Source organism: Anopheles moucheti, chromosome 2 (assembly GCF_943734755.1).
Source record: "Anopheles moucheti chromosome 2, idAnoMoucSN_F20_07, whole genome shotgun sequence".
NCBI lineage: Eukaryota > Metazoa > Arthropoda > Insecta > Diptera > Culicidae > Anopheles > Anopheles moucheti.
Window position 1 is genome coordinate 70,100,982 of NC_069140.1, and position 119,969 is coordinate 70,220,950.

The 119,969-nt window shown below is 42.8% G+C and overlaps 14 protein-coding genes and 3 pseudogenes across 18 annotated transcripts; 8 read left to right on the forward strand and 9 right to left on the reverse strand.

The window, feature by feature from the left end:
* Positions 1-10,252: 10,252 nt before the first annotated feature.
* LOC128298711 (dynein axonemal heavy chain 7-like) lies at positions 10,253-14,768 on the forward strand (annotated as a pseudogene).
* A 20,129-nt stretch (positions 14,769-34,897) lies between these two features.
* On the forward strand, positions 34,898-43,905 carry LOC128298722 (dynein axonemal heavy chain 7-like; annotated as a pseudogene).
* Positions 43,906-45,649: 1,744 nt separating this feature from the next.
* Positions 45,650-50,078, reverse strand: LOC128310253 (clathrin light chain). 3 transcript variants are annotated; one of them, XM_053046844.1, is made up of 6 exons: positions 49,787-50,078; positions 48,572-48,673; positions 47,727-47,759; positions 47,064-47,253; positions 46,736-46,747; positions 45,650-46,349 (listed from the first exon to the last, which is right to left on the reverse strand). In XM_053046844.1, exons 1-6 carry the CDS (start codon positions 49,956-49,958, stop codon positions 46,166-46,168), a joined length of 693 nt encoding a protein of 230 aa, XP_052902804.1. In that variant the 5' UTR covers positions 49,959-50,078; the 3' UTR covers positions 45,650-46,165. The 3 variants fall into 3 exon arrangements, with proteins under 3 accessions (XP_052902804.1, XP_052902806.1, XP_052902805.1); XM_053046846.1 differs by lacking the exon at positions 48,572-48,673; XM_053046845.1 differs by lacking the exon at positions 46,736-46,747.
* A 1-nt stretch (position 50,079) lies between these two features.
* Positions 50,080-50,996, reverse strand: LOC128310254 (DPH4 homolog). 3 transcript variants are annotated; one of them, XM_053046849.1, is made up of 2 exons: positions 50,831-50,981; positions 50,080-50,766 (listed from the first exon to the last, which is right to left on the reverse strand). In XM_053046849.1, the coding sequence occupies exon 2, from the start codon at positions 50,748-50,750 to the stop codon at positions 50,301-50,303; it is 450 nt and encodes a 149-aa protein (XP_052902809.1). In that variant the 5' UTR covers positions 50,751-50,766; positions 50,831-50,981; the 3' UTR covers positions 50,080-50,300. The 3 variants fall into 3 exon arrangements, with proteins under 3 accessions (XP_052902809.1, XP_052902808.1, XP_052902810.1); XM_053046848.1 differs by having other exon boundaries at positions 50,087-50,766; positions 50,850-50,996; XM_053046850.1 differs by having other exon boundaries at positions 50,299-50,766; positions 50,859-50,935.
* A 5-nt stretch (positions 50,997-51,001) lies between these two features.
* On the forward strand, positions 51,002-54,365 carry LOC128310252 (NHL repeat-containing protein 2). Its single transcript, XM_053046843.1, has 2 exons — positions 51,002-52,544; positions 52,625-54,365. Exons 1-2 carry the CDS (start codon positions 51,117-51,119, stop codon positions 53,450-53,452), a joined length of 2,256 nt encoding a protein of 751 aa, XP_052902803.1. The 5' UTR covers positions 51,002-51,116; the 3' UTR covers positions 53,453-54,365.
* Positions 54,366-54,757: 392 nt separating this feature from the next.
* On the reverse strand, positions 54,758-66,674 carry LOC128310592 (macoilin-like). Its single transcript, XM_053047272.1, has 9 exons — positions 66,570-66,674; positions 64,416-65,067; positions 61,618-61,762; positions 61,414-61,540; positions 61,218-61,344; positions 59,399-61,138; positions 59,033-59,324; positions 58,760-58,949; positions 54,758-58,689 (listed from the first exon to the last, which is right to left on the reverse strand). The coding sequence occupies exons 2-9, from the start codon at positions 64,490-64,492 to the stop codon at positions 58,124-58,126; spliced, it is 3,264 nt and encodes a 1,087-aa protein (XP_052903232.1). The 5' UTR covers positions 64,493-65,067; positions 66,570-66,674; the 3' UTR covers positions 54,758-58,123.
* Positions 66,675-67,424: 750 nt separating this feature from the next.
* LOC128300900 (probable elongation factor 1-beta) lies at positions 67,425-68,354 on the reverse strand. Its single transcript, XM_053037151.1, has 2 exons — positions 68,196-68,354; positions 67,425-68,112 (listed from the first exon to the last, which is right to left on the reverse strand). The coding sequence occupies exons 1-2, from the start codon at positions 68,273-68,275 to the stop codon at positions 67,530-67,532; spliced, it is 663 nt and encodes a 220-aa protein (XP_052893111.1). The 5' UTR covers positions 68,276-68,354; the 3' UTR covers positions 67,425-67,529.
* A 2,468-nt stretch (positions 68,355-70,822) lies between these two features.
* Positions 70,823-71,672, reverse strand: LOC128298731 (uncharacterized; annotated as a pseudogene).
* A 3,484-nt stretch (positions 71,673-75,156) lies between these two features.
* On the forward strand, positions 75,157-76,173 carry LOC128298740 (carbohydrate sulfotransferase 11-like). The gene is made up of 2 exons (XM_053034518.1): positions 75,157-75,358; positions 75,437-76,173. The coding sequence occupies exons 1-2, from the start codon at positions 75,157-75,159 to the stop codon at positions 76,171-76,173; spliced, it is 939 nt and encodes a 312-aa protein (XP_052890478.1).
* Positions 76,174-79,339: 3,166 nt separating this feature from the next.
* On the forward strand, positions 79,340-80,283 carry LOC128298730 (trypsin alpha-3-like). Its single transcript, XM_053034504.1, has 3 exons — positions 79,340-79,609; positions 79,676-80,010; positions 80,088-80,283. The coding sequence occupies exons 1-3, from the start codon at positions 79,352-79,354 to the stop codon at positions 80,281-80,283; spliced, it is 789 nt and encodes a 262-aa protein (XP_052890464.1). The 5' UTR covers positions 79,340-79,351.
* Positions 80,284-85,134: 4,851 nt separating this feature from the next.
* Positions 85,135-86,091, forward strand: LOC128298644 (trypsin alpha-3-like). The gene is made up of 3 exons (XM_053034414.1): positions 85,135-85,395; positions 85,461-85,819; positions 85,896-86,091. Exons 1-3 carry the CDS (start codon positions 85,141-85,143, stop codon positions 86,089-86,091), a joined length of 810 nt encoding a protein of 269 aa, XP_052890374.1. The 5' UTR covers positions 85,135-85,140.
* A 2,218-nt stretch (positions 86,092-88,309) lies between these two features.
* LOC128297850 (SET domain-containing protein SmydA-8) lies at positions 88,310-92,094 on the reverse strand. Its single transcript, XM_053033559.1, has 6 exons — positions 91,933-92,094; positions 91,547-91,684; positions 90,019-90,141; positions 89,719-89,909; positions 88,900-89,642; positions 88,310-88,783 (listed from the first exon to the last, which is right to left on the reverse strand). Exons 1-6 carry the CDS (start codon positions 92,092-92,094, stop codon positions 88,536-88,538), a joined length of 1,605 nt encoding a protein of 534 aa, XP_052889519.1. The 3' UTR covers positions 88,310-88,535.
* Positions 92,095-96,023: 3,929 nt separating this feature from the next.
* LOC128297224 (methanethiol oxidase) lies at positions 96,024-97,915 on the forward strand. The gene is made up of 4 exons (XM_053032830.1): positions 96,024-96,189; positions 96,257-96,420; positions 96,485-97,710; positions 97,775-97,915. The coding sequence occupies exons 1-4, from the start codon at positions 96,177-96,179 to the stop codon at positions 97,821-97,823; spliced, it is 1,452 nt and encodes a 483-aa protein (XP_052888790.1). The 5' UTR covers positions 96,024-96,176; the 3' UTR covers positions 97,824-97,915.
* Positions 97,916-99,797: 1,882 nt separating this feature from the next.
* LOC128310123 (septin-2) lies at positions 99,798-106,438 on the reverse strand. The gene is made up of 4 exons (XM_053046674.1): positions 106,344-106,438; positions 101,625-101,882; positions 100,753-101,553; positions 99,798-100,684 (listed from the first exon to the last, which is right to left on the reverse strand). The coding sequence occupies exons 1-4, from the start codon at positions 106,371-106,373 to the stop codon at positions 100,520-100,522; spliced, it is 1,254 nt and encodes a 417-aa protein (XP_052902634.1). The 5' UTR covers positions 106,374-106,438; the 3' UTR covers positions 99,798-100,519.
* A 706-nt stretch (positions 106,439-107,144) lies between these two features.
* Positions 107,145-108,902, reverse strand: LOC128297335 (trafficking protein particle complex subunit 12). The gene is made up of 3 exons (XM_053032961.1): positions 108,779-108,902; positions 107,756-108,716; positions 107,145-107,695 (listed from the first exon to the last, which is right to left on the reverse strand). Exons 1-3 carry the CDS (start codon positions 108,867-108,869, stop codon positions 107,317-107,319), a joined length of 1,431 nt encoding a protein of 476 aa, XP_052888921.1. The 5' UTR covers positions 108,870-108,902; the 3' UTR covers positions 107,145-107,316.
* A 408-nt stretch (positions 108,903-109,310) lies between these two features.
* On the forward strand, positions 109,311-111,098 carry LOC128310005 (elongin-C). Its single transcript, XM_053046531.1, has 3 exons — positions 109,311-109,505; positions 109,750-109,997; positions 110,406-111,098. The coding sequence occupies exons 2-3, from the start codon at positions 109,792-109,794 to the stop codon at positions 110,545-110,547; spliced, it is 348 nt and encodes a 115-aa protein (XP_052902491.1). The 5' UTR covers positions 109,311-109,505; positions 109,750-109,791; the 3' UTR covers positions 110,548-111,098.
* Positions 111,099-111,736: 638 nt separating this feature from the next.
* Positions 111,737-114,132, reverse strand: LOC128297329 (mini-chromosome maintenance complex-binding protein). The gene is made up of 3 exons (XM_053032954.1): positions 112,815-114,132; positions 112,491-112,734; positions 111,737-112,423 (listed from the first exon to the last, which is right to left on the reverse strand). Exons 1-3 carry the CDS (start codon positions 114,068-114,070, stop codon positions 112,049-112,051), a joined length of 1,875 nt encoding a protein of 624 aa, XP_052888914.1. The 5' UTR covers positions 114,071-114,132; the 3' UTR covers positions 111,737-112,048.
* Between the last annotated feature and the right edge of the window lie 5,837 nt (positions 114,133-119,969).

Genomic DNA, 119,969 nt, shown 5'->3' on the forward strand with positions numbered 1-119,969 from the left:
AGAAAGCAATTAATGCTACGAACGTGTAACAGCTTTAAACATCGAACCAAGAAAGCAATAGCGCCGTTCGCGCTAACCGGTGTGTATGCTTGAGCTGGAAAGGAAAGCAAGAAATCGTAGAAAAACGGCAATACATTTAAACTCCTCACTCGATAATCGTATATCCTTCCAAGTGAAACAACAAAAGTAAAAGTTATTCAAATAGTTCATGCAAAATTCAAATTCTAATTCTTATTCATTCAAAATACAAAAGTAACTCATACTAAACGGAAACGGATGGAACGCGATGTTCTGTGACGAAACAAGTAACAAACGATTAAGGCAGGGCCGGAACACAAATAATGGGCACACAAATTTCATGCTACGGTTTACACATATAAGGCACAGAAATTGCACTAAGGACATTTTTGCTACATAGCACCAACTAACTGTCGTCGAAGCGATTTGTAACGAGGCAATAATAAGAGGATGATATGGTGCAAATCATGCTCGTACAGACGTTTTTAAATCAAAATTTTATAATCGAACGTAACGGAACGGACGAGATGTGGCCGCTTTCAATCCAACCACACGTTAAGCCATCGAAAAAGGAATACTGAAATGCATACAAATAATAATAACACGAAGCAAACTACTATATATACATACATATACATACATATATAAATGCAAAATTATTGTAATCGAAAACACCACTATTGCTAGATGCAAAACATTGTTAGTTGTTATAATGTGTAAGTGCATCGTAATCGTCCCGATTGTTTATTTTTTCTTCTAACACCTAGTGCTAATAATACAACACACTACATGCTACACAGACACAACATGCCCAGGTATACAACCACAGACCACTCACTTACGAAGCGATTTTGGAGGAAAGGTATTTTTTTATAGCAGTTCTGTAACACTTAGTATTGATAGTCATTAAGCGCCGAATTTTAGAGCGTGTTGAAAACTGTTTGGAGTAATTATAGCGACTAGTTTAGTGTTCCCCGCATACCGAATGCCAGATCTTAGTTTTGAGCGCTTTTTTGGAATTATAGTTCCAATGTTACAGTTCTTTAGATCTACATGCTTATCCTAACGCTTATTTGAAGAGGCTATTTTGTGACGAGGCTTTTATTAAGATACTCTTCTAATTTTAGGTATTATAGTTTCTTCACACATATTTACATCTCGTAGTGTTAAGTTACTAAAGGTAAAGTTAAAAAATTCTTTAAAATATACACCATACTACATTGGGTAACAGCAATAAGTAAATGTAAAACTATACTTCCATACACTTCTTGGCAATAACAATGTTCTAAAAATACTATGTTCCGCAACAGCCCCACGCATGGTTCCATGTGGTTGGAAGTCATCACACGCAGACCGTTTCGAAGTCCGAGGGAACAAAGACCAATTATAAATGCAGAATTTTTATCAACCATAAAACGAAATTTCATAAATCAAATTCAAGATGATAATAAGAAAACAGGCACGAACAGAATTTTGCACGACCTGCACCATGTAGTATTTTTTGTACCACTGGAAGTTCCACTACCAACTATAACTACTACATTATTTTGTCTTGTTTTTTTTGGCAAAAAAGAGAAATGGTGGCCGTAGTATTTGATAAACGATAATAAAACAGAAACGTCTTGTTTGTTTTACTACCCCGCAAACTTCTATGTGTTTTAATTTTTAATGCAATGTCGTATGGTTTATTGAGCTTACTCAATATCCGACAACCGTTGCACTTGAATGGAGCGGATCGGGAGATGCCGGAGAGAGCAGTAGAGAGCTTCATTACGACAGCTACGAGAAGAACTTATCATCCATGGACGAAGCCATCTGGGCCATCAAATACCTAGAATGTAACAAGTCTACTGACAACGGATTTAAACTCTTCAATCGGATCGGTGAGACTCAGGGGATATGCTTTAACCGATTGTAAACAATTGTACAGAAGGAACAGGAGCACTTACCAGAGTTGGACTATATACTGTGTTGCATAAAAATTGAGATATACTGTTCCAGCTGAGCCATCAGATCACCCTAAATACTTGCCGCTTGACTTGCCTAATTACCAAATATCTTCAGTTCAAATTAGCTATGTATCATAGGTATAGTACAGTGAAGATTTATGTTCTCGTTGAAACAGATGTGATTTAAAACACACTTTTATTAATTTCAACTATTCGACAACGTCAATACTAATTCACCTTCTCTTAAGAAAATGAAAACATATTACTAAAGGGTGCACTCCAACTCATTATTGCATCATTTAATTGTTGACGAGTGCAAAGCGATGACATAATGGCAACATGTGTCACCGTACCCTTTTTAATTGTCACGAGGTTCACGTTAATTTCCACTACGAAATTATGCACTATCCGAGAAATTATCTTTCCCCTCCACATTTACTACTGCTGAAACTGCTGGCAACTAAATGTGCCGAATCTAAAGCCGTGTTTGTTTAACTGTAGCTGTAAACTGTAGCACAAACGCTTTTTAAAAATGGAAACATGCAGAAAAATAACTATTACATTATTTAATAAAAAAAACCTTCATGCAGTACTTTGTTTTTAGTATCTTTAATTTCATCTTTTATTAATACATTCCAGATTTACTTGATTGGTGTAACAAAGTACATGTGTGATATTTGCCATTTCACTAAGGGCCTGCTCTGGGGAGTTGTCGTATACGACCAACGACAACGACAAGTTTTATGGGTGCTCTAGGAGTTGTCGTATACGACAAACTGTCAAAGCATGAAGGACGTCAAACCTAGCAGAAGAACGTCATACATACAAACACAACAAAAAGCGCGCGCGTTCGATTCTTCCTACGCGTACAATTTGTGAGTCAATTTGTTTCCATTAAAGTTGTGCAAAAATAATGATGCACCGTCCGGAAAGCGGAGAATTCAGCGTCCTGTTCGAGCACCTGTTGAGGCAGCCGAATTAGGGTCGAAGGAGGATGTTTTATTTGTTGGACATGGGATCACCCACTCTGCAACGCAGACGACATAATAACGAAATGACATTTCTTCTGTCATTCTAACTACTTCCGTTTTGATACGCAAAGCGTCATTGTATACATGTGTGAGAGAATAAAACCAAGCGTGTGACGAGTCGAGTAGAAAAGTGCTGCGTACTTATTATAGCGTATTCTAACAGGTTATGGGCCCAGCGCACACCGTTTTATCCGCTGTAAATCCTTTGAGTCGATGTCGAAAATGGAGGGTAGCCGATTCAACATAACAAAGCTGAATAACAGCAACTACAACAGTTGGCGTTTTAAGGTGGAGCTGTTACTCGTCCGGGAGGAGCTTTGGCGTTTCGTAGAACCGGGTGTCAAACCGGATGGCGAATCGCAGGCTACATGGGACGCTGGTGTTCTAAAATCCAGGGCGACAATCGGTTTGCTGATAGAGGACAACCAACACGGGTTAATTCGTGCTTCGAGGACGGCACGCGAGGCTTGGTTGTCGCTACAGAACCATCATCGCAAGACAACTCTAACCTCAAAAGTTTCACTCCTAAAAAGGATTTGTGATAAGCGATACTCGGATGGCGAAGATATGGTCGAACACATATTTAAAATGGAAGATTTGTTCGAGCAGCTGCGAAATGCTGGACAGGAGTTGCCAGAAAACCTCAGGGTCGCGATGATTCTGCGGAGCCTGCCAAACTCCTTCGCCACACTCTCCACCGCTTTGGAGGCTCGCGCAGACGACGATCTCACAATGGAGCTCGTGAAGAGTAAGCTGATCGACGAGGCCGACAAGCAACGCGAGGTAACAACGGATTCCGTGCTGGAGGTTGGCATCGGACGACATAGCAAGCAGAGAAGGCCGATCGTGTGTTACCGGTGCAACAAGACGGGTCACACGAAGCCGAATTGTCCACAATCGGTTCGGGCGTCTGATAGAAGCAGCAGCCGTGGCAAACCACAGAAGAAGGACGACAGCGTATCATTTGCGTTTGCAGGGGTAAGTGAAACGGATAATAAAAGCAAAATTTGGGTTGTAGATTCTGGTGCATCCAGCCACACCGTTGCAGACCGGGATTGTTTCAGCGAATTAAGAAGCAGCGATGTAAAATGGGTGAGGCTGGCAGATGGAAAACAGGCTCCAGTCAAAGGCAAGGGTACCGCGATGGTAACACTATGCAACGAGAAAGGAGAGCCCAGGGAGGTTAAACTAAGTGATGCCTTATATACACCAAGTTTGACTCTAAACCTGCTGTCGGTGTCGCAAATCATCCAGAAAGGTGCAACAGTAACATTTGACGATCGAATAGGATGTCGAATCACGTTGGGAAATACGACCGTCGCTTGTGCATATGAAGTTAACGGCCTATATGTACTGAAGCAATCCTGCAGGGCCGTGCTAGCGACACAAAGCCACCACAACATAGACTGCGAGCACGTATGGCACAAAAGATTCGGGCACCGCGAGATCAGAGCAATTGACCGTCTGTCCAGAGAAAACCTTGTCACCGGATACAAAATGGTACACTGCGGCGTTGATGAACCCTGCGAATGCTGCATGAAAAGTAAAAGTGTGCGTACTCCATTCCCGAGGGAATCTTTTTCATCGACGAATGCTCCGATGGATCTCGTACACACAGATGTCTGTGGGCCAGTAGAAACACCCTCCGTTACCGGATATCGATACTTCATGACATTGATCGACGATTATTCTCGGTATTGTGTTCTTTACTTCCTTAAGAACAAATCAGACGTTGCCAGCAAGATCGAAGAATACGTATTGATGGTAAAGAATATTTTCGGTCGCAATCCGAAAATTATCCGATCTGATCAAGGAGGAGAATACCGTGGACATAAGCTGAAGGACTTTTATAAACGTCACGGCATACAGGCGCAATTCACAGCAGGATACAGTCCTCAGCAGAATGGCGTGGCAGAACGGAAGAACCGTTATCTCGTCGAAATGGTGAGATGTTTACTCGCTGATGCTAATATGGACCAATTGTACTGGGCGGAGGCTCTGAATACCGCAGTATATCTCCAAAATATTTTACCAACAAAAGCAGTAAAGCGGTCACCATTCGAATTATGGCATGGAGTTAAGCCAAATGTTAAGCATCTTAAGGTCTTCGGTTGCAGCGCGTGGGTACACATACCAAAAGAAAAGCGTAACAAACTCTCTTCTACCGCAAAACGGCTCACGTTCGTGGGATACTCACCGGATCATAAAGCGTACAGATTTGTTGATCTTGAAACGCGACAGGTTATTGTTAGCCGGGATGTTCGTTTTGTCGAAAATTTTAATTTCAGCGCTAACAGAATCAGACCAGCATCATCAATTAAAGCCATCGAGGAGGAGGTTGAATACGAATCCATGTTAAAGAAACCTTCATATCATCTGGAAGAGAACAGCGATAACGAGGAAGAAACATTCGATTCGGCCAACAGCGACAATGATGAAGACTCAGCACCCTGTAGCAACGACAGCGTGGATACTGAAGATGGTCCGAGAAGATCTGGTCGAGTTACGAAAGGAGTCCCACCGGAGCGGTACGTCGAAGTATCGGGATTGACAAAGCATGATGCAAGTGAGCCCCGAAACTACTCGGAAGCAATTCAGCACGCAGAAAAGGATGCTTGGCAGTCAGCCATGGAAGACGAAATAAATTCGTTGAATGAAAACCATACGTGGGAGTTAGTACCGCTACCCGCAGGAAAGAAAGTAGTAGGTTGTAAATGGACCTACAAGCGAAAGGAAAATGAAAATGGTCAAGCGGTACGGTACAAGGCGAGATTGGTCGCACAAGGATTCTCCCAACAGTTCGGCACAGATTATGACGAAGTATTTGCCCCCGTGGCGAAACAAACCACTCTTCGGACTTTGCTGTCGATAGCATCTCGGAAGGGTATGGTGGTAAAACATCTGGACATAAAGAGTGCGTACTTGTATGCAGATCTGGAAGAAGAAGTATATATGAAGCAGCCTCCAGGGTTCCAGTCGGATGAAAATCTAGTGTGCCGACTCAAACGGAGCTTGTACGGTTTAAAACAATCTGCACGGGTTTGGAATAAAAAGATCGACGGAGTGTTCAAGAACATGGGGTTCCAACCTGGCCTGGCAGATTCGTGTTTGTACGTGAAGAACGAGGAAGGCGAAAGGTGCTTCATATTGATCTACGTGGACGACATGGTGGTGTTCTGCAAATCGGAAAAAAAATTCGACAATATTAGCGCTGTGTTAAAAGAACAGTTTAAGCTGTCCAACCTGGGAGATTTGCGGCAATTTCTAGGCATACACATAGAGAAAATAGACGGCCATTACGTACTTGATCAAAAGAATTACATCGAAAAGATAGTTGGCAGATTCGGACACGAGGATGCAAAGCCATCGAAGATTCCGCTCGATCCATGTTATCTAAAGCAAAAGGAGGAGAAAGTCCTGGAAACCAACACATCGTATCGTTCATTGGTAGGAAGTTTGCTTTACATATCAGTGAATACCCGACCGGACATCAGTGTTAGTACATCCATACTGTGCAGAAAGGTGTCGATGCCAACAAACCGTGACTGGACGGAAGCTAAACGAGTGCTACGGTACCTGAAAGGTACTAAAGACCTTCGGCTGCACCTGGGCAGCGAAGCAGGAAAGCTAGAATGTTTTGTGGATGCTGATTGGGCAGGCAACGAAATCGACAGAAAGTCCAATTCTGGATTCTTGATCAAATACGGCGGAGGCTTGATTTCATGGGCTACCAGAAAACAGACTTGCGTGTCCTTATCATCAACAGAAGCAGAATTCGTGGCCCTATCGGCGTGCTGCCAGGAACTGATGTGGATCAGAAGATTGTTGAACGACTCGGGAGAAGCAGATCCCGGGACCGTCGTCATCTGGGAAGACAATCAGTCTTGCATTAAGATGGTTGAGTCTGACCGCATCGACAATCGATCGAAGCATATCGATACCAAACATGCATACACTAAAGATCTGCGAAAAAGGGACATAATCGATCTTCGTTATTTGCCAACAGATGAAATGCAAGCCGATATGATGACCAAGCCGTTGGAGCGCATCAAACTCGAGAAACATCGCGAAGCTATCGGCGTCAGGAAGTAAACTCGTCTTCGTTGAGGAGGAGTGTTGGACATGGGATCACCCACTGTGCAACGCAGACGACATAATAACGAAATGACATTTCTTCTGTCATTCTAACTACTTCCGTTTTGATACGCAAAGCGTCATTGTATACATGTGTGAGAGAATAAAACCAAGCGTGTGACGAGTCGAGTAGAAAAGTGCTGCGTACTTATTATAGCGTATTCTAACATTATTATATATTATATCCTTTCTAACATTTATAAAACTGTATGTTTCTCAATACCTCAATACCATAATAAAAGTATTTAGACTCACATATTATTACCAGTGTTGTATTTATTCCTAACCTTACAATTATAATAACTTATATCGTTATGGTTAAAAAAACGCTGTTTTAGTGCGTTCGATATATGTTTTTCCTAGAGGTTCTCTTTTTCGGATCTAACAAGCAAGAGCACAACCACCAGATTAGCAGCACCAGAACCAACCCGGCTGAAAACGTCGACCTAAATTCCGGTAGAAAAAGCGGCGGCAGTAGAGAAGGGGACTGGACAGGCTGAAAGAGACATATTCGACCCAACAACCTAAAAAAACCTAAAAAGAAACATTGAAATTGAATTACCATTTGATTTGCTGTAGCACGGATCCGTTGGGCACCACAACTTCTTTCGCTTCTGAACCAAACTGATCAACTTTTCAACATTGATGTGTTGCATTTCTGAAAAAAAAACGATTAAATACATTATGAATACATTACTTTTTATGATGAAGAATACGTACCGTTCGATCGATCCAAAAAAGGTTGCAGAATTATGATTATTCAAAACTGTTGATTTTTTGTTGTTGTTGACGATTTAACGGATTTGTTTTGATTTCTCCCCCCCCAAAACGCTTGTCAGATGTTTTTGACACCCAAGATGCACATATGCTAGCTATGCGAACGACAAGTTTCACGAGGTTTATAGAAAAAACAAAATGATTTGTATGACGGCAGATGTTTTACCAGGTTTGACGGGATTTCTCAGAGCACCTCCATAGAACGCCATACGTTTGTATTTGTCGTTGGTCGTATACGACAAATCCCAGAGCAGGCCCTAATTCGATGTAAAATATTATTTTTTTTATCCGAGAATACGCGAATTTCTATTTTTAGTTCCAAAGGTACGATGCAAGATAACGAAATATGTGTATAAAGAAATAAGTTAAAGAAATAGGTGTATAAGAACGGCTGCGATTAGCCGGACATGTTGGAGAAATATCCAACAAACCGAACAGTATCGCCATCTGACGGCATCGAGGCTTCAAAACGAAACACTAACTGTTGTGGTGTGATTTACTTTTTGCTGCCCTTTCCAGTAGGTTTGCTTTCCTTCGCTGCACCTCCACCTACTCCGGGAGCTTTGGATTTGACATCTTTCCGTTGGTGAAGCGTTGGTTTCTGCTTGTGATCACCTTGTGCAGGATCATCCGTACGGAAGCCGACCGTTTTTTTCGTCGAAACGGGTACATTGTCGTTGTTGTTTTTCCGAATCTGTGCCGTCCTGACACGATCTTTGCCATCAGCAGTCGGCTGGTTGGTAGCGGGTTTGGGACCGTGGGATGGACGACCGGTACGCCACGGACGACGGGTAACAGGTCTGGCCGCACTGACACGATCTTTGCCATCAGCAGTCGGCTGGTTGGTAGATTCGTTGTTGTCATTTCCCAGCATAACGCAGGCGGGTTTGGGACCGTGGGATGGACGACCAGTACGCCACGGACGACGGGTAACAGGTCTGGCCTTTGTGGCCGTCGTTGGAGCGGTTGCAGATATAATCTGTCGAGGAACACAGCTGAAAGAGCTGAAAGAGCTGGACGATTTGGACTCATCCTTCAGGCTCATTTGGTATGCGCAATCGATACAACGAATTTGGCAAATGTGGCAAAATCGACACGATTGGGAACAAGGTTCCATTGTGTCCAAACCGTAGAAAGATGGCGTTTTTCCTTTGGGTGCCGGCCCCAATTCGGACGGGTCGTTGCAGCAGGTTGGCAGAATAGATTTTGCCAAAGGTTCCTCCTTTTGGGTTTTGTTGCCACACTTTGAACAGCAGCACTCGATTGACAGCCACTTCAAACAGGCCTGGCAACGTTCACAACATTTGAAATATTGCAAACAGCGATTTTCTGCAATTTGGTGCACTGGTCGTGTTTGGCTGGATCGCAAACCAGCAGCTGATTTACAAGTTTCTCCGGTAACGGTCATGTTGTCGTTTATGCGATAAATAATGTCGGAAGTAGTCCTGGAATCTGCAATCGCAACATCATGCACGACTTGCGGCATCATCGTAATCGTTCCTACCACTTCGTTGTCGGCGTCGTGTACGAAAAGTTTAACTTGCACCGGTGAACCATCTCCGGCAGCGCAATCGACATTCTTCTTTAAATATGCTTCCTTTATATGAAGCACCCCCTGGAACACGAATCCACTAGCGGGAATCCGTGGAATGCGTAGAGGCACTTCGATGAACTCCATCATGTAAGCTGTGTATAGTTGAACGTATGGTTGCTTTGATGGTAATGTTCTGAATGATTATATTTCAATGTTGCTAAAGGTTTATATTAGACGTATGGTTGCTTCGATTGTAAACTTCTGACAGTAGTTACAGTAGTCCTTTGTAGAACTGTCAAATAGTGCAGGATTTGCTTTCCTAACAAGTTTCAGTCGTCGTAAACAAATTCCTTCACGCTTCTTTGCAGCCAATCAACGAAATGAAAAAGACGTCAATCTGTTGTGGACACTGCTCGGGTCACTATATCGGACGGTGGAAGGTTACGATATCGATGCGGTGCTAAACTTCGAGAAGGATGATATTCCTCTGAAGGTAATACAGAAGCTTGAGGAGCGTGTCTTTACCAACGAAAACTTTGATCCGGAGAAGGTGAAGGCGGCGTCGACGGCTGCGGAAGGATTGTGGGTCATTGCGATTGCAAAGTACGATAAGGTAGCAAAGGAGATAGCACCCAAGAAAGCAGCATTAGCCGAAGCTCAAACGAGTTATAATGTAGGTTCTTGAGTTCTTTTTCCGGTTATCTCACTACACCACATTAGCATCCATTAACAAACTATTGTGCATTATTTCTCCTAGTCCGCTATGACGATACTGAATGCAAAGCTGGAACAGCTACGTATCGTCGAGGAAAATCTTGCGGATCTCCAACGTAAGCTGGACGAACAGATTGCTCAACATGCAAAGCTGCAAGCAAATGTAGAGCTGTGTATGAAGAAGCTGGAACGCGCTACGGAGATCATTACCGGTCTGGGTGGTGAGAAGGATCGCTGGCAGACGGCGGCAGAAACGCTGGCACTAATCTACGACACGCTCACCGGTGACGTGTTGATTGCATCTGGTATCGTTGCGTACTTGGGACCCTTCACGATGCAGTTCCGGGCACAGCAGATCGAACAGTGGATCGAACGGTGTACGGATCGTGGAACCATCTGTTCCCAGGACTTCCAGCTCGTGAACGTACTGGGAAACCCGGTCGATATTCGGGCGTGGAACATCTTCGGTTTGCCAAGTGATGCATTTTCGGTGGAGAGTGCTATCATCATTCAGTAAGAATTGACCAGGGGCTTTGGGAATATTTAGAGAATAGCGATCGTGTTTTTGTATCGATGCGATGGTAAGACTCGAGATGTGAAGTGTAATGTGTGCTCTTTTTCCTCTTTTTAGCAATGCTCGACGCTGGCCTCTGATGATCGATCCCCAAGGGCAGGCTAACACATGGGTACGCAATATGGAGAAGGCGAACCGTATTTGTATAATACATCTCTCACACCCTGACTATACACGCGTACTGGAGAACGCCATACAGTTTGGTCTAACAGTGCTACTGGAGAATGTCGGTGAAGAGATCGAACCAATGCTGGAACCGATTCAGTTGAAACAAATCTTCCGACAGGGGGGAACAATGTGTATCAAGCTGAGTGACTCAATCATAGAGTACAATGATTCGTTTAAATTTTACATCACAACAAAACTCCGTAGTCCCCATTACTTGCCGGAAATAGCGGTGAAGGTGACGCTACTCAACTTCATGATCACCCAGACTGGACTGCAGGATCAGCTGCTTTCGATAACAGTGGCGCGCGAACGGCCCGAACTCGAGACAGAAAAGAACGCATTGATCGTGCAAGGGGTGGAGAACAAGCGGCAGCTGCAGGAGATCGAAGACAAGATCCTGCAGGTCCTCTCGTCCGAGGGTAACATTCTCGAGGATGAAACCGCTGTATCGGTCCTAAGCTCGTCGAAAACGCTGGCCAACGAGATCAACGAGAAGCAAATCGTTGCCGAGGGGACCGAACGTCAGATCGATGCGGCCCGTCTGCAGTACACGCCGATAGCGGCCCACTCGACGGTGCTGTTCTTCACGATTGCCGACTTGGCCTGCATCGATCCGATGTATCAGTACAGCCTGAACTGGTTCGTAAACCTCTTTACCGCGACTATCGACAATACCGAGAAGGTGGATGAGGTACCAGCCCGCTTGGAGGATCTTAGGACCTACTTTACGTACAGCCTTTACGAGAATATCTGCCGCAGCCTGTTTGAAAAGGACAAGATACTGTTCTCGCTATTGCTGGCTACGAATCTGCAGCAGGATGCCGGCCAGCTCGGGTCGCCCGAGCTGATGTTTTTGCTTACCGGAGTTGGATTGGACAATCTTGATCCCTACCCGCCAGCCGTTTGGCTGCCGGACAAAAATTGGGATGAGATCTGTCGTTTAAAGATTTCGCCCCGCTGAAGGAACATGTGGTTCAGAACTGGAAGCGGTACTTTGACGACGATACACCACATGAGGCATCCATTCCGGAGCCGTGGAATTCCACGGTGACAGCGTTCCAGAAGCTGCTGGTACTTCGATGTTTCCGGGCGGATAAGTTGGTTCCCACGATCGAGTTATATGTGGCAGGTAGGTGAACAGTTACCCTATAGGATATCGGAGATTTGATTATTGTAGACTGACTGTTCCAATCAATCAAGCAATCAATTCCAGAAACAATGGAACCGAAATACGTGGAACCTCCGGCCTTTAATTTGACTGCATCGTACGACGAATCGAACTGTTCTGTGCCATTGATCTTCGTGCTAACACCGGGTACCGATCCGATGGCCACGCTGATAAAATTTGCTGACGCCCAGGGTCTGGGGGCAAATCGGCTCTTCTCACTATCGCTCGGACAGGGTCAGGGACCTATCGCAACCAAAATGATCGACGAAGGTACCAAGTTTGGCAATTGGGTTCTGCTGCAAAACTGTCACCTCGCCCAGAGCTGGATGCCGACGCTAGAGAAGATCTGCGAAAGCTTCCAACCGGACACAACGCATCCCGACTTTCGGCTCTGGCTAACCTCCTATCCGACGGAACACTTCCCGGTGGTGGTACTACAAAATGGAATCAAGATTACCAACGAACCACCGAAAGGTCTACGCATGAACGTGTCGCGCTCGTTCATGAGCGATCCAATATCCAACGTCGAATGGTTCGAGGCGTGCAAACAATCGGCCAACTTCAAAAAGCTCCTGTTCAGTCTGTGCTTCTTCCACGGTGTCGTGCAGGAGCGGCGCCAGTTTGGTCCGATCGGTTGGAACATACCGTACGAGTTTAACGAGACCGATCTGAGCATCAGCTTGACGCAGTTGCGAATGTTTTTGGACGAGTATGAAGAAGTACCGTATGTGGCACTACGCTACCTAACCGGAGAGTGTAACTACGGTGGCCGTGTAACGGATGATTGGGATCGTCGGTGTTTGAATACGCTTCTAGCAAAGTTCTACACGGCGCAGGTGCTGGAGAACGAGAGAACGGACGCTTTGTTGGCCAATACGCTCAAGACACAGGTATGTCGGTTGTTAGGTGTAGTACATCTGTAGTCAGTAACGCCATTTTCTTATCGGATTCAAACTGAAGGATCGTACCGTAAGTATGCCAGGTATTCTTCTGGTTAATTCCCACAGTACCTCACTGATTAGTAAATATAGGTGAAATACATTTAAACTGCCTTGACTGACACACACTGGAACTTTAAAACAATTTACTTTTCAATGTTAAGTAACTTTATTATCTGAATTTAATGCTACATTCCCAAAATACCCACCATTAGTATTTGCTGCAAATGAAGGTAATGTAAAATTAGGTTAAATTGCCAAACCTGGTTCAAAAAATTTTAAACAAAAATTGATTATGTTTCATTCTACTAATTGGCTAAATTTCCATTGGATTTCCACATTCAATTGACAATGGTAGATTCTTGAGAATTTAAAGGTTTGTAAAAAATTGGAAACTGTTTGATTTTGTTTTTAAGTTTCATTAAATTACTGTAACCAATTCTTGATTTTCTAAAACATTAACGAAACGTAAGTAGTCTACTAATTGAGTATGTTATTCTCGCACAGAACACATCAACCGGTGTGTTCAGGGAAACTCCTGCCGAGCTTGTGATTAGCGTATCGTCAAACATTTTGAAGCTTCTTCCGCCAGAGTTTGATCGGGACGCCGCACTGGAGAAGTATCCGACCGACTATCATCAGGTAACTCGTCAGTTCTCGCACTGAGATTTCTCTCGATTACAGGAATGTTATATACACGATACTCCCTTATCTTCTGCAGAGCATGAATACGGTACTGGTGCAGGAGATGGTACCGTTTAACAATCTACTCATCTGCATCCGGGGTAGACTCCAGACGGCTCGCAAAGCCATGCAGGGTCTTGTCGCCATGTCACCAACCGTGGAAGAGGTGGTCAGCGCGATACTGGTCGGCAAGATCCCATCCGTCTGGGCGAAGCGTTCCTACCCGAGCCTGAAAACGCTCGGCTCGTACATTGCGGACTTTATCGCGCGGTTAGAATTCCTGCAAAAATGGTACGACGAAGGCCCGCCAGCAACATTCTGGGTGTCGGGCTTTTTCTTCACCCAGGCATTTTTGACCGGCGCACAGCAAAACTTTGCCCGCAAGTACGTCATACCGATCGATCTGCTAGTGTTCGATAATGAAGTGTTGCGGGAAGCGGACATCACGGAACCGCCGGACGATGGGGTGTACGTGTATGGATTGTTTTTGGAAGGCACCACATGGGATAGGGAAAAGGGCAGGATGGGATCTGCAGGAGTCTATACCACGCGTCCTGTTTGATACCGTGCCATACGTGAGTACTGCTTAAGATGGTAAGATTTTCCTGCCGCTAAATTCATATTTGCTCTTTTAGATTCTGCTGAAACCGATGAAAAAAGACGATTTTGTTCCGCGGCACACGTACCGCTGTCCGGTATACAAGACGGCCGAACGGCGCGGTACGCTTTCCACGACGGGCCACAGTACTAACTTTGTCATAGCGTTGTTGCTAAATTGTGATCCCAATGTGAAACCGGACCATTGGGTTTTGCGTGGTGCGGCTATGCTTTGTCAGCTTAGTCACTAACCGGTTTCAACGCACAGCACGGAGGAAGAAGCATGAAGTATAAAATAGGCTCCTAATGCTTTTTTGCCCCTTTCTGCGATCAATGACGTAGGGGATTTTCGTTTAATGAGGGTTTTTCAGAATTACAAGTCATTTTACAAGCAAATTAAGACATGATACGAAAATAGCACGATATACATATTTAACAAAAGCAACTTTTTTACGTCTAATATATACAAAATAATTCAATTTTTACAAATATTTCATGGATATCTTATTAAAAATGGTTTGAGTTGTGTTGCGAACGCGAACAAAACTCATGAATGAGCATGCTAGAATCCGAAGGGGGTTAATCATAACAGTTGAGAAATCCGCGAAATCGGTCGAAATGCAAAGTAAGCAAACAAAACTTATGAATGAGCCAGCATAGCACCCATAGCATAGCATAGCATAGCAATGCCCAGCACCCAAGGTGAGGGCGTAAATCATAACAGTTGACAGAACCGCGAGCTCATAAGTAAACAACGTCCGGAGACCCGTTCGTAAGACGCATAAACAAATAGAGACCTTCCCGTTTGATATAGTAAACAATACGATCAACGATTCGGTTAAGAAATAATTATCGCAAATAAGCTGACACCATACGACCGCCAACGGGCAGGTATACCCTCACAATGCAAGATATGCTAAAGTAAGAACGATGATTTGATCTTTCAACATAAGATTGCTAACGTAAGGAGAATGATTCTATCGTTCATCTCGTTTTCACTTTCAAACCTCAGACACATTGTTAGTATATAAGCAGGAGACATTGCCAATAAACTTCACTTGTACTTTAAACCCTAACACGGTATCTTCAAGTCGCTGGGTTGGCAATCGAATTGAACGGAGGTCCACACTAGATACTTACTCTGATTATTCAGAACAACAGGCTAGTGTCCGACCCGAACAATTCCGAGCGCCTTTACTTCTACGGCCCTTTCAGTGAAAGTAAAGATCCACGTTAGAAACTCGCCCTGGGAATCCAGCTACGAAGCCTAACGTCTGATCCGAGCTGATCTGAAAGGTGAACGAGACTTGCGCGAGAGTCTCAGGGTAGGCCAACCTTCGCGTGGTCAACCTACGGCGGCGGACCCAGCAGTCCGAACTTTGTTCCCGCAGCAACAAATGGTGGCTCCAGAGAGGAGATTACAGTAACTCGCGCGCGCATTGTAATCTCTTCCGAACGAACTTACGTTCATGGTGTGCTGTCGCCATAAGAACAGCAAAACAGTTCTGTGTATTAAATGATTCGCGAAGACGGTTAAAACATAACAAAGTGATTAAGCGTCGTGAATATCGAATCAAGTGCAAGTGCAGAACTTTTCAAAGGGCTACGGACTAAAGTGATGTTCTAAAACTTCTACGGACGAGAAAGTGAACAATATTAACCACGAACAACAGTGATTCAAGTTGCGCACGTCTTCCACCGCAGTTGTCCTTAATCGTCACAATCGTGAAAGATCCAGCCAGTGCATCAAGGGAAGTTAACATAAATCCGAAAGGGGTAAGTGTAACGTTCTATTTAAGCACGGCAAGGAAATCTTTGATTCGTCCAAAATGCCTTACAAGTTTACCGAGAATAACACAGGTAGTTGTCGACTCTGTACAGCGGAAGATACCGCTGAAGAGAGTATGATCGCATGTACAGAATGCGATCGATGGTTCCATTTGGTATGCGCCAAATTAACACGGAAACCAAAGCCAGAGGAAGCCTGGCTATGCTACAAATGCCAACGAATTAAGTATGAACTTAATCGGCAAAAGGAAGAGCTCAAGGCTCTCGCGGAAAGGGATGCAAAAAATAGGGCAGAGCTCAAGACCTTGAAGGAAGGCAAGATGAACCTGGGAGAAGGAAGTTCCACTAGGGAACAAACTCTACAGGAAATGGTATCACAATTGTTAGTGAGCCAGCAAAGGCAAATGACAGAGTTTACTAAGCTAATAACAAACAACAGTGGTGAATCCACCCAAATGGGGATCTTGGTCAAAAGACAAGCCCTAATGCAGTTGCCCAGATTCGATGGCAACACGAGGCAATGGACAAACTTTAAAAAGACGTTTGAAGACACAACCCGCGAAGGGGAGTTTTCTAATATAGAAAACTTAAACCGTCTCAAGCAGGTTTTACACGGAACAGCCTTCAAGACTGTTCAACAATTGATGATGGAGGCGGAAAACGTTCCGGATATAATGAAACGATTAGACGAAACTTTCGGGAGACCTGATATGGTTTATTTGGAGTTATTGAATGATCTCCAAAAGTTACGAAAGGAATCAAAAAACGTGATCTTGGACATGGTTAACGCCCTCGAAAACATCGTAACGAATGTAAAACTAATGGGAAGATCGACGTATTTGAACGATCACAGGCTAGTAATGGATTTGACGGCGAAACTGCCGTATCATATCCAAGTAAAACGAGCGGAACATATGGCATCCGTCTCGTCATCACTGGATGTTCAAAACCTCGAGGAGCTATGTAAATGGCTCAAGCCCTATGCCAAAACGTCGGAAATGATGAACACGATCGCAGTTCATACACAGAAGGGAAACAGTCATTTCCATGATCAAAAATCAACTGCTACGGCTGAACTACAGCCTACAAAAAAGGAAACAACTTCCTACAAGTGGTCAAACAGGGTAATGAAATGCTTAATATGCAATAAACCTCATGCTACGATCACATGCTATGCATTGATCAGGGAAGTACCTTCTGAGCGAATAAAAATTGCTCGAAACAAACGTTTGTGTCAAGGTTGTTTAAAAACAAACAATCATTCGATAAACGATTGCAGATCCGCACAAACTTGCGGAATAAATGGATGCGAAAGTAAGCACCATAAGATGCTTCATGTAAAGGTTACACCTCCCATAGTTGAAAAAGAAGGTGTAAATAGCCATTATGAAGAAAATGCATCATCAACACATTACCAGGTATTACCGGTAACATTAATAAACGAAGATAAAAAGATAGATACATATGCTTTCCTAGATCCCGGATCGTCCTTAACACTTTTGGAAGCCAAAGTCGCAAAGAAACTTGAGCTTACAGGGAAAGAAATACCTCTTCAATTACTTTGGACACAAGGTAAAATGGCCGACAACGTTAAAAGTCAAAGCGTGGAAGTAAGAATCAAGGGTGCCACAAAAAAGGGATTTGTACTAAAAGACGTAAGGACAATTCACAATCTTAAGTTGCCAATTCAATCTTTGAATTACGACGAATTGTGCGATGAATATCCTTACCTGAAGGACTTACCCATAAATGCCTATAATAACGTTCAACCAACAATCATAATTGGCATTAAACACAATCACCTTTTAATGGGAATATCCCATAGATATGGAAAATTAGGTGATCCGATCGCAATGAAAACAAGATTGGGGTGGTTGATTTATGGCAAGGCAGCCCATGATCAAGGAATTAATCATTCCATGATAATAAAAGAAGACGATGGAAGTCTCCGTCAAATAAGGCCAAATTATTTATCAAGAGAGAATTCTGGTGCAAAACAAGTCACTCAGCTTCCTGAATCAAAGGACAAGGCACGAAACAATGAAGAATCAGTTGAAAACTTCCCGAAAACACGGAAGAATGCTATCAAAGGAAAGATTAATAAATGCTGCATAAGGGAAAACGTTGATGCACCGCCCAAGAAAAGGGCAAAACGGAAGAAGACAATACCTTGCACGCGGTATTCGAAACAGCTTCAGACAAGCACGACAAATGTTGATGCAACAATACACAAAGATGAGTACGTACCAGGGAAGCGTACGAACAAAGCAAGGTTCAAACCAAATATATGGAATGCGCTATTAATCATACTTCTTCTATTTGCAGCTCAAGCCTTTGGAAAAACGATTAATGGGTTAATCGCATACGATTGTGCAAACGATAACATCAACATAACGAGTTACTCATTGATGAAAGTAGCCTCTTGCATACCTCAAACAGAAAACATAACTACAGTCGAAACGAAGATTCAGGTATTGCAACGTAGTCCGAAAACATTAACCCACGTTCGCCAATGTAAGGTAATAATTAAACGCTCGATCAAACACTGCGGGGCTTGGTCTCACACCTCTGAATATGAACATGGTTTCGCGTATATAGTAAAGGAATTTACTCCGGATGAATGTAGGCACGCTCAAGTGGTAGGCGAAATTTCACACTCTGATAATTATAAGATTAGGGAATTACGTCGCAATCACACCACCAGAGGGCAGGCATTGATCATCGGCAGCGTCACGGGCTCATCGTGCGAGGGAGGTGTCTACTCAACACCATCTTATACGTGGACGAAGGCGCTGGTATACTACGAGTACGAGATCAGCATGTACGACTACGTGACGACAGCGAACATCGAGGAAGACCAAGTGACACTTCGAAGTGGTATCGTGTGCCCGTACAGTGTTGGTTGGTGTTTGGACACGGAATACGGCTATCTAACCTGGGATTTAGATCACCAAAGGCTCTGTGAAAGGACCGACTTCGAGATCATCTACGAAGGCACGGTCAATAAAACGTTTAACAGCAACAAGGGCGATCGCATAAACGCCGTGTACACCTTGATAACACACGAACAGATGTTTTCAATAAGGGCGCGTGATGTAAAACAGATCTGCGGTTTCGACAGTTTCGATACAGATCACCCGAGGATCTTTATCCTTGAGTCAAACGGTTATCAATCGCCGTTTAAGCGCAAGGCGGTAAATGGGAGAAACCTGGATCTCTTTACCTATTTCAACTCCAAGATAACGTTGGTTGAAAGTTACCTCGGGCAGAAACTGAATGATGTGTACACCGCGGTAATGACAGAAATATGCAAGGTCGATAAGGCACTGATGGAAACAAAACTAACGTTAGCCTGTATCAATCCAACCGAATTTGTCTCCAATTTGATACGACGACCGGGGCACACAGCAGTAGTCGCCGCAGAAGTGCTGTACATCCTTGAATGCAAGCCAGTTTTCGTCACCTATGAGAGGAAAGATGAATGCTATCAAGAGGTACCGGTACAGTATAACAATCGGTCGATGTTCATGGCACCGGTTACAAGAATGCTGCAACTACGTGGTACCCAAATTGACTGCACTCCACTGCTGCCTGCTAAATTCAATATCGGTGGTAGATGGTATACGACGGATCAAAGACTACGGGAAACAACGCCACCGCAAGAGTTAACGACGGACGTCGTGACAAGCTGGTCATACACTCCCTTGCCAAGTCTAATGGAAAGTGGCGTGTATGATTACGAGAATCTGCAGCGAATGAAGGATATGGTGTACGAACAGAGTGACAAACGAATCGCTTCATCAGTCGTACACAAGATGATATCCGGCCAGCATCCCAATCTACAAGGCTTCTCTTTCGAGCCGCTCGTCTCCGAAAACATCATTCATAACGCCTTGCATAAGTATTGGTCAAAACTACTATCATGGTCAACCTGGTTGGGCAACATAACGTCTACAGCGATCGGTATCTACATGTTAACCCGAGCTCTTAAATTCATCGTCGACACCATAATACACGGCAGAATTCTGTACGATATTTACGGCATTGGATGGCAGCTTTTGGCTTCGTTTTGGGACTCGCTAACAAATTTGCTGTCGCATCGCAACCACATGAAGAGGGCTCAGCATACACACGTTCCACCGACAACAGCTCCCGAGCTTGATCATCAGGACGTCGAAGTACGTTCACATCGTCTTCCAAACACCAAAACCAAGCAGTATCCCGACTTACGCGAAGAAATGGTTAGTCTTCAGGTTCAGCGTAATGACTTCGGATCATAAGGTTCTACAAGCATCAGCCCATTCTTCAGATCAATAATGCCGGTGGTAAACGAGTAATTTAAGAAATCAAATGAGAGTGAAATAATTGAATGGATTAATAGTTATCGCGTTAATTTGTAAAACCTTTAGTTTTACCAGGGGAAGAATGTTGCGAACGCAAACAAAACTCATGAATGAGCATGCTAGAATCCGAAGGGGGTTAATCATAACAATTGAGAAATCCGCGAAATCGGTCGAAATGCAAAGTAAGCAAACAAAACTTATGAATGAGCCAGCATAGCACCCATAGCATAGCATAGCATAGCAATGCCCAGCACCCAAGGTGAGGGCGTAAATCATAACAGTTGACAGAACCGCGAGCTCATAAGTAAACAACGTCCGGAGACCCGTTCGTAAGACGCATAAACAAATAGAGACCTTCCCGTTTGATATAGTAAACAATACGATCAACGATTCGGTTAAGAAATAATTATCGCAAATAAGCTGACACCATACGACCGCCAACGGGCAGGTATACCCTCACAATGCAAGATATGCTAAAGTAAGAACGATGATTTGATCTTTCAACATAAGATTGCTAACGTAAGGAGAATGATTCTATCGTTCATCTCGTTTTCACTTTCAAACCTCAGACACATTGTTAGTATATAAGCAGGAGACATTGCCAATAAACTTCACTTGTACTTTAAACCCTAACACGGTATCTTCAAGTCGCTGGGTTGGCAATCGAATTGAACGGAGGTCCACACTAGATACTTACTCTGATTATTCAGAACAACAGGCTAGTGTCCGACCCGAACAATTCCGAGCGCCTTCACTTCTACGGCCCTTTCAGTGAAAGTAAAGATCCACGTTAGAAACTCGCCCTGGGAATCCAGCTACGAAGCCTAACGTCTGATCCGAGCTGATCTGAAAGGTGAACGAGACTTGCGCGAGAGTCTCAGGGTAGGCCAACCTTCGCGTGGTCAACCTACGGCGGCGGACCCAGCAGTCCGAACTTTGTTCCCGCAGCAACAAGTTGCAAAACATAATATAAGCTACACGTGTACTGCTACCGTTCCGTCGACTCAACAATAATAAAGCACCAGGCACCGACTGATAAAAAATTGAGGTTGCAGCACTAGAAAACAAAATTCATCGCATTTTAACTAGGTCGTTACGCCAGGAATAGTAGTTGGAAATTATCACACAGGGAAATCAACCACCACCACCGAATCAACCACCGAAACGGGAAATCAACCACTGATCAGATGCTCTCACTATGCGGCAGATCTTGGAGAAGATGACGGAACAGCAACTCTATTCTTTCCATCTCTCCAATGACTTCAAGGCCGCATACGATAGTCAGGTTAGCCAGATAACGGTTACGACGCAATGAACTCTGTTGGAATCCCGGACAAACTTGCCATACTAGTACGAATGATAATGACCAAAGTCGCTAATGACCAAAGTCGACCAAATTACGGGGACCATCTTCTATAAGTCAAAGTGATAGACTCTCGTGACAGCTAGAATTTACGTTTAGTTATCTTCCCAAACGTTGGAGGACTCAATCCCCTCCTTTTCTGCGCTGCGTCACCATCTACTTGGGGTTGTCAGGATCATCAAGTGGCTTCGGATCATACCCCATTGCAAGAGCAAGGTAAATTGATTTGAGTCAAAGAAACTATTAAAGTGAGTATAGCGGCGGATCAAACGGTAGGCGGTGTAGGCGGTCGCCTAGGGCCTCGCCGTGTCGGGGGCCCCAAAAAATTTGTGTAGTAGTAACTTTCCACTTTGCACTTTGCACTATGCAAAATTTGCCTCTTCCTTTCGAAGAAACTTGGTGAGCGAGAGTGTAACTTGTTCAGTTTTTCATCGGAAAATGTTTGCCACTTATTTTTGACGAAATTGTTGTTCAGACTATTAATACGGTTAGATTAGTGTTTTAAGATGTAGAGAAAGACAATTTATTATAGGACTTGTAAATTCAGTTCACCAAGAAAGAAAATCTACAGCATTTTGGATGAGGAACGATGTAACAAAAGAATAAAAATCACTGTAACGTTTAGCATTACACAATTAACAAAACAATGGCTCATAAAGTATGAAAAGAAGCTAAAAGAAGAGAAAACAACTTGCAATATAAATATAAATATAAAAAAGGTTACTTTAAGGTTAGGTTACCACGGAATTTAAAACAAAATTTAACAAACAGAATGTAAAGAAATTACCATTAAAATTGAAATTTATGTAAAAAACCAGGTAAGATAATTTGTTATAACTTTATTAAAGCCTTAGCTGTCTTCGCTTCACTTGCATAATTGCCAAACATTTTCAGTAAAAAATTAGCTATGCATCACAGGTATAGTACAGTGAAGATATATGTTCTCGTTGAAACAGATGTGATTTAAAACACACTTTTATTAATTTTGTGTTGTTAACAAATGAGGTGGTTTATTATCTAAAATTAACAATACAATACAAATTAAAAATTGAACAGATAAAACTCAACACATCAACACGTCCGTTCCTAACGCCGGTCGGGAGCAAAGAGAGAGTTTAGCATCTCTGCCTTTGACGCCGAATGTCAAAAGGGAGTGCTTGACGTCTGCGCCTAGCCCAGAATTATCCCAGCACAGGGTGCTCCCAACATCCCCCCTCCTTAATTACGCTGGTACGACTCCATCCACTGCGGAGGTCTTCGAACACGTGAAGATCTGCGTAGAGGTTGTACCGGCGATGATGATCCACTATCCGCTGTCTCGAAGCTTGGGGATGTCACCGATGCATGTGTCCCACTACACCTTTCCGAAGATGACGATGATGACGTGCACAAGGATGAGTAGGACGAAGAAGACGGAGATGGCAATGACGATGACGATGGTGATGACGATGACGATGAAGATGATGATGGCGATGTCATCGGGATCACCGGTGATGGCGATTCCATAGGAGGAATTACTGTAGGATCAGTTTGACATTCATCCAACAAAATGTCTAAAGCCATGGAAGACTGTACAGGATCCGACTGAACATCATGTGTCACATGATCATCCTTAGCGTTCATCCGTGGCCTCAACTGGTTAATGTGTGAACGCAATATATGACCGGTTGTGCTCACCACTTGATACATAACCTGCCCAATCCGCTTCTGAATAACAGCAGGGACCCAACTCCAATTGTTGTAATGATGCTTCTTCGCGTAAACGGTTTCACCAATGTTGAATACTCTGGTTCGGGTCGGTCCATCATCGATTTTGCGAGATACAGGTGGGCGCAGTAACTCTAAGCAAGTGCGTATTCTACGACCGAACATGACTTCTGCTGGTGTCCGCATTCCTTCTAATTGCTTGTTAGGTGTACTTCTATACGATAAAAGGAATGTATCCAATGCCTCATGCAATGACACCTCCCCCACCTTAATCTTCTTGAGTGCCCTTTTAAAAGAATCCACAAATCGTTCTGCTTGGCCATTCGATTGGGGATGGTAAGGAGCAGTCTTCATATGCTCTATTCCGTTACTATTGCAGAAGTCAGCAAATACTGCGCTCGTAAACTGCCTACCGTTGTCGCTTACTATCGTATTAGGCATTCCATATCTTGCACATAATCCTCTCAAAATAGCGACAGTCGCAGAAGCAGATATCTGTGAAGTGGATACAATTTCTGGCCATTTGGAATGTGAATCTATCACAAGCAGAAAATAAACGTCTTCAATTGGCCCAGCAAAATCAATATGGATCCGTTGCCATGGTGCATCAGTTTTCTGCCAAAGTGATGGTAAGCTGTGTGCTGGAGACTTAGCCGCAGAAGCGCACGATTTACAGCATTTCACCATTTCCTCTATATCAGAATCTATGTTTGGCCAATAAACGTAGCTACGAGCAATTCCTTTCATCCGCTCAATACCAGGATGTCCTCGGTGCATCATTTCTAGCACATGTTTTCGCTGAGACGCTGGAATAATTAACCGGTCTCCAAAGACAATACAATCCTCGATTGTTGAAAGAGAGTCACGTCTCGCGTGGAAGATTTTAAGATCACGACCTTCTAATATCCTTGGCCATCCATTCTGGACGTAATTAAACACAAGTTGAAGCACAGGATCTTTTCGCGACTCGCGCACTACGTCCTCAAATGCAAGCGGCAAAATCCTCGCTGCATTCTTCACTGAAGCGCAAATATCGTTGTCCAGTTCGATGCTTGCAATCACAAAGTCCTGTTCTGGCTTCTCATGACGATCCATTAAACGAGAGAGCACATCAGCATTTCCGAACTCATTGGTTTGAACATATTCGATCTTGAAATCGTAAAGCAACAACGTGAGAGCGAAACGTTGTAAACGATTAGCTGTATATATTGGTATTCCTTTCTTAGATCCAAAGATCCGTAGTAATGGCTGATGGTCTGTTTGTAGCAGGAAATGTCGCCCAAATAACATTCGATGGAACTTTGTGACGGCAAAAATAATCGCTAGCCCTTCTCGATCAGGTTGACTGTAACGCTGCTCCGTTGCAGTAAGCACTCGCGATGCGTGTTGGACTACCTTCAGCTTCCCATCTGGCATCCTATGTGATATGGTAGCACCGATGCCTATCGATGAAGCATCCGCTGAAACTATGATGTCGAGCCGCGGATCGTAATGTGTCAGCAAGAGATCAGAAGACAAAATCTTCTTAAATTGCTCAAAAGCATGCTGGCACTGCGGAGTCCATTTGAATAATCTTTCTTCCTTCAGCAGTTCATCCAGAGGCTGCCGTAACATCCGCATGTTATGTACAAATTTTCCATAATAATTTATCGCCCCGAGAAATGACCGCACTCCCGAGACGTCAGTAGGTGGTTGCAGCTTGATAATGGCACTGATCTTCTCCGGGTCTGGACGCAATCCTTTAGCGTCAAGCAAATGACCCAAATATTTAATCTGGGACTTGCGAAAACTGCATTTTTCTGCTCGCAGAGTGAACCCGTACTCTTGAATCTTCTGTAATACTGCATGAAGATTCTTATCATGATCTGCCATATCCTTTCCTCCTACAACAATATCGTCTAGGTAGACCGCTACTCCAACCAAACCAGCCACCATTGTGTCCATCAATTGCTGGAACGCTCCCGGCGCAGCTTTTACACCTGGTGGTAATCGGTTATATTTGAATAACCCGCGATGGGTATTTACGGTTAAAAGCTCACGACACTTTTCATCCACCTCTACTTGAAGAAATGCATCGGAGAGGTCAAGCTGGCTGAATACCGTACAGTTGCTCAAGCTAGCAAATATATCTTCTGGAAGAGGTAACGGATATTGATGCGCCATCAGCGCATTATTAAGGCCTGTGGAATAGTCACCGCAGATCCTTATACTTCCGTTCGCTTTTCGTACAACCACGATGGGAGCTGCCCACTCTGAATGCTCCACACGTGCGATTATTCCTCGTTCCTCTAAGCGTTGAAGCTCTTCATTTACAGCCTGTAACATCGCGTATGCAACTGGTCGCTTGGGCCGGAACACAGGAATAGCTTCATCCTTCAGCTGGAGTTGAACCTGCGTTTTCTCACATCGCCCGAGCCTATCAGCAAATAGCTTAGGATAAGAATGGCAAAGAGCCGCACTGCTCACATCACCGATTTCTATACGCCTGCAAATTGATGATAACGGCACATCCCACAAACCAAAAACGTCCATTACATCCGCACCTAACAGCATTAAATCGCCTTTCACTACGCGAATCACGCTCGGCTTACACTGCTGCCCTATGCTTAGCATACACTGGAACTCGCCCAATATGTGTAGAGGATCTCCGGATGCTGTTTTGGCTTTTACTACAGGTTGTGTCAATGCAGGTTTTCCCATCTGCAGCCAATGCTTGTCGGATATTATGGTTATGTCGGCACCCGAATCAATCATCATCCGAGTATGCATCCCGTCTAACATAACCTTCACTTGTCCACGTTTAAAATCAGATATCCTGTTAACCCAAACAGTTCTGATGCTCTTTTGCCTCCGACCGTTGGACCATCTAAGCGCGGAACTACAAAATCCGTCCATATGCCCGTACTGACGACATTGACGGCATCTGTGGCTATTATGTGGACATTTCCTGGCATGATGCCCTTCGCCACACAACCAACACTTAAGCGTTGAATCGGTTTTCTTTTCTTGCCCGGCGTTCTTATGTATTCTGGGATATGCTTTGTGCCTCTGCTCACCACGGACAACACTGACTGTTTTGTCCTGAACACTAATCATTGCCGTATCGTGTTTAATGCTGATCAATCTCTTGCATTCGTCAGTCATTTGACTAAGGTTAGTCACTCGTTTGTCCTCCAATCGGCTTAACAGTCGAGTACGCACATCAGCATAACATTCCTCCTTTAGTCCGCACACAAACAATAAACATTTCAGCTCCTCTTCTGATAAACCGCCAAGCTCCGATTCAACTACAGCCTTATTTACACGACACGAGTATGCTACAAAATCCTCCAGCTTCGTTTTCACAAGATTAAGGCATTTATAACGCCTTTCCATCTCAGAGCTCGGTGAACCAAACAGCTTCTTCAGCTTGTCAACAGTCGCCGCAAAATCAAAATCACTCGGCTTCGATGGCAGTATGTGTGAGACGTATCTCTCATGTTCCACGATCCCAAGCTTCCGCAACAACAGTCGCACACGAGCGGCTTCGTCCAGCTGCTTCGCGTCCTCTTCGAACAAACTGCCGTAGCGAGTAAACCATCCGGCAAATAGTACACGTTCATCCGGATTATAACGGAACTCTTTAACATGATTCGCCAACGCATCGATGATTTGCTCCGATCCTGATTGCTGCCGCACATTCATAGTCGCAAGCACTTTGGTTATTAACTGCTCTTGCTGGTGCAAAAATGCTTCTTGCTGCTGGTGTAAGGATATCTGCTGCTGCCGAAAAATCTCCTGAATCCAGTTACTTTCCGCATTGGGGACGCCATTCTGTTGCTGTTCACTATGGCCGCCCCGCGATGGTTCCCCGTTCTCCATTTAGCACAATGAAGCACGTAAAGCTGGTAAAACTCGGTCACTGTTTCTGGCGTAAAACGTTGTTGATATGTATTTCCTTTAATCCTCGTCGCCACTTTTGTGTTGTTAACAAATGAGGTGGTTTATTATCTAAAATTAACAATACAATACAAATTAAAAATTGAACAGATAAAACTCAACACATCAACACGTCCGTTCCTAACGCCGGTCGGGAGCAAAGAGAGAGTTTAGCATCTCTGCCTTTGACGCCGAATGTCAAAAGGGAGTGCTTGACGTCTGCGCCTAGCCCAGAATTATCCCAGCACAGGGTGCTCCCAACAATTAATTTCAACTATTCGACAACGTCAATACTAATTCACCTTCTCTTAAGAAAATGAAAACATATTACTTAAGGGGGCACTCCAACTCATTATTGCATCATTTAATTGTTGACGAGTGCAAAGCGATGACATAATGGCAACATGTGTCACCGTACCCTTTTTAATTGTCACGAGGTTCACGTTAATTTCCACTACGAAATTATGCACTATCCGAGAAATTATCTTTCCCCTCCACATTTACTACTGCTGAAACTGCTGGCAACTAAATGTGCCGAATCTAAAGCCGTGTTTGTTTAACTGTAGCTGTAAACTGTAGCACAAACGCTTTTTAAAAATGGAAACATGCAGAAAAATAACTATTACATTATTTAATAAAAAAAACCTTCATGCAGTACTTTGTTTTTAGTATCTTTAATTTCATCTTTTATTAATACATTCCAGATTTACTTGATTGGTGTAACAAAGTAATGTGATATTCGATTACTGGTGGAATACCCACTAACAGAAGTGTTTTGTGTAGAGAACTTTATTTGCGTGTTACTTCTTCTAGCGATGGTACAAGACTAACTTACTGTTAGAATACGCTATAATAAGTACGCAGCACTTTTCTACTCGACTCGTCACACGCTTGGTTTTATTCTCTCACACATGTATACAATGACGCTTTGCGTATCAAAACGGAAGTAGTTAGAATGACAGAAGAAATGTCATTTCGTTATTATGTCGTCTGCGTTGCACAGTGGGTGATCCCATGTCCAACACTCCTCCTCAACGAAGACGAGTTTACTTCCTGACGCCGATAGCTTCGCGATGTTTCTCGAGTTTGATGCGCTCCAACGGCTTGGTCATCATATCGGCTTGCATTTCATCTGTTGGCAAATAACGAAGATCGATTATGTCCCTTTTTCGCAGATCTTTAGTGTATGCATGTTTGGTATCGATATGCTTCGATCGATTGTCGATGCGGTCAGACTCAACCATCTTAATGCAAGACTGATTGTCTTCCCAGATGACGACGGTCCCGGGATCTGCTTCTCCCGAGTCGTTCAACAATCTTCTGATCCACATCAGTTCCTGGCAGCACGCCGATAGGGCCACGAATTCTGCTTCTGTTGATGATAAGGACACGCAAGTCTGTTTTCTGGTAGCCCATGAAATCAAGCCTCCGCCGTATTTGATCAAGAATCCAGAATTGGACTTTCTGTCGATTTCGTTGCCTGCCCAATCAGCATCCACAAAACATTCTAGCTTTCCTGCTTCGCTGCCCAGGTGCAGCCGAAGGTCTTTAGTACCTTTCAGGTACCGTAGCACTCGTTTAGCTTCCGTCCAGTCACGGTTTGTTGGCATCGACACCTTTCTGCACAGTATGGATGTACTAACACTGATGTCCGGTCGGGTATTCACTGATATGTAAAGCAAACTTCCTACCAATGAACGATACGATGTGTTGGTTTCCAGGACTTTCTCCTCCTTTTGCTTTAGATAACATGGATCGAGCGGAATCTTCGATGGCTTTGCATCCTCGTGTCCGAATCTGCCAACTATCTTTTCGATGTAATTCTTTTGATCAAGTACGTAATGGCCGTCTATTTTCTCTATGTGTATGCCTAGAAATTGCCGCAAATCTCCCAGGTTGGACAGCTTAAACTGTTCTTTTAACACAGCGCTAATATTGTCGAATTCTTTTTCCGATTTGCAGAACACCACCATGTCGTCCACGTAGATCAATATGAAGCACCTTTCGCCTTCCTCGTTCTTCACGTACAAACACGAATCTGCCAGGCCAGGTTGGAACCCCATGTTCTTGAACACTCCGTCGATCTTTTTATTCCAAACCCATGCAGATTGTTTTAAACCGTACAAGCTCCGTTTGAGTCGGCACACTAGATTTTCATCCGACTGGAACCCTGGAGGCTGCTTCATATATACTTCTTCTTCCAGATCTGCATACAAGTACGCACTCTTTATGTCCAGATGTTTTACCACCATACCCTTCCGAGATGCTATCGACAGCAAAGTCCGAAGAGTGGTTTGTTTCGCCACGGGGGCAAATACTTCGTCATAATCTGTGCCGAACTGTTGGGAGAATCCTTGTGCGACCAATCTCGCCTTGTACCGTACCACTTGACCATTTTCATTTTCCTTTCGCTTGTAGGTCCATTTACAACCTACTACTTTCTTTCCTGCGGGTAGCGGTACTAACTCCCACGTATGGTTTTCATTCAACGAATTTATTTCGTCTTCCATGGCTGACTGCCAAGCATCCTTTTCTGCGTGCTGAATTGCTTCCGAGTAGTTTCGGGGCTCACTTGCATCATGCTTTGTCAATCCCGATACTTCGACGTACCGCTCCGGTGGGACTCCTTTCGTAACTCGACCAGATCTTCTCGGACCATCTTCAGTATCCACGCTGTCGTTGCTACAGGGTGCTGAGTCTTCATCATTGTCGCTGTTGGCCGAATCGAATGTTTCTTCCTCGTTATCGCTGTTCTCTTCCAGATGATATGAAGGTTTCTTTAACATGGATTCGTATTCAACCTCCTCCTCGATGGCTTTAATTGATGATGCTGGTCTGATTCTGTTAGCGCTGAAATTAAAATTTTCGACAAAACGAACATCCCGGCTAACAATAACCTGTCGCGTTTCAAGATCAACAAATCTGTACGCTTTATGATCCGGTGAGTATCCCACGAACGTGAGCCGTTTTGCGGTAGAAGAGAGTTTGTTACGCTTTTCTTTTGGTATGTGTACCCACGCGCTGCAACCGAAGACCTTAAGATGCTTAACGTTTGGCTTAACTCCATGCCATAATTCGAATGGTGACCGCTTTACTGCTTTTGTTGGTAAAATATTTTGGAGATATACTGCGGTATTCAGAGCCTCCGCCCAGTACAATTGGTCCATATTAGCATCAGCGAGTAAACATCTCACCATTTCGACGAGATAACGGTTCTTCCGTTCTGCCACGCCATTCTGCTGAGGACTGTATCCTGCTGTGAATTGCGCCTGTATGCCGTGACGTTTATAAAAGTCCTTCAGCTTATGTCCACGGTATTCTCCTCCTTGATCAGATCGGATAATTTTCGGATTGCGACCGAAAATATTCTTTACCATCAATACGTATTCTTCGATCTTGCTGGCAACGTCTGATTTGTTCTTAAGGAAGTAAAGAACACAATACCGAGAATAATCGTCGATCAATGTCATGAAGTATCGATATCCGGTAACGGAGGGTGTTTCTACTGGCCCACAGACATCTGTGTGTACGAGATCCATCGGAGCATTCGTCGATGAAAAAGATTCCCTCGGGAATGGAGTACGCACACTTTTACTTTTCATGCAGCATTCGCAGGGTTCATCAACGCCGCAGTGTACCATTTTGTATCCGGTGACAAGGTTTTCTCTGGACAGACGGTCAATTGCTCTGATCTCGCGGTGCCCGAATCTTTTGTGCCATACGTGCTCACAGTCTATGTTGTGGTGGCTTTGTGTCGCTAGCACGGCCCTGCAGGATTGCTTCAGTACATATAGGCCGTTAACTTCATATGCACAAGCGACGGTCGTATTTCCCAACGTGATTCGACATCCTATTCGATCGTCAAATGTTACTGTTGCACCTTTCTGGATGATTTGCGACACCGACAGCAGGTTTAGAGTCAAACTTGGTGTATATAAGGCATCACTTAGTTTAACCTCCCTGGGCTCTCCTTTCTCGTTGCATAGTGTTACCATCGCGGTACCCTTGCCTTTGACTGGAGCCTGTTTTCCATCTGCCAGCCTCACCCATTTTACATCGCTGCTTCTTAATTCGCTGAAACAATCCCGGTCTGCAACGGTGTGGCTGGATGCACCAGAATCTACAACCCAAATTTTGCTTTTATTATCCGTTTCACTTACCCCTGCAAACGCAAATGATACGCTGTCGTCCTTCTTCTGTGGTTTGCCACGGCTGCTGCTTCTATCAGACGCCCGAACCGATTGTGGACAATTCGGCTTCGTGTGGCCCGTCTTGTTGCACCGGTAACACACGATCGGCCTTCTCTGCTTGCTATGTCGTCCGATGCCAACCTCCAGCACGGAATCCGTTGTTACCTCGCGTTGCTTGTCGGCCTCGTCGATCAGCTTACTCTTCACGAGCTCCATTGTGAGATCGTCGTCTGCGCGAGCCTCCAAAGCGGTGGAGAGTGTGGCGAAGGAGTTTGGCAGGCTCCGCAGAATCATCGCGACCCTGAGGTTTTCTGGCAACTCCTGTCCAGCATTTCGCAGCTGCTCGAACAAATCTTCCATTTTAAATATGTGTTCGACCATATCTTCGCCATCCGAGTATCGCTTATCACAAATCCTTTTTAGGAGTGAAACTTTTGAGGTTAGAGTTGTCTTGCGATGATGGTTCTGTAGCGACAACCAAGCCTCGCGTGCCGTCCTCGAAGCACGAATTAACCCGTGTTGGTTGTCCTCTATCAGCAAACCGATTGTCGCCCTGGATTTTAGAACACCAGCGTCCCATGTAGCCTGCGATTCGCCATCCGGTTTGACACCCGGTTCTACGAAACGCCAAAGCTCCTCCCGGACGAGTAACAGCTCCACCTTAAAACGCCAACTGTTGTAGTTGCTGTTATTCAGCTTTGTTATGTTGAATCGGCTACCCTCCATTTTCGACATCGACTCAAAAGGATTTACAGCGGATAAAACGGTGTGCGCTGGGCCCATAACCTGTTAGAATACGCTATAATAAGTACGCAGCACTTTTCTACTCGACTCGTCACACGCTTGGTTTTATTCTCTCACACATGTATACAATGACGCTTTGCGTATCAAAACGGAAGTAGTTAGAATGACAGAAGAAATGTCATTTCGTTATTATGTCGTCTGCGTTGCACAGTGGGTGATCCCATGTCCAACACTTACAAACTAGCTTAACGCTAATTAACTGGCTGCGCACACCTTCCTTTTATTTGACATTTCGTCAGGCTGCATCATTTCAGTTCTATGACATTGCATATCATAACACCGCCGCTCAATGTTTAGAACTCATCAACCCTAAACCAGCTCTATGTTTTTGAAATGCAATTACTGGCAAGCCTTTTGTCATTATGTCAGCGATCTGTTTACCAGTATGGATATAACTTACTTTTATATATCCTCGTTGAATCTCTTCATGTACAAAACGATGTTTCACATCCACGTGTTTCAAACGCCCGTTATCTCGTTCGTCGTCGACTACTCTAATCGTGGATTGATTGTCTTCATGATATTCAACTGGTAACTTGATTTCTACATCTAAGTCCTGCAACAACCGTACAAGCCATTTACCGTGGCATACAGCTACACTTAGCGCCACTAATTCTGCTTCCGTTGACGACAACGCTATCGTCGACTGCTTTTTAGTCAGCCAACTTACTGTTGATCCAAATACACGAAATACATACCCTGTCAACGAATGCCTATCATTTGTATCATTTGCCCAGTCAGCGTCAGCAAATGCTTCTATTATCGGCGAAATCTTCTTTGCTTCGAAAACTAACCCAAGGTCTAATGTACCTTTTATATATCGCAAAACTCTTTTTGCATGTTTCCAATGTATCTCATTAGGGCAATTCTGGAATTGGCTTAGATAGTTTACAGCAGCACAAAGATCTGGTCTAGACGTTAAAGTCACATACATGAGACATCCTATCAACTGTCTGTAAGGTTTATCTGAACGTTCATCTTCCTCTCCCTTCTTCAAGCGCAAATTGCTTTCCATAGGCGTTGCTACTGCATTACACTCTTGCATGTTAAAACGGATAAGCAAATTTTCTAAAAAATTACGCTGTGTAATTCGGAGATTTTTATCTTCCAGATTTCGTTCTATCTTCATACCTAGAAACGTCTTTACTTCACCGATATCTGACATCTCGAATTCGCTCGAAAGACATTGCTTCACAGATTTCACTGCTTTCAGTTTATGCCCTACCACAAGCAAATCGTCAACATAAAGAACTAAGAACACTTTGTCATTACCAGTTCCCTTAATGTACAGACACTTATCGCTTAGACTGCGTAGAAAGCCTAATTTTTCAACAAAATTATGGAATCTCTCATTCCAAGCTCTCGAAGCTTGCTTCAGCCCATAAAGCGACCTGTTTAAACGACATACAAGATTCCTATCATTCTCGAATCCTTCCGGTGTTGTCATATATATTTCTTCGTTCAATAGACCATTCAGGAAAGCTGTCTTGACGTCCATTTGATGTACTTCCATCTGTTGTTCATTTGCTACGGCAAGAACAACACGTACTGTATCTAATCGCGCAACAGGGGAATACGTCTCGGCGTAATCAAAACCTGGTTTTTGGCTAAATCCACGTGCTACTAACCGTGCTTTGTAACGGTCCTCATTGCGTGATTCTCCATACTTTACCTTAAACAACCATTTGCACGATATCGGTACTCGTCCTTCAGGCAGCTTGACCAGCGTCCACGTTTGATTCCTTATCAGTGAATCCATCTCTTCCTTAATTGCGGCTTGCCACTTCTTCCATTCTGATGACGCTTTCGCTTCTGCAAACGAAGTTGGCAACTGATCCACGTAGCTCATTGCATGAAATGCAAATCCTGCGTAGTTCATTTCATAATCCTTTTGCCATGCAGGAGGCTTCCGGTTCCGTCCACTGTGACTTCTTGAAGATATTTCTTCTTCTTCGTCAGAAGAAACACTTACTTCTTCTAAACAGCTACCAAAACTGTTGTCAGCCGATTCAACCGATTGTTCATACGATACTGTATCATTACCCTTTGATTGTATGGGAACGACCTCTGCTTCAGTATCACTTTCGTCATCAGATATATTACTTGACACACGCATACGAAAGACATCAGACTCAATGTCCGTTTTCGAGAATGTTTCCGATTTGTTCACTTTTTCATTCTCCACGAAATCTACATCTCTAGCAACAACAATTTTCTTTAACTTATGATGCCATATACGATAACCACACGAATCGTATCCGATGAAAACACCTTTCCATGATTTCGCATCAAGTTTCTTTCGTTGTTCTTTCGGTATATGTACATACACGGTACTACCGAACACACGTAGATTACGAACATTTGGTTTTCGATTCTCCCATATTTCAAATGGTGTCTTAAGATTGCCAAATGCACTAGCTGGACTGCGATTCACCAAGTACGCTGCTGTCTGAATCGCTAGAGGCCAAAACTCTTTCCGAATACCGCAATTGTCTATCATGGACCGCGTCTTTTCAACCAAAGTGCGGTTCATACGTTCACTCACACCATTTTGTTCAGGTGAGTATGGAACGGTTAATTCGACTTTAATTCCCTTTTTCTTACAAAACATTTTAAATTCGCGTCCAACATATTCACCTCCGTTATCACAACGAAGTCGCGAAATACATTGACCAAACTTTGAACGCACCAATGCTTCATATTCGGTGAATTTGTTTAACACTTCATCTTTTGAATTTAACGGAAAAACCATTGTGAAACGACTATAATCATCTATAAAAGTAACATAATATCGTTCACCGTATAATCCAACTTGCGAAAAAGGTCCACACACGTCTGAGTGTATTAACTCAATAACACGATTCGATTTTCTGGCTTCACTTGTAGAGAACGGTTTTCTCATTTGTTTGCCTGCGTGACACGATTCGCAAATAGTTTCACATTCTGGGTTCTTAACACTGATGTTCATCCCATCAACTATATTTTTGCTAATCAAAACCTTCAAGTTTTTCGCACTTAGATGCCCGTAACGTCGATGCCACAACATCAATTCGTTGGGCACTCGTCCACACGAGTAAAAACCCGCATTATTACAAATCTCACGATCAAACTTCAGTTCATACAGTTTACTAAGAAGTTTACCTTTTGCAATAATTTCCGAATCATTTTCTATTGTTACAGCACCATTTGCAAACAAAACTCGGAATCCAGCCTTCTCGATTTTTCTAACAGACAATAGATTGACACGCGCTTCAGGAATATATAGAACGTCTTTCAGCGTGATTGAAGTCGACCCCTCGTTTTCCGAAATGAACAACAATGTCACATCACCAAACTCTTTCGCAATAATCGACTCGCCTTCCTTAGCTACAGAAATGACCATAGGCCTTTTCATAGGAAGCAGCCTTTTGAACAGCGAACGATCGTTTGTCATATGTTCGGATGACCCTGAGTCAACAATCCAACTCGATTTGCAATGTTCAATATCCTTCTTTCCAAGAAAACACACATTGTTTCTTAACATGTTTGCACTGCCTTTGTCTATTCTTCGTTTGTCCTTTTCCGGACAATCTGTTATTTTATGCCCTTCACGATGGCAACCGAAACACTTCCACTTTGTGTTTCTCTTCTTAAAATTCTTTTGTTGCTTCTTTGCACTATTTCCCGAAAAAGCAACGTCGTCCATTTTTGATTCGCGCGATATCACGCTTCCACTAGTGCTTATTTTAATTTCCTCGTCTAGCAATCTGCATTTTACAAACTCCATGGTTAAATTGTCTGCAGACATTGTTTCTATTGCTGTAACTACAGTTGCATACTTTTTGTTATTTGCAAACGTTAGCAATAAATAACCCACTACATCAATTTCTTCCAATTTAACCCCGGTGGTTTTATATTCACGCATACAACGCTCAAATGCAAGGAAATGTCCTTTTAAGTCACCACTAGTATAGTTCATCCACAACAATTGCTTTTGCTTTTGAAGTCGGTTCGCAACACTTTTCCGTTCGAAAATACTTTCCAACGTCGTCCAGATTTCTCTGGGAGTCTCCTTATCCTGGATGTACTCCAACAGGTCATCACTGATTCTCGAAACCAGCAACGATTTGCAGCGTCGATCCTTTTTCGCACGCCCTTTCAATTTCGTTTTCTTCGACACTGTTGAGTTTGCATCCTCCACCGGTTCGTCAATATCGTCTTCCGCACCAAGTTCAATGCACCCACGTAACTCGTGCTCTTCTAAAAGAGTTAGCATCCGAAACTTCCACTGCGAATAATTGACGTTGTTCAACAGAGGAACACGCACCAGTTCATTTTCACGATCCATTTTTGCACTATGCCACTTGGATTGTACGTACTCAACACTCTGATAATACTGGGGGTACTGGGCCCATAACCTAATGTGATATTCGATTACTGGTGGAATACCCACTAACAGAAGTGTTTTGTGTAGAGAACTTTATTTGCGTGTTACTTCTTCTAGCGATGGTACAAGACTAACTTACAAACTAGCTTAACGCTAATTAACTGGCTGCGCACACCTTCCTTTTATTTGACATTTCGTCAGGCTGCATCATTTCAGTTCTATGACATTGCATATCATAACACAAAGTACATGTGTGATATTTGCCATTTCACTAATTCGATGTAAAATATTATTTTTTTTATCCGAGAATACGCGAATTTCTATTTTTAGTTCCAAAGGTACGATACAAGATAACGAAATATGTGTATAAAGAAATAAGATAAAGAAATAGGTGTATAAGAACGGCTGCGATTAGCCGGACATGTTGGAGAAATATCCAACAAACCGAACAGTATCGCCATCTGACGGCATCGAGGCTTCAAAACGAAACACTAACTGTTGAGGTGTGATTTACTTTTTGCTGCCCTTTCCAGTAGGTTTGCTTTCCTTCGCTGCACCTCCACCTACTCCGGGAGCTTTGGATTTGACATCTTTCCGTTGGTGAACCGTTGGTTTCTGCTTGTGATCACCTTGTGTAGGATCATCCGTACGGAAGCCGACCGTTTTTTTCGTCGAAACGGGTACATTGTCGTTGTTGTTTTTGCGAATCTGTGCCGTCCTGACACGATCTTTGCCATCAGCAGTCGGCTGGTTGGTAGCGGGTTTGGGACCGTGGGATGGACGACCGGTACGCCACGGACGACGGGTAACAGGTCTGGCCGCACTGACACGATCTTTGCCATCAGCAGTCGGCTGGTTGGTAGATTCGTTGTTGTCATTTCCCAGCATAACGCAGGCGGGTTTGGGACCGTGGGATGGACGTCCGGTACGCCACGGACGACGGGTAACAGGTCTGGCCGCACTGACACGATCTTTGCCATCAGCAGTCGGCTGGTTGGTAGATTCGTTGTTGTCATTTCCCAGCATAACGCAGGCGGGTTTGGGACCATGGGATGGACGACCAGTACGCCACGGACGACGGGTAACAGGTCTGGCCTTTGTGGCCGTCGTTGGAGCGGTTGCAGATATAATCTGTCGAGGAACACAGCTGAAAGAGCTGAAAGAGCTGGACGATTTGGACTCATCCTTCAGGCTCATTTGGTATGCGCAATCGATACAACGAATTTCGCAAATGTGGCACAATCGACACGATTGGGAACAACACGATTGGGAACTTCCATCGACACGATTCGGAACTTCCATTGTGTCCAAACCGTAGAAAGATGGCGTTTTTCCTTTGGGTGCCGGCCCCAATTCGGACGGGTCGTTGCAGCAGGTTGGCAGAATAGATTTTGCCAAAGGTTCCTCCTTTTGGGTTTTGTTGCCACATTTTGAACAGCAGCACTCGATTGACAGCCACTTCAAACAGGCCTGGCAACGTTCACAACATTTGAAATATTGCAAACAGCGATTTTCTGCAATTTGGTGCACTGGTCGTGTTTGGCTGGATCGCAAACCAGCAGCTGATTTACAAGTTTCTCCGGTAACGGTCATGTTGTCGTTTATGCGATAAATAATGTCGGAAGTAGTCCTGGAATCTGCAATCGCAACATCATGCACGACTTGCGGCATCATCGTAATCGTTCCTACCACTTCGTTGTCGGCGTCGTGTACGAAAAGTTTAACTTGCACCGGTGAACCATCTCCGGCAGCGCAATCGACATTCTTCTTTAAATACGCTTCCTTTATATGAAGCACCCCCTGGAACACGAATCCACTAGCGGGAATCCGTGGAATGCGTAGAGGCACTTCGATGAACTCCATCATGTAAGCTGTGTATAGTTGAACGTATGGTTGCTTTGATGGTAATGTTCTGAATGATTATATTTCAATGTTGCTAAAGGTTTATATTAGACGTATGGTTGCTTCGATTGTAAACTTCTGACAGTAGTTACAGTAGTCCTTTGTAGAACTGTCAAATAGTGCAGGATTTGCTTTCCTAACAAGTTTCAGTCGTCGTAAACAAATTCCTTCACGCTTCTTTGCAGCCAATCAACGAAATGAAAAAGACGTCAATCTGTTGTGGACACTGCTCGGGTCACTATATCGGACGGTGGAAGGTTACGATATCGATGCGGTGCTAAACTTCGAGAAGGATGATATTCCTCTGAAGGTAATACAGAAGCTTGAGGAGCGTGTCTTTACCAACGAAAACTTTGATCCGGAGAAGGTGAAGGCGGCGTCGACGGCTGCGGAAGGATTGTGCAAATGGGTCATTGCGATTGCAAAGTACGATAAGGTAGCAAAGGAGATAGCACCCAAGAAAGCAGCATTAGCCGAAGCTCAAGCGAGTTATAATGTAGGTTCTTGAGTTCTTTTTCCGGTTATCTCACTACACCACATTAGCATCCATTAACAAACTATTGTGTATTATTTCTCCTAGTCCGCTATGACGATACTGAATGCAAAGCTGGAACAGCTACGTATCGTCGAGGAAAATCTTGCGGATCTCCAACGTAAGCTGGACGAACAGATTGCTCAACATGCAAAGCTGCAAGCAAATGTAGAGCTGTGTATGAAGAAGCTGGAACGCGCTACGGAGATCATTACCGGTCTGGGTGGTGAGAAGGATCGCTGGCAGACGGCGGCAGAAACGCTGGCACTAATCTACGACACGCTCACCTGTGACGTGTTGACTGCATCTGGTATCGTTGCGTACTTGGGACCCTTCACGATGCAGTTCCGGGCACAGCAGATCGAACAGTGGATCGAACGGTGTACGGATCGTGGAACCATCTGTTCCCAGGACTTCCAGCTCGTGAACGTACTGGGAAACCCGGTCGATATTCGGGCGTGGAACATCTTCGGTTTGACAAGTGATGCATTTTCAGTGGAGAGTGCTATCATCATTCAGTAAGAATTGACCAGGGGCTTTGGGAATATTTAGAGAATAGCGATCGTGTTTTTGTATCGATGCGATGGTAAGACTCGAGATGTGAAGTGTAATGTGTGCTCTTTTTCCTCTTTTTAGCAATGCTCGACGCTGGCCTCTGATGATCGATCCCCAAGGGCAGGCTAACACATGGGTACGCAATATGGAGAAGGCGAACCGTATTTGTATAATACGTCTCTCACACCCTGACTATACACGCGTACTGGAGAACGCCATACAGTTTGGTCTACCAGTGCTACTGGAGAATGTCGGTGAAGAGATCGAACCAATGCTGGAACCGATTCTGTTGAAACAAATCTTCCGACAGGGGGGAACAATGTGTATCAAGCTGGGTGACTCAATCATAGAGTACAACGATTCGTTTAAATTTTACATCACAACAAAACTCCGTAGTCCCCATTACTTGCCGGAAATAGCGGTGAAGGTGACGCTACTCAACTTCATGATCACCCAGACTGGACTGCAGGATCAGCTGCTTTCGATAACAGTGGCGCGCGAACGGCCCGAACTCGAGACAGAAAAGAACGCATTGATCGTGCAAGGGGTGGAGAACAAGCGGCAGCTGCAGGAGATCGAAGACAAGATCCTGCAGGTCCTCTCGTCCGAGGGTAACATTCTCGAGGATGAAACCGCTGTATCGGTCCTAAGCTCGTCGAAAACGCTGGCCAACGAGATCAACGAGAAGCAAATCGTTGCCGAGGGGACCGAACGTCAGATCGATGCGGCCCGTCTGCAGTACACGCCGATAGCGGCCCACTCGACGGTGCTGTTCTTCACGATTGCCGACTTGGCCTGCATCGATCCGATGTATCAGTACAGCCTGAACTGGTTCGTAAACCTCTTTACCGCGACTATCGACAATACCGAGAAGGTGGATGAGGTACCAGCCCGCTTGGAGGATCTTAGGACCTACTTTACGTACAGCCTTTACGAGAATATCTGCCGCAGCCTGTTTGAAAAGGACAAGATACTGTTCTCGCTATTGCTGGCTACGAATCTGCAGCAGGATGCCGGCCAGCTCGGGTCGCCCGAGCTGATTTTTTTGCTTACCGGAGGTGTTGGATTGGACAATCTTGATCCCTACCCGCCAGCCGTTTGGCTGCCGGACATAAATTGGGATGAGATCTGTCGTTTGAAGATTTCGCCCCGTTGAAGGAACATGTGGTTCAGAACTGGAAGCGGTACTTTGACGACGATACACCACATGAGGCATCCATTCCGGAGCCGTGGAATTCCACGGTGACAGCGTTCCAGAAGCTGCTGGTACTTCGATGTTTCCGGGCGGATAAGTTGGTTCCCACGATCGAGTTATATGTGGCAGGTAGGTGAACAGTTACCCTATAGGATATCGGAGATTTGATTATTGTAGACTGACTGTTCCAATCAATCAAGCAATCAATTCCAGAAACAATGGAACCGAAATACGTGGAACCTCCGGCCTTCAATTTGGCTGCATCGTACGACGAATCGAACTGTTGTGTGCCATTGATCTTCGTGCTAACACCGGGTACCGATCCGATGGCCACGCTGATAAAATTTGCTGACGCCCAGGGTCTGGGGGCAAATCGGCTCTTCTCACTATCGCTCGGACAGGGTCAGGGACCTATCGCAACCAAAATGATCGACGAAGGTACCAAGTTCGGCAATTGGGTTCTGCTGCAAAACTGTCACCTCGCCCAGAGCTGGATGCCGACGCTAGAGAAGATCTGCGAAAGCTTCCAACCGGACACAACGCATCCCGACTTTCGGCTCTGGCTAACCTCCTATCCGACGGAACACTTCCCGGTGGTGGTACTACAAAATGGAATCAAGATTACCAACGAACCACCGAAAGGTCTACGCATGAACGTGTCGCGCTCGTTCATGAGCGATCCAATATCCAACGTCGAATGGTTCGAGGCGTGCAAACAATCGGCCAACTTCAAAAAGCTCCTGTTCAGTCTGTGCTTCTTCCACGGTGTCGTGCAGGAGCGGCGCCAGTTTGGTCCGATCGGTTGGAACATACCGTACGAGTTTAACGAGACCGATCTGAGCATCAGCTTGACGCAGTTGCGAATGTTTTTGGACGAGTATGAAGAAGTACCGTATGTGGCACTACGCTACCTAACCGGAGAGTGTAACTACGGTGGCCGTGTAACGGATGATTGGGATCGTCGGTGTTTGAATACGCTTCTAGCAAAGTTCTACACGGCGCAGGTGCTGGAGAACGAGAGAACGGACGCTTTGTTGGCCAATACGCTCAAGACACAGGTATGTCGGTTGTTAGGTGTAGTACATCTGTAGTCAGTAACGCCATTTTCTTATCGGATTCAAACTGAAGGATCGTACCGTAAGTATGCCAGGTATTCTTCTGGTTAATTCCCACAGTACCTCACTGATTAGTAAATATAGGTGAAATACATTTAAACTGCCTTGACTGACACACACTGGAACTTTAAAACAATTTACTTTTCAATGTTAAGTAACTTTATTATCTGAATTTAATGCTACATTCCCAAAATACCCACCATTAGTATTTGCTGCAAATGAAGGTAATGTAAAATTAGGTTAAATTGCCAAACCTGGTTCAAAAAATTTTAAACAAAAATTGATTATGTTTCATTCTACTAATTGGCTAAATTTCCATTGGATTTCCACATTCAATTGACAATGGTAGATTCTTGAGAATTTAAAGGTTTGTAAAAAATTGGAAACTGTTTGATTTTGTTTTTAAGTTTCATTAAATTACTGTAACCAATTCTTGATTTTCTAAAACATTAACGAAACGTAAGTAGTCTACTAATTGAGTATGTTATTCTCGCACAGAACACATCAACCGGTGTGTTCAGGGAAACTCCTGCCGAGCTTGTGATTAGCGTATCGTCAAACATTTTGAAGCTTCTTCCGCCAGAGTTTGATCGGGACGCCGCACTGGAGAAGTATCCGACCGACTATCATCAGGTAACTCGTCAGTTCTCGCACTGAGATTTCTCTCGATTACAGGAATGTTATATACACGATACTCCCTTATCTTCTGCAGAGCATGAATACGGTACTGGTGCAGGAGATGGTACCGTTTAACAATCTACTCATCTGCATCCGGGGTAGACTCCAGACGGCTCGCAAAGCCATGCAGGGTCTTGTCGCCATGTCACCAACCGTGGAAGAGGTGGTCAGCGCGATACTGGTCGGCAAGATCCCATCCGTCTGGGCGAAGCGTTCCTACCCGAGCCTGAAAACGCTCGGCTCGTACATTGCGGACTTTATCGCGCGGTTAGAATTCCTGCAAAAATGGTACGACGAAGGCCCGCCAGCAACATTCTGGGTGTCGGGCTTTTTCTTCACCCAGGCATTTTTGACCGGCGCACAGCAAAACTTTGCCCGCAAGTACGTCATACCGATCGATCTGCTAGTGTTCGATAATGAAGTGTTGCGGGAAGCGGACATCACGGAACCGCCGGACGATGGGGTGTACGTGTATGGATTGTTTTTGGAAGGCACCACATGGGATAGGGAAAAGGGCAGGATGGGATCTGCAGGAGTCTATACCACGCGTCCTGTTTGATACCGTGCCATACGTGAGTACTGCTTAAGATGGTAAGATTTTCCTGCCGCTAAATTCATATTTGCTCTTTTAGATTCTGCTGAAACCGATGAAAAAAGACGATTTTGTTCCGCGGCACACGTATCGCTGTCCGGTATACAAGACGGCCGAACGGCGCGGTACGCTTTCCACGACGGGCCACAGTACTAACTTTGTCATAGCGTTGTTGCTAAATTGTGATCCCAATGTGAAACCGGACCATTGGGTTTTGCGTGGTGCGGCTATGCTTTGTCAGCTTAGTCACTAACCGGTTTCAACGCACAGCACGGAGGAAGAAGCATGAAGTATAAAATAGGCTCCTAATGCTTTTTTGCCCCTTTCTGCGATCAATGACGTAGGGGATTTTCGTTTAATGAGGGTTTTTCAGAATTACAAGTCATTTTACAAGCAAATTAAGACATGATACGAAAATAGCACGATATACATATTTAACAAAAGCAACTTTTTTACGTCTAATATATACAAAATAATTCAATTTTTACAAATATTTCATGGATATCTTATTAAAAATGGTTTGAGTTGCAAAACATAATATAAGCTACACGTGTACTGCTACCGTTCCGTCGACTCAACAATAATAAAGCACCAGGCACCGACTGATAAAAAATTGAGGTTGCAGCACTAGAAAACAAAATTCATCGCATTTTAACTAGGTCGTTACGCCAGGAATAGTAGTTGGAAATTATCACACAGGGAAATCAACCACCACCACCGAATCAACCACCGAAACGGGAAATCAACCACTGATCAGATGCTCTCACTATGCGGCAGATCTTGGAGAAGATGACGGAACAGCAACTCTATTCTTTCCATCTCTTCAATGACTTCAAGGCCGCATACGATAGTCAGGTTAGCCAGATAACGGTTACGACGCAATGAACTCTGTTGGAATCCCGGACAAACTTGCCATACTAGTACGAATGATAATGACCAAAGTCGCTAATGACCAAAGTCGACCAAATTACGGGGACCATCTTCTATAAGTCAAAGTGATAGACTCTCGTGACAGCTAGAATTTACGTTTAGTTATCTTCCCAAACGTTGGAGGACTCAATCCCCTCCTTTTCTGCGCTGCGTCACCATCTACTTGGGGTTGTCAGGATCATCAAGTGGCTTCGGATCATACCCCATTGCAAGAGCAAGGTAAATTGATTTGAGTCAAAGAAACTATTAAAGTGAGTATAGCGGCGGATCAAACGGTAGGCGGTTTAGGCGGTCGCCTAGGGCCTCGCCGTGTCGGGGGCCCCAAAAAAATTGTGAAGTAGTAAAAGGTACAAAGGTACTCCGCGAATTAAGAGCAGAGTTAATTTATAAATTGTGCTATAGCACAAAATCTAATAAAAAAGATAAAAAAAATTATCGAAAATATGTTCCTTGATTATATAAAACAATTGTTTCTATTTGACTAGCTATATCGGCCCGGTTACACGGCTACGCAAGAGAAGTATGCAGTGTATTCAAACTCCTTCTTCTTTATCGGCACGACATCTTTAGGATGTTGAAGCCTACCATTTATATATTTTTTTACTTTATTTACCCGTGGGATAGTCAATGCTGCGTACGGAGGTTTGGTGGTCCAAATGAAATTTTTCCGTGGTCCTGTCTTGTACAAACCGACTGCGCTACCAATACACCATCTGGCCGCCCCGTGAACCCTTATATTCCCTTTCACTTCAACCTATTCATGTATTCTCTTTCTTGAACGGGATTTTCGAGTTAAAGATTTTCATATTTCATATTTCCATTTTTTTTATCTGTTTGTAAATGATCCTACCGTTAGATGCTAGAATAGAAACCATTCTTGTTTTCACTTCCGTAATATTCGCCAGCTATTGCCATTGCGATACTCGTGGAGTGGTATTCTTTTCTCTCACCGATTGTACCGTGAAAATGACCTGCCTGCGTGTTTCGGAACAGTATTGTGGAGGAGTATTGTGTTTAGAATTCCGATTGCCACAATTTTTGCAAGTTTGCAAGCCAGTAATGATGTTATAACCGACACAATCTGTCAGTGTACTACGACATAGCTAGCATTGTCATAGAATATGAGTGAAATCACATTGCAATCATTAGAACTCTCTTTTCCATTTGATATTACAACCTCATGGTTCTTGGAATACCATTTCTGTCTTTCTTGTTGGATTGTAGGTCCAGCTTATAGACTTAATATTTTCGGAAAAATGGATGCACAGACTTCTGAGCAATTAAATTAGCAATTTCAAACGTGACGACTGACTGATCTTGTGGGATCCATTACAGCGATCCGTTCAGCACAATCATTTCGAAAGGTAGACAACATCAGTTCAGGTGATTTCCGTTTATTTTCATTTCTCATCTCTTTAACACTAACGGCTTTGTCGCATATGAATGTTTCGTGTTTGTTTACGCATGTGTATGACCTAACGTGAGAGGAATTTTGTATTTATCGTCAATTTGTTACTTATACAGCGTATAATATATACCATATTATATTCTTTTCGCACATCGCTCAATAATAGCATCAACACGGCATGCATCGATAGTGTTATTAATCCTGCAATATCGGTGATGCTATATCCGTCTAATTACTATTTATATTATCTCAATAATTCCATTATTGTTATATGTATTGTTAAGGTTTCTCGCTTAACCTGAATCTCTCTCTTGCCCACCAGTTCATCTTTCATTCCTTATAGCAGTATTGCACCGCGCAGTTTTCTAATGAAAAAGAATGTTCTAATAACACTTTACTACCAACTTAACGCCTCACTGGAAGCGTAAAGTTGGTGATGCTGTGCCAAAAGGGATGTACCATGCCGGAGAGCGTTCGTCGCCTCAGGCCCTATTTAAACCTTCTTGGTAGCCTGAATCGGGTTTTGCTTAAGCTGCAAAATGATGGAACGCATACGAGAGATGTCTTTGCTCGATTTGTTCGTCTTCGGGTTAAAGTCACACAGTTTGGCAATCCGTTCCCATTCGGTACCCGGTTCGATTTCGTCTGTCTCGGCCACGAACTGTTTTTCAGCGTTCCTGTAATCGCAGTAAAACAAAAAAATCATTTCATTAACCGATCGTTAAAGGCTTACATTGTATGCTAGGGGATGAGAAAGGGAAGAAACATGTAACATGCCAATCATTATGAATTACAAATGTCGTTCAACCGATGCACACGTTAGTAACAGTTGCATGTACTACAATCGCAATTAAGATTTTTTTAAAGGAAAAATTATATTAGCACACTTCATTCAATCGTTCTTAAATTTTTTTTTTTAAGAAACACTCATCAAACTAATCAATCTAGCCGCAAATCATATAAATCAAATTAAATAAAAAGAAAACAAACAAAATGAATAGAAAACACAAGCCTAACCAAACAAACACAACGTTTTTGTTTGTTGGTTTTTTTTTCTACTTACTTGGCCGATTCCCTGTGTTTTGGCGCATTTTTATCGAACAATTCGCGCAAAAGTTGATTGGTTAGTACATTACGTTTTTGTTTTTTTTTAGCAAAAGAGAAAAGAACGTTTCAGGTGGGTTAGAAATATAAAACCAAAACTATCCACATATGTTGGTGTGTAGTAGGAGTTGGTTGTTGTTTCGTCGCGGAATATCAACTCAATGATGCTAGAACGTGCCCACCCCCCCAATTGCATACACACACACACACACACACACAGATAATCCTGCAGGTGATGGTGGGTGGCGTTCCATACAGCACGATCAGTGCACGATCTATCAACTTACCTATTGGCGGCTTTCGTTTTCGAGATCGTTTCCTCGTGATGTTTGTACCAATCTTCCAGTTCCTTGCGAGCTTGTTCGCGCAATTCATCCTTCTTACGCTCTTCCTCGCGATCTTTCTCCTCGAGCCGGGTCTTCTGATCTTCGCGCCACTTGCGTATCTTTTCCGGTTCCTCTGTTACCTGCTTCGGCACTGTATAGAAATGATGAGAATCGATAAGCATGTACCGAAGACATCGTTAATACAAATAGTTCAGCTTCAATAATCTTTCGTTAAAAGTTTAGCAATGAAGAAAGAGATGTACATATTTGCCCCTTTTGAATTATTTTACTGTTTTAATATTATATCTATATATATATGTATGCAAAAGAAAGAACTGCGAATAAGATATTATATTTCGAAGCAATTATTCTAATAGCGCTAAGTATAAAAATTCAAACTGTTATTTTGTCAATACAAACACTACTGCAGCCATTAAACGAAGAGTTTGCTATATCTACACTAAACAAAATCACGTTGGGTACGCAGAGAAACAAATGTACAGCGCTTTTTTAATAACAATTACAATTGACGCAAACAAGAAAGAAAAAAACATAAATAAGATAATATTCCGGGTGCAAATTTTGTCAATTTGATAAGATATTATTTTACAATCAAACACTTACCTGTGAAGCCTGCAAAATCATCATTATCATCTTCTAAGAAATCGAGAAAAAGAAACACATTTGTACAAACATTATTAGACTAAAAAACGAAACATATAACGACAATTAATAACGTAAACTTAAACATTACTTAGCACATACACGAAACGATTGCTTTTTGATTGTGTGTCTGCTTTTTTGTGAATGTTGTTTTATGTTTGATAAATCATGCCCAAAGATACGTAAAACGTAAGACACAAGGGCTCAATCATTTCATGATCATTGCCATCCGATTTAGATTCTGTTTCAATTGTTTAAAAAAGGGCCGAAAGGTTTAACTCATACTTCATGCTAATATAAGACGGGCTATCGTTGACATGCATTACCACCGACGCTTGCATATTACTGATTGCGAAACTGATCATCACGGTACATATGGGCGGGTTAGATTTAGATTCGGTAAATATGAGCGGATCGTTGATATAAAATTAAGTATTTTCACAGCTTTAATTCAATTGCGCAATCCCAGATAATGAAACAAACTAATTTCAAAATATGGGCGTTTAGGATCGTGAATGAGTTTAGAAGGGATTAGATAACATTTATACTAGAAAACTTGATTATGAAAAGGAAAACGGTAAAAGAACGGTGTTGGTTATGGAATTATGAAAAGACAAATTCTTTAACTTTTAAGATATAGAAGAAGGAACAAGCGGACAAATAAAACGGTGTTCTAAGTTGACAGCTACCTTTCCCACTGATGAAAGATCAAGGAAGCCATTATGGTACCTACTTAAACCCGGTAGATGGTAGTACATCGTGTTTCTGAGTTTATTGTTAACCATTGTTGTTAGTAATTTATTTACCTGTGTTGTGATAATTATCGGCAGTAGTGGACGGATCTTGCGCATCGGCATTACTGATCATTTCAAAGCTTCCATTGAGCTCGTTTTCGAGTCCTGTCGATTCTGTGTTTTCGTGTAGGTTCGTGTGTACGAGTGTTTGTGATTGTTTTCCCATTTTTTTTGTGAACGAAAAGAACAACGTTCGAGATTATATAAAAATTTAGCAAAAATTGTGTTGTTTTAAACCGGGTGGAAAGGAATTGTTTTTAAATATCGGTCAACAATGAATGGGTAGTATTGTTTGTCGTTAGTAGAAACAATAAATACGTATATCAATCATATGGTTAACAAGCGACGAAACGAAGTCAAAGTAAGCCAAACAAACAGTTTGTTCCAAATGGCCACACAGTAAGGCGTGATAGTGTGTTGATATGTATCCGGAAAAAAGAAAGAATAAAGAAAAACATGAAACGAACAAAAATTGGATTAGAAAATTACATGCTTTTTCCTGCAGCTTGTTTATAACACAAGCACTATCGGCATTGAATAGATAACACATATGGATTGTGATGAACATAGATTTTTGTGTTCCGCACACATGTTATGTTAGATGTAATTTAATGATTATGAGAGTGACGACCCGTTCAACACAGGAAATAAACGCTTTTGGGCCAACAGACAAGCAAACACACGTGCCATCGAAGACAGAAAGACCATGTTCGTGGCATCCGAAATGGCATTAGCGAAAACATAACTGAACAACATAGCATCGGAGGAGGCTGTGCGAAACAGTAGATAAGCTTTTACATATATCAACAATACGTATTTGTATGTGTGGGCTGGATAGTACGATAAGCACAGTTATGACAGCAAAGCGCTACTAATATGTTGGCGGAAGTGGTCTCCCATTGCTATCTACTAGGAACTCTGACACCACAGCTGTTGGTGTCAACCTCGTTAATTGGATTAACGAAGCAAACGAGAAGCTACCGAAATGAGATACTTGAGCCAGAGTATGTGTCAAGCTTTTGGGGATGATTTCAAACATGGTCCATTGCACATTCACACTAAGGGGGATGCATTCGGTGCCCATCCGATGGATGACTAATATACCGATCATTCCTAGCACCCTAGCATAACGACGGATGGGCAGAACAACCCTGGGCATGACGTATCTAGGGACGCACAGATGTTGCCGTGAACTGTTTTCTATCCCAGCGATAGGTGCTTACGAACCTGATTTCGGCACGGGATCACCATCGATGGAACCATTCGTGTCCGTCGTTGCAGCACCAGCCACGGGCGGAATTTCGTCCTCCAGTCCAGCGAGGGCATTCTGTTCGCGGGCCAAAAACTCTGCCGCCGGGTCCACTTCCGACTGCTCGAAGTTATCGCCAAATGCGTTCATGATGACGAGGAAGGTTGTTTTCTTTTCCGATCAAACACAAGAAACAAACTATTGCACGCCGATTTTTTGCACCAAAACGCGTTTACTTTGCTGGAGAACGGGAAAATTTCTTCGATCCAATTTTTTTAATGACGCGACGGAAAAGTTGACATTTCTTTGACGGTTTACGCTGTCAAGATAAATAAACACAAGGCGCGAAACGATCAGTTCGGAAGATACACACAACCAACAACAAAAGAAAACGATAAGTTTAAATATCGTCCTTGTTTTCCTTCTCTGCAATATTTGACCGAAACATGAATGGTTCTAAAACACCAGCACAAACAACTTTACGAAACAATTTTAGTGCTTTTCCGCTAGATTAACCTGCACCACTAGGGAACATTCATCACATGAAACGTAAACCGATTCGTGAATGGGGGTTTCCTCTGGCAAAATATAATATCCACCACAGCGACACGTGTGGAAGCAAAAGTTGCCCTCTTCGTCACGTTCAAAGTCTGCATCCGTGAGTATTTCGTTCACGAAGTATTCTTCCGTCTGTTGCATCAGTTCGGCGTCATAAATTCGTCGCAACCGATCGTCCCGCAACGTTTTCCAAGCCTGATCGATACGGATGAAGTGGCCAGATTCTTGTGCTTCCGGTAGTTTACATTTTCTTTTGTCCGGATGATACTGCAAAGCTAAGGCTTGATAGGATCTTCGAATTTCCTCCAAAGTGGCGTTGTGAGGGACTTGTAGTATCTCGTAGTGCGATATTTTGCGTTCTACGGTTGTGCCGGTTTGTGACATTCTGTCAAAAGAAACACTGCAAGAAAGGAACATGATGTAAAGAACGAAACACTTTACCAGTTTTACGATGGTTTTCCTACTTTAAAAGCTATTCCGTACCGAGCTTACTTTACTGCATCACTGCTCTATTCCTCGGGCAGCACAGTTCACTGGAAAGCTAGCTGCTCCGAAACACACATGGCTCTGTTTGTTGTTTTGAGACGTTTCTCGCGAATTTCTACCATCCGTCAAACCGCAGCATTCCAATACATAACGTCACCGTTCAAAACAATAGCTGCAGGTCGTGAACGCTCCCGAAACTTTCATCAACTTTTCCAGTGTCTTCCCAACCACCCCCTTTCCAACGTCGTCAAAATAGGTTCGAGAATGAGCTCATCACCCGAAGGTCAGGACATGATGGAAGTCTTGGCCTGCAACAGCAATCAGCTGGCGGACGATCTCCTTGCGGCCGGAAGTAACGCAGGGAAACGGCAAAAACTTGTCCTCGACTATCTGAAGGTGGCCGATCGGGATGGCAAAAGTGTGACGGCCGAATTTCCCGACGGATTGGATTGGTTTAACGTGACGGAATCACTGACGCTACAGGGTTCCCTGCAGGGGAAGGTGGTTGTGCTGGATTTTTTCACCTACTGCTGCATCAACTGTATGCACATCCTGCCGAATTTGAAGCGCTTGGAGCACATGTATCCGATCGAAGAAGGTCTGGCAGTGATCGGTGTGCATAGCGCCAAGTTCAAGAACGAGAAAGACTCGAACAACATTCGAGCAGCGGTTGAACGGTACGAAATTTCGCACCCCGTCGTCAACGATAACGTATCGGCAATGTGGCGCAAGCTGCGTGTACAGTGCTGGCCAACATTGATGATACTGGGACCACGCGCGAACCCACTGTTCGTGATTATGGGCGAGGGAAATTTTGAGGATTTGAAGCTGTACGTTGGCAGTGCGATACGGTTCTACAAGGAAAAGGGCGAAATTCAACGCCATTCATTGCCGCTTAATCTGACCGGCACCGGTACGATTGCTTCGAATATTAAATTTCCTGGCAAGATCGCCTGTTCGATTCCAACTATGGAAAGTGGTAAGGACAACAACGAGGAGCAACTTTTCGCCGTTTCGGATTCGGGCAACCATCGGGTGTTGATTATCGATTCTGCCGGGACAGTGCTGCACAAGGTTGGGGGCAAGCAGAGTGGATTTTTGGATGGCAACTTCTCAAACGCGCGCTTTAACGCTCCCCAGGGCGTTGCGTTCCAAGGATCGGATGTGGTGTTCGTAGCAGACAACGAAAATCATGCGGTGCGTAGAATTGATCTGAAAACGCAACTAGTAAGCACCATTGCCGGAAACGGTACACAGGGTAACGATCGCACCGGAGGCAAGAGTGGACGCGATCAGCTGCTATCATCCCCGTGGGACGTTGCGGTGTATTCGACACGTGACCTGGACATGTCGTTCCACGCGGATGAAACGAGCGTTCCGTCGAAGGATGTGCTGTTGATTGCGATGGCAGGAATTCATCAGATTTGGGCCATCTTTTTGGAGGATACGATCTGGTGGAAGTTCAAAAAGTACGGTGCCGGTACGTGCTGGGCCATTGCGGGTAGTGGCCATGAGCAGAACCGTAATACGTCATATCCCCACAGTGCCGCATTTGCTCAACCATCCGGATTGGCTATTAACCGTGTAGCGAAGGAAGTTTATCTAGCGGATAGTGAAAGTTCCGCTATCAGAAAGATCTCACTCGCTGATGGAAAGGTGATGGCCGTTGCCGGTGGAGATCGAAATCCGTTGGTAAGTAGACAGAATTCATTGCACACTCGCTCACCGTCCATTCACGACGTAAAATTTGTCATCTGTTCCGTTCTCCTCAGGATCTGTTCGCTTTCGGTGATGTGGATGGAAAGCAATATGCGGCAAAGTTTCAGCATCCTCTCGGTGTGGCCTACAACCCGAAAGACGGTCACATTTACTTCGCGGACACGTACAATCACAAGATAAAAAAAATTGACGCATCGACAAACTGTGCAACGACCTGTGAATTCCGGGAGGCAAATGGTTCCGTTCGATGTTTTAGCGAACCGGCCGGCCTTTGTCTCGATCGTTCTGGGCAGCTGCTGTACATTGCCGACACTAACAATCATGAACTGCTGGTGGCAAATCTTACCGATTACAACATCCGTCCAGTGAAGTTAAACTTCCGCGTACCAGAAGAACTGGACAGTGTGGGTGAAAACCGCCAATCGGGCACCACCCTCAAACCAACTCGTCCGATCACAATGCATCCCGGTGCTGGACAGAGTTCGTTGTGCCTAACATTCAATCTAACCTTCCCCGGCCAGACATCCAAACTCACCGAAGGTGCGCCCCAGCAATGGTCCCTCGAGCTACCATCGACTGAGTGGAGTTGCGAGTGCACCAAGGGTACGATCGATACCGCTTCCGGCCAAACACTTCAATTACTTATCGCACCACCAGTAAACGAGGCATCAGTGAACGGTAACGATCCTTCACCGATTGTGCTCAACTTTAAGCTAAATCTTTGTGAAGGAGATGTTTGCTTTCCGAAAGAATTCACCGTGCTACTAGAAGTGCAATACTCAGCAAAGGAGGTCGGCCACACTAACGTGGAACGTTACGACGCACAGGAAACGTACGAGGTGCAGCTATCACGCGAAAAAGTATCTCTTCAGCAACCCTGAAACTATCTCGTACAACGAACAAAAACATTTTAAAGTTGTTTTTTTTATCACGTTTTAAGTCGTTGTTAATTATCGAGTGGTGTGTGCAGTAAGATATGTGCCGCGCCATATGTTTTTGATTGTTTTTCATTTCATGTACGCTACCGAGCTTACCATCGATGTAATACAGACCATTAAAAACCATTACTTTTGTTCGGCCGTCCGTTTTCAGCAGGTATTGGAATACAGTGGATTCAATTCAATCAATTATGAAGAGCCTAAGTATGATTCGCTAGTAGACCTGATTGACCAATGAACGGATAACAGTAAATTTCACATGTCAACTATCACTAGGGCAATCATTGACGACGAATGAACTCCAACGATTCAGTAGTACAACAGTAGTAGACTGGATGGATTAGTTAAGGAAAATTTTCCTCATAATAAATATTCTGTACATGAAACAACGAAACGAATACAATGGGTCTATGCTACAATTAAGACAAAAAAATAACAAATTTGTAGGCAAATTGAGCTTGCAGACAAACGTCTCATCTTTGCTTGATTTCGAACCTTGCCATCCACCTCCTTGACATCCTCGAAAAAAGCTTTACACACATTTGATTTCACCTTTCTAAAGCTCGGCAAAAGTGTAAAGATGAAACAGTTACCTCTACATATTCCAAGCTGGAAAAAATCAGTAATGGTTCCAGCTGTACCATTTCATCTTTAAAATCGTGTAAGTCTATCCAGATAGATCTCTCCTACACGCTAGAGGATCGTGGATCGCAGTATGTGTATGGAAAACTTCGTAATGGAAATTGTTGTGATTGACATCCATATTTTAACTCGTAGCTACACAAATGTCTATTTTGTTAGGCAGGACTGTCTATGTCGGCACATTCTAGTTATATTTGAACAAGATCCAGTGAAAGCTCCGTTTTTGCTAAATAAAATCATAAACTCTGGTTCTACTTTCTCTACTAAATCGTTAGATCGCTTTTCTACAACGTTGAAGGGTGCCTAACGAGCTTTGAAACTAGTAAGATTATGAAAATGTTGTTCTTGTTTAACAAAAGTTTAATTTTTGAACACATTATATGTTCAAATTGCTTTTTGATTGAAAGAGATGAGAAAATAAAAACCGTACCGAGCAGCTAAGCATAACCTGAGATGAAGGCACGAAAGAGCATTAATAATGGATTATGGCTTGCAGTAAACCGTATCGATGTGGGAAGGCGGCAAAACACAAAGGTAAGTATATCTTCCATACATTCTTGTTTTCGGATCAGGGTGTATTGCGACTACCGTTTTATATTTGCATTATCACTTTCTGTTTTATTTTCTTTAGTGTGATTACACCATATTCTTTCTCCCTCTGTCAATTTTTTAGATTTTTCATATTTTCACTTGTTTCAATTCATAATCAATCTCGATATTTCTTGCAGTATGTGGTATTTGCGGTCAGTGTAAGTGTATTTCCTTATCGTTTACTAATTGTCTCTCTACCACGGTGTGCTGCTTCTCTCTACTTGCTTCTTCCTATAATACAAGTTTCATTACGCGCGTGTTTCTCCATTTTTCCTATTTATTTTTCAAATGTAATCGTACGTTAGTGCTTTTGTTGTCATGATTTGCATACTTACTTTTGTCCTTTTTACGCACTTTACTATTTATCTTACGTTAGTGCTTTTGTTGTCATGGTTTGCGGTCTTTGCGCATTTTACAAATTATGTTCCTCGATAAATTATATCCTTTCCTATTAGCTTGTAATTTCGGTCGGTTTCGTTACCCAGCACAATACGTGGATGTTGTTGGTACTTTTTTACTCACCCATCCGACACAGGCTCGAACTTGAGAAGCTATCAGAGCAGACTTAATCTCAGCTTTCACAAAGTTGCCTTACGCGCTCAACGGTAAAGTTTGCAGCGACGCTTTCGATTGCGGAAATTGCAATCGATTTGTTGTGATATAAAAGCAACTCAAACGGGTCAGTTAGCGACAGCGCAAGACAGAACGACTACGTCTGAATCATTTTTCCCGTCATGCACGAACAAAAACGAAACTATGCTTTAAAAAAACGAAATTGAACTTAAAATCGATTGGCTTTGTACGAATGAAAGACTTCTTCGTGGTTACACTGAGCGTTATGAGCACTTTTTGCGAAAAGGGTAATAGACAGACAACATATAACATAAAATAAATTTGTTAGCTGTTGCCTTTCATCATATATTCGTTGCAGTACGACTTCAATACACAACAGACAAGCTAGTTCAGCTCATTCATGTGTTTTTCTAAGAGACTTGCTGGAAAATGATTAGAATTATTTTTTTCCTTTATATTCAAGAACAAACAAATGTGAAAAATCAGCAACAATTCTTAAACATAATTTCTTTTAATCTTTTTAACTCTTTAATTTTGGTGCAGTTCAGACAGATTAATTCGTCTTTGTAAACAAATTAGTAACTTTTAAACGCTTTACTTAACAGAAACAGTTGATTTAAATTAGATGCAGTCGTACTTCATCTCAGTGTTACTGTGAGCTATATTAGCATCATCAAGTTCGAGACTATTGGAAACAAAATGACATCAACTTGTTTATGGGACTTGAGGTGTGCAAAAAGTCACTCAGCATCAGATGCTGCACTCGCAAAAAAGCGATTAGAATCCTATCGTCTGCACAAAGCTTATCAGTACTAGTAGCAGCATGAAGTTGGCAAGGAAAGAGTAACTGATTCTCGTTAATTAAATTAAGATCCTCAATGTTTTCTTTGCATGTTACTCAAAATTAAGCAGGAAATTCATAGTAACATTTAACTCCAAAGGATATCTCCCCAAAGGTATGTGGTGGTGGAAGTGTAGTTCGATTAGCGCCAATAGTTGATGCCACCAAATCGCGCTCGAGTGTGTACATGATAAATAATCTAGAGTTATGATTAATTGTAAAAATACATATATGTAAGAATATATATATATATATATATATTGTACGTGTATATATATATTTAAGTAATATGAATATCACAACATTATGTCTGCATTTTCCTCTTTCCCGGCAAGATAATTCTCATTTTCATGTTTGTGTTTGCAGGTTACAAACCGGTTGGCTAAGCATTGTGGCGTTTACCAGTGGATGTATGGAAACACAGCTGAATACGACCATAAACATTTCCAGCAGCAAAAACCGGTTATGTGCCGAATTTTTCATCTTTAATTTATGTTAATTTAATATTTAAAAAAAATAAGAAAAAGAAAAGGGATTTGATGCTACTAACAATCCATTTTTGCCGTTGTTTGTTTTCGGAGAAAAAAAGCGATTCGTCAAAATAACAGCCGCTTGAGCAAAGCTTGAACAAAAAGTTTGGTAGTAGTTCAGTTTTGCAGACGAAGTGAGTAGATAAGTACAGAATGAAAAAAGATCACGCTGTTGAACGAATAGATGAAAACATTCTTAAGTACGGTGTCAATTTGAAACAATAGCCCAGGGTAATGCTAAGAACGATCCTATTTAAAGAAGTATTTTCAAAGTGAGACACCGAGTGGTCCAAAGCTACCTAATGTTATGAACTAGTAAGAGAGACAGAGTCATATGCAGTGTAGAGGGAAACACATTCTTGTATCCACTGGATAATGTTTAAAGAAAATTCAAACTAGGAACTTAGTAGAAGAAAATAAAAAATAAAATACTAACATATCAGATCGATTTTGGGAATAGATGAAAACATTCTTAAGTACGGTGCCAATGTGAAACAATAAGCCGCGGATATGCTTAGGACGATCCTGTTTAAAAAAGTATCTTTAAAGTGTGACCCCGTGCGTTTCAAAGCTACCTAATGATACGATCTAGTAAGAGAGACAGAGCCATGTTCAGTGTAGAGTGAAACACATTCTTGTATCCACTGGATAATGTTTAAAGAAGATTTCAATTAGGAACTTAGTGGAGAAAAAATAAAATACTAACATATATCAGATCAATTTTGCTTCAACCATAAGGTTACCTGTGTGCAGCGCGTAGTCGTTCACCAGTTGTGAAATACAGACAACAGCTCGTCTGGGAGATTACTTCGTATGAGATCAATATCGTTCCCGAAGAGTTCGACAGCAAAATTGTGTTTACATTGAATAGCGTAGCAGAGGAAGAGTCTTCCCAGTTACAAAATTGCACCACTGCAGGAAGGAGAAACTAAAACATTAATCAAGCTCAAAGTTCAAAGGAGAAAATATCGAATGATTTCAAGAATAATGATAATCCCGGTGTAAAAATGATTATGCTAATGCAGGGCATTAAGCGAACGGATCGTTTGACTGAAGCTGTCGATGCTGTTGATGGGACTGTTGTTTTTGCTGGTGATATTGCTGCTGATGATGAAGATTGTGATTAGTTTGAAGGTGAACTGGATGGTTGTGTGGCGACAACAGCAAGGATGGTGAATGTGACGAGGAAAGTAAACTGTTCGCTGCCGAAACGCCTGACGATTGATGGGCCTGATGTGCGTTCAGTTGTTGTGCCAGATTGGCCACGCTGGCGCTAATTAGGTTGCAACCGTTGCTGCTGCTGACAGTGGTGGTGGTAGTAGTCGATGTAGTGTTAATGTTGTTGTTACCGGGTAGGCTTACAAACAGCGGTAGAGATGACGAGGTTAGCGCTGAGTAGGAGATGTTGCTGGGCGGAAAAAACGATCGCTCATGCGGTCAGGCTTCAGTACCGCCGACCATGCCGTTGTTCTTCGGCTTATAAATTGTAGCATTCGGATCGAGACCGGAGGGGCAGTTGCCTGTGTTTGGACCTCCGTTGTTCGAGTTTTGCATTTGTACTATTTGTCCTCCGTTGCTACCGTTACCGTTACTAGAGTTTGGCCCGGACAGCACCAACGACGAAGGAAGGGTCGTCATCGTGGACGTCAGCACCCCGAGGCTGCCTAATTGACTGCAGAACGATGGTCCGTTCTGCACCATGTGCGACATTGGGCTTGGTTGTTGGCTCATGCCTCCTCCTCCTCCTCCTGCTCCGCCTCCTGCACCAGAGGCGCCACCTCCTCCACCACCACTGCTCTGACCAATTCCATTCAGATGCCCGCTCGTCATGGATTGTGGCAAAAGTTGAGGTGCATCCGCCAATCGCATCATCGATGGACCGTCCGTTCCCGTTCCACCTCCGTGGCTAGTCAGGCAAAGGTTCTCGGAAGGCATGACTGCCAAGAGCTGTACGATTTTTGCATTAAGTTCAAGTACTTCCTTTTCCTTGTCTCGCAACGAACCTACAAATGAAAGTATACAAATGTTGTGTAAACGCTGCCTGCTGATTGGATCACATTTTCTGGGACATACAAGTTAGTATTTCAACCTCCCGTCTAGTACCACCGAGGGCTGAGAATAAGTCCAGCTTAAATCTCGTTTCGGCCGAGAGGCTTTTCTCCAACGTTGCATTCTTGTCCTGCATCGCGGCAAGTGCGCTCATCAATACTTCGGTGTTCTGCTGAGAATCTCGATTGCGCAACTGCAGTTCCATCTTTCTCATCTAGATGTTTAGAAAAAATATTCAAAAAATAATTAAAAACAATCACTCAGATATCAAACCCATTAAAACAGATAACGAAATACCTCTTGCTCGTAATTACGAGCCTGGTTTTCGGTCATTAGCTTGGCCTCCTCTAGGATATGCAGTTCGTTTTGCAGTTTATCAATATCCATTTCCATCTGTTGTTTCTTCATTTTGCACGCTTCGCTACATTCCGCTCGGGCCGCCTTTTCCTCAGCCTGTTTGCGATACTTGCGCTCATTATTTAACTGCGCCTCCAACGATTGTCGGTGCCGTCGTTCCTCACCCAACCGTCTTTCGACGGTTTGCAAATTCTGTCGTTCCTGCTGTCGTTGGTTGCAATGCTCTTGGTATCTGCGCAAACCATGCGGTGAATAAAACAACAAGTTTAGTACAAAATCGTTCAGTGGATACGGTGTTACGCTTACCTGTTTTGCAGTTCATCGTATTCCTTTTGTTTGGCCTGCAGGCATGCCTTCAGATTGTTCGTGTTGGAATCATATTTTTGACGCAGCTCATTCTCTGTCTGCCGGTGAGATGATAGCTCGGCACGCAATTTTTTCAACTCACCTTCGAGTCGTGGACATGTTTCACATACCTTTTGGACAACCACGGTTGCAACCGGTGGAGAGGACACGTTAGATGTACCCTGACCAGATGATCCCGTTGCCATTGATGTCGTTTTGTGCGTCCCACTCACCGCTGATGAGACGCTGCTGTCTGGTTTGCCCTCTGCTGCGTTGCCACTGGCGGTAGTGCCGTTGGTAGCTTCACCAACGTCCTTCACATGTTCGCCGTTGTGCTGGTGATTGTCTTTAACGGAGGCAGACGACACAGTGCCGGCGGTGGTAGTGTACGAAGACGTTGTGACGGTTGTTCCTTTACCGCCACCACCGGATGAAGTTGACGACGTACTCGTCGTCGTAAGCGTAGTCACCGAAGAGGCGAGTGCTAGCGTCGCACACAGCTTAGCGATCGCGGACAAGTTCGCCTGCTCGGCAGCCTTCTTCAGACGATTTTTGCGTCCTGAACGACCACTACCGCCTCCTTTCGATTCTGTGTTAGGCGTTGTTATCTCTGTGACCGTCACCTGTTGCACCAATTCCGATTGGTGGTATTGTACAATGTGGCCATTCTGTTTACCGGCATTGGATTTATTTCCTAACGCAATGCTATCGGTTGGACTTTTAGAGCGATTGGAAGCTGTCAGATGTCCATTACCGTGCTTTCCAGAGCTAGACGAAGACGAGCTGTTCGAACCGGCCGAGTTACTACTGCTATTCGTCTCCTTTTCACAATCTTTACGGGTAGTTAATGCATGTACGGTACTCTCCTTTAAATCCTTTGCAACGGAGCCGCCATTCAAGTGAATGCTGCCATTATAATCGTTCCCACGATTTCCTGTGTTTGAGATTTCTTTTGTACTGATTGTGGTACTAACGCTGTTACTACTGTTGCTACTGCTGCTGCTAGAGGAGCCGTTATTACCGCTTTGCTGGAATGTGGTGGTTTGGGGCAGGTAGAAGGCTCCACCGCTACCACCGTTCATCTTAACACCGGCATTAAAATTGCTGGATGAGTTAGACGAAGAATTGCTGCTGGTGCTGCTATCCTTGTCCAAACTTTTCCGATGCTTGGAAGAGCCTTGCTGCTGATGGGATGAATGATTAAGTCCCCCGTTCATCGTACTGCTCGATGATGACGGTGAGCTGCCACCGCCACCAACGTGCCCATTAGCATGCCCTGTCGTTACGGAACTACTGGTTGACGATTTGTAGCTTTGGGTACTCTTACTGTGATTCGTATGATGCTGCTGCTGTTGTTGATGATTATGGTGTTGATGATTGTGGTGGTTATGCTGTCCTGTATCACTTCGGTTGTTCGTAGTGCTACTGCTACTGTTATTCAGACTATTATTATTATTCGACATCGCTACGGCTACCAACTCCTTCGGTGTAGTCGGTGGCTCGCTTCCCCCCGTACCAACCGGGGCTGTTCCATCGGCCAACGGTTCTAATGCTCTGGATTCCTCCTTCGGTAATGCCTCCTGAAGCAACTGCATGTAGAAGTCGTTATCCTTTGCAACCTCACGCTGCTTGCGTTGTCGTATGCGGTAACCTACATAGCTCTTGAAACCGAATCCAAGCGTCACCACCGGATATCCGATGCTAAAAAAGATTCACACATTAACAATTTTTATCATTGCAATAACCATAAGTTTGAAGTAAGTTTCATTCTAATACATACCAATGGGCGGCGAATGGCCGGCAAAGATTTAGATGCGGTATATTTCGACTGTCCTTCCATCGTATGGCAGCCTCCAGATATACGAATAATATCCACAGTATTATCGTCGGCAAACAGATTCCTTTATCTGCGAATTATTTAAAGAAATGTTAAATGATAAATGATAATAACACTACCTCATTTCTATCACTTTTACCTGTATGCCAGACATACTGCACCCAAACGTATGTACTGGCGGCGAAAAATAGCCACTGCACCGGGATGAAAAACAAGCAGACCAGATCGGATGTGACCGCTATACAGACGAACAGTACGGAAAAGGCCTAAAATGTGGAAATATGCAAAATAATAAACGGTTTCGTATGAGGCTGCTGCGAAACTAATTCAAGTTGTAACGTACCAATCCCTTATACTTGAAGGAGTCATATATTGAACGAAGCAGCAACCAAAATGGCCATAGAAATTCAAAACGAAACTCGAGCAAAAAATCTACTGTGATTACGGACGCCCATAGAAGAAGAAATTTTATGTAGAGCAGCGTGTTGCTGGAATAGAATAAACGTAACAATATAAAACATTAATATCACTAAATCGTTTCTTGTGGATTTAGCATATTTTTGCGGCAGTAAAGACAAACAATTTTCTTTTTTTTTAAACTAAAAAGCACAAGCAAACCACAAGCAGACAGTGGTAGTATTGTATGTATTAAAAGAAACCCACGGAAACTAAAGGAAACAGCGGAGTACAAACGAATCCAGTGAAAAATGATAATTAACCATCGCGAAGCAACGATCAAGCAACATTCAACTGCTGGCAATATATTTTTCGATCGTCCGTATGTGTTTGGGACAGCTGATGGTGGTCAGCTGAACAACAAAACATACACAAAAAAATGCAACGTTAAAGAAAACAACAAGGCAGGGAGAACAGACCGCCGTACATGCGGAAGAAAACAAGACATATCCCTTATGTTGCAGCTGTTATCCCCGCAGTTAGCACCAGGAGAAAAATTATATCACATACACCGACACCGAGTTTCGATGAATATTAACAAAAAAGATGATAGTAACGATAGACATTGCAGAAAAATAATTAACCAAAATTTGACACATCGACCGTGTCTCGGAACCGGTGCCTGGGATGCCAAATCGATAGACTGACCATGCGGTGGAAAACATTAAGAAGCAACAAGTATCCACCTTCAAAATTCAGATGCAAGAGAATATTAATTAGAATGCGCCAAAGCGCTCAAATAGTAAAGAAAATTTTATTTTATTTTATAAACATCTACATTCAGCTCTCGTAGCGGATACTTGTTTTCTGTTAGATAAATTGATAAATATGCAAATAGCGATGTAAGCCAGCAGTTTTCTATGGAGCAAAAATTTTTAGCAAACCAAACTAACGAATGCATAGAAAATGAAGACGGTTATAAATCGCCAAATGCAAGAATCAACCTGCGAACTTCTAATATCATGGCGCTAATAGAGAACGAGAGCTACTTGGAAATCGAATGGCAACGACGTTTCCCACTATCGTAGACATCTCAAATACAATGTTTCCCAAGGAGCTCTTAACAAGCTTAAGGATCGGGCAAAAAAGAGAAGGTTTATTCGTTGTAGGTTTCGTGGTGATTTCGTGGAGGTGGTCACAAGGTGTATTTCATAAGTTTGCCGCCTTGAGCATGAAAAACATCACGCTGTGATGGTCTTTTGGTCTGACCAGCCTTCGGTTTGAATGTGTCAAGATAGTTCAGAAAAAGATTGGCTGTCTAAAGATACAACTTTTACCAAAGTACTTTCGTAGACTTCAAAGTCCAAACATCTCTACACAACTGGCATAAGGCAATCAATAGTCGATGGGTATTCGTCTTAATGGGTATAATCTTAATAAACGTGGCATTTAAAGAAAAAATATATTTAAGCCTGTAATTGTATTGTAAGGTGGGCAAATAGCTGTGCGAACACATAAATTTTCACGCTTCAATGAACTTCTTCAGATGAACTTGTTTGCCATATTCTATTTTCAAAGAATAAAATTTCATTGAATGTATGAAGTCCGTTGAATCAACATCTTTACTTTTCGTCTTAAACATATTTGTAATAAATGTTAGGTATTTGTAAGTTATTCCAGTTATCGACTTGTATGCCGATATTTCAGAGCCTCGAACAAAACACACGTCTACTGTGTGAGCACTATTCTCAGCTACACCGCATCGATGTGCCTTATCGATTTTACACAGTCTCCGACAACATCTGGCACGACCAGAGTTGCGGACATGTGGCGTCTCTCACGCGCTTTTGATGAGATAATCCACACCCCCGTCAGGTGAGAATCGATCAGCCAAAACAAATAATCATCGCAAAGCACACGACGGTCCCCGTTTATTACGCCACGGTAACGGACACTGCCGAAGGACCGCTCTGATACCAGCAATCTCGCGCTACTCGTCCCTAGGGGTATTACGGAGCTATTAGTGGTGATATCGCTGCGTCATGGGAATCAATGCCGGTAGCTTTCCCGATGCTACGGGGAAATGGCGTGTGTTTTAGTTAACAGGCAATAAAATGCCGACACGCATGTGCCCTTCTTCCTTCATCGTTCGCTATCCGACAGCTTATGCCAGCCAGGAAAAAAAAAACGCTGGTCTTATTTGTTTACAACGCGCGCGCAGCGTTATACTCACACATTCTACATCGTCCCACGGTTCCACAACAGAGTCTAAAAAATGTATGCATTATATGCGGTTTGATAAATCTTTGTTTGCGTTGGCGTGACAGAAAAATGACGTTTTCTAACAGCTGAACAAGGTTTGCCAAATATGCAAACCGAGGTCACACATCTTTTATTATGACCATGTATTACCCATTCTTCTCTCTTCTATCGTTTTGAGAAAGGATTTAGTAAAATTTCTAGCTACTTCTAAGCGCTCGCAAACTAACAGCACATCGTGACATGCTGTGCCCGAGAGCATCCCAAGCTAACACAGGAGCAAATATTCGATTGATAGCGTTGAAGAGAATCCTTCGTAATTTTATTGTGAGAACGCGTATGTCTTTTATTTTGGGTAAAACACCGTGCAATGTTCGTCCCAATAACAAACAGAAAGCATACTTTCAACAACGGACTAAACCTTTTTTATCTCTACTTCTTTTTTCCCCTTGGAAAAATAATTCCCTACCCCGTTCCGTTACATACCTCCCAATCTGTTCCGCAATTTTGTTCTTCTTGATGGGCCGTCGTATTTTGCCACAATCGGCATTGCGCCTCTTCATTATAGCGCACCGCTTGATGTTGATATCGGTCCGGCCAGCTCCGTGGTAGCCAATCCCGCTTCACTCCTAAATCCTACGCACCTGGATGCTGGAGCCGGGGATGGTGAAGCGGTCGGTGGTGCTTCCGGCGGATATTCTGTTGATGCGTCCCCGACTTCCGTTCGCACCCGGAGTTACGCGAATTATTCGCCGGATCCAGCAACCGGCAGACTGTTTCTTTCGGTCGCAACGCGATGTGTTTTGCCGATACCGTACGCTGTGAGCGTTTATAGCTTCGAAACTAAGCGGAGGACGACTATGATGATCCCAAGAGCAGCAACAACACAATCGCTGGCGTGAAAAAGGAAAAACTAACTCGCTCTCTCTCTCACACACAAACACACACTCAACGCTATGTCCACTTTCGATAAATATAGAATTTTCGATCTCTCTTTGCGTTGTTTTTTTTCCCCTTCGCGGAGACTGATGCACCTTCTTCAGCAGCACACGAACGGTAAACACGCGTCACACTTACAGTGCTCTTACCGTGAGACCTACCACCACAATATCGTCAGAACAAAACGGGCCTACAACAGCTGAAAAAACGCACAAAAAATGAATGTGATAAGAACATCGAACGGTGAAAGAATTCGTGAATCACTTCACACACGCGCGCACACAATCTGTGCGTGGAAATTTTAAGGAAAAATCACAACCCGGAGGTTGGAAAAACTATTCACTTCACTTCACTGCTTCCTACACTCAATGTTGAGGTGCATTCGTGGCCAATTCACGGCAGGGAAGCCGACCTACGTGTATGATTTTTCCTTGTGCAAAGCAACGTAAGCTGCAATGAATGTGCGACAATCGTGGTCAAGTTGTAGGCCAACTTTTCGTCGAGACGAACAGCACAACAAGCACGTCACTCCGAACGATGGCCCACTACAATGAAATTCTTATACCTACTAATGCTTTCCTCTCTAATTCATGCCCTATCCTTGTATATGTGTGCAAAGGGAAACGGCACACAGCTTGCCTACTTTGTTCCAAAATATATTAAGAATAGAGTACTTCAAAGAAAAAAAAAACACGCTTTTCCGCTGTGGCTGTTTTGATTCCGTTTTCCCTCTCCCTCTGATATTCATTATTTTTTTTAAGCGATTGAAGTTAGAAACTGAGTAATGCAAATCTGTTCTCGGATGCATCTGTTCTCCCACGCATCGGTGGAAGCTGCACCACCAGCCGACCAATGTAGTACGGTGGCGACGGACAACTGTCACTCGGCAAGGGTTTTATTTCGCCTGTCTCCCTCCTCCTTTGGATGCTGTAAGTTGCTTGCCAGTACTACACTCGCTTTCGTAGTCGTTCCGGTTTTCGCGATGTTGGAACCAGCTTCCGTTTCGAAATACCACGCGCAAGCTTTTCTGCGCGCTCTTGCCATCGGCACCGTTGTCCCCGTTGTCGTCGTCTCCGCTGTTGGGTTCTTGCACTCTCTTTCTCATACCATTTTTCTTCTTCTCTCAACCAGCATATCTTATGCTCTCCCGATCGGATGAAACTAGCAACAGCAAAAAATATATCTGATTTTTTTTCTTCACTAAACACGTTCAAACCGACAACCCAAACTATTTCAATGCACGATAGGGCTAACTTTTTATTACCCCTCCCCTGAACTGTACGTGGTAGCGAAGAAATAAATCCAACACGATCTAATCGGACTGCCACGCGCGACACAGACTCCCGATTTTCACCGTTCCAGCTGTTTTGTCGAAGGTTTATGACGGGCCCTTTTCGCACCGCACAAAGCTGACATGATCCAAAATTTAACCAACCACCGTGTTCCACTAGTTTTCGCAGGCATACACGACTCACTTAATGTTTTTTCTCACTACCACGGACCACAAATTTTCCGCTGAAGTCCATCAAATGATCAACCACCGTACGGAGTAAAATCGATTTCCCGGACTTCGCTCTCTTTGCTTGATGGTAGGCTGTGTGAATTTCTTCTTCTTTCACTTCACTGCTGGTTGGACGGTTAATCCAGCTGATAGCACAGACTCCGCGACGTGCCGTTAAAACGTTAAAACTTGTCGCACACCTTAAAGATTCACCTTCCGCAGTGCCAAAGCCCAGAAACGGATGTTTTACAATTTCTTCACCATTTTTCGGTAGGGAAGTAAACTTTGGTTCGCTTTATCTTGCGCTTTTCTCATAATTTTTGTTTGTGTATGTTTCCGCTGTCACAAGACAATTGATGAAGTTTATAACCCAAACTTCATTGATCAAAACTGTGCGCCAAATTTTGTTTGTACCGGCTTAACATTTATAGTGCTTTGTGCTGTACGGGCAGACAACGAGATACGCTTTTATAGCGGACCGCAACAACCCGGTAAAAATCCGCGTGACCTTCTCTGCACTTCATTTATTCAGCAATTCGGGCGACTTTTTGAATGACAACAGTATAATACAATAAAAGTTTTAATCGAGAAAGGAAGGTATTTTCGAGAATCCGAATCCGCGTATAGGAGGAACGACGTATCTCGGGAACTGCCTGTACACATGAAACCGGAACATTACAAAAGCTTCTAAATTTTGTATCGTATCTAAGCAAATTAAAGACGGTTATCGCAATATATTGCAGCTTTACATAGTGTACACCACTTGCATTGCTGCAACTTTCCATGGAGGGTGAAAGAAGCTATACGGAACTAAATAGCAAGTACTCTATTGTGGATGTGTTCAGGTAGCTCTCCTAGTGAATCAGCTTCTCTTCTGTTTTTCTGTAATTGAGGAATCATTTTCACATCCAGATGTAGAACATATTTCTTCCCATAATTCACGAATGCTGATATTAGAAAATTTTCTCTGTAACATACACAATTAGCGATCCAAACGTCTAAGTCTAGCATAAACTGATTCCATTTTCTTTGATTCAAAACTGAAAAGCGCACTAAGTGTCGAAAAATGGGTAAGATTTATTTAATTGTTATCGCCATTTCAAGAACAGTCGGGAGAAACTTAAGAAACAAGAGTACAACAATGTATATCGCATTCACAATTAAATTTTGTTGAATGCAGCAATATCGACTGACTGGACGTAATCCTCGAACTCCTGAATCGTCTCTGTTAACAAATCGACTGAAACCTTGTCGTCTTCGATAACGCAGCAAATCTGCAGCTTGTGAATGCCATAACCGACCGGCACGAGCTTGGCCGCTCCCCACAAAAGTCCATCCATCTCGACGCTGCGGACGTTCTTCTCCATTTCCTTCATGTCGGTTTCATCATCCCATGGTTTCACGTCCAGCAGGATGGAGCTCTTGGCGATTAGGGCAGGTTTCTTCGACTTTTTCGCGTTGTACGCGGCCAGACGTTCCTCCTTCAGCTTTGCTGCTTCGGCACTCTCCTCCTCGTCCTCCGATCCGAACAGGTCAACATCATCATCGTCACCGCCGACCGGTGCTGCAGCAGTCGGTTTACCACCGGCAACCTGCGGCAACGCTTGACCGCCCCATTCCGAGCGCTCCTTGGTGTTGAACGAGGCGATATGGTTATACCAGCGCAGCGCATGCACGAAGGTAGCGGCAGGAGCCTTGCCCAAGGCATCGAAAACAGAAAGATCAGCCTTCGACGGGGTATATCTGCACGAGAGGGGAAGAGGTTTACATGTCAGCAAGACCGTCGATCTAACCTCAATTTTAGAATCTCCAATTTTCTAGCTTACCCTTCGACGTAGCTATGATCAGCAAGGAATTGGTCGAACTCCTTCAGTCCGTTTGCGGTTTTAACATCTCCGAATACCATTTTGAGCAGATTTCCTTCGATTTCTCGGAACAGTGCGATCGGACACGACGTGTACGCGACGTGAATTTTTGACGGAAAGAACGTTTTGTATTTTTTTTTATTTCGTTTGACTTTCTGGAGAATTGAACTCTTCGACGCCACTCTAAACGAAAGATCCAAAAGAAGCTGAAATATTTCAAAGCTAGAAAACGTTTTCGAAAATCATTTAAAATAACCGTTTTACCATATACCAAATTTACAGTTACTGTACAGTTTTGTTGCCTTTTCCATATTCGCTCGCTGAACTTCTGGTGGTTTCAATCCGAAATCACAAATAAGTAAAGATAACGGCGAAGATATAAAGTCTATAAGCTGGTCCTACAATCCAGCTTCGAATAAGTAAAAATCAAGAAAGTCAGAAATGGTATTCCAAGAATCATGAGGTTGTAATATCAAATGGAAATGGGAGTTCTAATGAATGTCGTAGTACACTGACAGATTGTGTCGGTTATAACATCATTACCGGCTTGCAAACTTGCAAAAATTGTGGCAATCGGAATTCTAAACACAATACTCCTCCACAATACTGTTCCGAAACACGCAGGCAGGTCATTTTCACGGTACAATCGGTGAGAGAAAAGAATACCACTCCACGAGTATCGCAATGGCAATAGCTGGCGAATATTACGGAAGTGAAAACAAGAATGGTTTCTATTCTAGCATCTAACGGTAGGATCATTTACAAACAGATGAAAAAAAAAAATGGAAATATGAAATATGAAAATCTTTAACTCGAAAATCCCGTTCAAGAAAGAGAATACATGAATAGGTTGAAGTGAAAGGGAATATAAGGGTTCACGGGGCGGCCAGATGGTGTATTGGTAGCGCAGTCGGTTTGTACAAGACAGGACCACGGAAAAATTTCATTTGGACCACCAAACCTCCGTACGCAGCATTGACTATCCCACGGGTAAATAAAGTAAAAAAATAGAAATGGTAGGTTTCAACATCCTAAAGATGTCGTGCCGATAAAGAAGAAGGAGTTTGAATACACTGCATACTTCACTTGCGTAGCCGTGTAACCGGGCCGATATAGCTAGTCAAATAGAAACAATTGTTTTATATAACCAAGGAAGATATTTTCGATAATATTTTTACCTTTTTAATTAGATTTTGTGCTATAGCACAATTTATAAATTAACTCTGCTCTTAATTCGCGGAGTACCTTTGTACCTTTTACTACTTCACAAATTTTTTGGGGCCCCCGACACGGCGAGGCCCTAGGCGACCGCCTACCGTTTGATCAGCCGCTGGCCAAAGGAAAGGAGCAACGGAAACTAATTGCCGGAGGTTCGGAGCTGTATGGAGCTGTCGAAGTATCAACGAATCTTTCTGCTAACCCGTTCGGTTGTGGATGGTATCGAAATGAACGAATATGATGCATACATTGCTGATGCAGAAGTTTTGAATTTCGTTACTAAAAAACTGAGTGCCATTGTCGGAAATGCTTACTTCTGGTACTCCAAAAACTGTGATCGTTTGATTTAACATTTGGATTGTAATATTCGCAGTAGTTAATTTGGTTACGTGAACTTGAGGTCAATTTGAACACGGAGGAACAATGGAAATTAAGCGTTTGTGATCAATGAACAGCGTGAAATTACGTGACCAAAATATATTTGTGGAAAAATATATGTGGAACTTCATCACTACATAAATGTATGCAAGAGCCTTGTCGTTGACTGACTGACCTCTTAGAGAAACTTTTGTGTTGTTAACATGGAGGTGTTTTATTAGCTAAAATTCACAATACAATTACACATTAAAACTGATCAATTAAAATACAGGACATCGACACGTTCGTTCCTCACGCCGGTCGGGAGCAAAGAGAGAGAGTTTAGCAACTCTGCCTTTAACGCCGAATGTCAGAAGGGAGTGCTTGACGTCTGCGCCTAACCCAGAACTATCCCAGCACAGGGTGCTCCCAACAAAAACAAACCAAAATAAGACAATAATTTTGTCAATTAAGATAGCCGGGTTTCCGCCGCCTGCTCAATCCTTTGGTAAGCATCTCATACGTAGGAGAGCCATTAACCAGTGATCTCCTTGGCGCAGACCTTTTTTATTTTTGAACGGGGAGGAAATTTTCAAAAGACGAACACGAGGGTGGATACGATTGCCTTCAGCGTTTGTAACCGTCCTTCACCGTCCGTCCGGTGAACATTGCGGGATTCACCAGGTCCGCTTATTCCGGGGGAAGGAATTAGCGTCCTGGTGCGACCTCGCTAAACCACTCCTCGACCTGATCCAACCCTGCCAATGCGCTGAGATGCGTATTACTCCTAGCAGGGGCGTGTGTGCTATGCAACTTGTGGTCCATCCTTCTGCCGTCATTTCTCCGATGTTCCCTTTCGCTGCATCTGCTGCTACTGCGACGTCTTCGTGTGTTTGTTGGCTTTGCTGCTTCATCTAAATGAAAGAATAATAGGAAGAAAATAGACATCTTTGGTTCAAAATAGGTTCTTTGGATGCTGCATCGCCAAACAGCATCTACAATGTTTTGCGAGGTTATCGCCGTCTTCGCCGTGCCGTCGGTGGGCTCACTTCATTCCACAACTGTTGCAGTGTCTTAAAGATGGCCCTGGCGGCCGTGCGTACTGCTTCCGAAGTGTCCTTTTCGGCGCACATCTCTGCCACAAGGTTCTCCATGGTGAGCCGGATTCGACTGCACTGTTGCATTTCTTGTTGTATTCGGGCTAATCGGGGACGAGAGAACAGTACATGGCTACTTCTCGACGTTGGTGCAGACTGGGCAGTTCGGTGACCCGTCCAGGATGACTTTCTTGAAGTAGCTACGGAGAAATCCATGCCCCGTAAGGAGCTGGGTTAGGAAGAAGTCCACTTCCCCGTGCTTACGGCTTAGCCAGACGGAAATGTCCGGTATCAGCCTCCTTGTCTTCATTCCTGGAGCTGTGGGTTGCGTCCCTGCCTCTGTCCATTGTTGCTGCCAACGCCTTAGCGTTTCCTCGTGTTGCCGTTTCCTGATGTTCGCAGATGTTCCACCCGTCGATTTGAATTCGTCGGGGCAGCGAATGTCTATCTGTAGCACAAGCGGGATGGTACCGGCGACAACACATGCCGCATCGTATGAGACCGTCTGGAAAGCGCTAGCCACCAGGAGTACACCCGTGCGATGTGACCTTTGAATAGTCGTGCGATGTGTTTGTATTGCCTATGGCCATTTCGCCCATGCCGCGGCTCCATATCGGATGATGCCATTGGCGACATTCACCAGTGGTCTCCTTGTGCTGCTCCTAGGACCACGCTTGTTCAGCATCAAAGCGGTCAAGACGTTGGTGATCTGTGTCGTTGTCTTCGATGTCCGTTCCGTGGAAGCACTGCCACAATATCCGTCCATTTTCACTTGTAGTCCTCCAGCGGTGCCTCTGCGATCATCGGGGTCAAATACATCGAGCAAAAGATAATCCCGATAATAAGTGTGTCACTGTCATTGATACAAGCCCAATATTATTATGCCTGGGAAATCCGATTCCGGCCTCCTCGTGGCCCCGGGTGGAATGTAGCTGGACCTCGTGCAAGTTGCATACTAAGTGGAGCGGTAGTATTGAAGACATCTAAGCCTCTCTTGGGACTTAGACACCTTGTACGCTAAGGACTTTTACTCTACCGGGTAAAAGTTACACGACGACATATTGTTCGGGGCTTACGGACAACCCATTCCGATAAAATAATTAATAATAATAATTCCCTTAGTAAATTGGGGTGAAACCCAATTGAAACGGCGTGAGGGCAAATGGTGCGTCCGTCTCCGCCCTATTAAAACCTGGTAAATCAGATGAGCTCCGGCATGAGCTCTGTCTCATGAGGACAGTCGTCAACCCTCGCGTGACCTCCCTGCTTGCTTAAATAATCACGGGGTCTTATAAGGTGGCAGGTGGTGCGGCGAAACAGGCCTCCAGATTCGCAACTGCAAGTCTGAAGTGGTCTGCTTGGAGTATGTAGGACCCGTGCCGCAACAGCACATGACCGCCGGTGTCATGTGTCCAAAGCGCCACGTGGTCATTCCCAAAGCGCCTTACAGTGTTCGGCATGATTCCATTCTGTCTTCCTCTGAGTTCGCCAAGGGGTTGTGCCGTTAGATTCATGCCTTGCATAGTGGTGCGTTTTAGGAGTTGGCTGCGCTAAACGTGGCCGGCGATGGTACCGGCGCTTGTCAGCTGATTGAACTTCATACTGTTAGTGCTGTGCAGCCGTCTATTTTCGCCTGGTCCTCCAACCAAGGGCCACAGTGTGCTGCCATGGGAGGTTCGTTGTTGAGGTTTACGAGCGTGCAATAAGGTCTCCACTAGCGACGTTTAATGCCATTACAGGCGATCAGCTAATAGTGCCGAGGATAGAGGGGCTTGTAGTTCGCAGGTGCTCCGGCAAATTGGGCAGTGCCCTGACAGGGGCGGTTCCTGTCTACGAGCAGGCTTCCCCTTCTGGGATGTTGGTTCTCTATGAGATCTTCCCCCTCGAGTAAATTAAGAAGAAAAAGCCCATTATTATATGGTAAATGGGGGCCTGCTAAACCTCCCCTCGGTGAATTGCTCGTGCGATCTGATACCTAACACGAGTAGTCACCGGCGAAGTCCGATCCCACGCCACTTCGTGGTGCTGCTGGATATGGACATATTGGGCGTAGTATGGCCTAATTAAGTTGGAAAAATCTAGTCGCCGACCGCTAGATGTAGGAACCGGTAGTTATGTTGGTCCAATAGACGGTCTATTCTAAAATATGTTATGTCTGCAGTGAGACCGCGAGATGTAGGAACCGGAAGGTAAATGTCAAAACACCGACGGTCTGCCCTAAAATCCGTTGTGTCTCTAACAGGACCGCGAGATGTACGAATTGGAAAGCGCTGTTGAATAACCTCCGGTCAACCCTAAAATCTGTTGTGCCCTGCAATGTCGGAGGGACCGTAAATAAGTGGTTGTCGAGTCAACCACTTAAGTAGGCCATATCATGGCTCCAGCCGGGGCAGAAACTTGGAATTCCTGGGACTAGTTGTTTTGAACGCTATTGACTGTGCAGCACCTCCGCAGTCATGTGAGGCCAATGAAACATTGGGGATAAGCGCGGTACCATCTGTGAGCCAATGCGCCGTATTTTCAGCATCTAGTTAGTGAGTTCTCCTTATGGACTAGTTATCCGGAGTCTCACTCACACAACTATGACCTTGATTTGCATGAAGCACAGTGAGAAAAATTACTGTTGTGGGCTTAAGGTCAAAGTATCATGGCTAAGCTAACAAACGTGAGACGAATGGTATCAACCCTGAGCATGGAGGGATTCTGAATCAATATAAGGTGTCTCTCTAATTGCTTAGACGTCGACTACCCAACGTCCTCACAGTTAGCTCCACAAAGTGTTCCGAGCACACCAAACGGGTAGACCTACCGGCTTTGAACGCGAACGTTTGACACATCCCGGATAGTCAACGTTCAAAGGTTAACCGTGGTAGTTGACTAGTGTATTTTGCGGCAAGTGTACAAATCAGTATCTACGTCAGTTGAACGCCCTCGACCGTCTTCATGCTTCTTGCGGGCAATTTTCGGTTCGTAGACACCGTGGTATACGTCGCAGTAGGAGTGCGCCACGTGGGCAAACCCGCCACTACAGCAAAAGACTCGTGAGGTAGGGTGCGCGAAGGGTGACTTTGAGGCAAGAAGGTTCAGCCAAACCTTCCATCCTCTAGTCTATACGCGGACCGTACTTTGCTTATCATGAGGGGAGTTGGCTGAAGCACAGGTGGTTGCCTCTGGTGACTGCTTGTGTGGATTCCGTGATCATCTCGAACGCCTGACATCTAACCAACGATCACCGCGCGTCGCCGTGGTTGTTAGTCCGTAGGCGCTCCGGCGAATCGGGCAGTTCCCTGACAATTGTGATTCCTGCTGTAGCAGGCTGCCTTTGACGAGGATGTCGGTTCTCTCCTCTGACAATCCAAAAGAAAGAAAGAAGCCAAATATTATATAACGTAAACAAAATCTGGTACATATAAAAAATCGAAGGTTTGCAAAATCGCTGCCCCACACCTCTGGAGTTTTTTGTCACAGGAAAGAAGCAGAAACCTTAATACAACGCACTGTCCAAAAAGTACTCGAACTATCCATCGTTCTAACTCGATCGTGAACGCTAAGAACACATAACTGCATGATTACTTTAGCTCCAGAAAAATTAAATCTTACAGGTACGCTATTTTTGTGCAACTTAGTGCAACATTTAGTAATTCTACTCTATTTTTATGGTAATTCAAAAATGTTCGCTTGACTAGGAATAAAAACTTAAAGCCATTATTTTTGGAGAAGTTTTCTACAAAATGCTATTTTACATGAAATCTTATTCGATTTCCCAAATGTATTGTGTTTGGCTGTTGGTTTAAATGAAACATGGAGTCCACATCCTGTATACTACACTACATGACAGCTTTCCAAATTGTATGTGGTGTTCAGATCGTTCAACACATCGCATGTTGCGATCCGGACCAAACTCCGGAGCAACTGGAAGGTCGAATTAAAGGAAAACCTTGCTTTCGTGATTAATACTGTCTTTACTTAAATCTATCTTACGCTTTTATACCTTAACTTGTTTTAAATTGAAACTTCTTATTGCTTGCAATGTTGTCAACATACCGATCATTCTTGGTCGCGCATGTGGCCATTGCGATGTTATTTATTAAAGGTGCAACGTAGCCAAACCGTACCGATCGGGAGGATGACTATGCTGACCTACTAAACTAGAACCGCGCTTTGCGTCAGCGACATCGCACGTGCTGAAAGTGTAACATTTCGCTTATGAGGCTGGCTCGATTCGCCTTAGTCAAATTTCAGCTGTCGAAATGATAACATTGAACGGGTCGTTATTAATTCGTTCGCAGTTTAAACGAATAATAGTATCAGTAGCAGTTGTCGTTGGTGTGCTAGTATATTTGTGTGTAGTGTTATCTATTGATACAAATGTAACGAAATCCATCGCAGAAATAAATCGATATCGATTGCTACACTTACGTGAAGCATGTGAGCGCACTAATAACGGTGGAAGTACGTGTTGCAGCATGCGTGACAGCATGTAACGTTAAACCAGGAGCTAATGCAATTTATTGTTACTATTTTTTGTAGAATATACAATCGAACCAACCTTCTACATCCATGTGAAAAACGAGAGTTTATTATACTGCTTGGTGTTCAAGTCAGGTACCACCACCTGGTTCTATAACATTAATCGATGGGCCGGTTTTAGTGATGACAAAATACTGGATGATCAAACAGATAACTTTTTGCTGGCTCGTCAAAACTATCATTGGGAAAAACCAAGCGTACTGCTAACTAGCATGAAAAACACTTACTCCTTCATTGTGGTACGCGATCCCTTCGAGCGTTTGATTAGTGCCTATGAGGAACGTTTACTTGGACAACTACACCCGTACTATAAGAATCTGTCCCACAAAATCTACAAACGCTACCACAATGATGGCACCGAGTACGGTATTCCATCATTTCAGGATTTTGTCCGATATGTGGTGGAACAAGTGCGAAACAACCAGCCATCTGATCTTCATTGGCGACCGATAAATGATTTGTGTACGCCGTGCTTAGCTCGATACGACTCGATCATAAAGATGGAAACTTTCGGGCAAGACTTAGCGTACCTGTCAAACCGTACACAGTTGCACGGAAAAATTAAACCAGTGCACATGAACCATTGGCGGCGCGATCCATTAAGTCGATTGATGGAAAAATATTTTTCACAACTGACCAAACAACAATATGAAGATCTTTACGATATTTATCGAACAGATTTTGAGTTGTTCCAATACTCACCAGATAAGTATCTTGAGTTTGTTAACCAAACATAATAAATTGCGATGGGCGATTAAATAAACAAAACCGAAATTTAAGTTGTTAACTGAAGCTTTAGTATTACGGTTTATATTTGTCGTGTCTTAGATTAAATTAGAAACTTTGCATCATTATTGCAACAGTCTGTAGTATGTGCCACTGTGTCGCTCGTAAGCCTAAGCAAGTTGTTTCAATTACGCTCAGAATGTATCAATGACGGAGTCGGGCGATGTGTGCATGGTAATAAACAGTGGCGGATCAAGCACCTTGCCGGTTTGTAGGTCGGGGTTTGTTGTTTGTTGTTGTATGTTTGTTGATCGTCTAGTATTTAACACGTATGTACCATTTGTCTATGTACGTTTAGTAAATTGTGGGTTTTGGATGCGATAATGTGGCTTTGAATAAAAGTGCTTACGTGCATTTTACAAAAGTTTATGAAAAGTTTCTATTTCTGGCTTCTGATTGTGTTTGAACAAGTTTTGGTGACATTTTCGGTGATGGCTCTTTTTTTTTAATTTCATTTTATTAAAAAACAGAAAAACTGTGCGAAGTGCGTGTGTGTGAAGTGCTTGTTTGTGTATTTTGTTTGAGGAAACTTTGTGTTACATTTTTTGAGAAAACATTGTACGATTCTGTTGTTTTTGCTGTAAATGAGAATTTAACTTGAATGAATGGTAATCATTGTGAACGAGTTGCAAGAATAATAAGTCGTATGATCATTGCTTATTGGTAATTAAATTTCGCTGCTATAATAACAGTGAAAGTAAAATTACGACATAACGCCGCAAAGAAACGCACACATGATAGATCCGGCGATCCGGATTAGCCGAAGTTTTCATAGTGAGAAAGATTCCGGTAGGTACGGCTGTTTTGAGTCGGGCTTTTGTATGAAGATCCGGAGCAGCCGGAGTTTCTATAGTGAGATTGATTGCGATTGGTCCGGAATTTTTGAGTCCGGATAAGAGATGGGTTGATTCGACTTTTTGCCGGATCGGATCAAACCGGTATGCCTCGGATCATGACTCCGCGCTCCGGATTTAAATTACTTACTTAGACTTTACTTAGACTTAAATAGTTTGCGCCCCAGTACTTACACCAATATGCTATTCCATACATAAGTTACATAATTTCCATACATGTTACTATCTCAAGGAGTCATAATCGATTGTCTTGAATTAAAATCATGGCAACACTTGTTGCCAACAAAATACAAACATGGCGACATAATACTGAAAAAGCATTTGTCAATAACCTCAACATGGTTATCAACAGCATAACATAGCAAAACAATGCAATGCAATTAGTAAAGTATCCTTACATTTCAAGATTTTTTATTATATCTAATGTTCCCTGTGAAATCTAATGTGGGAAGTTGTAACATTTTATTAATAAGTAATGGTAACAGGAGCATTTGTGTGATTATTTAACATTTAACATTCTTTAATCGATCGATAAAATGTTTGTTTCTTTTTATTAAAGATATTAATTAACTTGTAAAACCTAAATTTGTTAACGGAAGCAAGAATCTGATGCAAATTTATTGAATATATTTTTGATCTACTTGTAGCAAAAATACTAACACCCCAATGCGCATAATCAACATGATAAGAATCCATAAACAAGGAGAATGAGTGTAGCTTATGAGAGAGACGAACGAATAATTTTGAGCGCAAATAGTCTGACACGTGTGTACGAAACTGCCGCTCGGCGTGCTTTAACATATGTGCAGGACATATAGTAAATAGCAGGAAAGATATACACTTCAGGTTGACACTTGCTCTCTGTTTATGCTCTCAAATTTTGTGTGCTCTCACCTAGTTCATCTCACATGGGAAACATTCTCACTATAGGCGCTCCGACTGATCCACGAAATTTCATACAAAATGGGATAATCCGGACTTTAAAATCGCCGGATCTATCCGGATCGCCGGATCTATCATGTGTGCGTTTCTTTGCGGGGTTGTGTCGTAATTTTACCTTCTCTGTTATTATTATGTTTTATTTATTTGACGTTAATTATCAATTTAATTGATGTTTTATGTTGGCATGATTGTATTTTGCTGGCATCAAGTGTGGGCATAATTTTAATTGAAGACAATTGATTATGACTCCCCGATGTATCAATATAAAAGTTTGAAATATTTTTTTTATTTAATTTATATTATGACGGCAATGCCGTATTTTCAAAAATTTGAAATGTATGTAATAGCAAATTGGTGAAAGTAATGGGGTCCAAAATGTTTCCGCCTAAAATTGAAATCCGGCCCCGGAGCATACCGGATTGATCCGATCCGCAAATGGTCGGATCAACCCATCTCTATTCGGCAGGGTGTAGTTGTAGTAAGACTAGTGTTGGGTGCGTACGCAGCCGGACACTCATGTGCGTTCTCCACGAGAAGTCTCTCGCTGGTTGAGGAGCAGGAGTGGTCAAGGATGAGCAAATAGGACGATCGGGATCGTGGCCTCGATTCCGATCAAACTGCGGGGGTCGGGTTTGAGCAGCGTAAAGAGAACAGTCGAGTGTAGATGTGACACTCCACGTCGTTTTAATCGTTAATATATTATAAGTGTTTTATGATACCTGTAACAGTTTATTTACGATATATTATTTTGTTCATAATATCACCAACGTAAAAACCACGTAGCCGGATAGTCAGTCCTTGCTGCGGGGGATTGGGGAATTTTAAAATTTTGAATGAGAATATGATTCTTTTCCTTCTTCAGGCTTTTGAAGCTTTTGCTTGAAAATTTAAATTTGAAATTTTTAAAATATATAGAGACACAGAGATCAGGGGTTTTACTGTGTGGACGCTTTTGAAACAGACTCTCTGTACCACTTCATACCTGTTTAGTATTAACCTTGGCTGGGAAATCGCTGAAGTTAATTGGGATTTAACAGGCCACATTTAAAAGCGTACCCTTACCCCACTCACACCTCTCCCCATTCATTACATCCTACAACCAAGGGCTTCCAACGGGCTTCAACCGGCACTAGGTTTCTGTAAAGGAAGTACAGACTTTTTTTGTTATTTGAACAGATGAGGTAAGTTACCACATTTTTCCTCTTAGAACCTGTACACTGTTGTACGATCGGTTCAACGAATTCAAACCAAATCTGTTTGATTCGCGAAGAATTTTCGGCGCCTTAAATACCGCTTCGAATATCGTCTTACTGATAGTTGTGCCAAACGGACGATGAAGCAAGTGATCGGTTTAGTGCTTTTGGGACTGATCTGCAGCAATGTTGTGCTGGCAGAAGATGGGACTCCAGCAAATGAGGGCTCGCATTCTGGACGTATTGTGAACGGTGTCGCAGTGAACATCACCAATTACCCGTATGCATTAAGCATGTTCTATAAAAATACATACTTCTGTGGTGCTAGTATTATCACTGCTTCGCATGCCCTGACTGCAGGTCATTGTGTGGAGCCTTATATGGAGGTTATTCCATTGGTGAGTTGTAATATGTTTCAATTTCTTAATCAAAATAATCATCCGCTGGACGTTTGAATGTTTTAGATAAGTGTGCACGGAGGCAGCACATCTCCCAACACAGGTGGTTTCTTAATAAAGGTAATCAAAATTGATATGCTTGATAGCTTGAACCGTAAAACATTTGAGTTCGATGCTGCTGTGGTAACAGTAGCTAAGAATGCGTTCAGTGGAAAACGAAACATGGCTCCGATAGCACTTCAAACTTCGGAAATGGCGGCTGGTACGCCTTGCTCTGTGGTTGGATGGGGCCGAACTAACGTCCAGGTGCCAGCACCAACAAGTGAATTACGTTACATCCAGATGAATATTGTGTCGCAGGCAAATTGCACTGCAGCATGGGCTGGTGGAATTACGTCCAAGTAAGTATGCCTGTCGGCGAAACCATTCGGGAATGATCGCGAATGTGACGTCTAATTCGTGTTTTTTTATTACACAGCATGGTTTGTGCCCGATACGGCAATGGAGTGGATATTTGTAAGGGAGACAGTGGTGGTGCATTGGTGTGTGGAGGAAAATTGACTGGAATCGTTTCCTTCGACAATCCCAGGTGTATAGGTTCCCATCCTGCTGGCTTTACCAAGGTTATTGCACCCATCATTCGAAGCTTCATTCGTTCGCACACGGGAATTTAAAATCGGTTATACTCGACAAAAGTTATTCTCACCTGTTATAACGTATGGGTTAAAAACACGAAAAATTTTGAACAACGATGAATAAAAAACAAATAAATATAAAGGAAGTAAAACTCGCTTGAATTCTATTGGTAATAAGCATTGAGGAATAATGCTCCTAAGCCCTATCACCGGAACCGTAGCTTAATCCGTGTTGGCTTTAAAGGTATTAGTTTTTCTTTTTTTGCTGAGATTTGTCTACACAATCATGTCCACAGCTTTCAATTGATAGTAACGGTATTCTTCTGATGAGCTTCTTTACACCGTTATGCAGTGCAGAGCCGATAACCCGGTTGATTAACCGGGAATATCCGTGCAGCTCGGAAATAACAGTTCCCAAAGATATTTAACATATTCCGGCAATACCGTTATCGGAAGAATTGAAAGATTCAGTTGTATATGATCAAATGAGCTCAAATTAAAGAAAACAACTACAATTTCCTTTGCAACAATAAATCACACAAATAAAATAAATTATACTCTGTAAAAGTCCTACCTATAACACACTATACGCAAATTTTATCTTAAATAGAATATGTGCCGGCAACCGTCGAATCCCGATGAGCACAGATAATCGGCGTTCCACTGTAATTAATCAATTCATTCAAATCATTCAAAATAATTTTTGCAATTCGCTCGACCTGGGCAATTGCTTGCTGGCCGGATGCGATTGATCATTCAGTTTCACAAAACAATGTTAATCTAGTCCAGGTATTTGTTAACTGTTTGGATAAATGCTTCAACATGCAGGGTACACTTTACTATGTTGCTCGGTGGGTGGGCGGGTTTCATAATTGTGTCCTTCTCGCAGATGTCTTTCTTTTTCGTCACACATGAGAGAATCGTCCAGCTGAACGTTTTGTGACTGTGTTGTGTACGGTGTTCCATACATAGCGGGTGCGTAGCGTTAGTCAGCGTTACTCGGTTCTGTCAGCTTGTCGACACGTGACAGTTACCGATGTATGAGCGAACGGGTACCTTCGGTTGCGCGCGCCTCCATTTTTGAAAAGGTTTTTTCTCAACGCGGCCACCCTAGCGAGCCGACGTGTCCTTATTCCCGTAGCGACGTCCTGTGATAGTTTAATTTGTGTTTGTACATTTTAATGTGTTATTTTATTAAACCAACTAGTATTGCCATTTTATTAATTACTGACAACAAAACACAAAAGACTGTGATTTGCCTAACTGTTTGATCGTGAATAAACTCTGCACTGATACGTTGCTAATAAAACCGTTGCTAAAATAATATGAAACATTGCAGTCCAGTTATATTCATTTAATGCATACACGCATTTCACGCATAGTTGGATACTCTACGTATTAGCTTTTCGCCATCCGCACGTTTCAGTGGTTGTTCAGTTTGGCTAGAGAAATGAACAGAATGAGTGTGTGGCGACTCTCTCGTTTGATATTGTTAGATATAGGCAACACGTTATAAATCGATCTGGACTCACAGATAGCGCATCGATGTAAAGAGACAGTAAGGACTACAACCACGAATAAAGAGTCGCTCTCTTTCGCTGTAACTGTTAACCGAAGTGGACGTTGATTATTATCACCAGCAGATTTCAACAGGTTATGGGCCCAGATCCACAAAAATGAGCGAAATAATCAAAAATACCGGAATCGAACGACTCGTGGGACGTGAGAACTGATCAACGTGGATGTTTGCAGTACAAACGTATTTAGAGGTAGCAGGCCTTTAGGATACTGTTGAGCCGACCGGTAAAGCAGATGTTACAGTAGAGGCCGTGGCTACCGCAAAGGATAGAAAAGCACGTGGTAAAATAATTTTACTGTTGGAGCTGCAAAATTACTACCACGTTAAGGATACCCGTACCGTTTAAGACGCGTGGACAAAGCTGTGTGATGCGTTTGAAAAAACGGGCTTGATGCGAGAAATCGGTTTACTGTACAAGCTGATTAGGACCGATTTGGAGCGCTGTGGATCCATGAAAAAGTATGCGAATAGGCTGATTTCAACCTGCCATCAGTTGAACGCGATCGGGTTCGAGATTGCAGAGCGATGTTTTGGTGCGCCGCCTTAGCTGGTTAACGTGTCGTCGGAGAAAACGGTCATCCTGGTCTCTGACCTCGTACATTACACGTCCGCAACGACGAACGACTTTTCCGGCGATCCACTTCCATGAATTACGGACAAATTGTTTTGCCCATACGGTATCGTCATGCCGGAATCCACGAGCTGACTGATGTTGCGGTGAAGTAGATTCTGCATGGGGTGTAGGAGGGCGCAATAGTTCTAGCGCCGTTCTTATTGGACGACCAAACATTACTTCAGCCGGACTTTTCTGCTGCTCTAACGGTGAATTTGAAGTCGATCGATACGTCATGAGGAATAGGTCCAAAACCTCATCTAGCGTAGTTTCATCCGTTTGGATTTTCCACAAACGGGGCTCTGCTTGCCCGTTGGTTTATGGATGGAACAAACAAAATTCCTTAAATAATCCGCTGACAAATTGCGGTCCATTATCGCTGACAGTGGCAGGCATGCCGTAACGTGCAAACAGGCTTCTCAATTTAATGATGGTAGCTGATGTGGTGGTGCTCGATGTTTTCACTATTTCCAGCCACTTTGAATAAACGTCGACTACGACTAAAAGGTACTAATCTTTCCATAGGCCTGCGTAGTCAATCTGAACCCTGGTGGAGACGCCTGATGGTTTTGGCCATGCCACTGGCGTTGCCCTTGGGAGTGCTTTTGCGGCCGCTGCACAAGCTCCGCAATTAGCTACATAGCCTTCTCTGTCGCTGTCTATGTTTGGCCAATAAAGATGACTACGTGCAATTGATTTCATTCTTTGCACTCCCGGATGTCCTCGATAAAGTTGGACCAGACAACAAGTGCGCAATCTTTCTGGAATCACCACCTTCTCTCCAAACATAATACAACCATCAACAGTTGTCAGAGATTCCCTTCCATCATGTAGCTGCGCAGCATTTGTTCCAAAAGAAATGTCTCGGAGCCAACCGTTCTGCACGTACTTGTACACCTTCTGCAGCAAGGTATCTTCTTGTGTGGCAACCTGGACTTCTCTAAAACGAAGAGGGAATGCGTTTAATGTGTTTATGGCAACTGACCTTAGATCTTGCTCCTGACTGACCTAGATCTTAGATTCCACACTGGCGATTATGTATTCCGGCTTCGAGTGGTTTTGTATGAGTCGCGACAGGACATCAGCGTTTCCAAATGCGTCAGTGGGTATGTACTCGATGTCCATATCATACAGTTGGAGTGTAAGTGCAAATCTTTGAAGGCGATTTGCAGTGTACGTCGGTATTCCCTTTTTGCTGCCGAATATGCGAAGTGGCGGCCATACTGTTGAGAATAAGCAACGTTTAGAACGTTTAGAGGTTTGACACTTCTGGAGTTTGACACCGATGGTTAGTGTTCAACAATTTGTACATATATAAACGGAACTCATGTGAATTGTATCAGTTGCGCTTCGGAAATAAAGAAGATCGAATATCGAAGTAATCGTTCACCTCTACTGTGCTTCACAATTCGAAGTTATCGTTCTATAACTTTTTATAACGAAGTTATCGACCGCCGTGTCTTTTAACACATACAACATCTGATGAAATTTGATTACCCCAAAAATGATAGCCAATCGGTCGATCTGGTTATATCCTTGTTCGGCTTTAGTGAGCGCTCTTGAGGCACGCTGAACAACACGAATGGAGCCGTCGGGATGTTGATGAATAATTGTTGCTCCTAAACCCACTGAAGATGCATCTGCTGATACTATTATTTACTGTGTTGGATCGAAATTCGTTAACAGCAGTTTAGAAAATAGCAAGGATTTAAAGGTCTTAAACGCTTGAGTGCACTCTTTCGCCCAGTGAAATGGTGCGTTGGTTTCCAGTAATTTGTCCAAATGGTAGCGCAGATCCCTCATATTTGGCACAAATTTACCGTTATAGTTAATAGCGCCCAAGAAAGATCGTACTCTTTTGAGGTCTGTTAGCTCCGGCAGTTTTGTGATAGCCTATATCTTTGCTGGATCTAGGCGCAAACCATTGACGTCGATGATATTTCCCAAATACTCGATTCGTTTGACGCATTGAAGGCGCATTTTTCCGCACGAATAGTAAATCCGTATTCTTCGATTCTCTTCAGGACCTCCGAAAATTTAGCGTCCTATATTATTATTATAGTTCTTATTACGGGGGATTGGTCCGGGTGGGATTTTCGTCCGGTGCGTTCGTGTGAAAAACAATGCCACTGGGCCAACCCAACTTGTAACGAACGATGAACAAGAGAAATTGATGAGTGACACATGCATAGTTTGTGAGAGATAAAAGAACGAAAGAACTATAGCGTTCCTTCAGTTCTTCACGACGAACGAACCAGTTTACTCAAGTCCTATCAACACAAATGATTTTCACAACTCTTTTCAACAATTGGTTAATAAAGTTCCTTCATTGAAATGAACAATACTGTTGACTATCAGAAATGGCCTGAAAACCCCTATAAACCTGATTGAAATGTATGTACTGGGTAGCTAATTTGCGCCACGCGAATACTAAATGTTTCAAAATGTTGTTTCAAATGGTGTTTGCAAGGACGTTCAGACCTTTTTGCTATTTGAACAGATGAACCATGACAGCGCATTTGCAAATAACATCCCAGGTTTAGTAGCACATACAAACGAATCTGTTTACAACTCTTCCCTACAAGTTTCGCAAAACATTCACCAAAAATGCGACCAAAACAAATCTGTTTGATTCGCGACGAATTTTCGGAGCCTTAAATACCGCTTCGAATTTCGTCGGGCTGATAGTAATACCAAACGGACGATGAAGCAAGTGATCGGTTTAGTGCTTTTGGGATTGATCTGCAGCAATGTTGTGCTGGCAGATGAGACTCCAGCAATTGAGGTCTCCCATTCTGGACGTATTATCAACGGTGTCGGAGTGAGCATCGTCAATTACGGTTATGCATTAAACATGTACTATAACAATAGATTCATCTGTGGTGCCAGTATGATTACCTATACACATGCCCTGACTGCAGGAAACTGCGTTCAACCTATTATGGGCGATATTGCGAAGGTGAGTTGTAACGTATCCGTTGTAATGTTGTAAAAATCCATCAGCTTGTCGTTTGAATGTTTCAGATAATCTTACACGGAGGCAGCACATCCGCCACCACGGGAGGTGTGTTTTTCCAGGTGGTGAAAATTGCCCTTCATGGCAGCTATAACCCTAGTGCAGCTCCAGGCACGTCTGATTTCGATGTTGCTGTTCTATCAGTAGTTACGAATGCGTTCAAGGGCAGACTAAATATGGTTCCGATAGCACTTCAAACTTCGGATATACCGATTGGCAGCACTTGCTTCGTGGTTGGATGGGGCCTCACCAGCATCAACGGCGTAGCACCAGCAAGCGACTTGCGTTACACCAACATGAACATCGTGTCGCAGGCTAGTTGTGCTGCAGCATGGACACCATTCCCAGCACAAAGGATTACGTCTAAGTAAGTGTGTCTGTTGATGAAGCCATTCGGGGAATATTCGCTAATGAGTCAAATTATTCATTTTTTGTTTTCACAGTATGCTTTGCGCCAAATACGGCAATGGAGTGGACATTTGCAAGGGAGACGGTGGTGGTGGATTGGTATGTGGTGGAAAACTTAGTGGAATCGTTTCCTTCACCAATCCCAATTGTAACAGTGCCTGGCCAGCTGGTTTCGCAAAGATTACCTCACCCAGCATTCGCGCCTTCATTTTTAGCCAAACTGGAATTTAAACTTGGTTAAATGAGCCGATTAATAATGAACGATATCGATTTTGCTGAACGAGTATATTCAGCATTTTTCAAGAACCCTTTTAAGCATCACCTAAGCAAATCTTAATAAAACCGAAGTAAAGTTCTTGTAGTAAATGCGTCAGTTTCAGACAGTAAAAAAATGTTTATGTGTACCATTCAGTTCCATTTTACATTATCTTAGTTCACACTTGTCCCGATGAGGTCTAACATAGAACTGAGCAGCTCGCGCTGCGCTCTCTTTCGCTATCCTGAGTGAGTCGCGTCAATTGCTTATTTCTCCCGTTTGTTCACTCTTTCTTTCTCCGCTCGATCCGCTTGAACACCCTTGATAGAACTGTTACAGTAGTGTTGTGCTAATTGAATCTTTTGCGAAGAGTCATTCATATGAATCTTTAACGAGGAGTCATGAGTCGATTCTCAAAAGATTTGTCAATCCTCGAGAATTATGAATCATCAAAAATTCATGAATGCTCAAAGATTCATGAATCCACGAGATTCATGAATCTTCAAAGATTCATGAATCCTCGAGATTCATGAGTCCTCGAGACTCATGAATCCTCAGAGATTCATGAATCTCTTCGGAAACATAATTTTGGCGTGTGTTTTATGATTTTCGCATTGAATGTCGCGGAAAATATGTACGCAATACCCGTCCAAAAACTGGAAGCAAATAGGGAGAAATCTACACAAAAATAATATGACAAGCAACCAGAAACCCTTTGCTGCTATTTAATTTACGGAAACGTACAGAACAACGAAACACTCAAACGAATGAACATTAGAAACTCTGAAAAATGTAAAAAAAATGCAATGAATTAGAAACGCTAGAACACAAGTACGCAGCCTGTCCCATGATAAAACAAAAATGGGAAAATTTTCTAAAATTAACTAAACAATTCAGTAGCACAAAAACTCAAAGCTGCGAAGAATTAGTTTTCCCTGATACCACCAAGAAAGGAGCGATTTTCAAACAATTCGTTAATTACATAAATGCAGTTAGTCAAAATCGCGAAGTAGGCATAAGTATAGAATTTTAGATTAAGTTATTTTATATTGAAATACAGTTTTTGTTTGAATCTTATAAAAGAGTAGTGAATTTAGATAGTTTGGAAAAACGTCGAGAGGAAATTGTAGTTGTATTGGCTCAAAGCATCTATCAACTAAAACAGAGAATAAAACTCCTAAAGTAATGTGTACGGGTGCACCATTTCAAAAAAAAAGTTTATCAAAAAGTAAATTTGGCTAACATATATTGTAAACAAGTATTGTATCGAAAATTATGCCAATAAAGATGGGTTCCATTGCATTACGTTCATACGAACATTAAGGACGCGGGGTTCGTAGAAGACCAGAGAACTTTTCGTAGTATAAGAAATATCTTTAGTGCGTTTAGTTTGACTTCACTGTCCATTTGATACGTGTCGGGAGAAAGTTTAGTATCAAAATCTTTCAACCGCGTTTTAACCGTATTGCAAGTTGATGAAGAACACCCTTTATTCTCGTGCTTCGTGTTTTGCAACAGAATATTTTGCTATGTTTTAGTTATGTTAACAGACTTTATTAAACACACTGGATAGCCGTATGTGTTTGGTGTAGGCATAGAAGTACGAGTAAGATGTAAGCCTTTAAAACGTCTCTTCTTGTTGTCTTAAATTTACCAATAGTCTACCTGTTTCCTCGCCGATCAGCTGATCAGGCACCAGGCTTGAACCTAAACTCCGGCTCAGCTTTCATCTTATTAGTCTTATTATTATTAATTCGATATAATTCGACTGTACTTTGAGAATGGATCCATCGCTAGATGACAAATGGTAAACAACATAACTCGGCTCAACTGCATTTCAACCTTATTCCAATCTCTTTGGAATATTTCTCATTGTGGGTGAACGTTCGTTGTGAAAAAAGCACAAGCCTATATATAATTATATTAACTATCTATATATAATTATATTTACATTTCGATGTACTATCGTTTCAATAATTTTTTTTCCGAGAAGAACGGAAGAAGATATCTGGTCGATAATTACACCGAATAAACAATTGGTAATAGTCTACTGATGCTCAAAAGCAAACAGCAAACAAATACATCTCGCGGAGAGCAGAAAAACAATAAAAGGGTTTGAATAATTGACATTAATAAATAAAGTGATGATTTCTGGGAACACACGATTTAATTTTCAACGCTAATTCGTAGTAGGATCTATTTTCTACTATTTATTTCTCTAATCATTCATCTATAATTAAATCTTACCTACTAGAAATCTTCATTTACTGTAATTATAGAACACAATAGAACGAATGGTATAAATTTTGACCTCTGCGCAATCAGCCATAGCTTTTCATTTCGTTTCTTGTCATATCCTATCTTGTCTCTCTTTTCCATGTCTTTGTAACTGTGTTGTTTACAGCTTTCCTTCGTGGCATTATTCCTTGATTCCTAACAATGCCATTAGTGTTTTTGCGTTCACACGAGCCTGAGCGCATATTTTACTCTCCATCAGCACGGACGGTTCGTGTAGCAGCATTCGTATGCATTCGTTTGCGTTGTGCAGCGAATCTTCTAGTTGTACTGCTGCCGCAGCGGAATTGTTAGCTTCTGTGGAACGTCGCCCAAGCTCTGCCAGGGCTGCGTGAAGCTCAAACCGAGTTGCGCCGAATGCACGCGCCTCCGCTGCAAAACAATAAGGAAACGCATTAATGCAACGCAAATTGTTACATGCTAGAGATTACTAAAAACTATCCCAACTCAACATATAAACACTACGTAATTATAGTAGCTTAACATACCTGGACAAATCTTCTCAAACAACGCGATCAAGTCTTGGCATATTTTAATCTTGTTCATCAGCTTATCGTACGGAATCTTTTTTATCGCCTCCGGATTGTTACCTCCGATCACCTGCGACAACGATATCTTCACATCCACCAGAAACTGGTGATTCGGAGCAAGCCACTTCGAGTAATGCTTCATGTACTTATTGCAATGATCTTCCCGATGTTTCTCCATCGCTTCGAGATCCATTCGAGCGCGTTCCAAAATTTGACCGACAGCCGTACCAGTAACCTCCTTCGAACACCGCAAACATTTCCATTCTCCGGTCCACTGTGCCTTATCCACCGGTAACAGATAACCCTTGCACTTTGAGTCCTTCTGAAACCCGGAGCATCGTAGCGCACTAAAGTATGTCTCATACTCGGTCGGATCATTGCAACGGTTACACTCACAGCGGAACATCTTCGTCTGCTGCAGATGTTCCAACCGATTGCCTGTTGTCCACATCACATCAGTATAGCAGATACTGAGCCGATCACCGCGCCGAATCGCATTCGGTGCCCAGATAACAACTTCCCCACGGTTTGTGAAGCTCTTCGAAAGGTTTGGTCGGCACGAGTGTTCCAACATCGACGCCATGTTGTAGATCGCTACCGAGGACGGTTCCGTCAGTGGAACTTCGTGTCCGTTCACCTGAATAATGCCTACGACGCGCAGGATCTCATCCTCATCCCACTTATTCTCACACTTGAAAAACCTAAAACACATTCGGACATAGCGTTAAACTATTCACTCAAAACCAAACATTAAACACTGTACCTAAAAACACTCACCGTGGAATCAGCTTTGCCACTCCTTCTCGATCGTTTCGCCACTGCTCCGAGCCACGCCGTTCTTCGTCGTGCGATTCCAATCGCAACAGTGCGTCCCAACGGGCAGGATCACTCTCGGCCAACAACAGACAGCGCACTGGCATCAAACATTGGTACGTGGGATGAGGCACATAGAAGTGCTGGATGGAAATCTGAAGCAGATGGTGGATATTAATCGAATATTTTATAACCAGAAAATGGGAATTGTTTAACGAATCGACAGATTTAATAAGCTCAGCTTCCTACATTTACTAAACTTACCTTACTGCCACGCCCTATGGTGAATTTGCATTCGGCCAGATGCGTTGGCTGATCTTGGCAGGATTTTTTACAAACGGGCCAGCCGCAGCGTTCACATTCTTGGTACTTTTTCTCCTCCAATCCCTTGGGTAACAGAAAAAAAAATTACAATCCATCCGTATCACAATGCTGCTCTTTAAATTTAACATTAACTTAATCGTTATTAAAAATAACACGAATAAAATTAGGCAATGACTGTACAGGATCCGATTGAAAATTGGAATACGTTTGTCTTATTTATTAGGCTAGCACCCCATCCTTCATCGCTTTGTGTGCAACCATTCAACTCATCCATTCTCTGATTCGGCTTCTCTATTACCGTTCTTACTAATACTAACATAGTTTACTCACTCACTCTTACAGAGTGATTATAATCTAAAGAGTGATAAAAAAGTTTTACTCACTCCTGAGTGAGTTTCTAGTCGGCGCAAAGAGTGAGAGTGAGTATAAACGCAAAAGAGTGGTTAAAGGAGTCATGAAAACTCGTGCTGATTTACACTCATACACTCTCTCGAAGGTTTCAACTCACTCACTCACTCTTACTCAGCGCGCACATCTCTAATACCTATCGCACATCGTCGCAGATATTATTCCCGACTCCCAGAAGTTGCAGAGATGAACATGATATTCATACATTCATTGAAGAGTTTGTTCAATAGTTTGGCCACTTAATGCTAGTTGTCAATGGACTTGTTTCATTGTCGTTTTCACTTTTGTCAGTTTCACTTTCTTTCATTTCACTTGTTTCGACCTAGTTGTTTCGTGTAACTGATGAATTCATACTAGCTAGTTGTTACTCTGCTGTAGCTCTTTCACTTGTTGATCGTCTATCACTTGTACGGTGGAGTAATCTTCTATGGATTCCACGGAAATTTTAAACGCTTAGGGAGTGAAGACGCACAGCAGTCTGCAAAATTTGTAAGATTCCCTCGACTGAAGTAGTTCGAACATTGTTGGTCCGACTGTTTGATAACGACTATATTGTCTTTGACGAGACGTATATCCCCCTTCTTAGTTGAATTGAATTCTTCTCGTCTGATCATTTTCGCCAAGACATTAGGTTTTATTTTCCACTCTCTTATTTTGAAATTCATTCAACTGCAGTCAAAACTATACCTCATTGAAGGCATGATTGCATATGCAACTATTCGTTCGTTCCCTAGCACGACCGCCTGAACGATGTCCACATAAGCTTGTTTCAGCCGGTATGTATTGAGCCTTGAGGTGCACTAACAGTTTTTTAGACAAAAAAATTCACTTTCCGGCATAGGTTCACTTTAAGCAACCAATTATTTGTCGTTTGCTCGCTAGCTACTATGCACCTCGACATATCTTTCGGGTGCAAATATTACTTGAATGTATTCATCAAATTTGAATAAAAAAATTTAGACAATAAAAATGGCCCAAATTTTCTAATAATTTAACGTCCAAATCATACTTTTCAATCACTAGATAATATTACTACTGTACCATTACCGTTTCTACTCACCTGCAAGCATCCAACACAAACCGGACCAGTGATTTGTGCTGGTCCATGTACAAGCGGCGATTCCTTCAGTATGATCTCGCCTGCTTTAATATCTCTCGTTGCCACCAGAAACCGTCCGTACTGTTCATTTGAGAACACCTAATTCAAAAAAAGATCAGAAAAGTGGGACTTATTTCGATTTTAGGGATTATCATTGCGCTACCACTGAAGCAATATTGTCCGATTTCAGTGTATTAAGTGATAATTATTTTAAATTAACGCGGAGTAGTTTTGGAATGTTTTGTATTGTTATGGTGTTAGAAAAGTTATGTTCAACCCCACCAAAGAGTCCTCTACACCCACAATAGAAGAAGCAATTCTTCAACTTCGCACGCAATATAACCTACTTTAAATGGATGACAGGTGGTTTTGTGCACCTTCCAGTCTTGCTGCTGATGTTCCACGCAGCAGTAATACACCATCGCACACCGGGAACATCTTTTAACAGCTTCTTTTTTACAGATCGGGCAGATCTTCTCGATGCGATCAGAATCTTCATCTTCCAGCATGACTGTTCGAGTGCTATGCTTTCACCTAGAAAATCACTGCACTACCGGTTCGCTCTCGCTTCTAACAATCACGCTCTAGTTCTGCCACGTGACTTCTTGTGAATCGTTTCACTAGTTCTGTGCAAGTAGAGCCAGCACCAGGAAATTGTATTTTTATCTTCACCTTATTTCACACAAACGGTAGGTCGGCCGCAAATATCAGCACCGTACAACAAAAAAACAGGCGGAAATCGTGAACAATACCGGCTGACACAAATGTTTGAACGTGTTCGAGTGGGTTTGAGGTTTGTTTTTTGTTGGAGGCGGAAAACCAGAAATTCTCTTTCGAGAGTTGCGGAAGTTATGATCGGTTGTACGTATAGAACTACTCTCACTTTATGTAGAGATTACTCCTACGACAAACGAGCAATACAGCTTGTACTAATTGTTAAATCACAGTTTCACCAAAGCGTACTGTCCCGTGGATAAGATGCCACAAAACGTCCCAACGAACGGTAACTGCCCGATGACATGCAAACATCAACTCAAACTAAATTTCGTTCACAGTATTACAAAACCCTGACGAACAGATGGATTCATCTTGCAAAATGAACAAAATGGACGGCAATGCGCAAGCGTCAACTGGTAATGGGGGAGCCGTTGATCGCCGTCGGTCGAGTTCGGAAATATGTCACAGCATGGCTACCTCAGTGTTGCTATTGCTCTAGTCACACAGTTTACCAGTGAATTAGTTTATTTAGAAAACACCGCAATGTACACACGCTCGATCACCGTTATGATTTATCTGAAAGACCGCCAACGGCACGACGATACAGAGAACGGATAGAAATGGTAAGGAAGTTCGAAACACCGGGCATAAATTAGTGCTGGAGATTTATTTATCTCTCCTACGATCGTTTGTGGCTTCCCAGGGGGTAAGTAAACGTTACTGACCTCTGCGCACGCCTCCGCGTGTTGTTGGTAGCGAATGGATTCGAACTGTTCGATATTTATTGGATAATGGAGGAAATTAGGAGCAAGTAAATCAAGCTGGTTTTAAACTCTTTAATGAAGTTAACAATCAGCTGTAGATTGACAGATTGAACGATTCTCCGACAAAGTTGTTTAATCACTATATCTACACATACGAGCTTCCAAGAACAGCTGATCAACAAACCGAGAGTGCTGATGTTAACACCAACTTCTGTGAGCATTCTTTTGTGATCCACAATTAGTTGTCGCTATTTTAAACACAAAGATCATCCTCGGTATCCGGTATCCTCGGAATTCGTATCAAAAGGGCCAAATGGATTGTGCTTCCTGTTGAAATATCATTCGTTAGTTAGCATCATTTTTAACCTTCTGAAAAAATCAACCACACAAGAACGGACTATATTAATCGAAGATCCCAGTAGGTCAAAGTAATATAACAGAGATAACTGCAACGATAGTTGACAGGCATTGTCTGATACTTGATACACAGGTGCACCGATCGTGCTCGTACTTCGGGCCTACCTCAACTAATCGCTCACATATTACACCACATAGGGCCACGTTTTATAACGTCCTTTACGACGTAGTACCACGAGACAAGCTCGTACAGTTGACCGACAATAAGCGCGGGGTATTTTTGGCGGACAATTTGAATTTTTGCCAGACGTATCGTTCACCAAAGCGAAAGTGAACCTCATCAAAGTGCTGCACGTTTGCCGTTGTGTGACGTTCTGGTGTAGCACGAGGTTTACGACAAGACGTACGACTAAAGTTACAGATGCGTCCGATGCTACGCCACGCGCCACATACCGACGATGGTTGGTTGCCCTTTAGTTGTCTTTTTTTTCTTTTCTTTTGACGCGTCTTGCTGCTAATCCAAACGATCGGTTGGTACCTCCTGCGGAACACCTATCCTAGACGCATGTTGTTCGATCTGCAAGTTTAAAAATAGTGTCCCATGTTGAGCGGCGGCCGCCACTAGGTCCACCACAGGGTGGTGTAGGTATGGCGCCCGGAAACGTTAGAACCAAATGGAATAGTAAAAAACCAAATGAAAAAAACACATCACCTAAATGGTTTAAAGCTGAAGATGATTTACGAACATGCGTGTCCCGACCGATGTAGTCTACCCCGATCATCCGCTTGTTTGAAGATAGATCAGCTTCAAACGGCAATTATTATTCGCATTAAAAATGCAATTTTCGTTATTAATCATAACGTTGGCGACATACGGCAGTTAAATGTAATCTTCCGATTGCGCCATAAACCTTTAACTTCACATTTCACTTAGAAGATACAGCACAAGACTCGTGATATAATATCGCGATTTCGAGACGTAGTCAATTACAAATACTGTTGTGGGAACAGATTAAAATGAAGTTCGAGTCTAAGCGAGAACTTTCGCAATTAGGTTTAATTATCTGAACTACTGGAAACACGAGTGTTGTTAATTAGTCCTTTTTAAAGAATGAAATAATTATATAATGCTCAACAAATACAGAAAATAAAAAAGTAACTCGTAATGTAGTATTAGCTCCGAATTCTCATACTCGAAATATTGCCAATGCAGATAATTGTCAAATAAAAACCTATCTCGTTTGTATCAGTACGAAATTGTTGGTACTGTGTTATCAAGACCTCAAAAAATAATATATTGATTTTTTTAGTCATTAACATAAATGTATACTAGATACCAAACGGGTGTAGTGTATGTAATGGTAGACGTACGTTAAAGAACTAAAAAAACAAATTAAAAAGAAGTCATGAACTAGTCGCGTACCAAATGACTGCAAAGAACGATTATATTATATGTCTTCTTTTGTGGCATTACAACCTCAAGAGCTGTACAGGTCTATTATTGAACTTCGACGAGAAAACTAAGTAAAATAGAGAAAAATGTCATACCCTTCGAGATCCTTCGAGAAAACCCCAGGAGAAGTCCTGCAAAACACGAGGATAACTGGAAGAAATCTTACGCACAAAATTGCATACATTGTTTCAATAAAACCCGTAAACAATCTATAGCAAAACACAGAAATTGTTTAGTGAAAATTATGAGCTTACATCCTGAAGTTTTCTGCAAAAATTTGTACAATATTTAATATAAATAAATATTTAAAAACTTCTGCATAAACTCTGGAGCAATTCCAAGTCGACCCTAGATTTCTTTGAACGTTGTACCAATGTCTGTGATATGACACCGCGATTGTTCAATATGCAGTTAAACTTTCATGAATCTGAATGAAACTTTAAACTGAATGAATTAGAATTTAAATTCGGAACGGATTCGTGAATATTTAAAGATGGTCATACCCGCCTGCTCTAATTCCACCCCCCCCCCCCCCCCTCCTCACACCCCCCCCCTCACCAACCTATCGCATTGCGCTTTCGCATTTCGACTTCAAGGGGCTTCATTCCCCTCATGAGTACATGAATCTTTTGGGAGTCAATTCCTGATTTGAACGATTCCTCATCAAAGATTCATATGACAGGCCCTTCTCAAAAGATTCACTTGATACACCACCAAACTTTTGTTTTGAACCGCGATAATCAACATATTTTTTTTTTCATGAGACACGGAAAAACCGTATTGCTATCAAACAAACAAATGTTTCGAACAGATAAAGAGCCAGCCGTTATCGCTGATAGTGATTGAAGCATAAGCATGTTTTTACTTTACTAAATCCTTTATTGCAATCTAACATAACAATATTAAAAAAATGCCATATCCTTTTCTTTGATCCATTACAATATCGTTTTTTTTGTTATAACCATGTTTGTTTTCTATCAACATTACTTACATTCCCATCACTGTGCCTAATCGGCAATGCTATGCGCGGACCCCGAACGATCGCACCAACACATACTTAATCGGTCTAGCCGACGCGTTGTTTACAAGTTTATTTCTGAGATGCTCCACCCTCCTCTGAAGCGTGTTGGTTGGTGCTGATGACAAGCAATTTTCGTCATTTAATACCAGCTGATCCTCAACAACTTCATTTATTCCTGTGTCAAACTCGGTGCGTGTTAGTTCCGCTTGTTCGTGCTTCAATCGCTTTATCACCCACCTTTTATCAGGTACTTTTGTTTTGTACGGGGGTTCGAACATAATGGGAGATAAAAGTAAGTGAAAGCGGTCTGATGTTGCAGTCGATTTGGACTCGAAATGATATTATGTTCTCTTCGGCAGAGTGCAAATGTGGTCCAGGTTATGCAACGCCCCTGGATGCGGTTCGCAATGGTCCGGTCGAGAAATTGCTTTATGTTGTTTGTGTGCAACCGAATCTGGACGAAGAACATGGGGACTATCTCGCCACGGTGGATGTTGACCCGGCAAGCTCAACGTACTGTCAAGTGAGTACGCCTATACGGGACAATGACCTTACATGGTGTAATCTTCTCCCCTCATCTCGTGCAGGTTATACATCGCATGTACACCAATAGCAAGAAAAATGAATTGCATCACAGCGGCTGGAACACCTGCTCCAGCTGTCACTTTGTTCCGGGGGATAAGGAAGTACCCAGTCGGGATCGTCTAGTGTTACCATGTCTGAACTCGGACCGTATCTTCATTGTCAATACTGGAAGCGATCCGCGAGCTCCCAAGCTGGACAAGGTGATCGAGGGTGATGTGCTGAAGCGGGCCAACTGTACCGCTCCACATACCACCCACTGTTTGCCGAACGGGAACATCATGATCTCGATCATGGGTGATGCCGAAGGGAACGCGAAGGGTGATTTTGTGGAATTTGATAAGAATTTTCAACTGGTTGGTACATGGTCGCGTGGAGATCGGAAAGCTCTGTGCGGATATGACTACTGGTACCAGCCGCACTTTAACGTAATGGTTGCCTCGGAATGGGGTGCACCGAATCTGTTCCGTCGCGGTTACCATCCGACCGATTGTGACGATCGTACGCAGTATGGTTGTCGATTGAACTTTTACCGCTGGCAGGAACGGGAACTCTTCCAAACCATCGATCTCGGGGACGATGGATTGACACCGCTCGAAATTCGCTTCCTGCACAATCCAAAAGAAAACCAAGGATATGTCGGATGTGCTTTCTATGCGAATGTGTACCGTTTCTATCAGAAGCCCGGTTCCTCAGAGTATACTGCCGAAAAGGTAATTGATGTGCCGGTGAAGAAAGTTTTGGGAGAAAATGGCGAGATCGAAATGATGGGCGGCATGATGACGGACATCCTCATCTCGTTGGACGACCGGTACCTGTACTTCAGCAACTGGCGGCACGGAGATGTCCGACAGTACGATATCAGCGATCGAGCCCATCCGCGGCTTACCGGACAAGTGTTTCTGGGTGGAGCGATTCAGAGTGATTCGCCAAGACGTGTCCAGAACGATCCGGAACTGAGCGAACCACCGAAACCGGTGTACGTGAAGAATCGTCGCCTGTACGGAGGTCCTCAAATGTTGCAGCTTTCACTCGATGGACGTCGGCTGTACGTGTCGTCCAGCTTGTTCTCGCCGTGGGACAAGCAGTTCTATCCGGAAATGGTTGCAGCCGGTGGTACAATTGTGCAACTGGACATAGACGTCGAAAATGGCGGTATGAAGCTGAACGAGAACTTCTTGGTGGACTTTGCGAATGAACCATACGGACCGGGATTGCCTCATGAGATGCGGTAAGATAGGATATATTCGATTGCGTTTCGGGTTACGTTTTAACTCTTTGTTTCTATTTTGTAGATATCCTGGAGGTGATTGTACGTCGGATATCTGGCTAGTGAACGAGTGAATGTTCACACTATTCTTAATGAAGAATGTGAAACCGTTGAAAGTCATTCCAATGTTATGATGCAATAATAATTTCGGTTTAATAAAACGCATTTTAAACTTTTTATGGAGGGATATAAGAGATTTTAGGGGAGAGAAAATATTAACAACCAATTTTGTTTGAATTTAACTAATAGTAAATATCCATCCAGCAAACTCGGTAATGACGCTTTGGTATCCATCAACCACATATTTTCACCAGAATATCAACACAACGATTTAATACTACATTAGTCAAGTCTTTCGAAGTCAAAGCTACCGTTTGTGAGGTTCACTGCAGGCCTTAAAAAGTATCCTTGATGAATCTCCATGCAAATTGATCTAACCGATGCCGACCAAGACTGATTTTCTCTTACTGATGAGATATAGCAAGACTTGGCACTCTTTTTTCGGAAACAAAATTACGGCGCAACACGACTCAAATCTCGACATACAAATCTTCAGATTTTTCCTTTTTTTCTTAACATGAGAATTGGATATTTTTACGAGAATTGGATTTTTTTAGATAGATTTCCAACTCATGCCAGAGTTTGGATGAAAATGGCCAGTAAGGGACTGTGCTAAGGAGTGCACTTTCTAAATACGGCAAGTATCATTTTCCACAAGCCAACAAAAAAGCCACCATTGAGCGGTGTAGAATATTGTCTATAAAAAGAAGAATAAAAAGGCCCGGAAGCTCCTGAGCTGCAATGTAGGCCGTAAATTGCAGGTCCTATGTACAACATCCGAGATGTGATGTTGATGATGTTACGAATTAACGATCGAGAAACGCCACGTTGAATTCACTTTCAGACATACCTCAGGACGACAAAGCAATTGTGCCAGCCACTAAGTAAGTATTACTAGTAAAGTAAACGAAATTCCTTCAAGCAAACAGTGTTGTAGAATTTGAGGCTTTGAAAATAGTTCATACTATATCCACACATTTACGTACCTTCACTAAAGTTTCTCCTATAACGAATCTATACATTGCACTAACTTTACACTTGAATCAATCTTAATGCAATCGAATTGCAAAAGAAACTGCACACAATCTTACAATGGGGAACATTCTTCGATTGATTGATTTAACAAAAGGTCTATTTGATCCAACAGTAGGTAGGTTTACTGGTTCCTGGATCTGGCAACGCAGAAAAAATGTCTTCATGATATACATTAAGTCATATTGCATAAAACCTCCTTCAATGTGAGTTTAAATACAAAATGAACCTACTCGCAGCCATCAAACAATCAATTGCAAAAATGTGTATAATTCTAATGGTTACATTTGTTCGCGGTAAGTAACAAAGGGAACTCTCAAGTCCACCCTTAAAAATGTGTAATACTATTTTTAAACGTACGCTGTTTTCTCACGTACAGAATGCGCATGGTTTTAGTAACATTGTAGTACATTGTTGCAACTTTACCGTTTGGCGAGCAATAAGCATGATAAACAGTAAGATTTCTTTCCTTTCAACCATAAGACTTTCCATTGTTTTTGATTCATCTTACTTAAATCATCATTACAGACTGTATTTTAGGCGGTATAGAATTACATTAAATATAGATATTTCATGCGCAGCACACAGCAAAGACAGTCCGTTCAAACATTGCCGGCATTTCGCTACTAAGCAAACCAAATAGGTAAATAAAAACTTGTCTTGTCTTGCCACTTTCCTCTTTTGCTACCAACTGCCCATTTTATGTTATGAATGTTCTGTTCTGTCTGTTAAATTTGTTCCATTCTAAGTTCTGGTTGCGTGTTTTGCATTTCGTGCGATTAAACTTAAAATAAAAACATATATATAAAATTTAAATTTCATACGCTGCAAAGATATTAGCTGCAATTAAGATGGAAAGAAATGTCTCGATAAAAACTTTGAATTGAATACTTTTTTTTCCATTTTTCGTAATTTATATTCGTGACGCACAAATTGACTCAGTTTAACGAACATACGAACGGAAGGGTAAAAAGCATTGCTAATTTATATCCCATTCGAATGTATCCATATTGAGACATTATGGATCCATATGTATCCATAAGTGAGACTGACCATGCGGTTTCGTAGCGGAATTCTACTACAGTTAAACTTGGTCGAGCTTAATCTTTGTTTGTTTTTCTTTTTTTGGTTGGGTAGGTAATACTCTATCTATTTCCCGTGCACCTACAGAAAGAGAAGCATTGTCAAAAAGTGTACATACATGTTCTTTTTCGTTTTTTAAAATAATTTTGGCTCTGCTTCCTTTTCCTACACATGTTTTTAAAACGTTTTCTTGTAAAGATATTACATTACCAAGCTTTCACAACTGCTATCGTTGTTACAATAATCATTTGCACATTACGACTTTGTTTTGTTTGTTCCGCACGATAAATTTGTTAAACAGCACAAAAGCATGCACAAATAGGTTGCTGCTGGCTGTTGTTTCGCTTTGAAAACAATTCAGTATCATGATATCAGTTTATACTTTATGTGAAATACTTCTCATAATCGCAAAAGGAAAACAAATTGAAAAAAAGATGCGCCACAACCAAAAACCACATAAATTCTGCAATTTTGTATTGGAAGCAAAATTAGATTCGACAATAGAAGGAGAAAGACAGAAAGAGAGCATAAAACACGTATCGCAAATTTGCAACGAATTTATGTGGATCGCGCATCCATGCCTTCATTAGGAAGTTCATTTCTTTTTGCTCTTGCCCAGCGTTAGCGTATGGTGTGCCGTCATCTGTGATTTGCGCCGATTAAATTCGACGAACTCTTCTTCCAGCTTTTTGCGCGATTCCTCCAGCTTGCGCTTTTCTTCGGCATGGTCCTTCTTTAGCTTGTCGAATTTGGCATGGAGCTATAACGTTTAAGAATATTGATTTATTATCCTGTTTCGCATAATTCCCTAAAAGAAAGCTCTCTTACCTCCTTTTCGCTCTCCTTCAACTCAGCTTCTTTCTCCTTTACGCGCACTACAAACATCTGGCGCACCTCATCCTCCTTAGCCTGTAGTTCGGCCAGATGATTGCTGCGCTTTGCCTCGAACGTCTGCTGAAACGATACCGGCTTATTGTCGCTGTCCACATCAGTGAAGCCCATCTCCTCCAGACGCTTCTGACGATACAGTTCGTAATGGCGCGTGTGCGTCTTCTCACGCATATCTTCCATGTTCGTGCGGATCAACATCTCACGCAGCTTCACGAAGTCGCAGTGCGCTTCGTTCTCCACCTGCACGGTGCCCCACGGGTACTGGCGTGCCCGTACCGTCTTGTTACCGACTCGCACAAAATCCGTACTTCCCACAACCGCAAATGGAATGTGCGAGTTCATCGTGGTGTTCACTTCCGCCACCGATTCGTCGTCGGTCGGGAACTGATAGATCTGGACACCGTTCACACGCAGCTCATCATTGATCTTTGCCTTAAATTTGGCCAGTTCCGTTTTCGAGATCGTGTCTGCCTTGGCGATGATCGGAATGATGTTGACCTTCGAATCGAGCATCTTCATGCAGACCAAATCGAGCGACTTCAGCCCATGTCCGGTGGGACAGATGAAATAGAGACAAATGTGCGTACGGCTGTCGTGGTACGTCGACAGCGAGCGCTTAATCTTGAGCTCCTCCTGCAGGAATGCTTCGAACTGCTGATCAATATAGTCGACTACTGCCTTAAACGAGTCGTCCTTATTGATCTGGTCGCCGTAACCAACCGTATCGCAGATCGTCAGCTGCAAACGATATTGAAAGACAATATTACCCAAAACGCACGGTAACGTAAATACGTCCCGTCAGTTCTTACCTTCAGCCGAACCATGCTCTCTTGCAGCTCGTACGTGTGTGCCTTCAGCTTAACACTCGGGAGCGTGTGAGGACTTGGCTGCGATTCAAAGTTCGTGTTGAACAGCGAGTCCATCAATGTCGACTTACCGAGACCCGTCTCTCCGATGCACATAATGTTGAATACGAATCCGTTTTGGACGCTCTTGCTGACCAACTGATCGGGAAGGCTGTCGAATCCGACATGTCCCGATTGTTTCAACGAGCGTGTTAGATCATTCTGCAAAAAACAAGAACAGCTTCGATGATAATTTTCTTATCATTGAATATCGTATTTATTTTCTTAAACGTTGAAGAAACACTTGAGCAAGATGGCTTTTGGTATGCACAACATCTGCTCAAAGTGGATTACAATATAAGCTACATGAAATATTTCGGAAGGAGCGGTTGAAGGCTCTAAGAAAAAAAAACATATTTGCACCGAAGCGCGACGCCCGGGTCTCAATGGTTAACAAAACTTATAAAACACTGAATAGCAACAACGGATGAACCACCGAGCAGTTAATAACAACAATTTCCATATCAGGCTATCAATTAAGGTTCTGTTGCTTCTGTAGATAACTAAACGAGAAACATAAAAAATATTTCCTTTAAGATTATTTGTGTACAAAGTATCACGCAACGGAGGTTTGTTATGATCTCATCCCACTCTTAATTCCAAGAGAACACGGGATATACTGAGTTCAACTTATAAATTCCCAAAAATAGCTACCCAATGGGTTTTATCTACGACCAACAAACCTTTTTTAGCAAATCTCTAACGGACGAGTTTCTCCAACAGTTTCGAGAAATGATTGAAGTAATTAATATCAACCTTACCCTAGGAGGCATTCCAATCATGAAGCGACTCTCAAGAAGAATGCTTCAAGATTTAAAAATTTCAAATGTTTCAGTAATCTTTAAAGTTTTATTAAGTTCCTTAGATTAAAGGTTTATTTATGAAATTTAAATGTATTTCGAATTTGATTCGTTTATATCAGATATTGATGAAAAAGATAACTTCAGCAACTTTGCTGTATGTAATCAATCCAATCAATTCATCAATCCTTATCATACAGATTCAAAGTCATTCATTTGGTTAAAATCCATGCGACTAAAACGGAGGCGTAGCCAAAGACAACAAATGTTGAAACAAATGCCTGCATTGATCTTTTCATCGGCCTTGGCTAAGGTACCGGCCAATAGGCTTAATATTGGGCAAAAGAACGTGGATGCCCTTTTTTAACAGGGGTAATAAGCATACAATTAAAGAAACATTCATGCTATTCAACTATCTCTTATAATTATTTTTATCTCCATTTGTAAATCATTCACTTTTAATGTCTTACTTAATCGCATGTACTCTATTTTTTACAATCCAGAATAATGTGTTTTGTTTAAGGAGTTTAAAAATTATAATGCAATATATCACAAAATCAAGATAGCGACAATTTCATCGCTATCGCTACCGATTCGCAAAATAAATCCATTATATTGGAATAAATAATAACAATGTTACGGAGACCACATTAACCATGCGTGGATCATCTCTTCACCAGCAGTCAGGTTTCAGTTTCAATTTCCTCCGCAAAGTTATAAAGTATGAGACATGATACGGTCTGGCAAATTTGGACCGTAGCAATAAATGCCTGGAATATGAGGAATAAAGGGCATCATATATCAATATTTCAAAGATCTTGCCACCTGTTTTTGCTTGGTTGGGAGCCATAATTTTCTTTCAACTCACTACAGCGTGTGTTTATGGAGCAGCGACAAACAATAAATTAAAATTAATGTATCGCATCAATGTGTGCTGGTTACAAAACCATCATATCGGTAACGTCTTGTGCGGTGCTAGACAATCGGGTCACTCTGTGACCGGATCGCTCATTCAAACGAAACGAAATGTATAGCGACGAGATTTGTTAATTTCCGTGGCAGACATAAAGCAAAGATTTTTTTCCTTGTTGGTTGCTTGGTTGGAAGTCACCGAGTGTGAATGTATGGCCCCGTGCTTTACTTTTTACGGTAGGTGGGCCATCAATATTTCACCACGAGACAAGACAAGTTGTTGGTGGATTGATAAACAATAAGGAAACGGTACAAATATATAACCCGACTATTGTGTGTACGTACAAACACACACATGCATGCATTTTGCCGGCCAGTTAGCTACACCAAAGCAGTTCAACCGATTAAAATGTGGAGCAATTCAGAAAGATTTACCAAAAGCGATGATCAAAGTATTTACAGCAGTAGATTAATATATTTATTGAACAATCGAGATGATTGCTTGCAGCAAACTTACGACCCGAAACGAATTTCAAGGGCTCATTAATATGCACAATAACTTATAGGTCACGATTACGGGATGGGTTGCATATTCCATAGTACCCAGCGTAAATAGAACGCAATGGGCCACAAAAACTGAAAAAGAAACACCATCGTTTTAACGTGACAGCACCAATTTGTTTCTGAATTAAACTTTCTCCGAACTACCGTAAATACCGAAGAAAGTGGACCGACCTTTCCTGTCCGTAGACATATTCCGTTCTAGGCACGTGACATCGTTCTTTCTAAGACATATATGTCGTACAAAAGTAACAATTTTGCATTTCTTATGTACAATGCTTTGCCATTGCTTTGCTTGAACATTGGTGGAGAAAGCAATGGTCAAGCCATAAATAGAGTAGTGTAATGTACTACTGTGCTCATTGATCAACATTGATCTAAAGATATCCGATTGCGGTAAAAGGGAAAAGTGAATTCTTTGTATATTTAATAGTGTTTCCGACAGAGAACTGTTGCAGTTTTAAAATTTCATGTCCATGATATAGTGTCAATTTTAAAGTTTAACAAAACGATTTCTGCATTTGTTTCTTGGATTTTAGTTAAAAAAAATACCAAAAATGCTTTTTTGGGTCTCTTAGTGTATACTCTTAAACCGTCAAATAAGCCCTACCATTGAAGATTAATTTTTTTTTTTTGGTAGGCTCTCACACTGTATTCCATTCGGCCAGACAGTATTATCACGACTCAACAACGTTTCTTACTCTGGAAAGTGGAAAGTACCCTCCATATAATAGCTGATCATTCAACAAGCAGCCTTTGGGCTCCAATGTTAAGGGCCGAAATATTGTTATTGAAAAACCCCCCATTCGCATTCCAAACAATTTCCTCCCAAAAGTTAAACAATAACGATACTTTTAGGAGAACAATTTTCGATAATCCCAGCCGTCAATTTCCTTTTCGTTTTCATGCTTTTACAAACAATGTTTCCTTGGCAAGAAAACGAGAAACGGAAAACCCTTTGCCCGTTTCCTTCCTCTCATTCAACAAACTATTTTCTGTTTATGCGTTTCCTCAACAACCCTGTCAGCGATCGTACGCAAGATTAATAGCGTATCGGCGGTAGCAGCCACACCAGACCACAACCAATATACTGCTTTTTTGGCTTCTCCTCCACGAATGTGCTTTCCACCCCTTTGGCGCGTTACTGACCGCCATTCGTAACGTGCACTCTACCACACTCGGAATTAGAAAGTGTGTGCCGAATTTATACGCGATCCAACGCCAATCCGCTGCGGTTGGTGTATGCGGTAACAGCTATTATGCGGTCTGATGCCGAGTTTTTCCTGCATCGCTACACTATTTTTCAACGCATTTTCTTGATTCCCCACAAGCGTTTTTCGTCTTCCTGCAGCTGCAAAACAAACAACGGGAAGCACGAATATTTTTGTTTGTAAAGTTTCAGCTGGAAATAAGAAAACGTTACAAATTACAATCCAGCTATGGGACGGTATGAGGAGATTTGTGGAGAAAAACCAGATTTGTGTATGAGGCAGAGAGGTCTTTTCCATCTTGATCTCGAGCACTCATATGCCGGCGTCGCATAAACAAAGCATCTGTTTCATATTGCGTCGACTGCATTCTTGGCTGCGCTCCGATGCGTTCTGCTCTGTTTCCACGGTGCATTACTATGTGTGTATGTGAGGGTGTTTGTCATGCGACATACATTTCCGGTTCAGTGCCTTTAACGCTTTGCAAATATTTGTTTTCATACTAACGTTTGTATATAGATATATGTAGATAAAAAACACTCGGCAACACATCGTGTGCTTAACATGCAGCATTGCAAATCTGTTCCATATTCTTAATGGAAGTTTAGATAGTTCGTAAATTTTCGCCGAGTGATAAAATTATCCATGCTTAACATTTAAAAAAGCTTTCTAAAATATTCAGGACACTTTGCTGCAAAATACTGCTAATATTTTACTCCACTAGAATTGCATATGAATTCATTGCTCACACACTTCAGTCCGCGCACACAGCCCCACATTCGGCATTAACCGTAGTGTTTATCGTTCCCTTCCGGCCTGTTAGGTATGTTTTTTTTGTGATTCGATTCTGATGATTCACAGTCCTCAGAACGTGCTTACTTTACGCTTTCCATAAACACACGTAGTTACACATATTCACACGAGTACAGAGCACCGATACACTTCCGGACACAGTGTGTTATGATTATGATAAATCAGATGAATCAGTGCACCAAACGCCAGGCAGACGCGCCCTATCCGACACCTTGGGATGCGCCTTTTTCCTCGCAATAGAAACACCTTCTACACAACGTATTGCAAACGCAAGACATAAAAACGACATAAAACGGTACCAAAACTTTAGATTACACGCACTATTTTACCTTCATCACTGCAACGTCCGCGGCCGCCATCGTGATTCCAAGGATTGCTGGAGATGAAATAAGCTATTGTTTGGCGTGTTTGATTCCAGCTAAACTTCTTTCGCTTCTTTTTCCACGATGACGTTACGTCAAAGTAGAAGGGAAGGGGAATGTTTGGAATTTCGAACATGGGTAACCGTTCGTTGGGCTCTTTTTCGCAAATTAACGAATAAAACGATAGTACTAAGAATTATTTATCGGTATTTCATAAAGATTTTTTTTCCTGGAGTGGAATTTTTTTCCTAATGGCTTTCCTAATTTTTTTAAAACTTTTGTGTTCGAAACGAATTGAATTTTCGAAACGATCAAATGCAATTACAATGTGGTTGATCGATCGGTCACGAAGAAATTATTCCGTTGTTTTATTTGTAAATAAAATAATTAAAAAAATGATCTCGAGATTTGAACATACGATTTGTGCAACCAAAACAAAACTGATTGGTTTTCAAAATTAATTTCTAATAAAAAACAGCCACCCCAGATTGATCGATTTACAATATACAGTGGTTGCCCCTTTGACCATCCCTTTGTACCGTTTGAAATATTTTACTCATTTTTTTAAAGGCAATGAAGATTTCTGATAAAATTTCTTAACTATACAAAAATCATACGTCGTAAGCATTCTCGGATATTGGATGTACTTGATTTAAATAATTTGTGGTGATTTTACCAAATTTGTGGAAGGTAGATTATAAAACTATTCCTATATTTTCCACCAACTCTTTTCAATCATGTTTGATCTTAAGTGCTTGTGTTGTTGACTTCTTTATTACGATGCATAGTTCAATATCTAACACCTATAGCATTTTGGACATAAATATACATATTATGGAAAAATCTAAACCATTTTTTCTTTGCTGCCTACTAACATAAAGAATTGTCTTTTTTATTCACTTCACACAGCCGGAAGTAGTTGCTACTTCTAGTCCGGCTTCTATACAGTCGTCTGTAGTTTGAGGCAAACGTCCAGACCCACTGTCAGATCGGCCCGGTGTCGATTAACCAGCTTTAGAAGATTAATTTTCTTCTCTTTTGCATGATTGGATTCTAACTCATACAGTGTCGACAAATTTACGAGCAGCGATTCGTTCAGGCTGGACTTAGTATTGCGCTGGATTGCACTCTCGTAGAGTTTGATTGCCTCCTTAAGCTTTCCGGAATATAGTAGACATACGCCCATGTTGTTATACAGCATCGTGTTGGTCGGTGCCGCTTCAGATGCTTTCTGGAACAGCTCAAATGCGCTCTGGAAATCGTTTTGAGCGACTGCCAGAAGTCCTCGGTCGATAAGGTCAGGCGCTTCGGAGCTATTCCTGCAATATGAAAGAACATTTTAGAGTTATGTTGATTTATACATATGGACTATTGTATACTTCTCTTTAAGACGACGTGCTTCGGAAAATTTCTTTTCTGCGCCTAACATATCACCACACTGTAGTCGAATCCGTCCCCAAGCGGAGAGCAAAATTCGTTTTTGTGGATTCGATGCCGCACTGATCAGTCGGTCCATCAACTGTTCGACCAGACCGAAATCTTTTACTGCAAGAGCACAATTGACGATGGAATGTAGAATGCGCGTCTCTCGTGTCGTCCAGAATTCGTGCGCTGCCTTAGCGTGTGATACGCTCCCAATAGTACGTTCAAAATACGATCGTATCTGATTTACAACCGCCAACAGATCGGTCAAGCGATTCAGTGCTACCCGTGGTGCACCAAGATAAACGGGTAGTTCAGCAAGCAGCAAACGGAAAGAGAACGGTGCCATTGATCCCTTCCGATCGGCGTGCATGTCCGGATGATAAAACTCGTAAAATACATCCGAATTGTTCAACGCACCAAATGGCTCCGCTTCCACACGAGCAATTTCATATTGGCCCAGTTTTACGAGCAGTGCTATTCGGGTAAACCATAGCTGCAACGAATTCGGGCTATGCTTTACTGGGTGTCCGGCATGACCGAAACCTTGCTGTTTTATCGTTAGCAAACGCGCAGTCAAATTTACAGCCGACCGGAAGCATGCATTTTCGATCAACTCTCGCAGACCCCGTTCATCTTGGGTAACGTTATCGGGCAAAAGCAGCTTACGTTGCTGAGCCTCGTTAGCATCCACCAGCAACCCTACGGCATCTTGAACCGGATCAGTCAAATCGGTGGCAACACTCACACCCGGCATAGTGAGATTAGTTGGTGGAATGCCTGGAACCACTTTGGGTGGCTCCCACATGTCGCGTACACTATCGGGAATGTTGATTTGAGCTTGGTTGTCCATCGTACCGGTTGCTAAGTAATCGTAAGACAGATACGCTTCGACCACGGCCCCTTGGGAGCGAACTTCTAAAACAGAAGAACAAAAAACTTCAAAACCGCCCACAACAACGTTTGCGTTTCTTACATACCTTCATCGGCAGTCAAGCTATCGAAGCAGCTGGGCGGATCATTAGCAAAGTATTTACTTATATTTAGTTCTGCATTGCCGCTGTTCGCCATTTCGATGCGAAATACCAGACACAATTATCTATTGTGCTCGTTTAAAAGGAAAGCGAGAAAACATTGAATTCATGCACTTTGATTTGTTTTCACTGTTCTTCTCTTCTGTTTTGTGTTCTTGTCCACTGTCATGTTGATGTTTCACTATTGATAAGGTAAATATAGACTAAATCGTTATATTTAATAACCTTGCTGCGTTTCAAATTTTTCATGATTTTATATCATTATTTTCCCATTTTGTGTAATACAGTACAGTACAACTTTCCATATATTACATTCGTAGAAGTTAGGCCCTGATGACGACGGTAATTTGAGTTCCGCCGACGTGATTAATAACTATTTTAAAATCAAATTCATTATCATAAATTACTGTCCAACCACTGTGCATTCCAACTTCATAAACTGTCATTGAATTAACGTCAAATAAAAACAACACTTGGAGGGCACCACCCCTCCCATGCTACACCTCACGCACGACCTACTGTTGATTCCGGTTCGCTTTTTCTGTGCGTGCATTTAGCTGTGTGTGCAAAAAAGTATACTTTACCTACCAATTAACAGATTCCCTTGTAAGTGAGGCTGTGCTGATTCGTTCGTTGTACTGTTCCCGTATTTTCATTGTGCTGCATTGTACAGGTTTGTTGAAATGCGCGATGATGCAAATCTGCAGCATCAGTGCACGAAGAAATTGTATAGTCATCATCCGGCACCCATATCCTTTTCGCTTTAGTGTCTATAGCAAATTTTCTATTCACTTATGCCTGAACATTAAAGACTCGCATACCATTCATGTACCAAAGAAAACATTAGCTTTTGTATACCAAAAGAAAACATTAGCAAATTAATCGCTCATCTAATTGCATTTCTCCCCGTTACCTAGCTTCCTGCAACTCCTGCCATAACGAAACAGATTGACAACAGCATGGAAGAACGTACCGGAACAGAAAAAATGTATGGTGGATGCGAGGGACCGGATGCGATGTACGTGAAGCTCATCTCGTCCGATGGGCACGAATTTATTGTTAAGCGCGAACACGCACTAACCTCCGGAACGATCAAGGCCATGCTCTCCGGTCCGGGCCAATTCGCCGAGAATGAAGCGAATGAAGTAAACTTTAGAGAAATACCGTAAGTTTGCACCAAAATTATGTAACTAAAAGCCCCATTTTCATCGCTTGGAATAGTTCCCCTTTCCCCATAACCATTTCACTAGTGCCCTGTTTACCGTCCCATCCTTGACCCCAAACGTCTTTACTGATAAAGTGTTTAGAATCGGTAAACCGACTTTAGTTGCAACCTTTGAACTTCGAGCATGGTGGCGCCAATGAAAAGATTGAATAATTGAACGTTGAAGGATGAGAAGATGATTGTGATGATGATATCCCACTTTATACTCCCAAGAGTAACCAATCGAGATTTTTTTCTACCTATCTTTGACTTGATTATTATCCTTGAAAAGTGATCGTCAAATATGAGACACCTTAAATCTAGACTATTAATGATACCAATTAATGACTGTTCCTTTTATGCTTTTAGTTCGCACGTCCTGGAGAAAGTTTGCATGTACTTCACCTACAAGGTGCGATACACGAACAGTTCGACGGAAATACCGGAGTTCCCAATCGCACCGGAGATTGCATTGGAACTACTGATGGCCGCTAACTTTCTCGACTGCTAGGAGCTAGAGCTACGGTTTAGTTTGGGCTTTCATGTTCTTTTTTAATTGTATATATTAGGACCCTTGCAAGAGTGAATACAAATACACAAAAAATACAAAAAAGTGCATAAATACAACAATCTTCAAAGGAACCTCTCGGATGGCAAACAAAGGTGATGGTATTTAAGGTCACTATTTTTTCATTGAAGAGAACAAAGAATGAATGAAAAATGGTACACTAGGTAAATGGAATATGTAACCAACAAAACAAATATTAGTGAGTAATTTACCTCAGCGAACACCAAAGTAGATTGTTTCGTTGCAAGAAATTAACATATTTAAAAAATGAAGTTTTTGTCGCATGATTTGCAGCTAAACATTTATAGACATGGAATTCGAACTCGTCTATCACGGAAGTGATAGAGCCCTTGTTTTGCTTTATCAAAAAAGCAAGAAGGAAGATTAGAAAAAAAGATTAGTGTGTTTCAGCATAAAATTTTCGTTTGTTTTTTGTTATTTCACTTTGTATTATATTTTTTATGCGCGCTATCTACTAAGATAAATAAAAAAAGTAAAGGAAGGAAATTTATTTGTTGGTTGACGTAATGATATAAGGACGAAATGTCAAGCGTTATAAAACTTTGCTCTGCTTTCGTCGTACAGAGTCCTTTGATCTCGCATTTCATAGTTGGCATGACCAAAGCGATCTGGCATAGCTGCAAAGCAGTATTATCAATCTGAATCTCCAGTTACTGTAATGGGTTTCCTTTAAATAATTTGTTAGAATAGTCAGGATAATGACTACATTTTACCTGTTCTTATTTTCGTTAGAAGTGACATACATAAACAAATGGTTGGTATTTCATAGTCTCTGCTATCGTTTTAGCCAAACGCAGATTCGCAAGATTGTGGGAACAAAATATAACTATTTGAAGAGCGAACTAATACTAGTTTTATTCCATACCCTCCCCATCGTAAATGCTGTTCCTACTTTACAATAGCGATGTAATGGCTACTCGATTGATCCGCCACAAGATCAAAATGATCAAACCTGCTGCATTGCAGCATATCATGCGACGCAACAAAAATTTTGTACGGTAACGGCTACAATTCCTACCGAAAATGAATGAAATGAGTCTGCTTAGTGATATTCTAGATTCTTTTACTTTTTTTTCTTTTTTTATTAAAAATCTTCTCTGATTTTTCTTGTATTACAATAATTCTCCAGCGCAGGACATGTATTTCTTCTTTTTCGGTACAATAACCTCAAGAGGTCTAAGGGCCTGCCATTCCTGGATTTCTTTGACTTTATTTACCCGTAGCCGGATTCAGTCCTACGTACGGAGAATTGGTCCGGATGGAATTTTGGACCGATTGTGTGAAGACCGGCGCCGCTATCAATACACCACAGGACCGTCCCTGGTGGACTGGAACATGTACACAAAGCTTAAAAAAAATACCCAAAAATCATGACACAACATCAAATTAAGCGCATAGCAAAAAATAAGTTAGGCTTAGAAAGCTAAGGTTCGGTTTTTGTTCTGCTAAACATTTCGATCCGATTGCGACGTTCGTTTTCCAACACTTTGGCCCGTTCCCAGTCTTCTCGCTGCAATGATTTGCGGCCTCGACTCAATCCGAGCAATCGTGCCAGCACGAACAGGGCATGCAGATCGTCCATTGTGATCGCACTGTTTTCGGTGCGCATTCGCACAAAATCATCCTGCACGACGGTAGGATCGAGCGATTTCATATCGAACTCACGCACACGAGCTATGGTTAGGTATAGGCGCATCTCGTTCAGCTTAGGCGTGATGTAGTGCCGACCGGCTTTTATCGTTTCTTCAATCAGTTTGATCGCATCCAGATCGGGAACGATGGGCAGATAGCAATTGCTCTGAAGATGGGATAACCAATGTGAGCCGGTGAAACATTACCGAGGTTCTTCTGTAGATTCAACTTACCGGCAGCATACTTTTTCCTTCGCTTAGCACCAACACCGGTACGTCGGCATTAAAGTCAAGCTGATAAAATTGAAAATTGTACTTCAACTGTTGGCTCTTGATAAGGTGTGCAACGTGCTTTACAGCTTCGACACCGGCTGATTCGAGCTTGCCCGTTTGCAGACGCGTTTCGTCCAGCACCAGATGGGTATGGGGAGCTAGTTGTAACAGACCGCTCGTTAGTTTGTTCGTTGTGTAGTCTTTTCTGCAACGGAATAGAAGCAAAGAATGAGCATAATGGGGATAGCATAGTTTATCCAGCAACTAATGGCAGATCTTTCTTACTTAGGCACAAATTGCACCGTGTTCATGTTCTCGAGCGTCATCGGCAGATAATGGCTGGCTGGTAGTAGTAGCTCCAAAAGTTCATACAACGAACGCGTATAATCGGGCAAAACTTCCGCCGGAATATTACTCATATTCAAACAGAACTGTCCCCTACATTCTACCTCATCCCGTATATACACCGACGATACGAGATGACACAGAAGATAATCGGCTGCGATCCCGTCCCCGAACAGGCACTGTGTGAAAAGGTTGTGTAGATCTTTGTATGTCGTCTCGCTAGCAACGTCCCGGCCGTCTCCTACTTCTGCCTGTTGACTCTGCTCATGCAAAAGTGGATTCGTGTGTGAAAGTTTCCGTACGCTAATTGCGTGTAACCGCGGTATTAGCGATGGTGGCGGATGAGTTGCCTGATGCTCGGATACATCGTCATCGAACTCATCCATCCCGGTACTATCGCCGCTACCGTCTAGAGCTGGATCGACGGAAAGGAAACCAACCACCTCGATCACAGTATTAAGCGTCCAATCGTCATAGTTACTGTACAGCTTGACCAGGCATGCCTTTCCCGGTCGATCGGCAATTGGTGAGTTGAGCAGATAGTCGGCAGATAACACAACTCCGCTCGGTGCTGCTGCAGTTGCTGGTGCATCATTGGTGGTCATCTTTTTCGGTCCTTTTACACTCGTCGTAGAAGTGGTGTCTGCTGAAGAACGTTCCGCTGCTATTGTCAATCCATCAACTTCCATATCCTCATCATCAAGGGTTCGTTTAACGGAAGACCGAATAGCGTCACCATCACACCCATCCTGCGCCTCGGAGAGTTTGAGTGGAAGGTTCCCTTTCTGTTCCTTTTCACACACTTCAGCCCACGGGTTCTGACCGGGAATGGTGATTACAAACAGTGATCTTCGCTCTCCGAATTTGTTGTCTCCGTTACAGCCTGTATCCACCACTTCTGATGCAGCATTGAACAGCAAAATATCACGATATTTGCCATTCTGTTGCCGCACGACCGAACCATCCGATTTGGCACGGACTGTATACTGCTCCAGGTAACACTCTGGGTCCTGCATGTCCTGCAACATGCCACGAAATCGTACCAAACAACCGTCCGGCAGATGAGCGAGCTCGGTACAGTTGAGTAGAGGAATCGAGGACCACACCGTATCAGCCGATAGTTGCTTGAGACACGTTGTTTCGTGAGCAATGAAATGCTCTGGTGTCCACGACGTACTGTTAAATTCTAATTCCATGATGAGATGTTTAATTTGATACCTAAAACTGCAAAACAAATTATTCGCAATAACCAAACTGAACTGCTGGTTCGCTTTCACAAGACGATGCAAAAAGATGCTAAACAAACTATTTTGCGCCAAAATCAGCTGTCATGGATTCGAGGTTATTATAGTTAGGGTATGCCGCCATTGGCAACTGGTCTAAAAGTGCAAAAAATAATATTCGAATCATATTTGAAGAACTGAAAAATAAGCACGTGCGCCAGTGTCAACGGTTTTCCTACGCTCACTATTTTACACGTGTGTAAATTCTCTGTGTAGCTTCTATGATGCCGCATACTTTACCTGGGCTGCTGAAAATGTCTTCAAATATGTGAATTGGTTTGAGTGTTTGAATGATTACATGATAATAAAACCACTAAGATGCAATCGCAATTTCTTCGAAGCCGAAACGAAAAGCCCGAAGTCTGAATGCGGATGCTCCGGAAACGAGCCAGATGGTGCCTCAATGTAGTAATATGTTTTTGCTTAATTAATCGATTCGAAAATTATCTTCCATTGGTTTTTTTTTGTGAGATTTTAATACTGTGCCTATCACGAGAACTGAGAAAATCCCATTACAACCGTAGATATCCAACAAGGAAGTCCATGGAGACGAGTCATTCCAGCGGCGGATCAAACGGTAGGCGGAGTAGGCGGTCGCCTAGGGCCTCGCCGTGTTGGGGTCCTAAAAAAAATGTGTGTAGTAGTTGTATACATAGGCCCAGTCTCCTATGCTAGAGGGTACCTCAAGAGGCCCCTGGCAAAATTTGAAGTTGGGACAAAATGCCCCCGGAATCGGCCAGTTTTGTTACTTGTGATACCAAGTGAGCATCCACAAATGGAAGGAACACTTCTCACCAAACATTTAATACAGCGTTTTTTTCTCGCATAATGGCAATAATCACGTCTGCCTGTCGGAGTCACATTCCTATCAAACGCATTAGAGTGTTTTGCCATCTGCAACAGCGGTATTGATAAGGCGGATAGTTTTGTCATATATAGCCAAGATCTTCGACCCTCTCAGCTTGCTGGGTCGCTACGATAATCGTCGCTAAACTATTCATGCAGCAACTGTGGTCGCTTAAGAAGGATGGAAAGGCATGGGACTGGGATAGCGAACTTCCATCGCACTTACAGCATGAATGGTTAAGGTTTCACTCTACACTAGAATCACTTCGTGATTTACGCATTCCGCGCTACGCTTCACAACACTCGGCTACAAATCTGCAGATACACATTTTCGCAGATGCATCACAAGTGGCGTATGGTGCTTGCTGCTACATTTGGGCTGAAAGCATGAAAGGAGTCACGCGCGAGCCAAATATTGCAATGGTCGATCAGTATCCCTAAAAGAAAACCAACTGGTGATCGTCAAACAAGACAACATGCATCCTACCTGTTACTGACGGGAACAAATCGGAACACGGTTCCGCCGTTTGTTGGATGATCACGCGAAGGTATGATCACCCAGGAGACTCTCGTGTAAATTTCAACTAGAAGTGAAAGTTTTATGTTTCTTTCTTTGCCACGGGAGGACACCATACAACACCGAATGAACTGGACACGTGACCCGTTACAACACGTATTACAAACTATATATTTTACACGTAAAACTCAACACGTTACAATATTCACGCTCCCGCAACGCTCATCGCTCATAGCGTGCCCGAACCGAAGTGTCGACCGCGCGCGCCCGTGCGGTGACCTCTCGTTAGCACCGGTGGATTACATTTACACCATCGACCGCTGACCGTTACTTGTCAGCGGTGAGTTACCGTGTCGGATCCACCGATGCGTTATAGGGTGGTCCATAACAGAAAGCGCTCAAACCGTTCGGGTCGAGCAAGTAAGCTTTTATCCTGGCAAGCAGAATCAGTTCCCCAGCAGACCTTTGTTCAATTCGATTGCAAACACAGCGACTCGAATAAGCACCAATCACGGTTTAAGTTGCAAGTACAAGTCATTTTATTTAACAAATTTTCCTGCTTATACAGTGTCGGACAAATCAATAAGACCACCCATCAATCCAAACTTTTAGTTGTTAATTTGGCTAAATTTGTGCGGTAAATTATTGCCAATTAATGATAAAAGATTCATTTTAGTTATTAAAAGAACTATTTATCGAACATTTGCTTTGGATAAAGAAAAAAGTACACAAGTTTTTACAGGCAAACACTTTGCAAAAGTCTTAAATCTACGCGACATAAATATAAGACCACCTACGCACTACAAGCACAAGCGCATCGAAAATTAAGTGCTCATATATTTTTTGTCGCTCCGAGAGGGTACTCATTGCTCAGTAGTGATCGTGAACATCACCGTATTTTTGTGCAATCGTCCTGTTTTTTTGTAATGGGACGCAGTTATCATTCCACTGCTGATCAGCGTTTGTTTATCAAACAACAAGCTGCTGCTGGTAATTCTCAGAGAGAGATAGCTGCTATGCTCGGGCGTTCAAAAACGTTTGTTTTCAATGCGCTTCACGCAAGTGAAACGAAATTAGCGTCGGGACGTCCTCGCAAGACGACCTCGAAGGACGATGCGCGCATCAAAAGGTTGTATTGTATTGTATTGTACGTATTTATTGTCTGCTTTAAGCTGCACAATTTTGCTTAACCTAACTTAATTGCTAATAGGAGTTTAAGTGAGAGGAGTGGCTGACGATCGAAGACGATCACGGAAAGAAGCTAAGGAGATGGAGAAGTCGAACAGCTCTGCGGAAGAATTAAAACTTCGAATTGCCCTGAGCAGCGGGTCATACGCGCCTACAACAGTTCGCCGTGTTGCAGTCGCCAGGGGAGGACGAGGGCGAAGACGATGGGAAGGAACATAAAAATTGATTGAGGAGAGCAGAGAAGGAACGTCGAGGTTGTTAAGAAGGAGGGAGGCAATGAAGGATGATTGGGCGCGTGTGCGACGAGTATCAAGAGTCTCCAGGCTCAGCAGCTGACAACGTGTAGGATACGGAGGCATTGCAGAGCCTGTGGTACCATAAACATTGTAGATGGCAAAGCGAGTGAAAACCCTCTGTACTCGTTCCACACGTGCGATCGCAGCATTACTGGTCGGAGACCAAATAATGGAGGCATACTCCAGCGTGGATCGCACCAGAGAACAGTATAGCATCCTCAAGCAGCCTAGCTCTCTGAATTCGGATGCCAAACGGCGCAGCATACCAAGGACTCTGCTGGCTCTCGACACCACATCATCAATTTGATTGACGAATGTGAGTCTCGAGTCCAGGAGAACACCTAGGTCTTTGACGCAAGATACCCGGGTCAACGGTAAGCCGCAAAGGTTGTAATTATAAAGTAAGGAGCTGCGGGATTTACAGAAAGAAATAATTTAACACTTATTTGGGGACAAAATGAGAGAGTTAGACGAGCACCAGTTAGAAAAAACATGAAGATAGTTTTGGAGGGATATACAATCGGGAAGGGATTTAATCGGACGGAAGATCTTAATATCATCCGCATAGCAAAGGCATGCGTCCGAAGGAAGGACAGAGGCAACATCATTGACAAAGAGTACAAATAACAGTGGGCTAAGTATACTGCCTTGTGGGACACCAGTGGAGGAAGAAAAGGGATCGGACAAATTTTGTCCCACTTTAACACGGTAGCATCGGTTTAGCAGGAAGGAGCTGAGCCAGACTAAAACAGATCTGCCCACGCCAGAGGATTCTAATTTTTTAAGAAGCAAACCGTGCGGTAACCGATCGAATGCCGCTTTGAAATCAGTATAAATTGTGTCAACTTGATGACCAGCATCAAACAAAGCGGAGACACGAGACGTGAAACATAAAAGATTCGTTACTGTTGATCTCTTTGGTGTAAAATCGTGCTGTTCAGGGATAATGGAGTTAAGGGCACATGAAAGGATTAAACAGTGAACAGTAGACTCAAACACTTTGGTGGGAGCACATAGTATGGCAATACCTCGGTAGTTAGTAACATCGTTACGTGTACCTTTTTTGAAAATAGGTATTAACCATGACTGTTTCCAAAGTGAAGGGAACGAGGACGTACGTAAAAATAGACAAAACAGTTTGCACAAAATAGGAGCTAAGACATCGCTACAATTTTTAAGGATAGATGCGGGGATACCGTCTGGTCCGGGCGAGAAAGATAATTTTAGCTTGCGTAACGCAGCACAAACAATAGGTGTGCTCATCGGTATGCTATGGCAGTCGAAGGCATTCGCGTGAGAGCATGAGTCACCAGGAGCCGAAGCAACTAAGCCGCTCACAGGAGCATCGAACACACTGGAGAAATGCTTGGCGAAAAGGGCAACGACATTTGAAGGGGAGGAGGCAGTTAATGAATCCAGAGTCATAGAGGAGGGAATATTGTGAGAATTTCGGCGACTATTAACAAAGTGCCAAAACGACGAGGGATTAGAGGGGAAGCGCGATTGCAGCAAGGAGACATACGAATTGTAGCGTGCCCGGTTATATGTTCGGTAGGCATTAGCGGCGTACTTATAAATGCGTAAGTTGTGAAGAGTTGGTTGGTGTCGATACCTACGAAGTGACCGTTTGAAGTCACTCCTCATATTCCGCAGAGATTTGTTTGACCATGCCGGACGGGGAGAGAAACGAAGGAAAGGACAACATAGTAGAAAAGCGGATGTTAGGATAGAATTAAACCTAGCAACTGCAGTGTCGATGGAGGTTTCCCGATCAAGAAATGACCAGTCAGCGGCTAAGATGATATTCGATAGTGCAGCATGATTCATTTTCCGGAAGTTTAAGCGACGGGGTGCGTCGTGATGATGGGCTCCGGATTCGGTTGGGCCGTTAAGCGGATTAGAGATGGACAATGACAATTCAAGAGCTGGATGATGAGCCTCCAGCTGAATTAAAGGTACTGGCGGGCTGGAAACTGGAGAGCACAGATCAACTGCCTTTGCATTGGCGAATAATAGATCGAGCTGACGATCAAGTTGTGCAACATCGACCCGTTTCAATCTGCAAGGGCCATTCGTGATGAGCTGGGTTTGTGCGTAAGTGCAAGAACAGTTCAACGACGCTTGGTCGAGAAGAACCTTTAGGGACGTTCTCCACGCAAGGTTCCTCTTTTGAAACGGGTGCATATCCAAGCCAGGATCAAATTTGCGCAGGAGCATTACGATTGGGCTGGAGACAATGCATCCAAGTGGCGAAACGTTCTGTGGTCGGACGAATACAAAATCAATTTGATTAGTTCGAACCGCAAGCATTGGGTCAGACGACCACCAAATTGTGCTTTCCGGCCACAGTACACTATAAAAACGGTGAAACACGGTGGCGGTAACATCATGGTGTGGGGTTGCTTTTCTTGGTACGGGGTTGGTCCAATATTTTGGATAAAGCAAAATATGGACCAACATCTGTATATCCAGATACTAGAGCAAGTGATTTTGCCGCACGCTGTGTGGGAGATGCCACTTCGATGGCAGTTTATGCAGGACAATGATCCGAAGCATACTGCCAAAAAAACGCAGAAATGACTCGCTGACAAAAGGCTCAACGTGATGAAGTGGCCTGCACAATCTCCCGATCTCAATCCAATTGAGAACCTGTGGAAGATAGTCAAGGACAGACTCGGTACCACAAAGTCTCGAAATCGAGAGGAATTGTGGAAAAGGGTACAAGAAGCTTGGTACGACATCCCACAGTCGACATGTCAAGCTCTTGTAGAGTCCATGCTCAGAAGAGTAAGGGCAGTTCTGCAGAACCACGGTCACAGTACCAAATACTGAGTCCACCTCAAACCGAATCAGCCCGGGATAAGGCTTCTTAGTTTAGGGAGGAAATGCCCTTTTTAACAAAAAAATATAAATATTTGCAATTAATTCCTTAAGTGGTCTTATTTTTTTGTCGCATGGTTTTGGC

What these genes read in the sequence shown, in the direction of transcription:
- LOC128310123 (XM_053046674.1), bottom strand. Translation starts at nt 106,373, where the DNA reads ATGGCGGCCGCGGACGTTGCAGTGATGAAG. An exon ending in CGGACGTTGCAGTGATGAAG is followed by an intron (nt 101,883 to 106,343) that starts GTAAAATAGTGC and finishes TGTTTTTTGCAG; the next exon opens with AATGATCTAACACGCTCGTT. An exon ending in AGAGCATGGTTCGGCTGAAG is followed by an intron (nt 101,554 to 101,624) that starts GTAAGAACTGAC and finishes TATCGTTTGCAG; the next exon opens with CTGACGATCTGCGATACGGT.
- LOC128297335 (XM_053032961.1), bottom strand. Translation starts at nt 108,869, where the DNA reads ATGGCGAACAGCGGCAATGCAGAACTAAATATAAGTAAATACTTTGCT. An exon ending in TAGCTTGACTGCCGATGAAG is followed by an intron (nt 108,717 to 108,778) that starts GTATGTAAGAAA and finishes CTTCTGTTTTAG; the next exon opens with AAGTTCGCTCCCAAGGGGCC. An exon ending in GCACGTCGTCTTAAAGAGAA is followed by an intron (nt 107,696 to 107,755) that starts GTATACAATAGT and finishes TTCATATTGCAG; the next exon opens with GAATAGCTCCGAAGCGCCTG.
- LOC128310592 (XM_053047272.1), bottom strand. Translation starts at nt 64,492, where the DNA reads ATGAAGAGGCGCAATGCCGATTGTGGCAAAATACGACGGCCCATCAAG. An exon ending in ATTGCGGAACAGATTGGGAG is followed by an intron (nt 61,763 to 64,415) that starts GTATGTAACGGA and finishes ATTCTATTCCAG; the next exon opens with CAACACGCTGCTCTACATAA. An exon ending in TACGATGAACTGCAAAACAG is followed by an intron (nt 59,325 to 59,398) that starts GTAAGCGTAACA and finishes TGGTTTGCGCAG; the next exon opens with ATACCAAGAGCATTGCAACC.
- LOC128297850 (XM_053033559.1), bottom strand. Translation starts at nt 92,094, where the DNA reads ATGCTGGAAGATGAAGATTCTGATCGCATCGAGAAGATCTGCCCGATC. An exon ending in CCACCTGTCATCCATTTAAA is followed by an intron (nt 91,685 to 91,932) that starts GTAGGTTATATT and finishes TTTTTGAATTAG; the next exon opens with GTGTTCTCAAATGAACAGTA. An exon ending in TTTGTGTTGGATGCTTGCAG is followed by an intron (nt 90,142 to 91,546) that starts GTGAGTAGAAAC and finishes CTGTTACCCAAG; the next exon opens with GGATTGGAGGAGAAAAAGTA.
- LOC128300900 (XM_053037151.1), bottom strand. Translation starts at nt 68,275, where the DNA reads ATGGTATTCGGAGATGTTAAAACCGCAAACGGACTGAAGGAGTTCGAC. An exon ending in GATCATAGCTACGTCGAAGG is followed by an intron (nt 68,113 to 68,195) that starts GTAAGCTAGAAA and finishes CCTCTCGTGCAG; the next exon opens with ATATACCCCGTCGAAGGCTG.
- LOC128310253 (XM_053046844.1), bottom strand. Translation starts at nt 49,958, where the DNA reads ATGAACGCATTTGGCGATAACTTCGAGCAGTCGGAAGTGGACCCGGCG. An exon ending in TGATCCCGTGCCGAAATCAG is followed by an intron (nt 48,674 to 49,786) that starts GTTCGTAAGCAC and finishes ACGAAAACACAG; the next exon opens with AATCGACAGGACTCGAAAAC. An exon ending in CGATAATTATCACAACACAG is followed by an intron (nt 47,760 to 48,571) that starts GTAAATAAATTA and finishes TCGATTTCTTAG; the next exon opens with AAGATGATAATGATGATTTT.
- LOC128297224 (XM_053032830.1), top strand. An exon ending in CAAGCTCAACGTACTGTCAA is followed by an intron (nt 96,421 to 96,484) that starts GTGAGTACGCCT and finishes CATCTCGTGCAG; the next exon opens with GTTATACATCGCATGTACAC. An exon ending in GGATTGCCTCATGAGATGCG is followed by an intron (nt 97,711 to 97,774) that starts GTAAGATAGGAT and finishes TCTATTTTGTAG; the next exon opens with ATATCCTGGAGGTGATTGTA.
- LOC128298740 (XM_053034518.1), top strand. Translation starts at nt 75,157, where the DNA reads ATGATAACATTGAACGGGTCGTTATTAATTCGTTCGCAGTTTAAACGA. An exon ending in GCGCACTAATAACGGTGGAA is followed by an intron (nt 75,359 to 75,436) that starts GTACGTGTTGCA and finishes TATTTTTTGTAG; the next exon opens with AATATACAATCGAACCAACC.
- LOC128297329 (XM_053032954.1), bottom strand. Translation starts at nt 114,070, where the DNA reads ATGGAATTAGAATTTAACAGTACGTCGTGGACACCAGAGCATTTCATT. An exon ending in ACGGTGCAATTTGTGCCTAA is followed by an intron (nt 112,735 to 112,814) that starts GTAAGAAAGATC and finishes ATTCCGTTGCAG; the next exon opens with AAAAGACTACACAACGAACA. An exon ending in AAGGAAAAAGTATGCTGCCG is followed by an intron (nt 112,424 to 112,490) that starts GTAAGTTGAATC and finishes TCCCATCTTCAG; the next exon opens with AGCAATTGCTATCTGCCCAT.
- LOC128310005 (XM_053046531.1), top strand. Translation starts at nt 109,792, where the DNA reads ATGGAAGAACGTACCGGAACAGAAAAAATGTATGGTGGATGCGAGGGA. An exon ending in GTAAACTTTAGAGAAATACC is followed by an intron (nt 109,998 to 110,405) that starts GTAAGTTTGCAC and finishes TTATGCTTTTAG; the next exon opens with TTCGCACGTCCTGGAGAAAG.
- LOC128298644 (XM_053034414.1), top strand. Translation starts at nt 85,141, where the DNA reads ATGAAGCAAGTGATCGGTTTAGTGCTTTTGGGATTGATCTGCAGCAAT. An exon ending in TTATGGGCGATATTGCGAAG is followed by an intron (nt 85,396 to 85,460) that starts GTGAGTTGTAAC and finishes TGAATGTTTCAG; the next exon opens with ATAATCTTACACGGAGGCAG. An exon ending in GCACAAAGGATTACGTCTAA is followed by an intron (nt 85,820 to 85,895) that starts GTAAGTGTGTCT and finishes TTGTTTTCACAG; the next exon opens with TATGCTTTGCGCCAAATACG.
- LOC128310252 (XM_053046843.1), top strand. Translation starts at nt 51,117, where the DNA reads ATGAGCTCATCACCCGAAGGTCAGGACATGATGGAAGTCTTGGCCTGC. An exon ending in GTGGAGATCGAAATCCGTTG is followed by an intron (nt 52,545 to 52,624) that starts GTAAGTAGACAG and finishes CGTTCTCCTCAG; the next exon opens with GATCTGTTCGCTTTCGGTGA.
- LOC128310254 (XM_053046849.1), bottom strand. Translation starts at nt 50,750, where the DNA reads ATGTCACAAACCGGCACAACCGTAGAACGCAAAATATCGCACTACGAG.
- LOC128298730 (XM_053034504.1), top strand. Translation starts at nt 79,352, where the DNA reads ATGAAGCAAGTGATCGGTTTAGTGCTTTTGGGACTGATCTGCAGCAAT. An exon ending in ATATGGAGGTTATTCCATTG is followed by an intron (nt 79,610 to 79,675) that starts GTGAGTTGTAAT and finishes TGAATGTTTTAG; the next exon opens with ATAAGTGTGCACGGAGGCAG. An exon ending in GCTGGTGGAATTACGTCCAA is followed by an intron (nt 80,011 to 80,087) that starts GTAAGTATGCCT and finishes TTTATTACACAG; the next exon opens with CATGGTTTGTGCCCGATACG.